This window comes from Erigeron canadensis, chromosome 8 (genome assembly GCF_010389155.1).
Source record: "Erigeron canadensis isolate Cc75 chromosome 8, C_canadensis_v1, whole genome shotgun sequence".
NCBI classification, from domain to species: domain Eukaryota; kingdom Viridiplantae; phylum Streptophyta; class Magnoliopsida; order Asterales; family Asteraceae; genus Erigeron; species Erigeron canadensis.
In genome coordinates this window covers 36,518,461-36,658,018 of record NC_057768.1, presented here as the reverse complement: position 1 = coordinate 36,658,018, position 139,558 = coordinate 36,518,461, and the positions used below count along the sequence as shown (strand labels likewise).

Genomic DNA, 139,558 nt, shown 5'->3' with positions numbered 1-139,558 from the left:
AGTGAAACTCTAAGAGCTTTATTTAACATTTTTCTTTTTTTAATGATCGATTAAATTCTATAGCCTGAATTTTGTCCGAAATAACCCGATGGTTGTATGTCGGTCCAACTCAGACAGATAAAGTCAAGGCCCATAAGACTTGAACATAGTTTCCTCAACCTAAAACCCTCCTTTCATGTTTCTCATGCTAATCGTTCTACGAAAAGCATTGGGCAACGTTAATGGTGATATTAATGAAAGTTGTCTCAATGTTAAAAAAAAACACACACACACACACAAAGATGGATCCTTAATTTGTTTAAAAACAACTTTTAAATAAAAATAATAATTCAAACACAAATTCAACCAACTAATAAGACTAAAATTGATAAAGTGGCGCTTAAAAAACTGTATGTGATGTTGATTGATCCTTATGGTAATGTGTATATAATGTTTGATGGATGTAAGGATATTAAGGACATGAAGGTGTTCATTGATATATTATATATCATTCTAGACCTGAAGTGAATATTATGAGATTGAATAGATGTATTTATTATATCGGGTTAAAATGGTCATAAGTTGAGTTTGGGTTTTCAAGATAGAGAATTTTGTATAGTAGTGAGAGATAAGGGTGTTTGTGGGTCAGTTTGGTCCGGTTTTGATTAAATCTCAAACCAAATTGGTAATTCCAGTTTTAACATATATCAAACCAAACCAATCCAAGTATACTGTCTAATTGAGTCAGACCAAACCATGTAGGTCGGTTCGGTTGGGATGGTTTAACGGTTTTTCAACTTTTCTTACTTCTTTCTTTATTTTCATATAATTATGTAATATAAATGTCAAAATTTGTGTTAAGATCTATAACAAACACTTAAAAGTAGAAGTATACATATTTAAAGAATTACTAGCGGGTCAAACTATTTGTTTTAATGTATTCGAACTTTAGGTAAAAACTTTTATCTATATGTTAATAACAGGTATAACACTCACATATTAAAAAAAAATTGTTTAAATTAGAAATGTATAATTAGTTATAAATTTGAAATACAAGTTTGTTTTTTACAATGAAACTCTAATGAATTTGGAGCATCGAAGTGTTTATTTTCATAAAAAGTTTAAACTTTATGATTTTAGATAAAGTCATTTTCTTCTGGAGCTGTGAAAGTATGAAGTACAGTCCAGTCTGGTTTTTCACGGTTTTTTATTTACTCAAACCGTAACTGATCCAAATAACCCGGTTTTTTAAAACTTAAATCACCGGACCAGACTTTAACAATTCAATCCGTCCAAACCAAATCAAATATTGCGGTTTAGTCTGGATTAACCGGTTTGACGGTTTGATGAACACCCATAATGAGAAAGATAAAGATAATAAGATATTAAATTTCTATTTTAGATATTATGATTAATTGATCTTTTATTAAATTTTATTATTAATATATATATATATATATATGTATTTAAAAAGAGTTATTAAGGGTGGACGGAGCGCCCTGGGGAGGGGAGGGGTACCGGTGGGGTGGGGAGGGAATTGGGAAGAGCTATCACGGTTGTGGTGCCGATTGATGAACGTTATATTTGACTGTTGCTTTTGTGTTTTTTTTTTGTTTTTTGTTTTTTTTTAACTAGCTGCCATCGATGTATATATATAGTGTATATATATAGTTACAGGTGTGAAGGAGAAGACGGTCAAAGGTTCAAAAGGATAAGATTTTATACATATTTACATTTTACACGCTGGAGTATTAAGCTATTTATTAAATTAGCTAAAAGTTTTTCTTTTTTATTTTGTTTAATTTTTTTAATAAACTATTATCATTTTTATTTTTATTATTTGAATAAAAATAAATAGAAATGAAATTAAATAGAAAATGATGGGGAGGGGAGGGATGACGAGGTGCTCCTAGCATTAGGGGAGGGGAGAGAAGGAGAAGAAAAATCGAGGAGGGGAGAAGTGGGCAAACTCTCCCTCACTCTAAGAGTGGGTTTTAGGTTTGATATTTTAAAACAACAATAAAATGTTTTATAATATGATATATTTATAGATAGATCGATATACTAATAGTAGTAAGTGCCGAATAAGAAGAAAAATAGAAAGGGAGAATAATGGAATAGTCAATCGAATGGTTCAATCCAAGGCACATGTAACATGCTCTTACATTACCAAAAACTTACTTGATTTGGAATTCTTGACCTTTAGGTGGAGTTGGGCTCAAACCCCTTATTCAGGAAATGCCTACACATATCTCATTCCCAATTTCCCATTCCCCACATGTTTATGTCATTTTATTGATAGTACATTTTAATCATTTAGTTTTCTTTAGTACTTCATGAATATTTTATTAAACATAGTTTAGTTTATAAATTTTTGGAAGGTGAATTTCGTTTAAATTTTCGTGTTACGATTGGTTTAGCATATGTTATCTTAACTGGGAACATACTAGAGATCCCCCTTGAAGTAGAAATGCTCATTTCAAATACACAACGATTAATATGGGTAAATTACTGTCCCCTCAGACTTAAAACTTGAGTATACCCAAGTCAAGCTCTCAAGAAGTGATTTTTTATGCCCACCCCAAAACTTAAACACAAAACCTCTTGAATGGAAGTTGGGAGATGTTCTTTCAACCGCTACAATAACGCTCAAGGATAGTTTTTATAACTATCCCTTCACTTTACTATTGCATCTATAAATGACAGAGTGATCATTTGGCTCAAGTGGTATCACATGCTTCATATGGTATTTAAACATAAACAAAATATAAGTGTTAGATAAGTTGAGTAATATGTAAAAAATATGAGAATATAAAGCTGTTGGGTATATATCTAAGCTTAGGTGTGGAACACTCACATATTATTTTTTTAATCCATAAAAATCATGAGGGCCCATGCATTTATTCATTAAACAATAAATAATAAAATATTAGTATGTGAGGGGTTCCACACCCCTAAGCTTAGGTGTCGGACAACCTTATATTCCCTTTTCCCTATGTAAAAACATAAACATATATAAATGTTAAGTCATTAGATCTTAGCCAATAAGACCCTCGTATTTATACATATTTGACAACTATATCAGTTTTACGCTGTCATATCATTTTTCTTTTTTAGATTTTACCTAAAATTTCACCTTACCATTGTTATATCATCGTTACATCATTTTCATTGTTTACAAACAAAAATAACTAAAAACAAAATTAAATAAATAAAAAATATTACAAATCTTTAAAAAAAACTACAAATGCTAAAGAAAACCATTACACTAATACTCGTATTAAATAATACATGACATTAAAATTCCATTGCAAATCCTAAAAACTACAAAGGTGAAATATTCCTTGGACTTAAACACCGAAAAATTTACTTCATTGACTGATTTGTTTTTACTGATGTGTTGTTCTCACATATCGGCATAGATATCCACATAAGTTCAGCATGTCCTCTTAACTTTTTTAATATTTATTATATAATAAATAAATAATTGAATATTAAGATATCCGTATTAATTTTGGATGTCCTTCTAACAAATATCATAATCAGCATGTCACGTCAACTTTCCATCCATACTTTCTAAACACTTTTTACTCAGAATAATAATATATCCATACTTATAAACAACCAAATAATTCAAAGTAACTTTTGTCTTCAACTTTCATCTCTCCTCATCCTTCCCGAACAACCAAAGACGGACATTACCACCCACATTAACACTCTTTTTACAAACATCATCCGTATCACTACAAATCTCCTGGAGACATCCTTGTTGTGGATGGTCTAGGATGAGAAAGTTTTACCTAAATTAGGTACATATTATCAGACTCTAAGGAGTGGGGCGTCCCCTCCTCACTTTTTAGCTTAGAACACCTAAAAAATGCCCCGGAACGCCAGGAAAGCCACCCAGGGGGTTCTTGGCCAAAATTAAGTAGCCCTTCATGTCCGATTTTGGACACCTTCTTTCTCCCTTCTTTTTTGTCCTTGTCTTATAGATTTCTTTTGTCATACTTAGTCTTTTTTTAAATGTATATATATAAATGTTTGGAAATTAATTAATTAAAAGGGTTGGAAGCAGAGCCGGATTTGGACATGTACAATACGCGTAAACGAGGAGAGCCTAATGTTTTATAGAGCCTCAACATTTTGCTGGTTCAACAATATATATGAATAATCAGAAATGGATATTACAAAATGTTATATTTAGCTTATTAATAATGTTTTTTTCTTCCAATTCTTAAGTACACACGTTCGAACTTAATATGACTAGTGTAATTTAATTACATAGTCTTTTCCTTTTGATTACAATAAACTGTCAAAAATATTTATTATTATTATTTTTCTTTGTTTATTTATTATTATTATCTTTAGTTTATCATTATTATGGAATGTTTTTATTTTTTTTTATCATTTTAAATAAACAAAAAGAGTATGATATGTTTTAAAATTTATTAAAATACAAGTCTATTTTAATACAAAACAGGGTCTTTGAGACGATTCTAGTTGGAAGCCCCACTAATAGATGCGCTTTGGATGACTAGGGGTATGTTTGGCAAGGAGCTTTTTGGAGTTTTTAAGAGATTCAAGCTTCAAGCTTTTACGAAAAAGTTCCTGCCACACAAAAAATGTTGTTTGGTTAGAAAGCTTTAAGCTTTTTGATCGATGAAAAAGCTCATTTGCTAGAACGCTAGTTTTTGTAGCATTAAAAGAGCTGTAAGCTTTTTCTTATATCAAATTACTTGAATAACCTTGATATCTATACTCCTCTATAAAGCATATTGCTTTTTTTATTGTTGAAAATTAAGCATTTTTTTAGTATTTTCATAATACCCTTACACCTCTATCTTCTTTCTAATCATTACACGCTCTCCTCGACCTTCTATCACCCTCCGCCTCCGCCCTCCTTCTCCACCACCGCCCTCGATCTCCACCACCGCCTCCCTTTTATATTGTCTTCGCCTTCTAACCGCTACAACGCGGAGGCACTATGCTCATGAGAGTATATACGAATTAAGTAAAGAGTGGTCTGCTTTTGTTTCATCTAACCATCATAAAAAAAAGAGTCAACTCAACATATTTGAATAAAATCATGTAGCTACATATTACATTGAAATCATAAGTTAGATAGCTACATACGTAGCATCATTTGAGTTTTCTTTTTCATATCTATATTCTTTTTTTTTAAATGTATTTCATATATTTTTGTAGATATTTTTATATGTTTAGTAGTAGATATTTTTTTTATATGTCCATTATTGTTATTTTACGTATAATCTTAAAAGCTACAACTACCTACCAAACACCTAAGTATCTTAAAAAAGATTCAACTACCAGCTTACAGCTACAACTATCAGCTTCCAGCTACAGCTAACGGCTTTCAGCTTCCAGCTAGTTTTGCCAAACATACCCCTCTTAAAAGTCCGAATATATCATCCCTTCTATTTCCATAAAAAAAACAACAACAAGGTTGGATTAATGGTTGAAGCTTTTGCTTCTAGAGACAGAACTCAAGGGTTCGATCCTCATGCATTGGATGTCTTTTGCTATCTATGGTTAAACATGGAAGCAACTATTCTACCTTTAATAGAGATAAAACTGTAACCTTCTCGTATACCGTCAAAGAAGATAGATACCCAAAACCCATAGAAGAATGAGTTACTTTACTTTTTCTATTTCCATCAAGAACTGTGCAAGAAAAATCCCAAAATAAAGCAAGAGGAAATGAAAACAAAATGACTCATCATTACCTTCTATGCTGAAATAATGGTTAAAACGAGTTACGACACCCCGGGCGTTGTCTCGGGGTATTCCTTTTATTGTGTGCGCGTGGTAAGAATAAAACATGACATTGACGTATGTAACACTACCTTTATCAAGATCTCGAGTTGTATATGTGTTAGATACAATATAACATAATCCCTCATTTCATTTACGATCGAGAAGGTTATCTACACTTTGTTGTGGAATTAACTTGTTAAAGATTAAAAAAAAATAAAAAATTTACTATATTAATTTTACCAACCTTCCAAAAAAATAACACCAAATAACTATATAAGTTGGTAAATGTAATAAACAATTTTTATATCAATCGTTTAAACAAAATGACATACTCGACCACTTTGCAACTCATGAAAAAACCGAAACGTAGTTAAAATATTTTGACATAAAAAATATAATAAATAACTAAAAATTTTAAAGAACAATAAGAATTGGAAATAAGTTAAAGTAATTGAATGAAAATCCGTAATTAATTTCAACCACTTAATAATTCCGTAATAACACTAATGATAAAAATAATAAATAAAACAATACTAATGATCGGACTAATAATAATGAATTAAAAGTAATTAAAATGTTTTGATGAACTTAAAATGGAAGTTGAAATGTACTCCGTAAATCAAAAATAGAATGACAAAGAATGTGAACGAAAGGACTCAAACTTCAGTTGTGCGTCAACAAGGCAACACCATTTGCCACTCCACCTGTAACCTTCTACTCTCAAATTTGGTAAAGTTGATTATATTATCGTTCTGATCTTTGAAAGAAAAAAAAAGTGACACGAAACCCGTTGCAGGGGTTTTAGAATATATCAATAATTATCACTTTTACTCTCATAAAAGTATTAGATGGAAAATTATCATTTTACCCTTTATAAATTAATTTACATCATTAATCCTTTATCTTCTAAATTATATCTACTATCACTTTACATCAATTACATTTATACAAATCACTTTACATCAATTACATTTTTGTAGATATTTTTATATGTTTAGTAGTAGATATTTTTTTTATATGTCCATTATTGTTATTTTACGTATAATCTTAAAAGCTACAACTACCTACCAAACACCTAAGTATCTTAAAAAAGATTCAACTACCAGCTTACAGCTACAACTATCAGCTTCCAGCTACAGCTAACGGCTTTCAGCTTCCAGCTAGTTTTGCCAAACATACCCCTCTTAAAAGTCCGAATATATCATCCCTTCTATTTCCATAAAAAAAACAACAACAAGGTTGGATTAATGGTTGAAGCTTTTGCTTCTAGAGACAGAACTCAAGGGTTCGATCCTCATGCATTGGATGTCTTTTGCTATCTATGGTTAAACATGGAAGCAACTATTCTACCTTTAATAGAGATAAAACTGTAACCTTCTCGTATACCGTCAAAGAAGATAGATACCCAAAACCCATAGAAGAATGAGTTACTTTACTTTTTCTATTTCCATCAAGAACTGTGCAAGAAAAATCCCAAAATAAAGCAAGAGGAAATGAAAACAAAATGACTCATCATTACCTTCTATGCTGAAATAATGGTTAAAACGAGTTACGACACCCCGGGCGTTGTCTCGGGGTATTCCTTTTATTGTGTGCGCGTGGTAAGAATAAAACATGACATTGACGTATGTAACACTACCTTTATCAAGATCTCGAGTTGTATATGTGTTAGATACAATATAACATAATCCCTCATTTCATTTACGATCGAGAAGGTTATCTACACTTTGTTGTGGAATTAACTTGTTAAAGATTAAAAAAAAAATAAAAAATTTTACTATATTAATTTTACCAACCTTCCAAAAAAATAACACCAAATAACTATATAAGTTGGTAAATGTAATAAACAATTTTTATATCAATCGTTTAAACAAAATGACATACTCGACCACTTTGCAACTCATGAAAAAACCGAAACGTAGTTAAAATATTTTGACATAAAAAATATAATAAATAACTAAAAATTTTTAAAGAACAATAAGAATTGGAAATAAGTTAAAGTAATTGAATGAAAATCCGTAATTAATTTCAACCACTTAATAATTCCGTAATAACACTAATGATAAAAATAATAAATAAAACAATACTAATGATCGGACTAATAATAATGAATTAAAAGTAATTAAAATGTTTTGATGAACTTAAAATGGAAGTTGAAATGTACTCCGTAAATCAAAAATAGAATGACAAAGAATGTGAACGAAAGGACTCAAACTTCAGTTGTGCGTCAACAAGGCAACACCATTTGCCACTCCACCTGTAACCTTCTACTCTCAAATTTGGTAAAGTTGATTATATTATCGTTCTGATCTTTGAAAGAAAAAAAAAGTGACACGAAACCCGTTGCAGGGGTTTTAGAATATATCAATAATTATCACTTTTACTCTCATAAAAGTATTAGATGGAAAATTATCATTTTACCCTTTATAAATTAATTTACATCATTAATCCTTTATCTTCTAAATTATATCTACTATCACTTTACATCAATTACATTTATACAAATTACTTACAGAGTTGCATCCACCATGAACAACACCACCACAGCCACCGTTACCACCGCCAATCGTCGTCATCACTAAACCGTCACTGCATCGCGCGGGTAGTTAGTACTAATGAGAACAATTCTACTGGGCCTCAACAGATATATATCAGAGTTTTAATGTGCGCCACGTGAGCATCAAAAATGGTGAAATAATTATAGTTTTAATTAAGTCGCAATTTTTTCATCTCAACATTTGAGCTTCTCTTACTGGTAATCTGATGCCACACAACTTGTTTAGATAGATATTTCGATTAGTTTTATATTTTTTTCTTTTCGTTCTAACTGTTTCACAAACTTAGTTGCCTATAATCTCATTTACTTTAGTTTTCATTTGGTCCATTTTAGGCCTTTATTTTTTTTTTAAATTAAATTCTCATGACATTTATCTTTATATGTATGTATTTACGTCTAAACTTATTTTGTACGAGTATTAATTTAACATGAACTTATGAGATTTATCACTTTTGAAGCCATCTTATAATGACTCAAAAACCATTTTAAGTGACCTAATTGGAGGAAATACAGTTCAATGGTCTAGAAGGACATGTACAAATGAAAAATTACATGAGTTTACTAGACTATATGATGATATACCCTTATCGGTACACAGGACATACCACTAAGAACTGCGATACGAAGGGTTGTTCGTAACGAAGGCCTCCGCTGTAAAATAAAGAGATAGGAATTGTTCCCCTATAATTCAGGGATTTGGTCATATCTCTTAGTCCATTAAAGAAGGAAATGATCCTCTTGGACTTTCTATTCCCTAAGACTTAGAAAGTCTTTAGCTTCTCCTCCAAGATAAAGTCTCCCTATAAAAGGAGACTCATAAGACCTCACGAAGGCATTCAATTCATTATTCACACACATACGATCAATCAGATCTAAAAATATAATCATCGGCACGATCCCAATCGGCCAGATACTAATCATATTCAAATCGGCGTAAAGAGACTAACTCTACCTTCGGGGAATCGCCAACAAACAACCGAAAACACCCATCATCCCCCTTTCTAAACCTAATCTCGGTTTGGTGTACAATCACTTGGCGCCATCCGTGGGACCCGCTAGCTTTGTAAAAGAATCTTGTACGCCCACCGGAGATGGTAAAGAAAAACAAAGGCGAGCCCTTGAGCCGCAGGAGGCCCACCCTAGCAATCGGCCAGAGAGTCGCCCGCCACTCAAGCCCAGTAAGGAACCTGAAGGAAGGTTTTTATTTCCCACCGTTGGGAAGAGATAAACCTTCCAATGACCCACTTATCATCCAGGCCTTAATATTCAATATCGAAGTACGAAGGGTTTATCTGGATAGCGGAAGTGAATGTGATGTGATATTCGAACATTGCTTTCTCAAACTTCCGGAGGCTCTAAGGGCCCGACGAACAGACCCCCGCGGCCCCTTGGTCGGTTTCTCCGGAGAGCATACATGGCCACTAGGAGAACTCGGTCTAGATGTCACTATCAAAGATGGGGAATACGAAAGGACCGAAACACTGGACCTATCGATAGTACGATCCCCCTCACCTTATAATATCATTTTGGGAAGAACAGGGATACAGAAGATGGAAATGGTCCCCTTAGTGATCCATAGGCTTGTCAAGTTCCAATCAAAGAACGGGATAGGCACGATCCGCTCGTCCTATGAGCAAACAAAACAAATTAACGACGTTAAAAGAGTGGAAGAGGAGGTTAAGTCCTTAAAAGAACCTTCGGAGGAAGAGAATATCGTTAAATCATGATTAATCCAGAATTCTCGGACCAAACCATTTCCATAGGTGCCCAGCTCTCCGATGAGTGTAAACGGAAACTCCAAAAATTACTACAATCGAATATGGACATATTTGCGTGGAAATACGCGGACATGACTGGAGTCCCGAGGGTCATTACGCTGGAAGGTAAAACCATCGTAACGGAGCATTGCTTAAATGAACGAAAGCACATAGAACCGACCTATCAAAAGAAACGAAGCCTCTCCGCCGATAGGGACGAAGCGGCAAGAAATGAGGTAGAAGAACTACTAATAGCGGGAATAATAAGAGAGTCAGTATATCCGATCTGGATTACAAACCCCGTAATGGTCAAAAAAGGAGACGGAGGGTGGTGGATGTGTGTCGATTTCACCAACATAAACAAGGCGTGCCCGAAAGATTGTAACCCGTTATCCGAAATAGATTGGAAAGTGGAGTCGCTAGCAGGACACAGGTTGAAATGTTTTTTGGACGCATACAAAGGCTACCACCAAATACAGATGGCAGAAGAAGATGAAGACAAAACTGCGTTCTATACCAGCAAGGGGACCTACTGTTACCGAAAGATGCCCTTCGGTTTGAAGAAAGCGGGAGCTACGTATCAAAGGCTCGTAGACAAAGCTTTCGCTACACAGATAGGAAGAAATCTGGAAGCTTATGTCGACGACATGGTTATCAAGAGCAGAAATGAAGAAAACCTCATAGAAGATATTCACGAGACCTTTGGAAATCTCCGGAGAATCAATGATGTGTGAAATCGAGTTTAATAATTTATAACAAGATCTACCGCTTACTGACTACCACACACTTACAGGCAGTGTACCCGTTCGTATGTAATATAATTAATTGGTAAGACCAGGATCGAACACAAGGACTGAATGTTGTACTTAAGGTTGTAAAAATGTAAATCTAGAGAAAATTTGATTTGTGACCGAATTGTCACTTTGCGTTTAGAAAAGTTAGTTTGCGGAAATTAAAACAAATTAGTAATTCCGAAGAATTAATCGAAAATGGTTTTAGTGTAAACAATGATTAAAAAGCCATCTATGTCGAATCCACTCCACAAGAAGTCTAGGTTGTATATGGTTTAAGCTCAAAATTCAATAATGTTGGTGATAATAATCGTGACAAGTCAAAAACACAAATGGGTGCACTACGTTTGTAAAATCTACTCAATCACCTAATCAACTCAATTTCTTGCAACAAGTGCTACCACCAACCCTATTACAATTCCTTGAACTAACTAGTTCGTTAGATTATTTAAATAACAATTTTATCTTCGTGAAAGAAACGTGGTACCACCAACCGTTAAATCCACTTAACAAAGTAATTTCTATTAAACTAGTATTCTTTACTATCATACCATGACCTAGTAAAAGTTATTCATAGACAAACAACTAAAATAATACTTGCATTCAACTAGTACCACTATCGAAGAACACAAATACTACCAAGAACACAAATTTAAATTGAAGAAATCACTTCATTAAGATCTTGACAAAATGTTAAGTAAATCCAACTTGAATTCAAAATACTATGCAACCATAACTAATTGTTTCACTTCATCTTCATAGATGTATAAAGATTTAGCTACTCATAATGTTAAAAGCTAAAGATTGAAATAAAAAGGAAGACATAATGTACCAAATATTAAGTAATAATCCAAATCGAGGTTACAATCTAGCCACAATCACTAAACAAGAGCCAAATTTAATGTTCAAATCTTCCAATGATGTTGGAGTGATGAAAACCCTTAGAAAACCTTGAAAAACGGTTGGAGTATAAGTGTGTGAGCTAAAGTGTCAAAGACTAGGGTTTGGGTGGAATGGTGGATGGTATTTATACCCCAAGAGAGAGAAAATGGTGATGTCAGCTCGATCTCGCGCCGCTAGGAACTCGGGTCGCGCCGCTAGAGGTGTTTTTGAGCACTTCTGACCGAAAAACTGCAAACTAGCGCTGCTAGGACTCAATCTAGCGCCGCTACTGGGTTGTGTTCTCTGACTAGCGCCGCTAGGACACTAGCTCGCGCCGCTAGTCTTGCCTGGAGTTGCCGTTTCAGCTTCATTTTTCACCGATACTCATCCGTTAGTGCATATGGACCTTTCCTAAGTCGTTTTCTACCATTTATGAGCGATAAACTTGCTTTAGACCTGAAATCACTAGCAAATACCATAAAGCACCACAAAACATGTATAGACGGCTATCAAACGTGTCTAAAACGTCCAAATCGTATGAGGAAAACATGTATAAATTGAGACATATCAATCAACATGAAACTTAATCCCAAAAAGTGTTCTTTCAGGGTAGAAGAGGGGAAATTCCTGGGGTACTACGTAAGCAACAAGGGCATTCATGCAAACCCGTCGAAAGTAAACAAGTTGAAACAAATATCAACACCCAAAACAATCAAAGAAGCTCAAAGCCTAAATGGTAAGCTTGCGGCCCTCAGCCATTTTCTCTCTCGAGGGGCCGACAGACAGCTACCCTTCTTTAAAACACTGAAGGGTTGTGCCACGAACAAAGACTTCAGGTGGACAGAAGAAGCAGGAAAAGCCCTAGAGCAAATGAAAGAATATATTGCTGACCTACCGACACTCACAGCCCCGGAACCCAAGGAAACACTCTTTGTATACCTAGCAGCTTCAGCAGAATGCGTAAGTGCCGTGTTAATAGCAGAAAGAGAAAGGCAGCAGATACCAATTTACTTCGTAAGCAGAGTTTTGCAAGGAGCCGAGACCAATTATCCAGAGCTAGAAAAATTGGCCCTCGCATTAGTCCATGCGGCACGAAGGTTGCGCAGGTACTTTCAGGATCATCCTATTGTTGTGCTATCCGACAAACCTATAAAGCAGATATTGTCAAAACCTAAGAAGTTGGGAAGAGTAGCCAAATGGGCTATCGAGTTAGGAGAACACGACATAGATTTCAGAGCATGACATGCAATTAAAGGGCAAGTATTGGCAGATTTTATTAGCGAGGTACATGAAGGCAACGACTCCATGACACACTTCGTGTCGCTAGAGGTAACGGGAAGTGTCGAAAATGACACCTAGAAACTATATACCAACGGAGCAACTAGCTCTGATGGTTGCGGAGCCGGACTTATGTTAATCAGCCCGGAAGAGAAAGAATTCACCTATGCACTCAGGTTCGAATTCGAAGTGACCAATAATGAGGCTGAATACGAGGCACTATTGGCAGGGCTTCGTATCGCAAGGGATATGAAGATACGGAATATCCAGGTATATGTTGACTCCCAACTAGTGGCGTACCAAGTGAAAGGGACATACGAGGCAAAACAAGGTACCACAAAGCTATATCTACAGAAGGTACAGGAGTTAATAGAATACTTTAGCCACTTCGAAATAGAGCACATAAGAAGAAATCAGAACAAAAAGGCAGACGCCCTGAGCAAGTTGGCATCTCTTATGTTCGGGCACCTGGGAAAACAAGTGCTAGTGGAAGTCCTGAAAGCAAGATCAATCAGAGAAAAACAGATATCGGATCTCGTTGAAGAGGAGGGCAAAACATGGATAACCCCCATCTACGAATACCTTGTAAGTGGGATACTCCCGGCCGATAGGAGCGAAGCTCGCAAGATAAGGGTCAAAGCCCCGCAATATAAGATATTGGATAAAAAGCTGTACAAGAAAGGTTTTGTTACACATTGGCTTCGTTGCGTAGGGCCTAAGCAAGCGGAGATGATCATCCGCGAGATACATGAGGGAATTTGCGGTGCCCATTCAGGAGCAAGATCTGTCGCTACGAAGGCCATGCGACTCAGATATTTTTGGCCAACAATGCACCAAGACTCCACGGCCTTATTAAAGAGCTGCGAAGCCTGTCAACTGCACGCTAATGTTCCGCGGCAACCGAAAAATGATATGATTTCAGTAACCTCAGCATGGACATTCATGTAGTGGGGAATCGATCTCGTGGGACCCCTTCCCGAAGGTCAGAACAGAAAGAAATTCCTAGTCGTAGCCATTGATTACTTCACCAAGTGGGTGGAAGCAAAGCCACTTGCCACAACAAATGGGGACCAGATAAAAAAATTCGTATGGGAACATATCATATGTAGATTCGGGGTACCTCATACAATAATATCTGATAATGGCTCACAATTTGCAAAAGGTGTCTTCCCTGAGTTTTGTAACAACATGCAGATAAAACAATCGTTTACATCTGTATATCATCCCCAAGGAAATGGGCAAGTAGAGGTAACAAACAGGGAAATAATAAAAGGCATAGAAAAGAGACTCGGATGGAGTCATAAAGGATGGATAGATGAATTACCATTGGTCCTTTGGGCCAATAGAACAACACTCAAAAAAAGCAATGGGGAAACCCCCTTTAGTTTAGCGTATTGGATGGAGGTTGTAGCACCTGCAGAGTTCCAAGTCTCTACATATAGGACACTGAATACCGAAGGAAACTCGGAAGAATTAAGGATTGACCTCGACCTATTGGAGGAGCGACGAGAAATCGCAGCTATCAGAGAAGCTACTTTCAAAAAGAAAATTGAAGGATATTACAATAGAAGGGTAAACCCTACAGCATTCAAAACAGGGGACTATATACTACGGTTAAATAGTGCAAGTGAAAAGGAATACACTGGAAAGTTAGGTCTAACATGGGAAGGCCCATATCGGGTACGAACAGCATTCGGGAACGGAGCATATAAACCGGAAACACTCGAAGGAACCCCGGTGGACAGAACTTGGAACAGTTCGAACCTAAAAAAATTCTATTATTAGATTTTCTCTCTTTTCACATAAGCATTTTTATGTATTTTATATATAAAGCAGAAATCCTGCAGATAAAAAAAAAAGGACCAGTAGTTTTCAACTAAGAGACGGTTATAGTCCTACATGGTCACGAACCATATTTAAAGCCCTACGAGGGACATACGAAAAGACTAGTCATTTACAAATAAGAGGATCGCAACCTCATATAGGGAAAAAGCTGACAGGGACGCCTGAACAGACGACCCTATAAATACATAAATATAACGGAATCCAAATAGAAGGCATACAAGTCTGATATAACTAAATTCCATATAGCTAATCAACACGGGGCTTAACCACAAGAAAGTGATACGCCCCGGGATCACGAAGATGAGTAATATCGTGAATATAGTTACTATGATAACTTGCCAGATTAAAAATGGATTGGTCAAATGCCTCCTTCGCCTTCAGGTATTCTGGAGACTTTTCGGAATGGGTAGCAAAGAGAATCCCTTTCTTCTTGGACGCATTCACAACAACATCAACCAAAGCAACAGCCTCGGGACCCGTTGCAAGAGTTTTGCAGACGTGGGGAATCACCTTCTTCACAAATGTCTCCACTTCCTCCCGTAGACACATGTTCTCCAGATCCTTCTGCAAGATCTCGTCATGACGCCTTCCTAGACTAGCTCGGAGCGCTTTTACCTCCACGTCCTGTTCCGACAACCGCTTTTCAAGAACGGCGATTCTGTCAAGTAAATTCTCAGCCATCGCCTGCGATTCTTTCAACATATCTTGAGAATACTCGTATTCTCGGCATAGCCCACGGACCAATAAGTTCTTTGGTTCACTCATTTCTTCTGATGCCAGCTCTTTCTCCATAAACTCACGAGAGGAATTACCTGAAAAAGATATGGGGGGAACAACAGTAACACCTTTTCCTTTCTTTGCTAGAGCATCATCCATAGGAGCAGCCGATGATCCAACCTCTGCCGCCTTTCTTTTTGAAGTCATGACAGTGGAGGACGATAGAAATTAAAGGTATGATAACACGATAAAGAAATAAGGAAAAAGCAAAACAGAGTTATTTAAAGTGGTGGGTGTATACTTTTATGAGGGAACAGTCAAGAAACCCTAACCGTCGATCCAGCACTTTGGGATACGTGCACTGACAAAGAGGACTTTAGGTTTTCCCACTTTTTCACAAACACCCCCTGAGCAAATATAACAAATTCCGAATAAGTCCAACGCAATGATTGTTTGGCAAAAATCATCACCCCGATCAATCAGATCTAAAAATGTAATCATCGGCACGATCCCAATCGGCCAGATACCAATCATATTCAAATCGGCGTAAAGAGACTAACTCTACCTTCGGGGAATCACCAACAAACAACCGAAAACACCCATCATCCCCCTTTCTAAACCTAATCTCGGTTTGGTGTACAATCACATAAGTTTACAAGAAGGACATGTACAAATGAAAAATTACATGAGTTTACTGGACTATAAATCCCATAAGTAGTGAGGGTGAATAAGTTTGGCTCACAAAACTAATCGAGAAGTATATTAAAGTTATCAAACTCGAGGGCGAGTAACTCGTTAACAGTGCTACGTACGGATAATGTTGGAAAGGATGACATAATTGTAGGACATTGTGAAGCGGAAGGTTATGTGGGTGTTCTTTGATTACATACTTTCCATTACAGAAGTCGTTGAAATTTGAAAAATGTGGCAGATGAGTAAGTGCTCTTTAAACTATTCTTACAGTTTTCTAGCTAGAGTATTTAAAGTCTGGTGTTGTGGACACTGATGATAAGCTGTAAGAAAACAAGAAAACTGATTAATTAGAGCGATAAAAAGTAGTAGATGTAACCTTAACTAACTATCCATACGTTTACGCACACTGGCTATCTAATTCTGAGATTAGGTTGAAATACCCAATTTGTATATACACATCCAAGCACCTTCTGGCATAGGTCCGCGCAATCTAACTGCCGATTCTACATGGAAATTAAATGCAGAGATTTTATTAAAATATGGAGTACTATGTATCGTAGGGGATCCAACAGTAGTACTAGGTAGTGCATCACATGGAGCTGAAATAAAAAGGCGATTACAAACAAATTCTTAGAAAATATGTAAAATATGCTCAGACCCGCTGAAGGCTTTGGGGATAAAGATCCATTTTGTACCAGTCGACATTTATTTGATATCCGTAAGAGAGGTTTCGTTTGACTCCCAGGGAAAATATGCTCCGCTTTTATAATAAGCTTCTCCTTGTAGTCTGCATGGGTTATGTGATATCTCTACTTCTGCGATTTACTGGGCCACTGGACAAAGACCTTTGAAAGCTCGTTTCACCCATTTGTCCAAACGAGAAATATCAGAACCGTTTAATATGTCAGAAACTATCCGCAAGCTGTCTTGGTGGTCTCATGTCTCACCCTTTAGACTTGCATCTGATCATCTTTTATCTGCATCTATATCCATTGCCATCATGGATTTTCACTTTGCGGTTATCATCCCTGACATCTACTCTTGCAGTTGTTATATTTGAGTTGCAGATATTTTGATTATTGCAGGCTGGTAGCTTTGTGAGTGCCTGGCTGCTAAACATTTAGTAAAAAGGTACTATCTTTCTTATGTTCTTGCTTAGTTATCTCCCTTAACCTTCCTTTATATGAGCCCTGTATCAGTAAAATTTGCATAGTGAACAAGGCATAGGATAATTTGCATATGCACTTTTTGGCTGCTAGAAATGGTACTGCAGTAGTAGCTTGGCCTTCTCGATGATAACCACGCATGCTTCAGGTGTGGATACCTATAACACTATTATTTTCTAGTATAGGTTACTGGTAGCAAAATGGGCAATTGGGCATAGAATATAAATAATAATATCATGTATTTTTAATTATAAATAAAAATCTAGTTTTTAATGAATTGATCTAGGAGGTTTTATGCATTATAAAAGCATTTTTGGGCGACTGTTTACCCATTTACCCGTTTTTTGTAAGCTAAGTATTTTCTTTTCACCCATCAGATATAATATAATACAAACCTTGTCACTGTTATTGTAAAGTTTACATAATTAATTTTGTAATGGGGTCTTATGCAATTAAGTCTTAGTTACTCAAACTAACAAGCGTGAATACACTTTATTTATTTAATTTCGTTTATATTTAACTGCCATTGGATCTAGATTCTTTCCAGTCTTTGCTTGATTTCCCCAAGAAACCCGAAATGATTATAGTAGCTGCTTCCTGCTTTATGACCAAAGTTACTTTTTGGGAAAAGACAATGGTTTGCCTTGAGAAGAAATAACATTTGAAATACTGAAGTTCATAAAGGCAAGGGGCTGTTTGTTTTCGTGTGAAACCAATTGAAAAATCTGTTAATGGCATTCATGCATGCTTAGTCAGACACATTGGGCTTAAAGATGTATGGATTCATTAAGCTAAAAATGTCTGGACGGCAAGTTATTTTTTTTTCGCATTATCCAAATCACCTGTTAAACAGCTTGGATATTCCATCACTGTATATATAGATGCTGTCTCTTATTTTTCAAGCTCACGCATCTGCATTTTCAGTGTTCCGTAATATCCGTAGACAATATTTTTCTTATGCTTATGTTCTAAAAAAGAATCAGACAATTATATGTTCTGCACAAACACTTCACACCGAGAAATTCTCGTAGATATATGCTATCTCTTCTCACCTGTAGAGTGTAGAGTGAAGCGTGTGAAACAAATTCCACCTTAATTCCTTCATCGCAAGCCTTTATATTGATAGAATGAACCAACAGGGTTTAAGTTTCTTAACTGAATCAGAGTTTTGTATACACGATTACACGTAATGACTTATTTTTATACATAGTTTATCTTTTTCATTATGTTACAAAACAGTAGCTGAAAATATCTAGGGAGACTAAATGACTAATATGTGCCGCTTTGTGCAGCTACACTAGAGGTCATTTACATGGACCAATTGGTGTGATAGCTGTAACGGTCACATCTAGTTCTTAAATAGGCTTGGTCCAATAGATACCAACAGTTTAACTTGCATTTTCGTTTTCTACTTATTTGTTATCAAGTATTATGTACTGTTATTTTCTCTGCATTTCTTTTATATTCATGGGCTCCTTCATTGCTACATGGACAATCCAGATACTTTGTTTTAGTTTAATCTGGTGACTAGAGATGGCATTTTTGACTTATTATTATTATTATTATTATTTGCTATGGGTTATATTTTGTCTAGTGGGTCAATTGGTTGAGGTTAATGAATTCACGTTTAAATAAAATATGTCAAATGGGTTGAACGGGGTAAATAAAAGTCATTCAACATGTATATAAAGACCCTAAATCACATTGTCTAATGGAGCTGTATTGCCTTTTTAGCATGTTTTATTGCTTTCATATAAAGTAAAAAAATGGGTTGGTATATCGTCCCAACCCAAGAAATTTCGACCCACATTTGATCACATGTTTTGACTTGTTATCCAACTCATCCAACCCGCCTATTTTGTCACATGTGCCAGTGATTTTAATTAAAATGAAGGATTCCTCACTTGATAATAATAGGAAATTCACTTTGTAACTGATTAAGCTCAGGCTACAGGAGAGTTCAGAAACATAACGGCCCATAACTAAATGAAATAATCATCCTGAAGATGTATAACAACAACAACGGTACTCAATCCTTGAGCGGGTATGGGGGAGGTGAGCTGTAGACAGTCTTACCTCTACCCAAAGGTAGAGAGTCTGCTTCCATAAGGACCGCCGGCCAGGAAGATGTAAAAGCCATAAAAAGGTAAAGTGTTTATACCTGTCTGTCGAGACCATGATAAGGCGATATACCTGTCAGCTGGGTCCGCCGGGTATGCCACCTTACGAGTAGGGAAGGGTAGCAAACGTACGACAACAAAACCTTAGCACAAAACATAAACTCTAGCAACCATAGTACGCAAATAACAATATAAAATGTAGGAGCATAATAAACAAATCCTTCAGCAAGGACAACCAAACCTATACATATGAATTGACTAAAAACTAAGGGGATTAAACTATTTCTAAACAACGTACGGAGCAAAGTACCTTAGGCCGCTAAGGTAAACTAAATCTTAGTCTACTCACAAAACGCTCACATAATGACAAAGGTAACTGTCACACCCCACCTTAGGCGGCATCGTAGGATATGACGAAAAGATATAGCAATAGCACATGGACTTTATAATAGAGTCAGACTAAATGAAATTCAAATAAATGTAAATTCCACAAGCGGAAAGTCTAGGCAACACGCCTCAAATATCAAAAGAAGTAACGATTGCAATTAGTGTTCAATGTTTCACATGCAATCTAGGAGTCCATGAAGGATCTCTTTATTGGTCTTCCTAAAGTCCATAAGCTCAATCTTCCTAAGTATTGTTATTACCTGAAATGAATGCTCGAAATGTCAACATAACGTTGGTGAGTTCGTAGGTTTAAAGGAATACAAATGAGTTTGCTGTGCATGATATATCAAGTTTGAACAATAGTGTAAATAAACATGTAGTAGCATACTAAATACTGATCAATGTCATCATAGTTATCCAACAACACAATCCCCATCACTCCTGCCAACAACTCAATCATGCTTTAAATACCACAACTACCAGCTGGAGTAAAAGTTGGTCGATAGTTTTCCAATAGTCTTCAATAGATATCAAAAGACATCTATTGCATCAAAGAAATCAATACAAGCAAGCTAGCATACACAATTTCATAATTACACGTATTTGTCCATGAAAACAAATACTTTTGGCACAGCTAGTAAAGAAATGAATAGTGTTTTGAGCATCATTTTCCCCCAAAGAAATAATATAAAAAGGGGCCAAGAAACTCACCTCAACAAGCAAGTGGTTATGCAAAGTCCAACAAGGTCGCTAGAATTTACACAACATATATATATGAACAAGTTACAATTATGGACATGGTCAAGAACCATCCATTGTAACCCGTATTTGATGATATACATATATGGCTACTTTCAAAATATTCACAATTGATTTGTAATGTATTATTAAGTTACAAGTCACATAACTTAATATAGTGTAGTTGTTTTAATGATATACCATTGGTTTCTACAAGTTCATATTCACTGAAATTTTTGGTAACTTTATCTATTTTTTATTAGGACGAAACGAACAATTCAAGCTTTCAAATCTTAACCACTGTAAACTTAGAGTGTTATACACTTACATGAATTTTTACTTAATTTATTTCGCACGTTAACTATTTTTTAAAAATTCCATAATCACATACTAGTCAGAAAATTCACTGTTTGCGCGCAGAAAAGTTTTATAAAAGTTAAGGGTCTTTGAAGCTTCAAAAAAAAATCCAAATTTTTAATGTACACTCTTAACATCTTAAAAATATCTCTGAAAAAAAATAACCTTCCAGTTCGTAAAATAGACCAAGATATGACTATTTGAATTTGACCTAAATCTGTTCGGAAAACTCAGCTTTGCGCAGTTTTGTTATAAAATTCGTTTGATAACCTTAAACTTCATATTTTGATACGAAACCACATCCACCAGAAAGTAGACTTCCTGAAATTAATTTTAGACACCAAAAACATGACTTAACCATCTTCCATGACCAAGATACGACCTTTCAAATTTAACAAACCGAATCTGTCCAGATTCTAAAATAACCCAAACTTACTGTTTTTAAAGACTACTACAACTAATATTCATATATAAACTTTCAAATCTTTCCAACACCTATTTACATCTGTTATTATGATTTCCATGCCTTCATAATTGAATTTTATCTAATTACATTAATTATTATGATACAATAAATACATAAACTTTTAACATTAATATGATTTATACTTCAAGCTTTTGATTTAACCCTAAAAAAACCCGTTTCATTCATTATTATAAATTTGCCATAATATATATTCATCAAATAGGTTACTTATAAATAAAGATTAATAAATAAAAATATAGTTATATATATAAAAAGAAAAGATAAGTAATTTACCCCAAGATTGATGATCACTCCTTAGATACCTTGACAAATAAAAAAATATTATACTATAAGAATTTTAACTATAAATTTTATATGATAATAACCTTTGAAAATGTTTTTTTTTTTTTGAGAATTATATTAACTTACCAAATAAAAATCCAAGGATCCTTTAGATGAATTCTTGGCAATTGAAGAATTACAAATTTGTTTTGTGTTGATGGTTTGAGTTCGACGGCAGTAGCAAAGAAAAAGGGTTTTGCTTTAGATTTTTGTTTTGATAGTTAATTTATAAATGCATGTATATCTTCTTATTCCTATAGAGTTAAGTGTTTGAGTTAGTATGTATTTAGGATAGCTAATTACTAATATTAGCCAAAATTCTATTTGAAATAGAAATCCATCATGATCGTAAATTATAACCAGGAGGTTAAAAATTTGTATTTTGATATTTGATATAACTAACTTAATTGCATTTGAGCTTTTAATTGCTTTATTTACTTATTTATTTAACCTATAAGTAAAAACTATTTTTATTATTAATGTTACTTATAATTCTTATCATTTACTTTGATGATTATAGACTTTAACCCACTTAGTAGTGTATAGAGATTTATCAAAGTCCATAAATAAATATGACTAACAACTACGTGTCTAGAAGTTACGGGGATAATTATAGTCATCTACGTTTAGGAAGATCAAATATCTAACTCCTAAACTATTGAAATCCAAGTAATAGAAATCCCATATTGGAAATGATCACCACATTTCTATGCTTGTTATACTATATAGGCATATTGACTAGTCAAGAAATTTGGAATTTGAGTTAGAGACTATAATAAATTATCAGTTTTGGTGACAGATGTCACAGTCTCCCCTACTTGAGAGAATTTCGTCTCGAAATTCAGTGGAGTTATTGTTAAAATCCATGACTGAATAATTATGGATGTTTGTTTTTCATCTAATGCTATTTCGCAACCATGTTCCTTACCACCTCCATTGTACGGTTAATATTCTTATATTTGCAGCTAACCTACCACACTACCAACACACTGACGTGCCAGATACCTACCGTAACCATACACAGTACTTATCCACATTGACATATATATATATATATATATATATATATATATATATATATATATATATATCTTGATTCCCTTGCTCGTAAGGTATGTTTAGTGCTCGTTAATGGTTCCATTGAAGATTAACAACTTGAATTTTATAATGTTTAGTTTATATATATATATATATATATTTAGAACAACTAGGGCCGGATCATGGGTATCCGGACTAGATACCGTGGACCTACCCTATATATTTTGATTCTAAACTAAACTGTGTTCTCTACGCAAATGTAACTTATGGAATATCAATCTCATACCCTCATCCAGTTAGAAATGTAAAGTTTCCTCACAGAATTCATTTCCGAGAAAATGACACGTGAAAAGAAAACTTCCCAAAGGTACACTTCGAGTAGCTGTAAATTTGTTGACACAACCTTCTAAATATTTCCGTAAAAGCTCTTTTTGAGGATCATGCATATTATGGTAGTTTCTTATACAATCTCAAGTCTAATCACTTTACTCTTCTAGTAATCCATAAATTTTCCAATCTAAATTATTTAGTAGAAATAGCTTATGGTAGTCTTTGTATCTCTCACTACTTGTATAAGGTCTACGCAAGGTGATTTTAATATGTATAGATAACCTTAAATCCATCAAATAGATGACTAGGTATGATGTAAAGAATTTCGTGGATAAAATCTTCTAAGAGAATCGCAACACATCAAACCTTCTTGTCTTAAGATTGTTGAATACACAATGACTATAGAAATTTATCTAAAGTTCAGCAACTGACTTTTAAGAAAATGTTGAATGTTTCATTTAAGTTTGTGTCACAATTATGCTAAGGTCCCCCAACACATACAATTTAGTTAATGGTTTGATCTGTTAGATTTTAAACTGATAATATATGTATATAAATTGAGAAGCACATTGATGGCTAAAATTAGGAGGTGATGGGTTATTTTTGGTTGAATTGATTTTACCATTCGAGAGCAAAACTTTAAAACTATTTCAATTTTGACGTTTACTATAAAGAAGCTATATCAAGGACTAGACGCCTTAAATACCTATTTCAGACACAAGAGATCTAATATTTTTGGCATCTATTAACGGTGGATTAATAGGAGTGTTGACATATTCGAAATGTTCAACATAACTTTTCACTTGCAAAATGCAATGTGTATACAGAAGTTATAAGATTTCATTTTGTAATTCAGCAAATTACAAAAGAATTTGTATTTTAATTCAAAACTTTAAATTGTATATTAAGCAAAAATAAATTACCGAAGAAGTATATAGCTTTAAAAAAAATGACAAAGTTTCCAATGGATATTATATATTTTTTTTCATTTTTGTTATAGATGAGATAGCTTAATCTTTTTTTCTTTTTTTTTTTTTTTTGTATCCGTCATTGAATTTTTGAGATACATAGTTAGGGTTGATATATTTTGTGCTTTGACCAATTAAATCTTTTCTTTGACCATCATTAACCATTCACCATTTTCATCTACACTTTTTACTCTCACATCAGCTCTATTTTCTCACCATCTTCCCCTTTTTCCTTTTTTTTTCTCTTAACCATTTCCTTCAAATTTAATACCCCACTATACTCATAATATCACCAATCAAAATAATATAAAGCAAGGTAGTAACAATGAATAAGGTCTACAAAACCATAGCTGAATATAATCATTATCTTTTCATCACCTTAACCCATTTCGCATCCACCCCATAATTGTTCACCAACTTCACCCTCTTATTTCACCTTCCTTCTTTCACCTACCCTTAAAAAAATGGCCCTTATATCATTATTATTTTTTTCCTTAGTGTTCAACGTATCTTAATTCAAGACCTCAATACTAGGGATTTTATTGTTATGGACAACCCGACTAATCAACTGAAATACATTATTTGGTAATAGTATTAATATATAACAACCTCTTTAATTAAACTTAATGTAGTTGTAGGAGGATTCACTTAATAAGATTGCGAATGACTTGAATAAATAAATTGAGGTAATATAAATATTTTCTCCCACTTACGAGGCATCATTCAAACGTCCATCATATAATTTTGCTTTGTAGTAAAAATGAAGTGCTATTATTATATCGACTATATGTTTCTTTGGTATGTTTTGGGTTAATGTGGGATTATACATTAATGCGTGGAATTATTGGACTTCATTTGAGTTTACTTGATGATGTTTTTGGCCTTTAAGTTGTTTCCGATTATGTGTCTTATATTTGTTGTATATGTCTTGCTAACTACACTAGCTTGCTAAATAGGATTGTTATGATTACTATAAATGAGTATAAATTTTCGTATATGAAAATAATTATTTAGCAATATGTATAAGATAGTGAACTAAAACTTATTATTATAATAAAAATAAGATGAACAAATGAGTTTTAAAAAAAAATGTACAAATAAGGATTAATAGATATAGAGTTAAAAATCTATCATCTAAAATTTTCAACAAAATGAGAGAGATATGAATTCATCTCGTGCTAGCCCAACAATGTTTTAATATATAATTATTAGAAAGATACTTTAGACAATTTCTTTAGGTGACAGTTGAACACTTGCTCAAAGATTGGTTTAGTTTTCCAAAATGCTTACGAAGGGTTACATTCACTTTCTACATTACTTTGTTGAGTCAAGGATAACCTACCATGATGGTCTCTCAAATAGAGCATGAAAATCTATGTGTGGTGTTTGAGGCTTATTTTGGGATCTATATTACCACATAATGATGATAATATAAGATTTTAAGATGGTGATAATATAAATAGGTTACAAAATGATATAATACTTGATTTTAATAATTAAATGAGATGATTAAAGGAACCGATAAAATAACTAAATAGGAAAAATAATTATGAGATATGTGATAGGTATAAATTTTGGATTAGGTGTTATTTGAATTATTATTTATACATACACAAATATATATATTTGCGCGCACATGACTAATTATATATGTTGAAGTGGTGCTTTTTTTCCGCATTATCTAACATTTATTATAAGGATTTTGATTAAGGATTTTTCGCATATACTAGAAATAGTCTTTTAAAGTGAAATGGTTGTAGTTGTAATTGAAACGAGTTTCTATTTTTTAGGTATATCTTGAGACTATAATCTAGACTGATTAAAAAAAATGGTATGGGAGAGGAGCTACCATACAGATCTAAAACCATATCACTATGACCCTAGACAATGGGATTCCCCAAGATTAGCATGCATTGCAAATTACAATAACGTGTGCACCCGTGATTGTAATTTACTTTGCATGGTCACCCTAGTTCTTCCCATTCTCGAATATGTATACTTTCCTGTGTGGAGTGTTATTTACGCTAAGAACATCAGGTCATTAAGTCACTACATGTTTATAATGTGTCACTATAGAAAGCAGAAGAGAAGGTTTCTAAGTTGTACTCAAGAGGACGATGGAGACTTATATATGCTCCACTTCTAGTTTCCTAATGTCGTGTTATGTGATGTGTTTACCTTCAATATCCAACATCACTATTTATAACCAGAAGTTTAAACAACTAAGGTGATAGAGATTTACTTTGATGATTATAGACTTTAACCCACTTAGTAGTGTATAGAGATTTATCAAAGTCCATAAATAAATATGACTAACAACTATGTGACATCTGTCACCAAAACTGGTAATTTATTATAGTCTCTAACTTACATTCCAAATTTCTTGACTAGTCAATATGCCTATATAGTATAACAAGCATAGAAATGTGGTGATCATTTCCAATATGGGATTTCTATTACTTGAATTTCAATAGTTTAGGATTGAGATATTTGATCTTCCTAAACGTAGATGACTATAACTATCCCCGTAATTTCTAGACTTGTAATGTTAGTCATATTTATTTCTAGACATTGATAAATTAGTATACGCTATTTAGTGGTGAACGAAATCAATAATTATAAAAGTAATATATAATTAGTATAAGTAGTAAGATGGTAATAGTAATAGTAAAATATCATATGTTTAGTAAAAAATTTTAGTCATATATATATTACAACAATTTAATGGTGAGCAAGGAATTTTAATTCCATTAGAATTCTTATGATACCTTAAGTCTAATCATAAACTAACTAAAACACTTATCTCCATATATATATATATATAATAACTATACCCTAAATAATAAAAAAAAAAAACCAAAACCCTTTTTGATTTTGCTTCTCTTTTGCCGATCAACAAACAAACATCACAACATAAAATATATTTTTTTTTATTATTAATCATCTCATTGTCAAAGCAAACTTTGGTAAGTTTAATTATAATTCTATTGAATCTTGATTTAAATTACAATTAATAATAAAATTCTTAAAGATTATATTCTATTCTTCTTTTCAAGGTATCTAAGAAGAAGATCATCAATCTTGGGGTAAAATCACTTGTCTTCTCTTTTCATATATATTAGTCTTTTTAATTATTAATATATATATATATATATAAGCATATTTTTTTTTTTTAATTTTTATTTATAAGTAACCTATTTGATGAATATATATTATGGCAAATTTATAATAATGAATGAAAGGGTTTTTTTAGGGTTAAATCAAAAGCTTGAAGTATAAATCATATTAATGTTAAAAGTTTAAGTATTTAATGAAGCATAATAATTAATGTAATAAAAGAAATCCAATTATGAAGGCATGAAAATCATAATAACAGATTTAATTAGGTGTTGGAAAGATTTGAAAGTTTATATATAAATATTAGTTGTAGTAGTCTTTAAAACAGTAAGTTTGGTTATTTCAGAATCTGGACAGATTCGTTTTGTTAACCTTGAAAGGTCGTATCTTGGTCATGGGAGATGGTTAAGTCACGTTTTTGGTGTCTAAAATTAAGTTCAGGAAGTCTACTTTCTGGTGGAAGTGGTTTCGTGTCAAAATATGAAGTTTAAGGTTGTCAAACGAATTTTATAACAAAACTGCGCAAAGCTGAGTTTTCCGAACAGATTTTGGTCGACTTCAAATAGTCATATCTTGGTCTATTTTATGAACCGGACAATTATTTTTCTCCAGAAATTTTTTGAGATGTTAAGATTGTACAGTAAAAAAATTGGATTTTTTTGAATCTTCGAAGGCCCTTAACTTTTATAAAACTTTTCTGTGTGCGAACAGTGATTTTTCTGACTAGTCTGTAATCATTGAATTTTTAAAATAGTTAACGTGCCAAATAAATTATGTAAAAATTCATGTAAGTATATAACACTCTAAGGTAACAGTAGTTAAGATTTGGAATCTTGAATCATTCGTTTCATCCTAATAAAAAATAGATAAAGTTACCAAAAATTTCAGTTAATATGAACTTGTAGAATTTAATCTTAAATCAGTAAAACAATATTATATATTAAGTTATGTGACTTGTAACTTAATAATATATGACAAATCAGTTGTGAATATTTTGAAAATAGCCATATGTGTATTTCATCAAATACGGGTTACAATGGACGGTTCTTGACCATGTCCATAATTATAACTTGTTCATATTTATATGTTGTGTAGATTCTAGCGACCTTGTTGGATTTGCATAACTACTTGCTTGTTGAGGTGAGTTTCGTGGCCCCTTTTTATTTTATTTATTTGGGGGAAAATGATGCTCAAAACACTTTTTATTTATTTACTAGTTGTGCCAAAACTTGTTTGTTTCATGGACAAATACGTGTAATTATGAAATGTGTATGTTAGCTTGCTTGTATTGATTTCTTTGATGCAATGGATGTCTTTTGATATCTATTGAAGACTATTGGAAAACTATCGACCAACTTTATACTCCAGCTGGTAGTTGTTGGTATTTAAAGCATGATTGAGTTGTTGGCAGGAGTGATGAGGATTTTGTTGTTGGATAACTATGATGACATTGATCATTATTTAGTATGCTACTACATGTTTATATTTACACTATTGTTCAAACTTGATATATCATGCACAGCAAACTCATTTGTATTCCTTTAAACCTACGAACTCACCAACGTTATGTTGACATTTTCGAGCATTCATTTTCAGGTAATAACAATACTTAGGAAGATTGAGCTTATGGACTTTAGGAAGACCAATAAAGAGATCCTTCATGGACTCCTAGATTGCATGTGAAACATTGAACACTAATTGCAATCGTTACTTCTTTTGATATTTGAGGCGTGTTGCCTAGACTTTCCGCTTGTGGAATTTACATTTATTTGAATTTCATTTAGTCTGACTCTATTATAAAGTCCATGTGCTATTGCTATATCTTTTCGTCATATCCTACGATGCCGCCTAAGGTGGGGTGTGACAAACTACGCGTCTAGAAGTTACGGGGATAATTATAGTCATCTACGTTTAGGAAGATCAAATATCTAATTCCTAAACTATTGAAATCCAAGTAATAGAAATCCCATATTGGAAATGATCACCACATTTCTATGCTTGTTATACTATATAGGCATATTGACTAGTCAAGAAATTTGGAATTTGAGTTAGAAACTATAATAAATTATCAGTTTTGGTGACAGATGTCACAGTAACCTACACACCTAGTCCTCTAGAACTGTCTGATGTAACCAATTCAATTTCATGTGGTCGATACTACATTTGTGTCCTTTAATATGCCAGATGGTTTTTATAGACCTGGCCCTCTTTTTGTACCTTTATCATTTCACTTGAATAAGTTTTGTACGTCTTTTTTTGTCTAAACTTAGCAGGGCCTAGGGACGGTTGCAGCTTGGGGGCAGCGGGGTCAGCTGCCCCCACTCTAATTTTAATACGATGTAATTTTTCAAAATTTAAATAGTATATTTGTAAAAAATTTTTATAAAAGTAGGAAATATATATAAATGTTACCTTCGTTGTCAACTTGTCATAAACTTATTATTTGGATCTCATTGGTCATCGAGCAGTAATTTTAATAGAAAGAATGAAGTATAATTTAAGAAAAAACTTTCGTTGTTTGAGTATGTAAATGTGTAGTGTATTATAGTAGAACTATCTATAGAAAATGTATTTTTTTTTCAAATTATTATATATATTTATCATAAACAATTAATTATAATTATCATAAAGCTAATTATATCCAAAGAAGTATATTTTTGGGTTTCTTGCATTATATGATTGAATACGTTTTTATTTAATAAGACTTTGTTCGATACGTGTGGTCATTATTTATTAAAAAAAAAACTAGTATTTTTAAATATGAGTGTTAGACCCGGTGTAGATAACAAATTCTTTTGAGAGTCCATTTGTTTTTTTTTATATTCGGATACGACTGTTATAAGTATGACAAACAACTTTTAATTTTGCCCCTTCGCAAAAAATTTCCTGGCTCCGTCACTGACAGGGCCTGTCCTCGTGTTAGAAATATGAATGTCTACCATGAAATTGGTCATCTTTCTCCATCTTTATTGTAATCTATGCGATTAGTATTTTGTAAATTATCACAAGATACAAAAATGTGTAGTGTATTTTACAAATAAGATTTTGCAAGTGGCAGCTACGCTAAAAAAATTTACTATAATATTAGTCGGGTTAGACATTTCATTTAATACTTGTGGAATACTAACATGAACACATCCTTGTTCTTACCAATCTGGTTTTCATTAATCATTATTCAACCGATAACTTACATAATGAATCTCTGGTTCTTTTGTGTAGTCTCTACAGATGGAAGGAAACACTCGTGGGTCACGTGGACAATTGTATTAAAGAGATTCATTATGATTAGAACATGCTATACTAATACATGAACTAAACCTGTTTGGCTTGCATGTATGCTTAAATATAATAATTCATAAAATCAAAGTAGATACGTATAAAATAGAGTTAATTACAGAAATCGTTCCTGTCGTGGTACTCAGCTTGCAGATTTCATCCCTAATTTTCAAAAATTACAGTTTTAGTCCAAAAAACTTTGCTCCGTCAACAGTTTTAGTCCTGACCATAAATGTCCGTTTAAAACCAAGTCACGTGATTCACACATGATGGATAATCTCGTAAATTGGCTTAATAATACCCAAAATTAATTACAGAAATCGACCCTGTAGTAGACGGTCACTTGCAACTTTCATCCCTAACTTTCAAAAAATTACAGTTTTGGTCCAAAATTTTTATCCTCAATCTATATGAAAAGAAACATTTACACACACAAAAAAAATCCTAATTATCCAACTTCTTCTATTTCTATCAGATATAAATTCACAAACAATCTTAACTCACACCCTACTCTCTTTTTGAAAACTAGAGATTCAGACTCGAAGTGTTTATGGGTTTTAAGTAATTGATATATTTTTTTTACTTAGTTTTATTTTTGTTTTGAGAACTTATAAAAACAGAGGAAGAGTTAAGAATAATAAAGATGGTGAGATTTTTCTAAGATTTTTTTGTTTGTGAGTTAATTGTATATAAAGAATAGATCTAATATATATAATTATATATTATGTTTGTATACAGATCATGTATTGATATGAAAGTAATGAGATTTGGAGTTTCATTAAATGTTGGATTAAATTTGTGTTTGATTTTGGATCTGTGATTGTATATGTGATATATGTTATGCATTAGAAATCCAAATGATTTTGCGTTTAATTTTATTTTGGATTTTGGACCAAAAATGTAATTTTTTGAAAGTTAGGGGTGAAAGTTGCAAGTTACCGCCTACAACAGGGACGCTTTTTGTAATTAACTCTGGGTATTATTAAGCCAATTTACGAGATTACCCATCACGTGCGAATCACGTGACTTGATTTTAAACGGATGTTTATGGCCTGGACTAAAACTATTGACGGAACAAAGTTTTTTGGACTAAAACTGTAATTTTTGAAAGTTATGGATGAAACCTGCAAGTTGGTACCATGACATGGACAATTTCTGTAATTAACTCTATAAAATATAAGCATGTCGGCATGCCCTGTTGGTTTAACCCATGTATTTGTATAGCAAGTTCAGATCATACAAAAGCTAATCATTTATACAATTACGTGGCCGAGTTGGATGCCTTTTAGCTTTTAATTTCATGTCTCCAGGCTTTCCTTCGTTATGTCGTTTAATCCTTGATAATGTTTTGTACTTTGGTGCTGGCTCCTTGCTAGTTTTCTAGTAATAAAGATGAATGTTATATAAAAAAAAGACGATTCAAGGGAATAATAACTTGATACAACAATAGTTAATGACTAATGAATCGTGTGTGGTTATGTCACGCCACAGCTTAAAATCTAAGGCTTATGATGACTAGCAAACCATCAAAAATACCTTAATGCTCATAACAAAATTCAACTCAAGTGCGGAAACCTTACGTCATAAACTAACCAGAAATATGTCTAAAATAAATCAACCAAACTGTAATAAATTAAAGTCTTGATCATCTGCTAAACTGTATTTCCCTTAAAGCTTGACTGATCTGCGCCATACACGATTCAGGGGTAAAAATAAAGTTTGAAAAATTTAAAAAAGTGTTGTAGTTTGTGCAATTATAGTTGTAATATTCATATTACTTTTTAATATTAAATTAAAATATTAAATATAAATATTTTTAAAAAAAATATTCTCAAATGGTTAAAAATAAATATAAATTAAATATTTGGAGCAGTGTAGATTATTAATAAAAAATAAAAAAGTGTAAATTAATTTTCTACAAATTAATATAGATATTAATATGATATTATATTTTAGATAATGATAATGATAATTATAATTTTTAATTTATATATAATATAAATGATGACATAAGCGATAGTCAATTTGACAAAATTAAGCGATTTCATTGGTTAATAATTATAGTATATATATTTAGATAAGATAAAAATAAGATTAAGATAAGATAAAATTAAGATAATTAGATTAGAAATTAGAGAGAGATTAAATTTAAACTAAAATATGAAATATATATTGTTTCCTAAATTAGTGGGAGTAGAATCAACTCAAAATCAAAATGTCGGGTCGGTTCCAACGTAGACAAAGGGGCCAAATTTGGAATGCATGGATTAAAAATTACTACTATTTAGTTTCCTAAATTGATAGGGGATGTAATGAAATTAACTAACTCCTATAAATAAAAGCCTGATAATCCTACCAAGAAATCCCTAAATTATCGGTCGATGGCATCATCCATATCTCCTTTTACACCGAACCAGAGACCCCGAATGTATTATTGGGTACGTATCTGTATCTCTTCTCTATATATTAATTAATCTACTACTTGTCACTTTTTTTTTTTTTTTTAAAGTTTGATTTTGATGATTGATGGAGGCGTTAATTTTTAATTTTAATTTTGAAATTACAGCGCGAAATATATGCAGAAAGTAAGAAAAGAAAAGTTTTTCTTAATTCTGAAGATGAAGATGAATGGGTACGTATTTTATTATTAATCTATTTTCTTTCTTTAACTGATGATGATTTTGAGGATTTATATATTTATTAAAATCTTGTTAATAATGTTAGTACGAGGGTCTGCGCGAAAAACAAGCAGCCCGAATAGCTCTGGAATGTAAGCTGCTAAAAGGCGCTTTTTCTTTTGATGCAAATGCTACTCATCCACCACGCCGACCAAAGCTACGTCTTTCTTTATTTTTTCACATCTTCAATTATCAATCAATGCCTTTTTTTAACAATGTGTATATGCAATCATTGATGGATGGATGGATGGATGGATGGATGGATGAATAATTATCGTATGAAACTTACCTCACAGTGTAATCCACTATCACGGCCAGTCGCTACCAGATTCTTAAGAACGGATGGGTGTATCGACCACTTCCGCGTCTCTGCATTTGCTGTCTATGAGTTGTCGGCTCTTGCTCTCGACAAGGATGGCCTTTTCTGGACCAATGACGGCCTTCTTAACCAGCAACATTATCAAAAAACTTTCCCCCTGCCACCCGATTATCTTGCAGATTCTTCTACATGGACTCACGCTTCTAGGGCTTCTGCTATTGTTAAGATGGAACACACCCGCCTGGCCACCATGTTCACCGTTGATGTACGTCCCTCGTATCTTTCTTTTTTTGTGATTTCGATTATATTAAGTTTGTTATTAAACTCTTTTATTTCCTCTTTCCAGAAGGATTGGGAAAAGCTATTCCCATCCATAGTGTCAAAATCCACAGGCCTTCGGTTCTTGTCCCCGGCATCATCATCTCTTGACCCTGATGGCTCCATCCAGCTTGTATGTCACTCGTTAATTTGTTTTAATATTTTCTACACGCATTATATATATATTATATATATATACACATCTATTTCTTTCCTTGCTTATCATGCTGTTTTTTGTCTCTCAGATCCAGATACAATTGCAGGCGACTACCCCTATTGTTCCCGAAAGGACCTTTGTTCTCCTCAGAACTTGTAAAAGAATTGATGAATGGACTTGGGTAGTAGCTGATGTTTCAGTTGATAGTTGGCTAAACATTGGTTATCCTTGTGGCTGTTTGATACATGGAATACCCGGTGGATTGTCCCAGGTGTGCATCATCATCTTCTGTAATTTATTGTCCGTAACGTCATAAAACACACACATTATGTATGACGCGTTGCCTTGTATCCTGATTTGAACAGGTCACATGGGTGGAGCATTTGGAATTTGAAGAAAGTTACCTAGACCCCAAGCTTTACAACGATCTGTGCTCTAGAGGCTTTGCATTCGGAGCCGAACGATGGGTTGCGTGCCTTGAACGATCTTGTGAAAGAAGATCTTATCGTCGGACCAAGTCTGGTTTTGTTTTCGGTTTACCCTTTGTAGGAAAAGGTAACTTCTTTTCTACTCTGTTCTATTCATAAACATTTTTACGTAGTCGTGTATGACTAACCGTTGATCCATGGACAGATCTCATGGAATATGAGAAGAAATGTGTGATGAGGTTCTCAAAAAGGATGGTTCGTTACTTCTGTTCGAATATTGCCCCTCCGGTTCGCCAATCTCAGCAGTCCTCGTGTATTCCTGCACCCTGTCAGTCGAGGGTTTACTTAAAGCTCCAACACTCCCCATATCATGATGATCCATGAGAAATTGTCTTATTAGCAACCACCACCTTTAGTCTACCGCATTCTCCAGATTTCGTCTTAGAAATCCTTGGAGATGAACGTAGACGCACGAGGTACTGTACTCTATCTTATCAATAGTGGCGCAGTCCTTAAGCAAAATAACGGTCCCGCTATTATGGGCGCCTTTTTACCGATATCGGCCCAAATAGCTTTAAAATAGAAGTGCTATAGCGTTTTTTCTTTTCTTTTCTTATCTAATTTTGCACTTAAAAAAACACTGATTTTTCATTAAGACTAATGTTTCCAGAATTGACTATTTTGAGCTTGACTTTTTATATTCTTATTAAGTATTAAATAATATACATGGATATTGCATTAAGTTTGAATTACCTATCTCACCGTACCCCCCCACAATTACGGATATCTTAAATGTCGGTCCTTGACCAATATTTGATTCTGGATCGCCATAACTACATGGACTGTACTATAAATTCACACACACAAACACAGCTAGTCCATTATATTCCATTTTAATCTTTTTTTAATGTTTACAGCTGGATGTGTCTGGGAAGATTGGTCGACTCACAGATGTGGGATGTTACACAACTGGTGGTGACCCCAGGAACAAGATAGCTGTTCAGGTATGTTGACACACAAGTTTTTTTGGGGTGACTTACTGACTTTGTTTTGTTATTCAACATTTGACATTTGTTGTAACAGGCTAATGGGTCGTCCGGCAATGAGCTCTTGCTCCAAGAGACGAGTGTCAGCCTGTCTGGCTCACTAGTGGTATGGTCGTTGCTTAGAAGTGAGTCGTTTGGTCTTGACAGACTTGGTAAAAATCCTCAGGGTTTTCCCCTTATTGGGTTATCAGGGGTTGCCATCAGCTCCAATAGCTACCAGAAGACTAGCAGTAGCAGTAGTAATACAGGTGGTGGTTCAATTGTCACACTGGGTCTACAATGTGAGTCTCGTTGCATGAAGGGTAAATGGCCAAAGTTGAAAAAGTCCGTCAGAAAATGTATGCAAGACACTGTCCTCAGAATTGTAGAGGTGTTGAACAACCCGAAAGAAGGTATGTATGGGTGGAATTTGTTTTGTGTATGAGATTGTACCACTAACGCACACAAACACATACAGGAGTCCTATTGCTTTTATATATTAGTGTGCGAGGTCTTGAATGGAATGCTTGAAAACTTGTTTTGATTCATTTTCTTTACCTTGTTGCCTAATTCTTTCATACAACGAATGACAGGAGTTTCACCCAACAAGAGGAAGTGCAAGACGGGTGACTGTCTAAAGAGTATTTGCTGGCAAGCTATTTAGAATATTCTTGTTATAGAAATCCATGCATGGCCTTGTGAGAGATGATGTCGGTCGGTGGTGACCGCCGATACATATCTAAAAGATGGAAAATCTTGATAGAGAGGTGGTGACTGCTGATATATGATATATAGAATTTGAAGGTTACCACCTTCACCTTCCTCTCAAAGATTTGAGAGGCGGATGGAAAAAAGAGATGCTTCTGTACAAGCATGATAGATAAGATAAGATTTGAGAGGCGATGAGAAAAAGAAATAGAGAGAGAGGGGGTTTATGTTTTAACTCCAAAGTACTTCCTGACACAAATGGAACCTATTTTATACTTAGGAATTAGGGTTAGGAAGAGTGTATATGTTTCATGGGCTCCGGGCTTTTTTTCATGGGCTCGTTCGAAAACCCGGTCCACTATGCTAATATTCTTCGATTAGACGATTATACGTTCCTATCTACACCATCCTCTATATCTATCAATATCTATCTATATCTATATCTATACTATATTAATAAACAAACTACTCTTTCCTCTTTTCAACTCTCTACCTTTAAAATACTCAAAATACCCTTAATTTTTAACACAATCGTAACTCACACACTAAATCTACCCAATAAATCTCTAAATTATTTTACACTCATATTTATCCAAACTATCTATTTCTTTTATTAATTAATTATCTATCTCCTTTTTTAATTAATTTAAGTATTTCTACTTATCTCTATAATATTTTTAATAAAGTTATTTGCAAAAGATATACATCTCTTAAACATAAAATAAATATACTACCATTTACGTCAATTACTTTTAGATTAATAACCACATTGTTATCACCACCGCCACTAACACCACTCATTGCCGCCACCGCTGGTGCATTGCGCGGGTACCCATCTCGTTATATTATAAGTGTATCTATGTGTATATATATGGTAAAAAGGTAATATTTTTGGTTTGATTGTGTAAAATAACAATAAACACATATCATAAAACTATTAGTTAAATTCTAATGTTACTTTTCATAGTAATAACATATCAGTTAATCAAAAATAGAGACAACAATATTATATTTGTTTCAATAAAGTAATTACATGTTTCTAGCTTTTTTTTTGCAACCAAAAGAAAATATAGAGTTATATTGTATTAAAATCAAGTACAACAACTTGTAAATAAAATATTAATAAATTAGATTTGAATGAATGTTTTATTAGTCTAGTAAATAATATTAGTTAGTTTTTCAATCAAAAATCAAATTAAATAAAAACTAGTGTTATACCCGGTCGTTGACCGGGATAACAATCGGACATATGCTTTAATGTGTGTCGTCAATTTTAAAATTCCAACCGTTATCGTCGGACAAAAAAAAACGAATCGTTAAACTATACAACGTAAATCATAAAACACAACTTTGGTGACGAAAAAAAAACTATAAACTTTCTTGGAAGATAAAAACTTTGATGTTGAAAAAAAAAAGCTAAAACTATAACACCATGATTCCTCAAATATAAAACTTTAATCGTAATATATAAAAGTCTTACAAAAAATATAATGGTAGAAGTGTGAAACCGTAAAACAATACTACCCTAAAAGTAATGATATATATCAAAATAAAAACACAATGAAGGACATTTACACACCACACTAACTAGGAAATGGAAAAAAAAAAACAAACAGCAACCGTTGGTCGGGAATAACAATCGAACACATACATTAATGTGGGTACATTAATTTTTATATTCCAACCGTTACGATCGAGGAAAAAATACATTGTTAAACAATACATAGATAAATCTTAAAACGCAACTTTGCTGACGAAATAAAAAATTGTAAACTTTCTTGAAATATAAAAATAAGAAGATAAAAACTTTGACGGTAAAAAAAATTGACTAAAACTGTAGCATCATGAATCCTCAAATATAAAACTTTAATGGTAAATATGCAAAAGTCTTGAAAAAAAAGATTAAATTTAGTGGTTAAAGTATGAAACCGTAAGATAATACTACCCTAAAACTAATGCTATAAGTCAAAATAAAAACATAATTAAAAGCAAATGACATATACACATCACATTAATTAAAAAATTATAAAAAAAAACAAACAGGCAGGCAGGCAGGCTAGCTGTTAAGCCTGCAGCCAGCTAAGTTGCTTCACTTAATAGAAAAAAGTTGACTACATCAACCACAAGGATGGAACATGCAACAAATTTGCGTACTTTGGATCTATTTCACAAAAATTATTGAGTAGAGATGTAAACCACTAAAATGGACAAACCACAGGGACAAATCGTGCAATTGCAAAGTTCTTTGTAGGTGACAGATTACAAAACCGCCCTCACGTGCACATCACGTGCGTCGACTTAACGGCCAAATAATAACGTCGTTAGCCACATGGACGTAACTTGCAAAGAATATGACAATTTTGGACGGTTTTGATTAAAAAAACTTAACAGGGATATAAACTACGAAAATGAGTAAACCACAGGGACAAATCTTGCAATTAACTTAACTTTTTAGGGCTGTATTTAAGGTGTATAAATTGTTTGTATATTTACCATAAAAATCAAAGGACGATCTTTTAATATGGATAAAAGTACAAGTTTTTTTTTTATACAACTTAAGCCTATTTAGCATTTCTCATAAATAAATAATTGAATATTAAAATATCCTTTTAGAGTGAAATAAACTACCATTCAATTTTAGTATGTGAGAAAATACTACCTAAAATTAGGTCCATATCACCCCTTCTATTTCCATCAAAGAATTGTGCAAGAAAAAGCCCAAAATAAAGCAAGACGAAATGAAAATAAAAGGACTCATCATCATCATCATCTAGTGTGCCTCAACAGAGATATATCAGAGTTTTATTGAGCGCCATGTGAGCATCAAAATTGCTGAAATAATTATTGTTTTATCTCAACATACGAGCATCTGTTACTGGTAATCTGATGCTTACAGTTATAGTATTGTTTGTATGTATCCTATCCTATCCTATCCTAACGAAGTTTATTATCTAGAATACACAACTTGTTTGGATAGATTCTAACTGTTTTACAAACTCAAGCTGTTGGTTTATATGGGCTTCCGCTATTTAGCTCAATTAATTAGTTGCCTATAATCTCATTTACTTTAGTTTTAAATTTGTCCATTTCAAAATCAAATTTTCATAACATTTATCTTTATATGTATGTATGTCGAAACCTTTTTTTGTATTAATTTAACATGAACTTATGAGATTTATCATTTTTGAAACCATTTAGGAAATATACAAGGGACAGGGACATGTGAAAAAGTGGGTGATTTTATGAATGAGCCAAGCTCGACTCGCAAAACTAATCGAGCACTAAATCAAAAATGTCAAACTCAAGGGCAAGTAAGTCGTTAACAATGGTACGCATGGATAACGTGAAGTGGAAGGTTATGTGGGTGTTCTTTAATTATTCAAGGAGAATATGATTTAGGACTACATTAGAAGTCGTTAAAGTATGTGGTAGATGAGTAAAGTGCTCTTTAAACTATTCTTACAGTTTTCCAGAGTATTTAAGGTCTGGTGTTGTGGAAGCGGATGTAATATACACATAAATGTACCTTGACTATCCATTCGTTTAAGCATAGCGGCTATCTAGTTCTGAGATTAGGTTGAAATACCCAATTTGAATATACACATCCAACCACATTCTGACATAGGTCCAAGCAATTTAACTGCCGATTTTACATGGAAATGCAGAGATTTTATTAAGATATTACTATGTAGGGGATCCAACAGTAGTAGGTAATACATCACACGGAGCTGAAATAAAAAGGCGATTTCAAACTGACTTCTTAGAAAATATGTAGAATGATGGTTATCCACAAAAGTAGCATGCCTAAGAACCATGATACGCTGAAGGCTTTGGGGTTGGAGATCCATTTTGTATTAGTCGGCATCTATTTTATATCCTTAAGAGAGGCTTCGATTAACTCCCAAGGAAAATATCCTCCTTTTTTATATTAAGCTGCTTCTTGTAGTCTGCATGGATTATGTGATTTCGCTACTTCTGCGATTTCCTGGGCCACTGGACAAAGTCCTTTGAAAGCCCTTTTCACCCATTTGTCCAAATGAGAGATATCAGAACCGTTAGATGTTCGAAACTACCCACAAGCTGTCTTGGTGATCTCATGTTTCACCCTTTAGACTTGTATTTGATCATCTATTTACCCGCACCTATATCCATTGCCATCGTGGATTTTCACAGTGCGGTTATCATCCCTGGCATCTACTCTTGCAGTTATAATATTTGAGTTGCAGATATTTTGATCATTGCAGGCTTGCAGCTTTGTGAGTGCCTGGCTGCTAAACATTTGTTAAAAAGGTACTACCTTTCTTATGTTCTTGCTTAGTTATCTCCATTAAACGTCCTTTATATGAGCCCCATATGAGTAAAATTTGCATAGTGAACGAGGCAAAGGATAATTTGCATATGCACTTTTTGGCTGCTAGAAATGGTACTGCAGTAGTAGCTTGGCCTTCTCGACAATAACCACACATGCTTCAGGTGTGGAACTACTGTGGAAGTACCTATAACAGGATTATCTAGTATATGTTACTGGTAGAAAAATGGGCATAGAATATAAATAATAATAGTTATGTATTTATACTTATAAATAAGAATCTAGTTTTGACTGAATTGATCTAGGAGGTTTTATGCATTATAAAAGCATATTTTGGCGACTGTTTACCCATTTTTGTAAGCTAAGTATTTTTTGCACCCATCAGAGATAAAATATAATACAAACCTTGTCACTGTTATTGTAAAGTTTACATAATAAATTTTGTAATGGGGTCTTAAGCAATGAAGTCTTATTACTCAAACTAACAAGCATGGGTACACTTTATTTATTTAACTTCGTCTATATTTTACTGCCGATGGATCTAGATTCTTTCCAGTCTTTGCTTGTTTCCCCCAAGTCACCCGAAATGATTATAATAGCTGCTTTATGACCAAAGTTACCTTTTGGGAAACGACAATGGTTTGCCTTGGGAAGAAATTAAATTTGAAACACTGCAGTTTAGAAAGGCAAGGGGCTGTTGTTTTTCGTGTGAGACCAATTAAAAAATCTGTTGATGGCATTTATGTATGCGTAGTCAGACATATTGGGGTTAAAAATATATGATTCATTAAGCTAAAAATGTCTGGACGCCGAGTTATTTTTTTATTCCCATCATCCAAATCACCAGTTAAACAGCTTGGATGTTCCATCATTGTATATATAGGTTATGCTGTCTCTTACTTTTCAGGCTCACACATATGCGTTTTCAGTGTTCCATAATATCCGTAGATTTTTTTTATTTTATTTTTTGTTATCTTTATGTTCTAAGAACGAATCAGACAATTATATTACAAGCATTCACACTGAAAAGTTCTCGTAGATATGTTATTTCTTCTCAATTGTAGAGTGAAGCATGTGAAATAAATTCCACCTAAATTCCTTCATTGCAAGCCTTATATTGATCAAACGAACCAACAGGGTTTAAGTTTGTTAACAGAATCAGAGTTATGTATACACGATTACACGTAATGACTTATTACTATACATTCATTATTTTTTTCATTATATTACAAAACAGTAGCTGAAAATAATGACTTATATGTGCTGCTTTGTGCAGCTACACTCTAGGTCATCTACATGGACCAATTGGTGTGATAGCTGTAACAGTCACATCTAGTTCTTAAATATGCTTGGTCCATAGAGATCAACAGTTTAACTTGCATTTTCGTTTTCTACTTATTTGTTATAAAGTATTTTGTATTGTTATTTTCTCTTCATTTCTTTTACATTCATGGGCTCCTTCATGCCTACATGGACAATCCAGCTACTTTGTTCTAGTTTAATCTGGTGACTAGAGATGGCATCTTTTACTCATTCTTATATGGGTTATATTTTGTGTCTAGTGGATCAATTGGTTCAAGTTATGAGTTCACGTTAAAAGGAAATATGTCAAATGGGTTGAACGGGTTAAATGAAAGTCATTCAATATGCATATAATATCAATGTATATAAACACCCTAAATCACATTGTTTGATAGAGCTGTATTGCTTTTTTAGGAACATAACTTTATCGCTTTCATATATAAGTAAAAAAAACGGGTTGGTAGATCATCCCAACCTAAGAAGTCTCGACCCACATTTGATCACATGTTTTGACTTGTTATCCAACTCATCCAACCCGCCCATTTTGTCACTTTTATCAGTGATTTTAATTAAAATGAAGGATTTCTCACTCGATAATAATAGGAATTTCACTTTGTAACTGATTAAGAGCCGACTACAGGAGAGGTCAGGAACATAACGGCCCATAACTAAATGAAATATTCATCCTGAAGATGTAACCAATTCAATTTCATGTGGTCGATACTACATTTGTGTCATTTAATATGCCAGATGGTTTTTATAGACCTGACCCTCTTTTTGTACCTTTATCATTTCACTGGAATAAGTTTTGTACGTCTTTTTTGTGTCTAAACTTAGAGGGGCCTGTCCTCGTGTCGAAATTTGAATGCCTTCCTTGAAATCAAGCATCTTTCTTTTTCTTTGTTGTAATCTATGGGATTAGTATCTTGTAAATTATCACAAGATACAAAAATGTGTAGTGTGTTCTACAAACAAGATTTTGTAAGTAGCAGTTATGTTAAAAAAATAAATTACTATGTTATTAGTCGGGTCAGACATTTCACTTACTACTTGTGGAACACTAACATGAACACATCCTTGTTCTTATCGTTATCAACAATCTGGTTTCTGTTAATCATTATTCAACTGATAACTTACATAATGAATCTCTTGTTCTTTTGTGTAGTCTCTACAGATGGTAGGAAACACTCGTGGGTCACGTGGACAATTATGTTGCATTAAAGGCCCCCATCATTTAATACCCATGCCCCTCAATGTGACAATGTGTATCTTCTGCATTCCTAAAAGTATAACAAGAATATGTCGAATATCCGTTCAATAGACTATGCCAAATTATCATTTGTGTAAGTTCTGGTTTTAGTAGCTTTTATATTCAAATTTTTGGGGTAGTTGGTTATACCACATGTCGTTTTTATCGAATTGATCATTTGGCTAGGTCATGATCACTTGATGACTGTATTGAATGTGCCATTAAGGGGGTCTCTTTCGGTTTAAAAGGTGATTGTAAAAGATAGAATCTTGGTGTTTAAAAGGCTATATTTGTTTGTTTTTTAATCTTTCATTTCAAAATGCTAGAGTGGCAAGATTTGCATACAGTATAAAATAAGCAGTTTTGGTATTAAATGAGATCTTATACAAGTATAAGATCTGATTATGTGGTAATAATGGAGATTGCTTGTCTGTAATGCAGGTTTAATTGCAGGCAAATGTATTTGTGGGCTAAAACTCAAGGGAAAGCACAAGGGTGTGTTATTATTTGGTGAGAGAATTAATTATGGTGCACATGGGGATTCCATGGCAAAGGGACCCTGCGGTGAGCTCACATGTTCATGTTGGCCCTTTCATGACCAACCAAGCTATGTAACATTGCTTTTCAAATCAAATATCTGCTCCATCCTTATGCTTCCTTGCCCGTTGTGGTGCATCTGGGTAAACTTTTAGAGTGGGGAAACGGGCTGGTAGAAATGGTTCAAAATAGGTTGGACACGTCCTAGCTGCTGACCCATTTTTATTTCTCTCTTGTAGAAATAGCAGTGTTCTTACACCTCATATATTTTAGACACTATAATACTACATTGTACTCCGTATAACTTTTCTAGCAAATTCTAGTAACTCAAAATTATGGTATATGAAAGAAATCGACAAACTATGTGTGTGTTTTAAATAAGAATAATTTGATTGGTATCATATCGTAAGTCAAGGGACCTTAATAACAGGAAAAAAAAATGTGTTTTTGACTTTGTATAATTCTATTTTTGAATGTGTAATGAATGAAATGGCAATGTCAAAGTCAGTTCGAAACTGTTGTTAGAAATGAAATAGTTTTTGTCGTTTCTAAATTCTACGTAGATTTGATTATTTGAAGAATGAAAAGCATGATAGTTCACAACTAGTTAATACACATGTATCCGTACAATGCAACGATCACTTCGTGATTAGTGATGGATAATGATGATCGTGAATTGTTTAATTTTCAACTCTTTTTAATTACATGGTCAAAATTATTAGATATATAGTTACGTGAAATAAATTTTTATACTATAAAAGATTAGAAAACATTTACTTAGATAATAAGGTTTTAATTTGAATTTGAAGTAAAATAAATTGAAGAATCATTTACTTTTAACTGAAATTTTTTGTACCTACCATCACACTTGCTTGACAAATTGTCATCTTAGTGCTAATTTTATCTGCATTTATCTATTTATTTTTTATTTTTATACTTTGAACATCAAAACTTTTGACCCCAATTACACTTGCTTGACAAATTGACAGCTAAGTGCTCTAATGAGACTCAAACCCGCAATACATAGAAGGGAAACTCTAAAAAGTAAAAACGAAAACCTCTTGACCATCCCTTTCTTATTGGCGTATATGTATTAATTTTGCCAAAAATATTTATTTACAAAAAAACAACTCCGACTATTTCAAAACTTTTATTTTTCATATATCTATATATGTGAAATTTGTTTTGACAAATTAACAAAACTTTCAAATTTCTTTATTTATTTTGGTGGTGAATATGTAAAATAGTATATTACAAGTAAATTTTTAACCATTATTTTTCTTTATAACTTTTTTTCGTAATATTAACAAAACTTAATTAAAATGTACGTTAGCATTCATATGCATCTTTTAAGACATCACAAACCAACATAGTCTCAAAAATCTTTTGTTTAATTTTTCGATAGAAAATTAAAGTTAAAATAATATTTAATTAGTTACACGAAAAAATCTTAAACGAAGCGATTAATTAAAAAGTTTAAAACACAGTAAACAATGGCCGGCTGGTAATAGAGTTGTACTAGTTATTATAAGTTGCCGGTCAATACAGCCAACGAAAATACGAGTACCTTTCTTCCATCCACGTCTCTTGTTTTTTTCTCTCTATATACTTAGGACTTGGCCACCACTTTTTCTTCTTTTTTTTCTTTTTATAACGGCCACCAACTTACAAAAAAAAGAACCATTATTTTTTTCTTTCACAATCTATGAAAATTGATACGTGTTGTGATCGATACATAATTATACACCAATTTGTTTGTTGAACTATTCTTGGTGAAGATTCCAAAATATTATTATGAGCTATATATACATTTACATTGATTTAACATTTCATCTTGTCCATTTGGGTATTTGCTTGCATTCACACAAAACGTGTATTTTTGGTTTTGGCAAATAAAAGTTAATTAAAAATTAATGAAGACAAGTAATGCATGCTGAAATGCTTAAAACTACATAATTTATGTTTGCACAAGTGAGCACAACACACTTAATGACACTAGTTAAAAAGTGTTTATGTATAGATCATCATGTATAAATGAATTGTAAAGAAAAAGTACTAATAATAACAATTTGTATCATGTTTACGGGAAAGATTAGAAATTGTTGGTGGAGAATATACTTACATTATTTGCGGTATGGTTTGTATATTTAAATGATATGAGTATGTAAGCTATTGGACAAACATTTTTTATACCCCTAAAAAAAATGAAAGATTTCAAAACAGAAGCATGAGATATCGTAAATGGTGGATCACCACTAATAATTCAGAGTACAATACTACAATATAATATACTCAACACTTATTTATTAATGTATATAAACAATTCTTTGTCATATAGTTTATTTCATACAACAAAGTAAATTTCGAACCAATTAAAGACAGATTACAAAAGCTAACATATATAGTACCACAATTACTCGGGTTCAATAATTATAATATGATGTTCAAAAAAAATAATAATTATAATATAATACTTTTAACGCCCAACACTTTGGTTTTCAATTTGTTCGTGTCATGTTAAGAGGCCAATTATTATTTCTTTAAATATTTGACTGTACGTGTTGTAATGTAATAATAAAAAGGTTCAGCTAGTTTACACCATATCGTCCCACAAACTCAATTGGCAAACCGGCCAACATAAAGAAGCTCGGCATGTAGTGGGTAATGTGGCAGTTATGCACCACGTTATTACTTACGGATTAAGATCCTTTAAAGCTGAAAACAACTTTATAAGCAAAGTTGATGAATTTTGACCTTTAAATTAAAATCAATGGTTAAGATTCAAAAAACATCTTTGAATCTTAACCCTTGATTTAAATCCAAATGTGAAGATCCATCAACTTTACCTATAAAGTTACTTTTAACTTTAGAGAATATCAATCCAGCCTATTATATACTATATTTCTAATTAGATTGTTAAGTCTTAATTAACTCGATCAGAAAACAAATAATATATACTCATAGCATAAATATATAAGAGTTGCTTCTAGCCTTCTACATCAACATAAAGTAAAAAATCACGCAACTTTTATATATATATAGCATATTATATTACTCCGTATAAGATGATAGCAAATAAATAAAATAATTAAAAAATTGTTACAAGAATGAGGTGCAAAAGAGGATTAGTTGTAATTGGCGCGTTTGGTAGTAGTTAATTGGTTGGCAATGAGATAGATAGTTTGTTCAAATTAGGAACCAATCTCGGCATACTGTTCTCCACTCATACCGGCGGCTCAATACAAAAAAAAACATGCATACACCGTATATCTATATCTGTAACTTAACTAATTATAACCGACACCCCTCCCTTCTTTTTATCACATCACAAAAAACATATATAGCATTGCTAGCTTCCTAATGTGACCACTCATTATAGATTATTAATTCTATATGGCGAGGTGGGTACTTGATCTACAAATATATCTTTACTTTTGTTTCTAATTATTTTCTCCTATCGACAGTTGATATAATTAATTAGTAAAGCCATGACCTAGGCACCTAGCTAGTAATAAGATGTATTTAAAGGTTTGGAAAAAAACAAGAGCGTTTAAGCCTTACTAAGCAGATATTTTGGGTAATGAATAATATACCTTGTACTTACTTTATATGCTTCACCTTGAAAAAAATATGTCACAAATGATCGACAAATCATTATATTGCTAAACGAGACATAAAGGATATGTGAACATGTCATCATCATTATTTCTTAAAAAAATGTTAGAGTTGATTCATCCATTAAAAGTAAGATGATACCATATATTTTCTTAAGACATAAACCACCGTTTGCAAGTAAATGAGCTGAAACGATTATATTTACCCGTTTTATCTGAAAACATAAATCAATGGTACAATTCTAACAGGGTCGGAGGAAAGGGTATGCAACCAGTGTCAGTGCACTTGAGCAGGGCCTAAAAATATGATGAGGCCTATTTATTGTAGGATAAATGTACAAAGCACCATTCTATGTATAAACTATATACAATTTTCCAAACTATAATCAAGTAAATACGCTGATAAGTAACCCATGAAATAGGCCAGTAAAATTGTCTTTTTTATTTTCTTCGTAGCCATTTTTACATTTTATGTAATTCAATATATGTATTTATAAGTTTCATTATATGATGTATGTTTGCTTTGAGATTTTTAACATTTAAATTACTCTATGTTAACATGTTAGATTTATAGTCATATAATCTTTAGGAAATAAGCTTTAATAAAATTGGAAGGCTAAGAGAATAATATTTATGTTTAATCAAATAAAAGAATTATGTGATGCTCTATTGAATTACTAGCGAATTTACCCGGGTTCAACCCGGACAGTTTAATTAAAATTATAAAACTATAAAATATGCATGTAATTTTTGTTATTAATTATAAATCGATATGGAGATGATGAATTGAAAAACATAATAATTATAAAAAAAATTTACTAACATAATAATTATAAAAAAAAATTCTTTGTTTGTAATAAAGAAAAATTTTGGGTAGTTACATAAAGAAAAAAACAAAAAAGTGGGGAAGACGGTCTGTTAGAGATTTTGGGTAGTTACATAAAGAAAAAAACAAAAAAGTCCAAGGGTAAATCTGGTAATTTAAAGGTAGAATTACCTAATATAGAATATGTCATTTCTTTTATAAGGTATTATAGATTTAGTGAGCTATTTTTAATTAAAAATATTTTAAATTATTTATGACATCATAATTAAAATAAAGACCTTTTAAAAAAATGTAGAATTGATACATCACAATTTTTCTAAAAATACTTTTGAAAAACAATTGTCTTTTATTTAGTATAGAGATAGAGATAGAGATGAGCTCATTGTTTAATTACTGTTTTGATATTTGTAAAAGTTTACATTCTACATAATCATTTTTACATTTATATATAAAATTGATATAAAGGGCCTGATTTAAAATATAGAACGGGCCCTCTAAAATCAACAAGACGGCCTTGGATTCTCATATCTTGTAAAATGGTCGGAGGTCTTCCGAAATAGTTTTTTTTATTACATATACATATATATATATATATATACTTTTAAGTAAGAATAAGACTGACAAGATTAAAAAACTGTTAGTTTCTTTGTTTTTTTTTCTTTAATTATTAGAAACATGATATTATGGAGTATTATTTGCTTAATCAAATAGCAAAAATTTATGTTGTGAGGCATGCCAAATTTTCGAAATGAGCTTTAAACTTATTCATGTATGTGTGAGTGATTAGTCATGCATCGTGGAGAACCTTGAACTCGATCGTAGTACAAAAAATCGTAGTTTAAGATTCAAACTCGTTTCTACTGAAGCTAAATGATTTGATGGGCCCTTGTTAGTAAAAAGACAATTTTAGTTTTATTAAGGGGTGTTTGGTTCACATAATGTTTTTGGAAGTAATGAAATCTTTCAAAGAATGAGAATTTAAAGGAATGAAATTTAACAGAATGTTTTTGATTTTTTGAAATTCAAGTGATGGAAGGAATGATATTCCTTCATCCATCCCCAAGTAATGGAGATTCTATCAAATGATGGAATGTTTACAATCTTACAAAATGAGATTTCTCATTTTTTCGAACAACCAAACGCACTAAGGAGTGAAATTCAATCCTAATTCCATCAAATTATGTGAACCAAACGCGGCCTAAAAAAATGACATCTATCTACCAATAAACTAAAACAGGATTGATATATTCTTGAAACAACACGTGACATAATTTTTGATCAACACGTGTCCTTTTAATTTACTTATTTTGTTAAATTAGCTTTTTTTAGTTATATATAAATTCAATTTCCTTATTAGATTTACAATTAAACTCTAACTCTTGGCTTATTAATACAAAAGACATTATAACCTTATTTGATTGATCTCATTAACAAACTGTCTCTTTTTCTTTCTCAGTTCTTCATCTCCTATTACTTATATTAATTATAATAAGTTATTAACATGAAGACTTCAAAATTCAAGTTTACGATCCGAAATTACAAGGTTTTTTTGCTTCTAAGAATTTAAGGTTAATCCAAAATTCTAACTAAACATATATTATATTTATCATTATTATATATTATAATTTAGCTTTGATCATCGATTTACTTTAACAACAATTTATTTCATACTCGCGAATCATGTATGAGACATGTTCGAATTTCTTTATGATACAATCTATATAGCTACCGTAAATCGTACGCGTATTAAGACTAGTACAATATATAACATTTAGATACATTTATGATAAATGATCTATGAAATACAATTGATATCTTGCATTGTATGTAACTATATGAACATATATCATTATGGTATACGAGAAATATGGTCGTGCATATATATTTCTCTAACTAATAACGTGTACTCTATATATATATGATGTTCGTAGTAAATTTGGGTCACTACCAACAAAAGGGTATAAAACATGAAAAAATAAAGAAAAATGACATCATATTTTTGTTGGAACGAATACTCAGAATCGTGGGGAAAATTGGAAAACGACATGTGTCATATTTCCACTTGTTAAATTTGAAACTTTACATTACTATAATCCAGCTAATAATAATATGGATAACAAATAATCCAGCTAATATTATTCATATAGTATAGCCTAAAGTTATCAATTTGGAAAACAAAAAACAAATTTATTTCTTAAAATATAATAATACAAGGAAATCTGGACCTGTCTTTATATTGTGGTGGCCTGGTTGCTTAGTTTATTATCCCATGTTCCCTAATGTTAAGGGTCTTTTCGTCTTTTTGTGTGTAAACTGCTAAAAAGTGTCTTAATTTGTTTTTTAAAAATATCTTAAAGTTAATATCATAATAATAACTATAAACAATTTTATGCATAGCCTGCCAGATTTATGCCACCAAACGTTTTATAATTGTATAATATAAAGTAACTTAAAAAGGTCAAAGAAGAAGGCTAGTACACAAAGGAAGGATCCATCTGCCTATGATTCATTGTATTTTATTTAGTGTTTGAACAACATAAGGAAAATAAAAATCAGCATTGTCAAGATTCTTTCATCTTCATCAACGTGTTTAGTTAATAAGTGAATAACAAACAATATTTAAACTACATGATGAAGCATAGTGTTCTTTAGGAATGCATATGATTGGGTGGTTCAGTGATTCATGGGTGATCTAGATTGTCGTTCAAAAACATAAAACATGATGAATCATAGATTATAAGTCTTTTCTTCTTGAAATAAAGTATTATAAAAGATGTCGGTTTACATAACATTAGATTGGTTTGGCTAATGAATCATGAACGTTTTGTATAAATCTTGTGTATTAGTGATCTACCACATTAGAATCAAAATTATATATTTATTTATACTACTCTTATCATCTTTCTTCAAAAAAGTGACCAGGTCTTCCTATTATGTCCCTCGGTTTTTTTTTATTAAATTAACCATGTTCGCCTCATATACTTTTAACTAGTACTAATACCCGTGCGTATTGCACGGTCGACTATAATTATGTATATTTATATTTCATTTTATCTATAACAAACTTTATATGTCTATTTAATGCATAGACAATTGAATGCATAAAAAGCATTTCGAATTTGATGAAAAAATTGTACATCTTAAAAGTATATATACGGGTTTGTTAATCAAAATAAGGAAAAGAAAGAGTTGGAGAAGGATAAGAATAAAAAGAAATTAAGATTATGAAAAAATTGAATTGAAGAAGGATATATAAATGATAGATGATAAATATACAAAAAAATATCTTGTAAACAAATATTCCGTATATAGTAATAAAGATATTTTTAATGGATTTCACATAAATATTGATAATAATAATAAAAAATGGTAAATGACATATAATTAGATACAGATTATGTATATTTTTGTTACGTTATCATATATGTGTAAGTTAATTTACATTGGTTGCCAATTGGGTTAGTATTCCATTGGTAAGGTCTTTGACTCTGGTAACCCATCCGGGGTCGAGTCACACTTCCCACATTTGTGGGGGTGGATTAATATGGATTTTTCGAAAGTCCTAAGTTTCATTCCAAATATGCGTGTAATTTGAGAGTAGGAGTAAATTAGAATCTCGTTTTAAAAGAAAAAAAATTTACATTGAGTTAATAAGTGATGAAATATTAACAATTTTCAATTTATTGAAAAAAATTATAACACAAAAAGTTTCATGTTTATGGTATTGATTATAATTCCATGTTATATAAACATTATTTTTTTGCAGTATGTACATATTAAAATTTAAATAGATTTAAATAATTAATATATGTTATATGAAAAGTACATGATCATGATTTATTTTTCGGTGAGAATTTGCAAGAAGTTTCAAGCGGCACATTTTTATTTGGAATTACAATTAACTTGATTTAATATAGTAAGCGGTTATACGCTGACACATATATTTAATAATAGTTATATATAGTAAGAAGAAATTAAATACGAATAAGGTAAGTAGAAATTAAATAAGAATTATAATTCGATTTAATTAAGTATATTAAAAAGGACACTTGTCGTTTAAGTAATATGTCATATGTCGATTAAATAATACCTCAATCCTGTTTTAATATATCGGTAGATACTCTTAATTATATAATTAACAACATATTACATCAATTACTTTTAAAATAATAAGCACATCGCCACCGCCGCCACAATCACCACTATTACCCATTTTCGTTACCACCATCACCGCATTGACAAACATGTGTCTAATAGATTGTAAGTTTTACTTGATGTAAATTTCAATTACTCGTTTTCCACAATTATTTTAATTTTTAATGTTTTTAGTCAATCTTAAAGTTACCTACTATTTGTATTAACATCGATTTAAGTAATACAAATTTAATCATTAGGGTGTGTTTTTTTTTCAAAGGCAGTGATACATTTATAAGACAAGAGAAATAATTTTAATATTTTAGAATCATTATTATAGGGAGCAAGGACGTAGTTAGTAAATGTAATCGGCACATTTGATCGGTACAAATCGGTTTCTTACACCATCTTCATCGGCAATACTTCTTGGCAAGGGGTATCGACAAGGCAAATCGGTAGGGATGGCACCCGCGGGTAACGGGTGCGGATATCCCTTTTCCATTACCATGTCCGCAGATTTTTCTTGATCCGTCAATTCATGAATATCTACCAACGGGTTAAATATATGTTTCATGTCTATTACCCGTGATTAAACAAAATTGCGGATAGATCCACGGATTATTCTTATAAATTGTATAATATGGACACTAATAAAATAAAAAAAAACTATACATGAATTAACATCCGTGGGGTGTTCATTTGGTCGGGTTTTGGGAGAATAAAGTTATTCGGTTTGGGTTATTCGGTTTTTTATGAATTATTAAACCGCCCATTACCCAATCCACATATGTGGCCACCCAATCCAAACCACCCAAATAAAGTTCGGGTTATTTGGTTGGGTTTTGGATTACCCAAATAAAAAACATTTTCAAGTTTTAATTTAGTATATTTGAATAATTATGCGGTTCGAATGTTAATGTACATCATTTTATTTATTCATGGTGAGGTTATTCAAATAATTACATGTATTAAGATTTTTTGGATTAAATTATTAAAATAATTGAAGTTCTATTTATATCATTTAAATTAAGTTATTATAGCTTTATTAAACATTAAAAGCTTAATCGGGTTTCGGTTGGGCCCTAATTGAAAATTTTCTAAACCAAAACCGAACCATTTAACAACTTTCTTAATCGGTTTCACCCAAACACCAAACCAAATCCAAATAGCCCAATCCAAATAATACACAAGTCAAATGAATTGGGTGGGTTATTCGGTTAATCCGAATAATGAACATCCCTAACATCTGTCGCCTACTCAATCTGTAATAGTACTATTTCTAAATTTTTTAGATTTGAATTGTAAATCAGAAACATTATATAAATATATACCACTGGGCTATAAAATTAGAATTAAACAAAAAAATCAGTTCATATTTATAAACTAAAAGTGTAAAACATTTTATTGAAATAAATTTAAAGTTCACCAATATTCTTATCACATACTGTATATAAATATAAATTTTTATGTAAAACTAAAAAATATAATGCAGGTTTGACGGGTATCCTATAAATATTTTCGCGAATCTCTATAATGGATAGTGACGGATATGTTATACCCATTATCCACTCGTGACCGGCAATCGGGTACAAATTTATATTCATTACGTATCCACAGGTAAAATTTATTGAAATTACCTGTCCATGACAGGTGGATATTTGCGGATCACTTTTTTTATCCGTCCGTTGCCATCCCTACAAATCGGCCTATTGGAGCAGATGCATGTGAACGTTGAGAATTATTTTTTTTGTATATTTTTTTAACTTTTTAATATTTTCCACCCTTTTAACCTATAAATTACACTAAAATAATAAAATATAACATTTTCACTATATAAAGTAGATAATACATCACATAAAAAAACACAAAAAATTTCGTTATTAAAAACACACAGAAATAAAAGCACACTTCCTAAAGATAAATTAAAAACATAATACATTAATCACGATATTTTTTTCCTGAACTTTCTAAAGCAAAATTTTCAAAATCCTTGACATACCAAGGTTTCGGCCAGCCAGGGACGTACGTCGGACACTTAACTTTGTCAATGGTTTTTCTTCACCGCAATTTTGAAAGCACATGTTGGCCCAAATGCATTGATCTTCTAACGTGTGATCGACGGACCAAATATTTTCAATAGCGGACTGCAACCTGTTAAACTTCTCATGCAAGTAGGTAAAATATTGTTCTTCTAGCTTAGAAACGTTACGCTTGGATTCCTATATTTCAAGTATCTTTTTCCTACACTATTTTCGTTTTTCATGTAGGTTTTCCATCAGCTCAGACATTTGTGCTTGAAGAAGGTCGTCCTCTTCAATATTAGTCGTGATAAGTGCATTCATCTTGTCGACGGTCATACTAGGTCGGTGAATATTGTTTGAAGAAGAATAAGTCACTTGGATGTGAAAAGGAAAATATAATGATAGTGAAAGACTAAAGATGATTGTGAAATGGAAGGTGAAATGTATTTTATTTATAGAATGGAATAAGTTTTAGCCCTTCTAAGATTAAAGGTGTAAATTTTTTGAATTTATGGACGCTCCACAGACTACATACGTAATTATTTTGAATTGTTAGCCATTTCAGAGACTAAGAGCATCCACAATGAGGTGTTTTCAAAAGCTTTTTTGTAAAAAAGGTGTAAGTGGTTTATATAAAAAAGCTTTTCTCCCCAATGGAAAAAAGTTTTTCTAAAGCTTAAAGTTACTTAAAACATAATTGTTTAAATGAAAGACTAGATGAAAAACTTAATATTCCTCAACCTATAGGTTATGCCTTCAAGCTATTTTTGTACTATATTAATGTATTTTAATTAACAAAAAGCTTTTGAAAAACTTTTTACCATTGGAAAGGAAAACGTTTTATAAAAACCTTTTACACCTATTTGTTAAAAAAAACTATTGAAATTATACCATTGTAGATGCCCTAAATATGTAAATATTTTGAATTATATATACTTACGGACTAAAAGTGTAAAATCGATTTAACACTAAGTACACCACATTTTTTGGCATTTTTTGACAAAAATAAAAATAGACACATAACGACTCCTCGTTGGATCATTGGTCCACAAACTAACCAAAACTGGTCACAATTTAGTTATTTGGGACTACACTTTGCCCCTAACTTCACAGTGCATAAGAAAAAATTTTACGAGTAATAGAATAAATATATATCTGTGATGCGTTTGCAATCAAATTGCTTTCTTGCAACTGAGTTATATACTCGAGAAAACGTACAATATCATTTTTCTTTACTTTATTGTCAGTAACTAATGTTTAATTGTTCCAAAGTGTGCACCACCCATACCCTCACTCAAAATTCAAAGGGGTGTTTTTCTTTAAAGTCAAACCATATTAAACTATATTAATGACAAAATTTGAACCCCATAAACAGTTACTAAAACATTGAGAGTCATATACTCATATGGTTGATTAACGCTCTATTAAAAGATAGGGAAAAAATATTTTCCATCTAAATCATGCCATATTAGCCAGAAAGTTTTTGAGTATAAAAACTATTACTTTTCCTTTACACTTTTTTCTTTTTTGTAAGATATAAAACTCAAGAATGTAAAAAGATCAACTTTCTTACCTTTTCTTTTATTTTCTTTTAAAACAAAAACTCAAGAATGCTAAAATAAATCTCTAATATAAAACTTTTCAAAGGTTTTTAAATTGAAATTCTTTAAACTTTGAATTTTATTTAAATTTCTTTCAAGGTCAAAATTATTTGAAGAACAAAATAATGAATCTTTATTTTTATTTGTTTGATGAAATGTTAATCGTGTTTGAAGTTTTTAATAGCTTCAACGTTACCATATTACAAATTTCAATTTTAGAATAAGTTATATGCTCCTTTTTTATGACACATGATATTTTAGTGATAAAATCTTTTCACAAAAAGAAATAAATTTATCCATGAAAATTTTCCTTTCTAAATACGTTTCTCCAATACTTGATATTTTTTAATCTTTTATCATATAATTCCTTTCCCCCAATGATATTAAGCTTTATAATGATTTTTTAAAAACTTTTTAAAGAAAAAGCTATGATCTGTGATATTAAGCTTCATTTAACATTATTATTCATACAAATTTTAGCCCCTTTTTTTTTGGAAAGAATAACAAGAAATTTAGTTTGAATATGATCCGTGATGAGCACCTGAAAAAGAGTTATTAGAAATTGAGATATGTTAGAGTTACAAACAAATTACAAACTAAAATTTACAATCTTACGTGTAACTAATATAATATGGAGATAGAAGCATGAATGAAAAAACAAAGATTTTATTTTAATTGGTGCACATTATTTGACAAATCAATTTGTAATATTTATTTGTAATTTGTTTGTAACTTTAACATTTAAAAATTATCTAATTTACTTATAATGAACTAATTTTTAATCTAAACTCTTATCTTAGTAATATACTCTAAACCCTTATGTTTACCATCTTAAGTTCAACCTAAACCGCTGGATACCCGCCGCCACTACCACTAATAGTCACCGTCATCAGCACTTGTCGTCGACATCATCAGACCATCACGACCACCACTGTCGCTTTATGCAGGTATCATGCTTGTTGGTTTAATTAGATTCAAACGTTGTCATAAGGATGACCACATAAAATATTGATCAAAGAAGTTGCTCATTCATGTTATTTATCCAAATAAGAAAATCATCATCCGTTTACCTTATTCATAATAACAAACAAGATGAAATTAACTTAAGAAATTATAATAACAACCAAAAAACGTGTATTTTATAATAAAAAACAAGATGAAATTAGCTTTAAGAAATTAAGTTAACAACCAGAAAACGTGTATTTACAATCTTATGTTTATACAGCACATCTGATTGAAAAAAGAAAAAAAAAAACACAGTTTGAGTTGACCAAACTTTTGATACCCTCATCACCATCTTCCTCTCTCTATCACATTCATCCCAACATTATTAATACACTCTTTCACATTTAATTTCACACAAACCCCTCCTTTTTTTATTTCCTCAGAAAACCATTTTTCATCATCAAGATCCAAACTTTACTTCATTCATGAACACCCAATATTCTTAACCTCAAATCCCTGTTTCACTTTTCAATTTTTTGATATATTTTGGCCCAAAATCCATCTGGGTCTTATTTGTTAAGACAATGGCACCAAGTTCAGTGGTTGTCACTATAGATAAATCAAGCAATATTTCGTTAGTAGAGCTTAATGATTCAGACACATCTGTGTTTCTTGAAAAACAAAAAACAGCAAGTACAAAACAGTTTTCCTGGACGCTTTTACTAAAAGCTCATAGAATCCTGTCTTTTTTTCCATGGGCTGCAATGGGCTTTTCAAAAACAATTAAATCTGTTAGAAAAAGAATTGCTTTATCTGATAATGGCAGAGATGAAGTTCAATATAAAGAAAAAATAATATATAAGTTTATTAGAATATTTCTAGCTATTTCAATTATTGGTTTGCTAGTTGAATTCATTGCTTATTTTCAGAAATGGGATTTGAATTTTATTCATGAATTTAATCCTACCAGTGAAGTTATGGGGTTGATGCATTGGTCATATATGAGCTGGATATCATTTAGAGCTGAATATATTGCTCCATTTATTATGAAGCTATCAGAATTTTGTGTTGTCCTCTTTATGATTCAGTCACTTGATCGGTTTATACTCGGTCTCGGCTGTTTTTGGATTAAGTTGAAGAATATTAAGCCGAAAATCGATGGTGAAGCTTATGACATTGAAGATGCTTCTAGTTTTCCTATGGTTCTTGTTCAGATCCCCATGTGTGATGAGAGAGAGGTAAGAGACCAATTCTAAGTTTTTTTTTTCCCTTTAATTGATGAATTTGTTATAATTGTTAGAATTTAGGACTAGAAAGTAGCTTAGAATGTATTAAAATGTCAGAAGTTTGGATGCCTGTTTTCAAAATTGATATTTTCTTAGTACTAATTAGTCTCTAGTGTTTTGGCATCTTTCCTGTGACTATTTCATCATTTAGAGGTTAGATAACAAGTTTTGAAATATTATGATTATCGGATATCGAATGTCATATAGCTAATTTACTTGTATATCGTTGTTTTGTCAGATTCTTTGTTAGATAACTAAGTTTTGACTTTCAACCTATTCGAACATTGTCTTTTGGATGTTGCCATATTTGTTTTGTAATACTGCTAATCATTTTTAAGCATACAAGTAAGCTAACATTTGAAATTTGCTTTCCTATAAGGGTAGATTATCGTTTTCATTTGTGTGTTAGTTTCAAGGAAAATGTCAATTAAACCTGTATAAAAGTTAACCCAATTTGACCCGTTACATCTGTACTTGTCCATCACCCCCCCTTGAAGTTAAGAAGTTACATGGCCTTTCTGTTTCTATCCATTTTGCCATGACCAGTGATTATTGATCTTTATGCTAATAAGTGTTGCGGGTTTTATGTACTGAAGGTGTATCAACAAGCAATTGCATCAGCTTGTCAACTGGATTGGCCAAAAGACAGGATCTTGATTCAAGTCTTGGATGATTCTAGTGACGAACTTTTACAGATTTTGATTAGAAACGAAGTGAATTTATGGAGAGACAAAGGGATTAACATAATTTACAGACATAGATTCATAAGAACCGGCTACAAAGCTGGAAATCTTCATTCAGCTATGTCGTGTGATTACGTAAAAGATTACGAATTTGTTGCGATTTTGGATGCAGATTTCCAGCCCAACCCTGATTTCCTTACACTCACAGTTCCTCACTTTCAGGTAACAACAGTTACATCACTCTTACTATATATAGCAAACATGCTTCTTTCATGTGATCAACAATGTTGACCAAAATAGCAAAAATTGTTTGACCTATTAACCACCTGTGTATTTTGCCATATCTAGTATTTAAAAATGTTCATCTTTGTTAACTATTTGTTTTGTAATTAATTTCAGGGGAAACCAGATGTGGGTCTGGTTCAAGCCAGGTGGTCCTTCGTAAACAAAGATGAGAATCTGCTTACAAGGCTACAAAATATTAATCTGTGCTTCCATTTTGAGGTTGAACAACAAGTGAATAGTCATTTTCTCAGTTTCTTTGGGTTCAATGGGACTGCTGGTGTTTGGAGGATTAAAGCTTTGGAAGAATCTGGTGGTTGGCTTGAAAGAACTACAGTTGAAGATATGGACATTGCAGTTAGAGCCCATTTACATGGATGGAAGTTCATCTATCTAAATGATGTTAAAGTCCTTTGTGAGTTGCCCGAGTCTTATGAAGCTTACAAGAAACAACAACATAGATGGCATTCGGGCCCTATGCAACTTTTCAGACTTTGCCTTCCTGCTATTCTTAAATCCAAGGTCTGTACTGCATTTTGTGTTTCATTTTATACTTCTCTTACTTTCATGTTTATCTATGGTAAAAAATGTTTTAATATGTGACACTATTGGTGGCAAGTTTAACCTGTCTTTTAAAAGTGGTTTGATTTGGGTTATGTTTTATCTTTAAAAGGTCAAAGTGATGATAACGCTGAAATAAGAATAGTCAAACGAGTTAAACGGCTTGAAAGTTTCCAGCAACTCGATTGTTATTGTTAATAGTTTCATTCTAAAAAATGGTCAAAGTTTCAGGCTAGCTTAACCAGACCCATTTTGGTTCGTACTGAATTTTGACCCATATCTGTTGGGCATATTAGACAACTTGCATAGTGGTAAAAGCATTCATCAACAAACGATTGGTTGCTGGTTTGATAGTAGACAACTTGCATGATGCTAGATGCTAGATGCCTTTCCAGTTGATGATACTGGAACCCATGTAGTTGAGAGGAAGAAGAATTTGTCCTGATTAAGGAATATCATACTCACACACTTAGTGTCAATGCGTCATTATAAGGACAATATCAATTATAGCATGTAGCCAGAACTCAAGATTCAAAGTCATGTTTAAGATATTGAAAGTATCTACTTAAAGATAATACATATAGGCAAATCTAATATTTCATGTAATTTGTATTAGAAAGAGAGAATATTGCCAGCAACTACTATGTTAATTTAGCAAAAGCTGAAAGGGAGTGTAAATGATGGATTTTAGGACTGAATGTGGAGTTGTTTAAACCTTTCTGTTGATAGGCCCACAGATGCAACTCTGCTTAGATCAAAATATATATTCTTCTGAAGTTAGTATGCTATCTTGCTTGCTTTAATCGATTGTACTATTGTTCTCACTGCAGATATCGAAGTGGAAAAAGGCAAACCTGATTTTCTTGTTCTTTCTTTTGAGGAAACTCATTCTACCGTTCTACTCATTCACACTCTTCTGCGTGATCCTTCCGTTAACTATGTTCATACCTGAAGCTGAATTACCTATTTGGGTTATATGTTACGTACCAGTAACCATGTCTATCTTAAACATCCTCCCAGCACCAAAAGCCTTCCCTTTCTTAATGCCATACTTACTGTTCGAAAACACAATGTCTGTCACCAAGTTTAACGCCATGGTTTCTGGCCTGTTCCAGCTCGGAAGTGCATACGAATGGGTTGTCACTAAGAAAACAGGACGGTCATCAGAATCCGACCTGCTAGCTTTTGCAGAGCGAGAATCAAAGAGTTTTAACGAAGAAAAGATACAAAGACGATTGTCAGAATCCGGGCTTGAAATGCTTGGAAAATTAAAAGAACAAGAAACTCCTGCTGTGCCCAAGAAGAAAAATAGGATATACAGAAAAGAACTAGCCCTTGCCTTTTTGCTGCTGACTGCAGCTACTAGAAGTCTTTTATCTGCCCACGGTATCCACTTCTACTTCTTGTTGTTTCAAGGACTTTCATTTCTGGTTGTCGGATTAGATTTGATTGGGGAACAAGTTGCGTAAAAAGTTCTTGATGGAAACAAGGTTCCTGCCAATGTGGGGATTCAGGTCAGACACAGTTTGATTTAAGGGGACTGTGCTGGTGAATATAGCTTGATACTTGAGACAATATATTAGAGATGGATTTTTTTTTGGTGTTATTGTATAATTTATCCGAATTGGATGATTAATATGGGTTGAGACGATTTAACGGGGTGAATTACCACCCAATACTTGGGCTCGAGGAACCAATTAGGAGCGAGCTGTATACATTCCACATGTAATTTATATATATATATGTTTAATTGAACTCTTTTAGTAACCGATAATCTATAGAAACAATCTTTTCTGTTATCAGTGTCTTTGTTATTTTGTGAACTTCTTACAGTCTCATTCATCTATATTTCATAAAGTCAGGGGGATTGTTTGATACATTTAATCGTTTTACCAATTTGGCATCAGCGTCGCTTTGGTCAATCTTTAACCAAGTTCGTGGTTATTGATGAAGTTGCAAAAGCGGCAGGTTGTGTTTCCTTTCCTGCAATCCTGCATATACTGTCTTGCGCTTTCCTTTACAATAGTTATAACTTCCAAGATTTACCAATATTGTTCATATTTCTCATTTCTACGTAGTTTTTCATCATGTCTGTTGGCATAATTACACATTATACTCTTTCGTGAATGGATACTTTGAGAGATAGGATATATGAAAATATAGGGACGGAAAAAGCAGAAAAAAAAGTTGATAGACTAAAGATGCAAGTTAACTCTGACCCAAGGGACGAATATTGCAGCTCACTTTATACACCTTTTGATATACTGTACGTCATTCTGTATAACTTTAATGTAGTTTGGTATGAAACAATGGAATAAAATTGTGGTCCAAGAAAAATAAATCACAACTTTGGGTTAACTAATTGAATGACCAATAAACATTTAAACTACCATGAAGGCATGAAGTACTTGAGTGCATTTAGTAGCAACTTAGTCTAGACTATCTTTATTCAGAACAATGTGTTTTTAAGACAAAATAAGACCATTATTTACGACTCCGATCTTTCTTAAAAATAAGTGGTTTTGAGAGAAAAAAATAATAATAATAATAATAAAAAATTATATCGTATAATCATTAGATAGTATAATTAAGAGACGACAATATTATGACTGTTTTTTCATAGATTCATAGGACGGATAAATGATAAATTATAATCTTTTCAGAATTTGATAATTTATCTTGAGGACAAATCAGAATATAAAGATGAACACTTTTTTGGGTATATTTTTTGGTTTTCTGTAAATGGTTTTTGCTTGTATAGGATAAAAGAAATTTATGATTGAACTTTGAATTATTTATTTGGGCTACAAAATCAAAAATAGAAAGTAGAAAGGCATTGAGCCATACTAAGTATTGAAAGCCGGCCCACTTCGCCTTAGGCCTCATAGAGCCCCTAGAGTTTAGGTTACCATCGAACTAGTTATATAGTTTATTGCCACTGACTTAATCTATACTATATTATAAAAGAAATAGCCCATTTTATTTATGGAAGTGTTGAAAATATGTAATATTTTCACTTAACACCCCTTAAAATATTTCAATATACACTACCTCATAACATTAATGATAATTAAAACTATCAATCCTTTATTCTTTAATATATTTTCATTAACCATTTACATCAATTATCCACACCACTCGACGTCGTCTCCACCACCAACACTCGGCCCCCCACTACAACGGCATTGTCACGACCACCGCCGCATTACGCAGGTAACGTGCTAGTTTGTAGTAACTCTTATAGGTTTAATAAGTATATAACGTCAAGACCTATGTGACCAGTAATGTACGAGAAATATACATGTTATGTTAAGTTCATGGAAATTAAGTGGGAACCGAACACACAATTATAGATGTAAAATAATACAACGAAAATAGACTGCGTAACTCTTGAAAGTTCGAATATTATAAGTGCCATTCGAGTTTGTAAAAAGTAAGGTGTTAGTTGATGTGAATTTGTAGGAAGAGTTCATGATGCTAATTACGTATCTGAGATGTTGTAAGATCTAGTTATATACTCTTACAGATGTCACAATGATGAGATAATTGTAGATGATGAAGAAAGAGAATAAGTGGATTAGACATGTAAAAAAAAAATGTTATTAAAAGAAATTATTAGGTTAAAGTTTTAGAAGAAACAATCAATTTCCATTATATATCATCGTTATTGGACCATTTTATTGTTTTGTATTAATTTAACGGATTATATATGGGCATATATCCAGCTTATGAATATTGGTGTCCAAATGTCCAATATGTTATAAATCGTTTGGATTCTATGCTTGCGTGGTTTGTTATAGTTTTACTAAAGTTTTTCAGTTAAATTAATTTGGGTGAATGCTTTGTGAAGCAAAATTGACACTGATCATAAAGAATTAAAGATGAAGAGTACGTATATGGAAAACTTGTAAAGGTATTGCTATCATATTCTAATAATTTAGGTTTATCAATCTACGTTAGTCTTGTTATCTACCAATAAAATAAAAGTATTATCTATTAATGTCCTTTTTAGCCTAAATTGAATAAATTATTTTTATTAATATAAATATAAATTAGTATTTGGATAGGATTGTTAATCTATCTATGTAATTTTATTAATTAAATATATACGCGTCCACCTCATGACTTCTATTGAACAACCGAACAAGTATATTTGGAGCCGCTTGGGATGCATATATATGTGATTGTAACAGGGGAAGCTGCTGAGGATAATACACAATTTCGAGGAACGATATGGGGTTTTTTTGGAGTGAGATTCCCTTAAGTCAAGTCCCTAACTTGAGTCAAGTTAAAAAATTCTTGACTCTTTGATTAAAATTAAGGGCCAAAATTCAATAATTATCTTTGAATCTTAGCCCTTGATAATAAATCAAAGGCTATGATCTCTCTAACTTGACCCCTCAAGTTGTTTTCAACTTGAGGGAATCTCCATCCGTTTTTTAGTCAATATTCTGTATTAACTCAATGGCTACATTCAACACATTAACATGTGCTATTAACTCTTAATTAGATATATGTGTTTTGTTTTAATTTTATAATGAGAAAACTTATTTTCATTATTAGTTAAAAAAGTAACTCCCAATGCCGTCTTCTACGGGTTTTGGGTTCCAATACCGTCTTTGACGATGTATGGGGGAGTTTGATATGTAGACAGCCTTACTTCTACCAAAGGTAGAGAGGCTGCTTCCAGGTTCTACCATAAGTAGGAAAGGACCTCCATTCTTGCTGGGCATTAGGATCGAACCCATGACCTCTGTTTCTAGAGGCATGAGCTCCAACCACTGATCCAACTCAGTTGGTTATTATTTTCATTATTAGTTATTATGTTTAAATGTATAAAAAAATATTATTAAATTATCGTGTTATCTATTTTTTTCCCCTCCCTTGGTTATGAAAACTGTGTATATACATAGATGTGGATTTATCTAAGTATATTCAGTTACCAACACTTTACTGTTTATTTATAAGTTAATGCGGCTTTTGTTTGTCTCATCTCAACATTATATTTTTACTCTTTTCGATATATTTATTACAGTTTGTGAAAAATTATAATATATACATAATCAATCCGTATATCGTACTGGTATTAAGACTAGTAAAACAACGTATGAATCACATTTAGAAAGAAAAAATAAACAACTCTTGACAAAACTATAACTAAAAAGTACTACAATTTCTACAAATTACAAATACACTCAAAAATTTGACAAGCATTTTACAAATTTAGTAATTTCAGCCGAGTTACGCTAGTCGTCCCACTCCTGTTAGTAATCCAAACTCCAAAGGAATAAGAGTAGCTAGCTAGTTCGACGTCATTAACATATATTGCATCAGAGCGAGGCTTAGAGGAGTTACGTTGAAGAGTAGTGATGAGCTCATTTTGATGCTCTCAAATGATCCAAATTGGCCGTTCTAATTAACAACGACATTAAAAGGTTTAGGGCGAATATTTGGAATTGAAGCAACCAAATGATAGCCGCAAAACATCAAGATCGCGAATCTACACAACTTCAGCGCGCTTTCTCTCATTGTAATCGTTGTCATATACTCATATCATTATTACTGTTTAAAATTTGATTTGAACAGCAATCATTTAATTAGAGGTTATTAAGTATATTTCATAGATTTGGACATTCCATATACCTATACTCCTACTAGCACGGTACCCGCGCAATGCGGCGGTGGTTGTGGCGGCACTAGTGTGGTGGTGGAGGCGACTGTTGGTGGTAGAGGCGACGATGAGTGGTGTAATAATTGATGTAAAGGTAATTAATGTAAAAAGGTTAATAGAGATATCTTGGATAAATGACTGATATTTTAATTTAATTATTAATGGTATTTTAGATAAATTATTCATAACTTTTAAATAGATGGTTGTTTTATTTATTAAATAGTATAAAAGTACAGATTAGATGTATAGGAAAATTAAAATCAAGAAATAAGAGTATTTTGGGTATAAAAAATGTTGAATTTCCTAAAATATATGGAGTCATTATAAAACTAAGAAATGGGTCTGCACTTGAATTGAAGTGATGAAGTTTTTCGAGGGAAGTAGGGCTCTTAGGGGTTATAAAAAATATTCTATTTTAATGTATCATTTGTTCATGTTATATGTCTTATACTTGGTTTATTCTGACACTAAATACAGTAGAATGAAGATTTAATAACACAAACAACCTAACATATATCATAACACAATTTATTGTCATGTCGTAAACTGAAGCAATAAATGTAAGTCTGTTTTGAAATGAAGACTTAATTAAATTCTTGAGTTTTGCTTTTGGGATTTGTCCATGAGCCCATACTACCATTCCAACAGAGGAAAACATATAACGCTGTATGCACGCCACATGCAGATATGGTGCATGTGATATGTAAATGTCATGTGATATGTTATTATTAGTATGGGCATTATTTCATTTTTATGCGAATTTTGGTTCAAATTTATATCACATTTATCATGAGCTCTTTTTCAATTTTCAAAGTATGTATTTTGATCATTGTTATTTATACAGATATATATATAGAATTACAGAAGAGAGGCCAACCAAATAGCTAGTGTCTATAGTCTATACAAGAATATTGAAATATCACCCAATGAACAACATGTGCAATAAATGTAATATTACATGCATATACATTATTATATTATCCAAGAGACGTTTTGCTTGATTATAAAATAATACACTTGTGTACTAATAAAGTTACAACACAATGAACTTAAACTATCGGTAACAGATCGCCTCAGTGGACTATGTAAATGATAACATTCACACGAATGATCATTAGTATGTACTATGTAGAAGTCATTCTTTCTAGTACATATGTATATGATTTGAATCGAAGATATAAAATATTAGAATATATGTATGTCTCAACTCTCAACTAGTGGTATAATTGAGCCGAGACAGCTCGCAAGCAACTTGAGATCGACTCAAATAATATTTGAAATCGACTCGGATAAAAGTCGAGTCTAGCTACTCGAGTAGTGTTTCAAGTCGAGTTCGAGTTTCAAAATACTCGGCTTGTGAGGCTCACGAACCTAATCGAGCTCAGTCGAGTCGAGCTTGTTAGTATCAAGCTTAGGTTATTCTATAACTGAGCTAGCACAACTTGATAGCATTGACGCTTCAATGATTTCAAGCTTAAACTTGAAATGTAAAGCTTGAGTCGTGTTTCAAGCTTCAGGTTCCCAAGTCAAGTCGAGTTTGAGCTTGACAACGTGTCAGCTAGACTTGACTCGATTACACCCCTGTCCCCTCGTCTCAACTACGACATTTTTATCCATCATTCTTTTTAACGGGAAATTAACCTTCTCTACTCCTTTACTACCCTATGCGAGTGATCGAACCCTGAATTTCACCTCAAGAGGCAAAAGGTCTATCAAGTAAGCTGACATCACAATATATGAAAAATGTTAGATCATCAAATTTCGTTAGGTTATATTTTTATACGGGAATAGCTTCTATAAGCCAACATATTCTTAAAGGGCTCCCTATGGTCTTGTCATTTTGCTCTTTCACTTTTCAAAACTGAACTGATACCATCGACACACTCTCATTGATTTTATCATTCTTTACCTTTCTTCAACTTTCGAAATGGAAGGAGGGCAAATGTGGTTATGTGGAGTTGGATTGGTAGCCATTCATTTGATATATTTTTTTAAAAATCTAATAAATGGGTGGATAATAAAATGATAAAGAAATGATAAAAAAGTAAAGATGTATTGTTGGTAGCGATGTGTCAGTTTTAAAAATAATGATGTGGAGCTGAGCTGACAAAATCGAAAGAAGAAACAACACAACAAGCATAGGGAGCCCCCTTAACATCTTAGAATGAATTGATTTTTTCTAAGTTACAATATGATTAGTAGCATAATACAACATAGTATAATGAGACACAATCTAACATATACTCGTTAATAGGAGTACTCTTCATATATTGTGAGTTGTCTGTATAGTCATTTAGTCATATAATATTGTTTAACATAACAGTTCAAAATATACAAAAAGATCATACATCATAGAATGAACTGTTGTCAATACTACGTTTTCTACATAGTACATATACCTTGACAACAAACGTATCCCTCATTAGAGAGACATGGAATGACACCAAAAACACACTTTTAAGAGGCACACCCAACTCCATATCTCTAGGAACAAAGAATACAAAAGTCTAAAAGTTAAAAACATGGAAATTCTTAAACTTTAATTGAGTTTTATCCATTTATAACAAATATTGGAAACATGGTAAATGTTATTTACCACACGTTTTCTTCTATATAAACCATCACCAAGCTACCTCCATTCACCATCAGTCAAGTGAATTCCCTTCTTCACTCATTCTTCATGGCCACCATGAAGCCTTGCTTTGTTTTGGCCTATTTGCTCTTGGTTACTTGTGTAAGTGTTTTCTATTATACACATAATAATGTAGACTTTCATGCATCATCATATATATATAATTTGAATATAACTTATAAATTCCCTTGCATATACGCTCGACATTATGACATACTTTATTGCATATTTGTTCTTGGATACTTATGTTAGTTTTTATAACTTGGTGCATAATGTCGTAATATACTTTTTTTGTACATGATAAACAATTTCTTTAGCATAATTTACGACTTCCAACATATGCAGCACAACTTGATTACGTATTAAATACTTTTTGTTGCATAATGTACTAGCTACCATAATGAATGTTACAATTTACATGAAAATGTGAATCCTTTCCAGTCTAAGAATAGCCTGTTTAGCTTATTACAAGTTGTGTAAGTTTCCTTGTTTGTTAACCTATATCATGCTTCAAGGGTTCGAGTCATGATCTCTGTAGAGTGTAGCTGTGATCAAGGGTACCACAATCATTAATTTTATTTAACAATGGTTAAAAGTTATCAGTAAAAATTTTCTGCCAAAAGTAATTTATTATAGTAATTTTTAAATGCTATATTTGTCTTAATGTTACCCTTTTCTTTTTCCCTTTAATATGTATACATAGTTCCATTTTGTTGCTACTACTAGTAGTAGTACTAATAATTTTAAATTTTTAATTGTGTAACATAGGTGAAGCATGTCAGTTTTGGCGCCCCAATTCTGTTACCTGAACCTTCACCTCCGCGAAGTTTACCATCGCCTAGCATCCCAACACCCACTGTTCCGGGTACGCCATCATGTCCCACTGCAGCTCCACCACTCCCTACACCAAGCCCAGCACCTTCAATACCACCTGCAATTCCACCATCACTGCCTAATCCACCCACCCCTCCCCCTGGGTGCAACACAATAGCTCCATCACCCGCGAGTCCACCTATTTCAATTGGAAATTCACCTACTTCAGTTTCACCCACTGCAGCTCCACCGGTCCCAGCTAGATCCCCCTCAAACTCTCCTATTTCTCAATCACCGACGATCACTCCAGCTAGAGCACCAGCACCATCAGTTAATATACCACTCCCCCTTCCTCCTACTATTTCTCAAACACCTTGCACCACCCCAACTCCACCACCTCCTGTTGCACCAACCCCAACTTCACCGTCTCCTAGTTCACCCCAGATCACTCCACCCAGTGCACCTACACCATCACCGTCTCCTAGTTCGCCACAGATCACTCCACCCAGCGCACCTACACCATTACCACCGTCTGCTCCTACACCAAAACCATCTCCGATAGCACCTGGGATCGCTCCTACATCACCAGTCACACCGCCCACTCCTAAACCATCTCCTATCGCACCTGGAGTCGCTCCACCCACAGCCCCTATAGTACCAAGCAGACCTCCACCATCACCATCTCCTATTGCACCCGGAATCGCTCCTCCCATCGCACCTATACCAACACCAGTCGCACCTGCCATTGCTCCACCATTTCCTCAGCCTCCCATTTCCTCTCCACCACCCACACCATCTTGCAACACTACAACTCCACCATCTCCTAGTTCTCCAAATAACACCCCGCCCATTCCTCAACCACCAGCTACAGCCCCACCACCAGCAAATCCTATCTCACCGACCTCAACTCCACCGCCCAGTCCTTACTCACCCACCTTGACTCCACCACCCAGTCCTTACTCACCCACCTCGACTCCACCACCCAGCCCTTACTCACCCACCTCGACTCCACCACCCAGCCCTTACTCAATCACCTCGACTCCACCACCCAGTCCTTACTCACCCACCTTAACTCCACCACCCGCCAATCCACCAAGTCCTATTTCACCCAATGTCTCTCCACCACCCGTCAATCCACCAAGTCCCATTTCACCCAGTGTCTCTCCACCACCTGCCAATCCACCAAGTCCGATTTCACCCCGTGTCTCTCCACCACCAGCATATCCACCAAGCATCATCTTTCCACCACCTGTCAAACCACCAAGTCCTATTTCACCCAGTGCCTCCCCACCACCAGCATATCCACCCGACATCATCTTTCCACCACCTGTCAAACCACCAAGTCCAATTTCACCCAGTGCCTCTCCACCACCAGCGTATCCACCTGGCATCATCTTTCCACCACCCGTTAATCCACCAAGTCCTATTTCACCCAGTGCCTCTCCACCACCAGCATATCCACCCGGCATCATCTTTCCACCACCCGTCAATCCACCAAGTCCTTACTCACCCAATATTGCTCCATCTAAGCCACCTTGTTACAACACTATTATACAGAACATTAAGCCACCAAGCCCATTAGCAGACATCAAAGGTAACATTTCTTTGGTCCATAAACAATCAAACCTTCAATATTATATCATGAGCTTCAAGAATCACGGCTGATAATTTTTTAATATGTATTTGCAGGATGTTTTTCTTCATGTGGCTTAAGGTGTGAACTACATTCAAACCAAGACAAGTGTCACAGAGCCTGTATGTCATGCTGCCACCAATGCAACTGTGTTCCTCCAGGAAGCGATGGGAGCAACAGAGAAGTTTGTGGCACATGCTACACCGACCTCAAGACTCAAGCTGGTAGACCAATGTGCCCATGAAGACCTACTTAGATAACTTATTAAGGTCAAATAAATAAATTGGTCTTGTCTTTTGATATCTGATTAATGTTGCTTGCGGATTAGCTTACTCTTGCTGTGAACTCTGAAGCATGAGTACTTTTAATGAAATATATATGCTTTCCTAAGAACCATATGTGTGCGTATCCGTAAATCTTGTGCAAGTTATTATAATATTGAACTACTGGTTGTTGGTTAAATATAGCTTCCATATATACAATTAACCATAAGTGTCATAATTCTTACTATTTACGTTAATCAGTCTTAATGCATTATTGCATTTATAGAGAGATTGGAACCAACATATTACTAGATCAAAAATATAATTCTAAGCATAGATGTGATACTATTTTCAGGGACTTATTCTTCTGTGTGTTTTGACCATTGACATTTTGCTTCAGTAATGAAACTACAAGTCTTTTTCCATGGAAAACTTTATGACTTATTAGCATCATTGAGATAAATAAGCTATTTTTTGAGATGCAAAAAAGCTTATTAAGTTGATAAGCTAGTTAAGCTGCTTTGGGGTATTAGGGATTGCATTTATTTGAAATGCAATCAAGTGGTGCTTAAAAGAGTGATTATGCTTGGATAAGCTTATTTTTTTTTGGCTTATTCCTTGTTTTTATTTGGCTTATCTTTGATAATTGCAAAATAAGCCACAAAAATGGGGCGTATCAAAGATCCGCCAAATGTAAATAACCTTGAAAATAAGCTAACCCAAGCACTAAAAAATGCTTATGGTATTTCAGAAACGTAATAAGATATAAAAGAACACATTTCCAAACAACCTTAATTAGCAGACAGGCCAATCAAATTATAAGCTACATTAAGTTCAAAATTTATTATTTAATCACCAAAGAAATAGATTTTAGTATACAAACTATATATATATATATATATCATTTAGGTTCAAAATTAATAACAAATACCCATAAAAATGAAGCAAGTGATGCAAAATCTGACCTAATTAAACGAATCACACCGACGGCGAATCTCACCATTCCGACCAGTCTTCACACCAACCAAACTAAGCTTTTCCATGGCCAAACCAAACGCATTAAAAAACGCCTTCTGATCTTTCGCATACAACTCAACAAATGGCCGAGTTCTCGAATCCATAACCAACGCCCTATCCGATTTCAACACTCCAAGCCCTCTAGGCAGGTTTTGGTAATACACATTATCAAAATTCCTTGGTGTCATCACATCATTAAAAACCGACAAACTCGGATTCCTTTTATAATCCTTACAAGCTGATCTTAACCCATCAGCATACCTTTTATTATAACTCGGGTCAACTTGTATAGACTTACTATAATTATATATATCATTACTAAATTCATTACAATGACTTAACCCAATTGTATGAGCGCCCGATAAGGCGACCATTTCCTGAACTGAAAAGCCTTTTGATCCGAAAAGGCTTATCAGTTCAGAAACCGACATACTCGGTTTTGGTAAGTTTCCATCAACTCTAGACGCTTTAGAAACCAATCCATCTAATCTACCAAGCTTAACATTATAAAAAGGACCACCCATCATAGTGACTAAATTTCGTGTGGCGACATTTAAAATGTCGGCACATGAAACAGTACCTGGGCAGGCTAATTCTAGAGCTGTTTTAGCACGAACAACTATATCAAATCCGTCGCCAGGTAGAGACAGATTGATATCGGCGTCGCGTTCGGCTTTGTTGAAATGTGTGGATGATATAAGTACAGAACCGTCGCAACCTTCGACTAAACAGTCGTGGAATAAAAGACGCAGAGCGGCGGCGGCGGTTGTTGGTGTGGAGATTTGTTTGTTGGTGGTTGTTTCTTGCATGATTTGGTCGAATTTTGGACATGTTTTTTGGTAGTGAGATGTGGTTAGCTGCAGCTGACAGTGGGAATACCATATTAAATATGAGATTGAGAATGTTAGTGTCAGTAATGCTTTGCTAGAAGACACCATTATTATCATAGTTGTTGTTTTATGGGATTTTTTCTAAGAATGGGATGAGAATAGGGGACTGGGTTTTGAGCAGAGGAGGCGCGTGGAAATGACGCGCCGCTTTGGTTTAGACAGAGCAGCACTAATCACGGTGGGAGATGGAAAATGAAAGTTATTGCTGTTTGTTTGTGTGGGGGTGTTTCCTCTCCCTCGCTTCTCGTGTTTTGAGTTATTATTATTGCCAACAAAAATAATACTCGTAGTATAACTTTTTATTTCTTCTTTATATTATCAAATTAAAAGAAACGATATATAACGCGTAATGTATAGAGTATAGTTGCTGACTTGCTGTACTACATAGGAGTATTTTTTTTATAACCATTTTTTTTTTGTTTTTTATATATATAATGACAGTTTTAAGAAAATATTAGTAATACATTATTATGTATTAAAACTCCTCCTTTCTAATAAAAATATTACTTTTACATTATATATATATATGGCTACCATAGCTAAGAGAAAAAAATTATTTTAAAAGTAGATCTTGACCATTGAAAATATAAAGAAAAACAATCTAAGCCCTTGAAATAAAAAGTCAAAGTCATGGTTTTATAAATATAGAAACTTGATCAAATTCCTGCATAGTCTACGTGATTGACCCTTAAACATAAAATTTAGATTCAAATTTTACTAATACATGGAAAGTATATTATGAGTTTATGTTGTCTTGAGTTCATAATTTCGCATTATAGATGGAAATAAAATTTCGGTGAAAGAAAAGAAATAAATTATTCAAAAGTTCATGCTAATCAACTTCACTTTTTATTATTATTAACTACATTGGTGCCCGCACAATGCAGCGGCGGTAACGGCGACGGTGATGGTGTAATTAGTAACGTAAAAGTAATTTTATTGCGGTCGAAGATGTGATGAATTGTTGCGTGAGATATGAAAGGTGGGAGGAGGGGGAAGAATTTGAGTTAGGGTTTTTGCTATGTGTTTCTGCGTGAGAGAGAGATAAAGGTTGAATATTTTTTCAGGGCATTTTAGTCACAATTTATAAAATATAAATAAAGATATATTAAGATGGAGGGTAAATGTATTATTTCAAGTTCTTAAAATTAAGGAGGGGAAGGGGTTTGTTTTATAAAGGAGTATAGATAGTTTTAATAGTAATTGTGTTTTTTAGACAAAGTTTCTTAATGGTAATTACCTAAGTGATGGTGTAATTAGTAACGTAAAAGTAATTTTATTGCGGTCGAAGATGTGATGAATTGTTGCGTGAGATATGAAAGGTGGGAGGAGGGCAAGAATTTGAGTTAGGGTTTTTGTTATGTGTTTTTGCGTGAGAGAGAGATAAAGGTTGAATATTTTTTAAGGGATTTTAGTCACAGTCTATAAAATATATATAAAGATGTATTAAGATGGAGGGTAAATGTATCATTGCGGGTTCTTAAAATTAAGGAGGGGAGGAGGGTTTGTTTTATAAAGGAGTATAGATAGTTTTAATAATAATTGTGTTTTTTACACAAAGTTTCTTAATGGTAATTACCTAAAACTATTAAAAACTTTAAATAAAATTAAGTAGATATATATAACTCGGTTTCGAGTATTCGGTTTTTTATCTCAAGAGGTTTTCCATGAGTAGTGGTTGGAAACTCAGCAAATCATTGATTAAAATTGTCTTCAATACGTCTGAATCGAAACTAACATTACAAATATATAAATGCCCAATCTTCATTAATATCACATTTAAGTCTAAGAATGACAAAAATACATGCATCTGATGGAGAATGTGTTACTCGAACTCATTTTAATAGGGGAATCTTTGAGTTGACCGAAGGATGGGTACGGGTATAAAGATGTAAATTCATTCCCCGACGAAGATGGAGACAGAGATGGAAAACCATAGATCCCCGATCTCCATACCCAAACCCGAATAAACTATATATTTTTAATAAAATCACATTATGTTGTTTAAATTTATTAGAATCACTTAAGTATAAAACTTGTTTATTTAAAACTTTTTATGTATGACACTTTATATATCATTTATATAATTTTTTTAATATGGAATTTAACGTAAGATTATTTTATCTATACTACTATATAAAAATTATATACCCCATGTTGAAAAATTTACATTTTTGGGACATGCGAAATTATATATATATATATATATATATTGTTGGTAGAACATAGAGAAAAAAATCATTGTAAAAGTAAATCTTGACCATCGAAAATAGCTAACTAATCAATCCTAGCCATTCAAATTATAAGTCTATAAACATGGTAACTTTCAAATTAGATTAAATACAACAGTTCAACTAACGAAAGGGACACGACAAAACATTTATAAAGTTTAAAAGTCAAATTACAAATAAGGTAAGTCTTAAATTATATTAACAATGCAACTATATAAAGACATGGCATTTCTTATTAACCTTTGTCAAAATTCCTAATTAATACTTTCTATCTTTATAAATAAGTGAAAGATATTTTCCATAACATTATAAATACCAAAAACTTTTTCTTCTCATTTCAAATCATTATATTAATTTTCTAGCAACAACATGAAGATCGAATGTTTATGTATTTTTAATTTCACATTCATCATAAGATATTATTGTATTATATATTTATAAATATGTTGTTATTCATGTATTTTTATAGGACTTTAAAAACATTAAACACTTCAATACTGACAAGAAAAATGAAGTTTCATTTCACTTGAATGACGACATCGACTTGGAGGAGGACCTCACCTTTTCAAGTAATGAGGATTCGAAAAAAGAAAGCGATGATTCATTGACAAGGAAGCGAAAGCGTGAGGCAAACTTGGAAGCAATGAAATCGCACGAGGTTATCGATGTTTTAAGATGTTAATTTTATATATATTCCACGTTTCATTTATTTTATACATTTGTTGTTTTGTTTGTAGCCTCATTTAATTACAAGGCCACATTTACAATCGAACCCATGACTTTTGTCTTTAGAGACAAAGGCTCCAGCTACTGACCCAACCCAGTTGGTTCATAAGGAAAAAAAATGATTGTTTTTTCTAAACATACAAATTCATACAAGTTGCCTAGAAGTACTTCATAGTGGACTATTCGTTTATTAGTTTGGAGTATTACGAGAAGACAAACTAATTATCATGTATAAATATTTAACAAATCACACTTTATTAATCACAATTTGACCACCTGTAATAATCACACGGATTGTTATTACAGATAGTTTATGCTAACTAAAAAAATTTCCATGCTGAAGTTTATAGCTAAATGAGAAAAACAATAAATGTTTAAAAAGAAAATGAGGATAAAAAATGGGTATTCTGGTGAAAGAAAAGAAATAAAGAATCAAATGTTCATGCTAATTGGTACTAATAGTCACCTCAATTTATTTGGTGTTAGTGCCTTGCCGTGATACATCTATCATCTCAATTAAAAAAAAAATATCAACCATAGATCCATGTTAAATTCAATTATAAAAAAAAAATTTCTTTCTGAAAAGCTAATGCTACATCATTCTATTTTATCCCAAGAATTTCCTCAAATGTCTATATCAGTCTTTCAAAATCTTTTATGTTATTTTAAAGATCTTGATTGATATCAAACTTGCATTCAATATTCATATAACATAAAACTTTGGATTTTGATAATATAAGTAGGTACAAAATAAAAGATATTAAAATCGGCAACTAATGATAGATTAAATCAATTCCATTTATTAATTGATACTATGCTATATAGTAACTGATAATAAAGTCAATAGGTTCGGGTAAATGGTTTTGGGTTGGCGGATAAAAATTTTCAAACCTAACCCAACACACTAGAAGTTACTTATGAAAACGGATGAACGTAATAACGGTTCACTTCACCAAATGTCGACTTAAAATTTATAATGCACGGGTAAATAACTTTACATAGAACAACTACTAGAATAAATATATAAATATAACTATAATATAATTATAACGAGTTTAGGCTAATGGGTTCGGGATGGTGGGTTAAAAATCACAACCAAGATCTACGAGCCCGTCAACCCGAAGCCAACAACCAACCCAAAAGAAATCGAGTTGGCAAGTTAAATAAGTTGGTGGGTTGATTTCAAGGCACATGGGTCGGTGGGTTGGCAGGTTGACGGGTTAAATAGTTTGGTGGGTTGATTTAGATAATATGAGTTAGTGGATTAACGGGTTGATTTCACTAAAAATAGGTTGTAGGTTGTGAGATCAAATGAGTAGGTAAGTCAACCTATTAAACTTGGGTTAGGGGTTGATCTTTTAACCAAAAATGTCAACTCGACCCAACCCAAAAAACTCAAGTTGACAGTTTAACATATCAGAATTCAAAACCCTAACCAAATTTTTAGGTCGATTTCAAGTCGAACTTCGGATAAGGTCGAGTATTGACAATTTTAATACTTATCAAACCGACTGTATATATTTTACATCAAAAAGTATACAAGATTTAAGACTTTATTTTAACATACACTCGATTTAATACAATTTTGTATTTTGGGGTAAAAGTTCTAAGGTTTATTTGATAACCCGGTCACCGACCGGGTATTAATCTAGTTTTATATTGTTTCAGAGTAAGTGTCCGTTATAACATCAGAAATCAACTTGATCATCTTATTTTTGATATCAACTTTTGCTAAATTAATTTCTAAGAGTTTATGAAAAGATAAGGACGATGATATAATCTTGTCATTATACTCATAATACACAAGGTATCGTAAGGGGTAAGGGTGTAGTGCCAATAGTTTGACAAATTTTGAACCAATAAAAAGTTGACATGTGTCCAAGCAATTTTTTGCCAATGACTAGCCAATCCTTGACAAAACTAAGGGTGTGGTAGTATTTTTTTTGCCAAAACTTACCACGTAAAAAGACAAAACAAATACAAACAAAAAAAAATGGGAATCTTCTTCTATAAAATCTTGCCAATTCTTTGCCACCATCGGCCAAAACTAGCCGATTCTACTTGCCAATGGTTTTTGCCAAAACTTACCAATACATATGGTATAGGTTGCCAAACTTGCCAAAATCACTTGCCGATTCTTTTTTGCCGACTACACCTCTGCCCCTAATGGCATATCTTTTTTTCGAGTAAACATTCATTTTTAAAAAATGGTTTTGATACTTAACTATCTAAACTTTCTCTAAACTTTTGTGTTGCTAACTGCTAAGTAATGTCTAAACGACACGTTGTGGTTTATCTCTTTTCTTTACTACAAATACATCAATTAGGCGTAGCAAGTATTCTTCTTGCACAATTAATTGAATAAAATTGCTTTTGATTTCTTTGTGTCTCCAAAAACAAGTCGCGCAATGAATTTAACTTGCTATTGGTCCTTTTATTTTTAAAAATGACTCTCGTTCCGTATCTCTAAAATGACCGACCATGTTACATACTTGCATGAGAGGGATCATCTTTTTAAAAACAGCTTTGCATGTTAATATATTTAATTATTTACATTGCATCAAACAATGAATGGTTTCACCCTCGATAGACCCTCTTGATCATATCATATATGACGTATACTTGAGATTTTTATTTTAAGATTCTCAAATGACAACTACTTTCAAAGTTGAAAAATCAAATATTCCCTTTTTCATAACTTAGAGAAATTGACAAAGTTCCTCGTCTTTGTGAAAACCCTAAGTAAATATATGTAATTAAGAGCTAACTTTAAACGAAGACAAGCAGCTGCACTAAACTTATAAAAAAACAACAGCCATCATTATCATATATACAAATTTTTTAAGGAAATTTCCATGCTTGGAAACTACTATATAAATCAACTTTGTAGCTTTCTTTACAAACAACAACATGATGATTTAAAACTCAAATCACTACTTAACTTTTCACCATAAAAAGTACGCGAATGAATGCGGAGTGGGACACAGGATATGCCAGAAAGGTTTGTGTTGGATGGGTCATAATTTTCAATGGCATGTTTCGATTATCAGACCATATTGGCATGTTAGTGGACCCCTATCCTTGTTCAATTCTTTTTCAAAAATAGTTGATGGCTACATGTGTCACTATATAAACACCATTTCGGTGCCTAATATTCCTCACATATATATGTGGAATAAAACCATATGTGCACACGATATAAAAGCCACAAAAATATTCCCTAATACTTGAACTAGCTAATTAACCCGGATTTATAAATATATTATGAGAAAATTATTTAAATGATGAAAATTAAAAAACCATGTATAATATATTAGAGTTTTGGAAAGAAAATAAAAAATTTTGTTAAAAAAAATAACATCATAAAATAACAAAAATAAAAATGAAATAAATTTTAAAAAAGAAAATATTTGTGAGATCATAAATAAATTAAATAAAAAAAAAACTAAGCTTTAAGAAAAATTTTGAAAATAACAATAAACAAGTTTTATTAAATGATGTCACCAATGTTCTTTTATTTAGAATAAAGATAAAGAATTCTTACAAAGCTACACTGTCATTTAATACGAGTACCTTTTAGGGGGCGTATAATCATTCGCATACACTGTTAAAAATTATTCTGAAACCAACATTTTCGGAAATTCATTGTATATTATTATAATAGTTGGTTTTTTTGTTAATGTAATGATCAGATCACACCCAAAGTGACAATGATTTGATATCATATGAACATACAAAATTATACATGTAATCAATACTTGTGTACCAAAAAAGGGGCGCACCTACCTAAACTACATATTGGCTGTTGATTCTTTGATTTCTTCCATAGAAATGACCTGCATTCATTGAGGAGGGAGAGGTTGTACGATTTGGTAAGATATCCAAACAGAAAAAGTTAACACAAACAGAGGTATAACTTAAACACATCGATATTATTACAGAGCAATTTAGGTTCACAACGAATTATAATAACTTCTTACTATGAATTAAAACTTTTGAGTATACACCCTAGGTTAACTTCGTTTACACATGGATTCCACTCTTTTTCTTTCCTGGCCTTCACCTTTAATCTTTCCTAGGTCTTAATCTCCTTCTCAGGTATGTTTAGGCTTATGAGTTTTAGTCATATGTATAAGTTTTGTTACTATAATTATATGTATTACATATACACTTTGGACAGCTTTAGCTAACCTTTTAATCCAGACTCATTTAACCGATTTAAGATGGAAACATATTCCAAATAAACACACAATAATAGATGGGTCAAAATAGCTACTACTTCTACTCAAAGTACGCAGAACCCTAGATGGTTTTATCAAATACAGAGGGGTCATTATTCAAATATATAGTGCCTTCTGAAAATGAATTATTCTAATACAATGTTTTCAGTAGACACATTAATAATTTAATTAGTTTAGCTTTTCAAAAAAATGGACAAACAAAAGTGGTGGCAGATATAGCAACCCAACCCGTATTGATTTGTTACCCAAATTGCCCAACCGCCCACCTGTTCTGCCACCAATAGTACCAGTTACTGACTCGTAAAATATTGAAACATTGACCTCTAAGTTACATTCAAGCAAGAGTTATTCAAGTAGAATCACTTGTTCTAATTGACATTCTATAATCACGGAGATATTGACTTGAAACTGTTGTGCCTTTATGAATTCTAGATATGTTAAAAGAGAGAGTATTACCTGCTCGTCACCAGCAAAATCATTATCAGGAGTGAGGAAAAGCATGCAGTGGCACTCCTTTCTGAGAAACAAAAAAGAAATAATTTCGATCAGCTATAGTGCTATACGAATAGAAAGTTTATGGCTGCTAAACGCAATAAAAAAAATCTGGCACACACATTTCTTGTAACAATACTATTCTCGATATCATAACATGATTTTGAATATTACTATGTTGCGACGATATATCTTTCGAACTTTACAAGTGGAGCTTGCATAGGTTAATAAACTACTATAATACTAAGCAGAAAACGGGTTCATTGTATTCAGAAAAAAAGATTCAAGATCTAAGTAGATGTGAGGCAAAGATTATGATTTATGAGACAGAATTATGTCAAAGTATTGCAGAATGCAGCTACAGTAGCAATACAACGGAGAGCTTCCCGTATGTGTTCTTATTATCTGCAAGATTTGAGTGTGGTTTGAGAATTTAGACTAAGGTAGGAGAAGTGAAGAATGATGAAGCACCGTCGATATCTCCTTAGTATTCTCATTGCACAGACATCAGAAATGTTCAGCTGGATGGGTAATGAGATGTGTAAGGTCACAGTGGTACTAGATTTTGGTTGTATAGAAAACGCAGAACTGGGTGTGCTTATTGGGTTCATTCGGATTTTAGATGACTTATAGTTGGTAATTCATTGTGTTGTACAACGTTGAGATGTAAGAATGAAGGTATGAGATTAAAAGTAGAATAAAACAAATAAAAAGCTCAAATATCAACAGCTATATAGCTCTATTAATGACAAAACAATAACTAGAAGGTCATTAGAGAACTAAATAATATCTAATGAGACTTCAAGTTTACCTTTCTCTCATGGGAACACAGGGGCAATTCCAAAAGCCTTGTGTTGCCTCTGCTGCTTTGTCATCATAGTGCCTGTTTTACAAACCAAATCTTATAATATGTGATCTATATAGTGATGTACACGAACTCTTTGCTGTAATGATAAATTTAACATATTCTTTGGAGATAAATGAGCAAGGATTGCACATGTACCTGCAAGGGCAAAGTGGCGCACCCAAGGAATCTTTGTGGTCAGCTAGTCCCTGTATCAATAATTAATTAGCAGACACATTAACTTTATAATCAAACTTAAGATGTAATGGTTCTCTTCCTAGTGTTATACTATCAGCTCTAGAGACTTTTACAACCTCCAATCACTATCAAGATTCAAAACCTAAACCAAATAGGCACATAACTGAACAGAGAACCACAACGAGTTTTATAGACATGTTTGTGAGCTAAATATACTGATTTATTCCTCTACGTGCTCCAAAAGAAAGATACAGAACATATAACAATTACTAATCCTTGTGGTTAGATGAAGATCATGGAGAGATGTTACTAACTTCTACATTGGCAGGAGCCCTCACCTATAACAATTACTCCTAATATTGGACTGCTTTTTAAGCCAAGTCTCGCAAAATATAAAAACAGACTTATAACTTATTGCAAAAGGACTAATTTGTCTCATAAGTAACACACATTAGGAAGATACAATGATAATACTTTCAGCATATTTAGTAGAGAGTATATAACCGCTTCCATGAAAGTTCTAACTTCTAACTATACCAACCATTTTTGATATTTAACAGCATATAATCATTTCACGGTTTAACCCTTTGTTTTCATGTCGTATTACAGTTTAAGTTGCATTTATAAGGAACTTCAAGCTACTTCAACACTCAACAGCAAACTAGGAGGCCTGATAAAGGAGCTCTGTAAAAACGTATGCATAACAATTCAATTTAAAAAAAGACGAGTATGTAAAGGAAATGATAAGTCCATGACATATATTGACCATCATTTGTTGAGCTACATTTCCACTATACTCGCCATTTCCTTATACTTTCGCATGAAAAAAAAAGAGTCTCACTGTATTTAGGAAAGTGTGGTACCTTGATAACTACAGAAGTAACACTCTTGTCAACACAGAAATATGTGCCAGATTTACGAGCATACTGCTCTGAAAATTTCCTCATAATCTCGACAGATTTATCTGATGGTTCAGCTGAAAAAATCAATCAAAGATAAACAAGCTTAGCAACAAGCATTCAATCAACAAAAGTATGACTAGTAGATTAGTTACTTCTGTAACAGTGTAGCCTAATGCGCTACCTTTTTAATACAATAAATAACTAAGCTTGGCAGTGCTAACCTTTTGTCCATATCGAAAACAATGAAATTTTGAAAATCACCAGAAGGACTAACTTGAGGTATATATCACTCCACACTTGTAGTTAACTATATCTATAAAAATTTGTGTTCGAATATGTAATATAAACTATGAGTAGCGATCCACGTGAGCAAAATCAGCAAATTAAGGATAATGTTAGCATCATTCATTTACACATATAAGGCCTTAGTAAAACATATTATAGACTTAAAGTATACGTATACCGCCAGATAAATGTACAAATTAGAAATCCTAATGAACTAACTTAGAATTCATATCCACACATGAACACAATTATATCCTGACAAGTAATATATATAATATTCAGCTTAGAAATCATAACTTGAGCTTCTATGTAATATCGAAATCTCGGAACTAAAACGAATGAGGCCAAGCTAGAATTATGAGCATCAATAACTAATAAATTCCAGAAATCATCAAAATACACATAGCTAGGGTTTTGAACAAACAACAAACTTAAATTTTTCGATTACGAGCACGTGTAGGTTTTACCACTTTACCTTTGGCAATGACGGAGGCTCGACGGAAACGGAAGTTCGTCGGAGGTGAGGAAACGCCGAAAGAGACCGCGGCGTAGGACGTCGTTGCCGGTAGAGCTCTAATCGTGTTCATAATGTTACTAATTTAGAAATGGATTAAAAGTATCTGGAATTGAAGAAAGGAGGGAAGGTAGTGATCATCGACAGTGAAGTAGTATATATATATACAGACAGTGTATGTATATCTGATGATATGATGATTTGGCTCAACTGTAAAAAAGATATTTTTTGATTTGGAAATAGAGAGAGAAGAGGTGCACCACTCGTTGTAATATAAAATTATCCATTCTTCTGGGAGCCAATTTTGTACGAGTATCATTTTGTCTTTATGATCTGATGGCTTTGGGCTTTCATTTTAGGCTTTTAGCCCAAAATTAATTTGGAGGACTTGAATCTTGTATTAGGCTTTGGGATTGTTTTCCCAAAACAAAACTTATGAATGTAAATTGTGTTGCTTGCTTAAAATAAGCATTTTTATCGTGTAATGTAGGTGTGTGGATATTGATTTATCATGATTCGATTCATTAGAGATTCAACTTAAATGGATTATGATCCAATCCATGATCCAACGTAATGGATCGTGATCTGATTCATATCCAAATAATTTTAAATGGATAGATCATCATCATGATCGATTCAATAAATTTTTTTAATAATTTTATTTTTTATTTTTAGGTGCTTGAAATTTTACTCTACAGAAACTAAGGAGACGTTTAATTGGAGGAAACCTTTCATGCCCCTGTCACCCGTGCCCCCAGTTACTTCGTCTTAGTCACCCTTGCTCCCAGCACGTGACCCCGGTCAATGGTGCCCTCAGTGACCTGTGCCCCCGGTCATTGGTGCCCATCAGTCAATGGTGCCCCAGATAACCTATGCCCATGGTCAATGGTGTCCTCAATCAATGGTGCCGGTGACCCGTGTCCCCGGTCACGGGTGTCCCCGTTTGTATTAGGTTTTGGGATTGTTTTCACAAAACAAAACTAATGTAACTTGTGTTACTTGTTTAAAATAAGCATTTTTATGGTGTAAATACTCTAATGTAGTAACATTTCAGTTGCATGTATTTTCAAATGGATAAGTATCTTGGAATGTAACAAACTTTGGACGAATATCTATAGTAAAAAATAACTAAAGTTTGTGTATTTTATGTAAACAACTTTAAAAAATATTTATTGTTTGTAAGAAAACATACGTGACAACCATATAGAGGTGTCACTTGTCTGATTTTAATTGGTTTACATACAATAAACATTATTTTCGAATTGTTTACATACAATACACACAACTTTAGTTATTTCCTACTATAGACATTCATTCAAAGTTTGTTACATTCCAAGATATTTATCCCATTTTCAGATGTACTTGAGAAAATGCATCAAGGTTATTAAGTCCACCAAGAATATCAATATATATGATCATTTATTCTGATCATTGCTCATTTTGTTCTTTAATTTCTTACAAGCACATAGATAATTTTGCAACAAACTAAGACTACATTAGCTATTTAACCATTAAGGTATTAATAACCTTGTAGTCAACAAGATCGGTTGATAAGCTTATTAATCATGCTTAAACATGTAAGAGCATTTTATACAACGTAAAATCTCCACGCACAAAAAATAAAATAAAATGTAGATTGACGGGGACATCTTTGACTCTAGATGTCTTTTTGGCACTATTTATTATCTACCTCACAAAGAATAGCTCCAGACAACTTACCCAACGGCTAGCACCATGGGGCAAGCTAGACGTAGGTCTTGAACTCCAAGACTTCCCTCATCTTTGCAAGAATGAGTAACCAATTAACTACTAAAAATGGTCAAAATGATTTAGATTTACATAAGGCCTTGGTATCCAATAAAAATGAAAGATCTTCAGCTCATATATTCATAATCAATAGAAAAGGGAGTTGAACAGACTACTTCACTCTCTTTGACTGCTATACTGCAATCCGCACACCTAATTGTTGAATTGAGTTCTGGAGATATTCAGCTTAACTACAACTTTGCAGTCACTTGGTTTGTGCTCCATTAGTTTGGTTAGTATCCTGTGTAGGAGCAGCGCCTCAACCCCAGCATACGACTTCATTTGGTTCTTGAGTGATGAAAATTGTACTCTTGCTTCCTGCAAGTAAATTAGGAGTGCCAAGTTTAGTGGGAGCTACTAATTTATATGATAAAGCTATGAAGTTGTGGTGCAAACCTCTAATTCTAAAACCACTTCTTGCGCTGAACTCCCTCTGGCTAGGCCTTTGTATTCAAAATGGCAAGGGGGTGTTTTTGGAAGTGAGTTTAATTGTTTTAGTCACTCCAGTGACAATATTGCTTCTCCCTGAAATATAATGGTGGTATTAACAACTACAACCAATGGTTCCACACCCAATAGTACATTTTCAATTGCAAGTCGTGTAGAAACTTACTGTGCTTAGAAATTTCCAGAACCAGATCAAGTAAGAACATCATTATCATGCTTTGCTACTTGCCAAAGGGACGCTGGACATATGCTTAGAAAGCGTCGCATCCAACTTCTCTCCTATTAATGTGATCCATGCCTGCACATGTAAAGATAGATGATTAAAAGGTGACAGTGACTTGAGTAGAAGTAAAACAAATTATTCGATGATAACCATTACATAAAACCTACCATCCACATCCTTGCTAGAATGTTATATGAAAATTGCAGATTTCTCTTATATGAAAAGTTTACATGTGATTTCACTTGCCAAATATAATCATTACAACTAATGCGAAACAGATGCACAGATCCACAAGCAGGTTGTTTCATATATTCGACAAATAGCCGTACATTTTCATTAAACTTTGTGCCAAGCAAATATTCAAGAAACTGTGAATGGCATGTTTCAAAGGGATTTCAGGGGTGGAAAACAATAGCAGGCTTCGTGTATCATAAAAGGTGAATGCACACCTGATCAGATGTTGTGAAGCCACGGATGGTGTCACCCCCAAGTATTGCGATTCCTCTATCTCCAAGCGGTTGCAAGATGACGGCCTGCAATTAATATGCAGATGTAATGCTAGAAAGATGGAATCGATTTACATATGCCCTAGTTAAGTTTTCACATCCTAGCAGAAAACTACAATCATATAGAGCAAAATGAGTGATCACTCTCCCATTCTGAAGCCTTGATACAATATGCCAAGTCATTCATTTTTTGGTATTAAATCATGTATAAGATATCCAACCAAAGTAAAGTACCTGTGTATTTGATGGGAGAAATGGCAACTCAGATTTTCCAGGATAAAGAGATAAGTTTGCCAAGTAGCTCTCTGTTAAAATTGTTAAACCCTTCAGAGCAGTCTTATAATGAAAGAATCATACTTTATAGGGAAAAAAATTAGAATTTAGAATCATTATGTGCGGCTTACGTGTTCCAGATTTAATAAGACTTTGATAGATTGATCCTTGCATCAACTTATCCGAATCCACCATCACTGGCTCACCGTCATTAGAGGAAGATACAGAAGCATATCCAATTTGGAGAATGCAAATGCCATCATATACGATAACTAGAGACCTGCTGCATGTCACCGTTGATAGTGATTCCCATGCCCTGAGAAAAGCATATGATATTGTGGCTGATGCATCATTTTAACAGACTTATATGGCATTTAATTATTTTCCTTACCATTTTAACTCAGAAGCTACACGACTTGAAATATCAGAATGCATTCTTTCACACTCCACACCTCGGGGTGGCACCTATATTAAAAAACTACAGTCAAGATTGATATTTGAGGTACACATTGTGAGTTAGAAAGCTTACCACCGATATGGTTTTAGGGCGTATGGATAGCCAAACCAGACCAGCTAGAATATTAGTTACTGCCAACCCAATTGTAAGTAGATCAGCTCTGGACTGAGAACTGCATAACGAAATTTTTTGAGCAAGCAGGCAATAGTACGCCGATAAACCAAAGAAATGTAGACGAATAATTTACCTAGAGGCATCAGCAACGGGAGCGATGCCAAAAAGAGTCCTATTAAACAAAACACCCAAAAGAGATATCCCTCCTACATATATTGGTAACCTCCTAACAAAATCATCATTCTTCGATACCCAATCCGCAATCGATTCCCTCGTCTTTGGGCTATTAGAGAACACTCCTTTTTTATAACCACTACCTCCCTTCTATTTCAATCATTCCATCATGAAAACCAACTACTATAATTTAATCACAACAGATATAGATACACACACACACACACATATATGTATATAATATTATAAAGAGAGTAGAGAGAGAGAGGAAACTATGAAACCTGCAAACTGGCTGAAACCTTAACGAATTGCCGGGAACAGGGGAGACGGTGACCGGATGGGATACGAAGTGGCACCCCTGAACAAACAAATTCCCCCGGTTCCATAATTTTTATTGTTATTAATATTGGAACAAATGGAAGAAATAATTTCCAGGAGCTTACTTTTGGCGATTATGGCTTGACGGAAATGGAGGTTCGTCGGAGGTGAGGAAACACTGAAACCATACGACGTCGTTGCCTGCAGCATAGCGGTCATGATAGAGTATTATTTTAGTCAACTAGAAGTGTAAAAATAAGCACCACTCGTTGTGCTATGAAGTTGCTCAATCTGCGAGAGCCATTTTTTTAGCCTGATAATAGTTTTGATTTAAGGGGGTGATTTGTACGAGTGAATCATAAAGAATATAATTGTGATGAAGAATGGAAATGATGTGAATGAGAATGGACTTAAAAAAAGGATTTTAATTCAACTGTTTGGTATAAAATTTGAGAATGAAAAATAGACAAACATTTCTTACTCCTCCTTTAAATAACCAGTCAATATACCATGATATAATTTTGGTCAATAAAAATAAATGAAAAGTAGTTAAATAAATCAACAATCTTTGTACTCGTGAATCCATATATAATCATGGCTGATGTGTTTTCTCATTTTCGGTTAAATTTTCATAATTTTTTATTAGTCAAACTTGCCAGATTTATATATATATTTTCTAATAGTAGATCGGGTGCTCAATTGAAGGTAAAAAAGAAAAAATTATTGGAAGAAGACATACATGATAAAACTTACCTCACTTGATGATTTGCAAAGATCAACCATAGAAAATGATGTTGGGGATTCTAAAAAGATAATTGATATGGCTGTAATACATAAGAAAAATATGGAAACCTTTTTGGGGAAGTGATTGAATGTGCAATTACATACTGACACCTATTATACCTACTCATTTTTTTCATTCACATATTACTAAAAAGTGAGAAACACTCCTTTGAAAATTTTCATTCACCGTCATTCTTTACTTATTTTAGAGAATGAATACTAAGGAAAGAGAATTCAACAGTGCAGTGATATTTCCTTTCTTTTGGTAAAACAAACAAGGTAAACAATTCTCTTTCCTTTTCTTCCTTTCCCATTCCATCATACCAAACACCCCCTAAATATCTTTCGAATTTTAGCATCATGTTTCATTTTTGGATTGAAATAATCTAAAAGCCAGAACCCAACTTTATTGTGATGCATACAACACATTCTGCAGAGTGAGTTCTTTTCCAGAAGTCATCTTCAAGATCACATTACCCTCGCCTTTCACATCAGCAGTGGCGGAGTTTCCCATAAAGAGCTTTTCACCATTAGTGACCTCCTTGAAGGTGTTGAACAGATTCTTATCAGAGCAGACGTGGCGGGTGGCACCAGTATCAACCCACCATTCCTTGGTATTAGAACCAACCAAGTTAACTTCAGAGATCATCACAGTGAGATCAGAGACCATAGCTACCAGATTATCCACATCAACCATGTTAGCTTGGCGAGTATTCTCTCTTTTGGGTTGCTTGCATTCATTTGCCCTATGACCAGGCTTGTCACAATTGTAGCAAGTGCCTTGGAATTTCTTTTTCACAATTCCACCTTTGGCTCCAAGATTTGGACCTTTCCCTTTGCCTTTCCTCTCTATCCATCCCTTGCCTTTGTTACCACGTGAAGATTGACCACTTTCAACAACATTAGCCTTTGCTGAGTTTGGGACATAGCTTTGCTTTTGAGCAATTTTGTTGTCTTCTTCAATACGAAGATGAACAACGAGATCTTCAATGGTCATCTCCTTTCTCTTATGCTTGAGATAATTTTTGAAATCAATCCAACTTGGTGGCAGTTTCTCTATCATGCAAGCAACTTGGAATGTCTCGCTCAGTGTCATTCCTTCAGTATGAATTTCATGGAGCATAATCTGCAAATCTTGAATTTGACTCATGACAGTTTTTGAAACAACCATCTTGAAATCCAAGAATTTAGCCACCACAAATTTCTTGGTGCCAGCATCCTCTGTTTTATACTTTCGCTCTAACGACTCCCATAATTCTTTGGCAGTCTTAATTTTGCAATAAACATTATAGAGCGAGTCAACCAAGCCATTCAAGACATAGTTGCGGCACAAAAATTCAGAATGATTCCAAGCTTGAATCGCGCTCACAGTTTGAGCATCCATCTCCCCTTCAGAGACTTGGGGAGCGGTTTCAGTCAGGAACCTCGCAAGGTTCAACGTTGTCAAGTAAAAGAACATCTTTTGTTGCCAACGTTTGAAGTTTCCACCATCAAATTTTGGAGGCTTTTCAGCTTTTCAGCCTGAGTAGGCAATGGTGGAACCATCATGGAGGTAACAGAGACAGCAGATGTCATAATCGCAGATACAGCAGGAGCTGCCGAGACACCAGAAGTGGGAGCACCAGAAGTGGGAATAGCAGAAAACATGGGTTGAGATTCCATTCTGAAAGACGAATAGAACAAGCTAAAAACACGAATTGTTATTATACCAATCTGTTTAAGTTTGTTGGAAATAACAGTATAATAACAATATGTAATTCCTTAAATATATATATATATATATATATATATTACAGTACGATTAAATAATGATAAAGGAATTAAACAAGAACAGAATGGAGGAACTAAATAAAAGAGGCAATTTGAAAGCTTCCTGCAAAACAAGAAAATGTAATAACAATAAGTAGAACCGGGCTTGTGTTTGACACAATTCCCTTAAACAGATTCGCCGTCTGTTCCCAGGGTACACCGGTTAAAAGCAGCGTACTGCCGGACGTTGAACACTTGCCTGAAAGACGAACGGAGCACAGGGATGGTTGCTGTTTCGTGACCGAAATTGCAGAGAATGTGTGTGTGGTATGAACGAAATGTATGTGTTGTTGTTGTATCTTTCAAGTCCCTGATAGGACATTATATCTTTCAAGCTTCTTGAACGGGTCAAAAACCGGGTCGGGTCGCAGCAAAAAGGAGCCCCGCACGGGCCCTAGCGTACACGCATTGGTTCAGAGAATTTTGACCCAGAAACCCGTTTTCTGCACCCCCCCTGCGCGCGGGTAGGAGCCAGAGTAAAACACAACACAAGATCTTGACATAGCTTAGAAACCTCCACTTATAAACTAGTAAAAGTTTATATCCCACACCAATATGGGACAAAGCTTTTCCAACTCCAACTTATGCACCAAACACACAACTTTGAGACTCAATATCTCATTCACCTTTAACCCAATTTGGACGCATCTTAGTTTGTTACGTAGCCTTGGTCAGAGACTACAAAACCCACTAAACAATTCGCGATATATGTCACACAACTATATATTTATTGATGTCCAAAGTGGTGGAAAAATGCACTTTTTTCCAACAATTACTAAGTTTAGTATTTTGATCATTGGAATAAAATAAATGGTCAATTTGAATATTGACTTTTGATTTTATTCAATGGTACCTATAAAGTTAGAAAACAATTTTAGAGGATCTGCATCCTTCAATTTTTTTAGTTTATTATTGCATGTACCATCACCATTGACCATTGACAAATCTATAAAACTAGTAATCGATGTATCATTAACCTTTTATCGTTTGTCATCGCTTTTTAAAAATGCAAATTATTAAGAAACTAATGTGTGTAACGACACGATTAGTTTATATCATAATCATTGGTTTCGCATTAATATTTTTTGTACTCTTAGCTATATCAAACACATATTGTGTCAGACCCCTAAATCCGGGGGCGTGACGTTCATGAGATCACAACACAAGATATAACGAACGACCACAAAACGCGTCGTTTTTGAAATACATTTAGAAATAACATTGTTTGACAAAGTTGATAATACAATACTTGAAACGAAATTCATTATTTGAAAACATCATATTATTATTAAACAATATATTAAAGATAGAGATTTTAGCAAATTGATAAGTCAATTCCTAAGGTTTGAGATATGAGGCAGCTTCCCATAATGCATGGGAATAGAAAACTTTCCAAGTCATAGCAAATCGTCTAATTACCTGAAATACATGCTAAAGATTGTCAACATAAAGTTGGTGAGTTCCATAGATTTTTATATAAAAGTAAGTATTATGAACCACAAGAATTTAAGTAGCCATTGTCTAATTACAATGCTAAAGAAAAGTACGTATACATTAAACTAAGCTCACGAAACGAAACTCGACAGTGGTGTGCCTCAAGTAAGTACTTGTTCAGAGTACTCAATTTTTCCAAATATATAACATCCGTTCGACCCTGCAGGTCAAGTTGGAGCTACCAACCCAGATGGGGAGTGTCAATCCCAAATAGTACTATTCAATATATCTACGTTTAAGTCCATAATTAATTGTTTCATGATGGTGAGGCCTTAAGTGAACTCGGACCCTGACGGTTGCATATCGACCCCTATTAGTTATGTCATGTATAAAATACACTCGTGTTCGGACCCTGACGGTTGCATTTCGACCCCTATTAGTTAGGGATTTTTGATAGCAGGTGTTGGATTATCCTTATGTACACTGAGTTGCTTTTTGTATATACAATCCCAACCCGTCAACATTTATATTTTTCCAAAACTAATTTGTACGTCAATCTTTCTAAAATAACTTAATTCTTTATCGTCAAAACTTTTCATTCCGAGAATGTTCGTAACCTTTTCAGTATCACCCTTCCCTTTTTTAATTAGTCCCGTTCTTTTCAATGACCAACCTTACCATCATCTTGTTAAAAACTTTTATCTCTATCTTATGATTAGTTACCCTACCCCATTAAAATAATATGTGAATAGCATCATATGGATATCTGACAACTTACACATCCCTTTCTAAAAGACCATGGCATGGACAAAAGAAAAGCATCCATAATAATTCTTTAAGCATAAATTTTTTTTTTATCCCTTTTAACTCTAACCACAAAAAAAATATTAACAAAGACTTTTTTTTGAAATCACTTTTGGGTGATGAAACCAGATACTAACGTAGAAAAAAAATACTTGAAAGCATAATCTGTGAACATAAAGTGTTCTATCCTTACCAAGTGTTAGGTGTTTAAAACCAAAGGTTAAACACTCAAGGATTCCAAGTGTACTGATCAAAAGAGGATAGGAATTTTGATGGGTTTGGAAGTAACCAAAATATAACCAATAAGTGGTGGTGTTTGGGGACTGTAGTGGTTCGGTGATGACTTGTTGATGGTGACGTGAGAGGCGGACAGCGACGGCTTGACTGGGGTGGTGGCCTGAATTTTGAACGGACAGAGGGAGGGAGAGGATAAGGTGAAAGGGTATTTGGTTTTTACTTAATGTGGAAGGATGTGGGGTTAAAATGGGAGGGGACCATTTGTTTCTATATATATATATACTTACACTTACAACTATCAGTACAAAATATTTGGTTTTAATTCCTTATGTAACTTTAGATATGGTAGGGGGATGGGCTCAAAGGTCTATAGGTTTGTAGACTAGCTTAGTAGATTAAGTTGTCATTTTTATCCATAGTATTATTATATATTTGCATCCACCGTTTATTCATTTTGTACATTTATAATAATATTGTTACATTTGTATAAGTATGTAATTAAGTCACTTTTTAAAAAATAAAAAATAAAAAATTATGTATGTTGTTAATATCTACTAATATTTCTCATGCAAATGGATTAACATGTCTAGCTTATGTGTATGTTTCAATTGTTTGTGACTTATTGACATATAATGTGTTCAAATAGTACATAGACTAAATATGTTCATATTAAAATGGATGGGCATATAATGGTACATTTATCTAAATAAATGCATATATTAATTTAATTTCTAGTTATAGTCGACCTGAAATTTGACGGTTGTCACATATTGTGTTTGTGTCAGGTTGCTTTGGTGGTGTGTCATTGATAACTAAATGGTGTAAATATCATTGATGGATTGCTTATTCTTTTCTCATTTAGATATCTACATAAACACGTGTGACTTGAGAAGCAGATAAGAAAAGTATCATTTGGTACATATTGGTGTATTTGGAAAGCGAGAATGTTTTAACAAGTTGGATGCGCACCCTATAGGGATTCTTCAAAGCATAAAATCTCTCGGTTTCTTAGTGATATAAACTATGATGCACCGAAACTCCAAACAGGTAGGCGTACTCGTTTCGGAAACTCCATGAGAATGGAAACTCGTACGAAACGTTTCCTTGAAGTTTTCATATATACCGAAATGTTTTTGTGAAGCTTTCATACCGTGTCTAATTAATATTAGGGTTTCAATGAGCTTTTTTCATTCCAAATGCATACCCCCAAACAAAAACCAACTACATTATACATTTGAGATCACCATCGAGCTTTTTATATTCAAAAATTGATTAGTCTAAATTTAATCTGTGATCACCGGTCACCATCAAGCATATATTATAAAATTATACATATATGATTATACAAAATCTCTCAAGTTTCAAGTATTTCTCTATATAAAATGAATATATTTATATATTTTTTATATTTTTATTTATGTATCTTTGTCGTACACGATCCTAAACTTTTTAGTTTTGCTGTTCTCCATTCCCGTTTCGTTCGCGTGCCCCTAGCCGTATCCGTTTCGGTGCTACATAGGATATAAAAGCCGCTTCAAGCATAATAAGCTTAAATGGAGGATAGCCGTAAATTCAATATTGTATAGTTTTGATATGAGTTTAGTTTACGGAAGTGTAAGAAACTTTTACATTTTTCCTATTGTATGAATATAACTTAGATTTGGTGCATTATAGGAAGAAACTTTATAAAGATATTCAAATATGTAAAAAGTGTATACGAGTCAAATTATATGAGCTAGTGTAATTTTTCGATTAGTGCATGTCAAAATGTCACATTATTTGAACATTTTACAAAGTTTTTTCCTACAATGCATCAAATGTAAGTTACATTCATACAATAGTAAAAGTATAAAAGTTTGTTACACTTCTAAATACTAAACCCGTTTTGATATTTATTGTTGGCCAGGATAAGTATCTTGGAATGTAACGAACTTTGAACGAATGTTTATAGTAGGAAATAACTAACGTTGTGTGTACTATATGTAAACAACTTGAAAATAATGTTTATTGTATGTAAGAAAATGTATTCAACCAATTAAAATCAGACAAGTGGCACCTCTATATGGTTGCCACGTATGTTTTCTTACATACAATAAACATTTTTTAAAATTGTTTACATACAATACACACAACTTTAGTTATTTCCAACTATAGACATTCGTCCAAAGTTTGTTACATTTCAGGATATTTATCCCTTGTTGGCCTGCCATTTGCGGGGTTCGTACGACTAAGTGTTACCTTTTTTTATAAAGAAAAACAGCCATGGTCTCCATAAATTTATGGGAGTGATATTAGTACCACTTATTTCAATACATTTACCAAAATCATGCATTACTGATTTGTACAGTCTGCTATAAAACTTATACGTTATGATACATCAATCAAAAATATTGGTACGAATATCAGTTCCCTAAATTTAGCATACCCATAATCATTGGTTCCCCATTACTATTCCTTATGAATTTACCTGTGCCCTTTTCATTTGCCAGTGACTTTGGCTTATTTACAAGAATTTATTCAGATTCATTTTATGTTTTGTTTCTTTACTACAACTTCGATACCTATTCAACCGTTAAGGTCTTGACGCACCATTTAGTACCTTGATTTCCCCTCGCATTCTACAGTGTGCAAAATCAAATACTATACAATCAACATATAAATAAAAATAAAATAAAATTACCCCCACCAGCCCGTTCTTTCACACAAACAAATGAACTGCTATAAAATTTAGAAGGATTAGCTTTACATCATGGCTAATTGGCCATGGCATCATATAAAGGGAAAAATCGTAGCTCAATTAGTTCTATATCTAAAGGGGGATTGATTTTCAGTGACCACTTCACTCTGTTCGACTCTGTTATTTTGCAATCCGCATTCAAACCTTATTGCTGATATGAGTTCTGGAGATATAATAGGCTTTAGTGTACCCTCGTTGTCACTTGGTTTGTATTTCCCATTGGTCTGGTTAGAATCACGTGTAGTAGTAGCCCCCCAACCCCGGTAAAGTATGACTTTATTTGGTTCTTGGGATACCATGATTGCACCGGTGGCTTCCTGCAAATATTGTCAAAAGGACAAGTTGGTTATCACTTATCAGAGGACCTGCTACTGCCTACTGGTTTATATGATACACTGATACAGTGGTAGAGTTGGTGTGAAGTTGCAAACCTCTAGTTTCGAAACCACTTCTTGTACCGAAGTCCCTCTGGCCCGGCCTTTGATGTTCACAATAGCAAGTGGGTGTTTTTGGAAGTGAGTTTTAATTGTTTTAGCCACTCCTGTGACAATATTGCTTCTTCCTGAAATATAAAAATGGTATCAATAACAGCAATTGATGGTTTTACACCAAATAATACATTTTTCTTCATTTTGTGTAGGTAGCTATTGTACACTAAAGAGCAGAATTAACAACCTAGCAAAAGATGGAATGGGTTGAAGGGGCTAAAATGATCAAAAGTCTCCCAAAGCGTTTTCATGTGTTTATACTGATATATTCAAAATTGCTAGACTGATATTGTAATACTACAGTTTTTGTTATCATGTTACTCCATCTTATATTGATTATTTAGATAATTTCAATTGAAAATGTTGGCATATCAGCCAAACCTGAGCCAGCTTCTTTTTTAGCCAAAAAAGAAAAAAAGAAAACTCGTTGACCCATTACCCAACCTGCCTGACCAGCCAATTTTCCAACTCTCACATTAGCACTGGTAGCTTACCTACAGCAAGAACGGGACGTTTCTTCATCTTAAGGGCTTGTTGCCTCAAAAGCAGCCTTTCTCTATTAGATAGAAGGGATGATCTGCGTGCTTTCTCATTCGATTTGTTGACTCCAGGTTCAGGTACTGTTGAAAATGGGACCTCGCTCCTTGTGAGAGAGACAGAAGGCTCATCGCTTGCTAGTCCTTCTGGCTATAATAGACAAACATATGCCAAGTTAAGATCAAGATAAAAGCCAGAAGCCCAAAATATCAATTCATCACCAACAAATGACTAAAACAAAATAAAAATAAAAAGGCTTTAGGGGTTATTTGTGAGCATCGTAAAAATATGGGATACAAAATAATCCAAAACCAAATAACACTTGGGTATAACAAAATGTAATGCAAGATATATGCTTGGCCGTGTTTAGGCTGCTTGAATACAATAGGATCAGCTATGTTAGCGTTAGTGTTTGGCTTACTTAAGCACATCATAGACAAATTTATGTTTAACAAGTAACTTTGCACCGCCTAATAATCAGTTTTTTGTTTTAGATAGTACCATAATTATATAATTCACAGCGAAACAATCATATAATCATAAGCAAAAATAGATACCCCAACGCTAAAAGCTGATTACTACTTGAAATCAAAATATTAGATAATTTCTTTCAAATGCACATCCAAATACCCCCTTAATTGAGATCAACAATAAAAAATATTAACCTTGAATTCAACGGGAGAAGTTGAAGCCTTATGCGTCTTAGCTGATTCACTTTCACAGGTTTCTTTCATAGACATGATCGAAGCTTTTGAATTAGTTTCTGTGAACTCACATTCATCTCTGTCTCTTTGGGGGTTCATGTCTACTTTAGCGTCACTAAAGTCAACACAATCCTTCTTCTTGAACTCCATGGAAGAGTCTCTTAATCGATCTTCACATCTAGTTACTGGATCTTGCAAGGGATCAATTTCACTTGAGAAAAATAAAGCTTCTCCGGGAACCTCTCTTTCCTTCAATGTTGCATATAAATTAAAGTTTCACAACAAAAATAATAATGTCATGCGTAGATTTTATGAATAGCAGATAGAACCCACACGTATAGATATAAAATTCATTTATACTAATAACTAAGAAGTGAGTTTTGAAAATTATACTTTAGGCAACACGAGAAAAAGGTACCCGTGCGTTGCGCGGTCATGGAGGTGATGGCGGGGTGGTGATGTAATGGCGGTTGCGGCGGTGGCGGTAATGGGGTGATCTACCTGGCGGGCTTGAAATTTTAAGAACACCCATATAATTTTTATAATTTATCGATGTACGGTTTTTGAGATAAAAGATTTTGAATGAATTAGAGGGATAAAATAATTTATGGAGGAGAGAGAGAGAAAAATGAGTGGTTGAGATTTGAGAAGAGAGAAAGGGTATCATAGTTAATTTAGGTAAATACAGAATAGATAGGAGGGACATCTTGGGAAAGTAAATGTTGAAACTTAAAATTTAGACAGAGATTATTTGCTTTATAATATAGTATAGAAAGTTATGTGAGATTGTGAGTTGGGTGACTGATCAAACAAGCTGGGTCAGTTTGGGTTGACCCACAAATTATTATGTTATACTTGCTGAAGCACAGGGTGTTTGCTATTATTACATAAGCAATATTACTAAATTAATTATATCTTTGGATACAACAAACTAGCCAACTAGGAGGTTGTAAGCACTACAACTCGACCTTGGGCTACCTACAAACCACTCTCACTTTTGCTGAAAAAAATTATTGACCTGTTTGAGGTAAGACAACCAAAATCAACGCATTTATAACTTTATACGTAAATGGGTCAGAATTGCTGCCTTTAGAGTATATTATATCTTGAACTTGTTATGAGTGTAGCTTCTGGAGGAAAACTTATATTCTCACCAAAGACTACAAATGGCATATGAGCTACTATTAAAATTTTGTGCAATTATATGCATTTGGTATAGGTTGGTAAGATAATGGGTTGGATGAACAACTAGTCTGACAAATACAGGTTCAGGTTAAACACACACTTCTTTGTCCATTTCTTTTCTTTCTTTTTTTTTTTCTAAAAAAAGTTCTTTTTTTCTCCATATGTCTACAATGAAAAAGTGACAGATTAAACAAGATTGGTAGAGCTATTATCAATACAGTGACATGTTCTTTATAAAGTGATTCGGGAGCTTGTAAACACTAATTTGGGTCACCTTTTAATTGTTTAGACGGTTTCTGTTTTAGCTAGCGGGTCAAACGGGAAAAAAAAAAGAAGCCAAAAGCGGGTTGAAAAAGGTCATAAACTCATAAGTTTATTTTAATGCTTACAGACTCTTAAAATGTTTTATTTTAATTTATTATGATAAAAACATATTTTGATAAATTCGTATTCAACATATTAACAAAAAAAAGTGTGTAGATCAACCCAAACTGATTTGACCCAACTTGTTTTGACCAAATTACCCAACCTACCCGTATTATTACTTCTAATGAACTCCCAACAAGAGGAATAACCCTGACCTGCCCATAGTCCACATGACTAGAATTTGATTTATGAACTTCAAAATCAGAATCAGGTTCCATATTTTCAGATGCTGGATTTGTCTTCTCCTGCTCCTGTACACAGCAATATCATTACCAAACAACTCCGATCTAATGCCATGCTTAAACAAACAAAACATGAAGTAATATGCAAAACGAGACACCCACCAACTGAATGTTTTGATCTTTGTCACCCTGTATATGAGCTTCCTCACTTTTGGCCTGGTTCAAGACGAATTAAGTGACTGTCATTGGAAAATATATGTGAACTACACAATTGATTGATAAGCACATCAGAGCACTCACCAACTTGAACTTTAAATCTTCAACATCTTTGCCAAGCTTCAATACATGAAGTTTTAAGGACTGCATCACAGAAGTAACTGAGAATATTAATCGGTGACCAAAAGTGTCATCTTTATGGCATCATGAATCATCTTCGTTACTTTCAAAAACAAAAAAGTGTTCAGAAAACCAAGTTTGAATAATATAAAATGCACTTGCCTCTCGTCGTTGGGTTTCTACATAGCGTGTTAATGCTTCTCTTTTATTCAGGAGTGTTTGTGGCCTCAAGGTAGGTGGTCTTTTATAGTTTTTGCCACGATAGACAATGATTGCATGACCTTTACGCACACGTTCAACTGCAACCAATATTCCACCACTTTCTGCTTCTAATGTCCTTGCAACTGCATGAATTTCATCAATGCTCGTCTCGCCACATAATATCTTCACAAGTTCCCTATATTTCCAGTGAAGATGCATATTTTCAACAGTTCCATCAAATACGCCACGTCTTCCTGAAAATGAGAAGATGGATGCTCATTAACAGATGCAAGTGAGATATGGAAATTTGTGATTCAACAGATATTTGGCTTTGAAGTGCCATGATATTTGAGGTGACAAGATGGGTGGATTGGGTAATGGCCAAATAAGTAACTTTCATACAGGTCATGACGGGTTGGCTTCTTTGTCCAACATTTATATAAATAATTAGGACGGAAAAATATGGTTGCAGAACTATACGAGTACAATGAAAAGCTAATTTTTCAATACAGCAATTTAAAGGATTGAGCGTTTAAAGATGTGAGCAGTGAACCCATTTGACCAGTTCCCTTTTATGATTTGCCAATTTGAGAAGTTACGGAGAACATAACCCAAATCGACCCATTCATAAGCAAATCAGGTTAAATGACCACCTCTATGATTTATGCAAAGAAATTGAGACTCACCCAACAGCAGAAAAGGTTTCATTTTCATGCCAACCTTCCTCAGCATGTAGCGTTCCTCTTCAGTGATGCCCTCCTTGTCTACTTCCAGGGGTTGTTTGATCTTTCCTTTCTCCAACTCTTCCAAAAGCTTCTCTGCCTTCTCTTTGCTCTCCAATGCCTATCATTGTCAGCATGAAATGTCATATGGTGCAGAATGGCTGGTTCAATCACAGGTCAAAACAGGTTTTTACGAATCTACCAACACTCTTTCGTCATCTTTTATTTGTAACTAATGTCTTAAGATGATTACAAAATCTATAGTGTCAAACTTCTCTTATTCTTTTTTATAAGTAAAGCAATGTAGCTTGTGAGCACTTGAATGAATTCCCAAAGACATTCAACCCACTGAGCCCATCTCTAGATAAACAGGTCAATATTGCCACCTCTAAGAATTAGCATAACACTTATGGCAGAGTAACAGTGGCCAGATAATCATACCATCTCAAAATGGCTTCCTATACTAAATCTGGCTTAAATGATGAAGCCCAGATAAAACTTTACAAAAAATGTAAATGAACGATTTGACCAATGTAAATGCTTACCTGAGACAGTTTCGAACTAGTTTTTTTTATAGCTGCTTCACGGGACCTTTGTTTCCTTTGCTCAATGGCAATTTCTAGTTTCTGGTCTCTTATCCCACCAAGTTCAGTAACAGGAGATCTCATTTCCTTGACTTTATTTTCTTGCACGTCTGATGAGCTTGTAATCTTCTTTCTTTCAAGTCCATCAACTCCACGGTTCCTTCTTTGTTCTATTGCAGAAGAAACCGTAGCGGGCAAGAAATCTTTACCTCTATACAGAACAATATACTCCTTATCCCGTGTAAGAAGTGTTCCTCCCGTTAACCACTGGAATGTTTCACTTTTTGTAAGACATGGAATTAGTGTTGAAAAGAATCAAAACCAAATACTCAGCTTCAAAGCTAGAACTAAAAGCTAAAACATGTGGTAAAATATGATGAAGCTGATATGGACACCAAATTCAGTACTACACTATTTTCTTGGCTATTCAAAAAAATAAAGGACTTTTCAAATAAAAAAACAACCTAAGCATTTCTGAACAAAAGAAAGCATAAAACTAACCAACTAACTAAACCATTTGACTCTGACCTATATCAAAGATCTTATGAGTCAGAGCTGTAATCATAGGTAGCAAAAGTTGGTGGGTCGGCAGGTTGGGTAACAGGTCAAAACTGGTGCTTGTATATAATTAAGCTACGTGGAAAACGAATCATGTTGACCTGCAACACTTTTACCATGAGCAATTACTACCAATAATGGTTACAGATACTATTATTAATGCTATGGACTTTCACTGAATTCACACATTAGTCCCTGGACTTTATGATTGTATTGTATGATTACATAAATCCCATTAAATTCCCCTTGACCGCATCAGTAACAAGGGAAAAGTTAAATTAGGGACTCCTTAGTTTAGGGACCATTAGGGACACTTCTCAATCATTCATTTTTCACCATCTCCAACCACCACCACCACCATGATCCTCCGGCGACGGCGACCACCGTCACCACGACTTACACATGTGTAAGTTATACAACCACCATCATCTCCTACCACCACCATGATCCTCCCGGGACGGCGACCACCGCCACCACGACTTACACATGTGTAAGTTACATGTCCCTAATGGTCCCTAATTTAAGGAGTCCCTAATCTAACCCACCCCTCAGTAACAAACAAGGCAATAGAGACCAAATCTAAGTAGATCTCAAAGACATGCAGTATATACACAGAATTTCACATGATTTTCGAAGCTGTATAAATGCCAGTATGATATAAGTATGTTCAACTTGGGTCCAATAAACTTGGCAACAGTTTAAATGGGTATCAGATTTAACAGACAAGACTACTAAACTGAACTGACCTTTAGTTCTTCAGCCATTAGTTCACTATTGGTATTTTGTACCCCTCTTTTAACAGCAATCTTTGCAATCTCACATTTCTCCCAGAGCTTTAATATGGCTGCAGCTAAGCCTTGATGTTTCCTATTTCTACCTGATTCGAGAAGAAAAGGACAAAATAAATGAGAATTGACTATGACAAATAGTATAGGTGACAAAATGGGAATATCAGGGAAGGATTACAGGTCACAACAGCTAGATTTATGGTAGATCAACCAAGTCAGGTTGGCCCACCAACAATTTTATGTCTTCTTTGAAAACAAAAATTCCAAATAAAACAAATTAAGAGAAAACACTGAATTATGATTAACTTTCCTTTTTAGCAAAATTTTAAGGTTTACCCAAATGACCGAGCTATCAATGGAATATTACCCAAACAAGATTACCTGTTTTAACGCAGTACCCAAAACCCGCCCGAGTCCCCCAATTTGCTAAGCCCATTTCATATAGCTTGAGTGCCACTGACCTAAAGCAAAATGACAAGGTAAAGGCCTTCCAAGTCTTCTTAGGGTTGTCATCTCATCGTTTGTTAATTTTGGTTGAACACCAAACGGAAGAAGCCGGAATGGTTTCCTGTATCCAGGGACGATTGCCGGTAAAAGGTCGGCATCAACCGGTAGAGGATCATATCCATACCAGTCAATGAACCTTGGTCCCAGACCATGCAAAAGCTGGTCAGCTTCTTCTGCTAGCTGTGCCTCTCCAGGTAACTGAAATCGCACCCTGGTTCGAGATCCCACACCTTGAATCAAAGGTGGCTGGATCGTTTTCATATGTTCACTGGATGCAATATCATCTGTACTAGCTATGTAGCTTTCTTGAGCAGCACCTCCTTCAGAATCCATTGATAAACTCATTGATTCACCAACAGATGCATCATTTGGTTTTACATTGTTAGCAAAGAAGTAAGGGTACTTATAGTCAGCACCTCTGTACAATATTATAATACTTCCGGACCTCCAGACAACCAAACCCCCAGTTTTTCTCTGAGAAAAAATGTTCCAAGCAGATACATATGTCAAAAAATTATATTTCAAAAGTGAAACAGTCATATTACGCAAAAGTCTTTGTTCCTACTGTAATTACTCATATTATATTACAACCATGCTAATCACTAGTCCAAATTTGGCTTTCAGAAGTTGATTGGGCGTGAAATTTCAAAGAACCATAAGTGCACAAAATAATACTTCTGGACCTCCAGACGACCAAGCCCTCGCTTTTTCTCTAAGAAAAAATGTTCCAAGGAGATAGGTATGTCAAAAGATTATGATTCAAAAGTGAAATAGTCATGTTACCCAAAAGACTTTGTTCGTACTGTAATTACTCATATTATATCACATCCATCCTAAAACACTAGTCCAAATCTGGATTTATGAAGTTGATTGGACATGAATTTTCAAAGAACCATAAGTGCACATGTTAAAGAACCAAAAAATCAATATTCACACACAGCTCACTAAATTTACAATATCATTTGATATCTAATAAAAGAACACTAAACAGCAATAGTGTGAATCCATTAGGGCATAAAATTTCAAAAACAAACTGCAAATAGAAGGATTATATGTGATATTTGTGATTTTAACAATATGGTGCTGATGTGACAACTTTTTTCAGCATATAGCCCATCTGACCACACCGGGTACCTCTCATGATCAGTTCAACTAACATTTACATATGGCAACTAATTCCGCATTCATCTCATCAACAATCATTTTCTTGCATGAACTCGCTATCTCCTATCCAAAACCACATAATAAACTGGTTCTAGTTCTAACAAAGCACAAAATCATATACATAATCATATAATAACAATGGTTAAAGTTCATTAAAATCTAACTAACCTCTAATAAATCATGACTTCTTTTCATATTCAACCTACACATATCCTCGCAAACAATCTTAACAAGCTCGGTATTCCTCCATCTTTCATGAATCCCATTCACAATCCCTTCAGTAATCCCAGCCTTCCCAATTTTCAAAACCTTTTTAATCCCAATCCCAACACCTCTCAACCGTCTCAATTCGTCACTCGACACTTTCAATTCCGCCATCGTCGGCACCCTCTCCTTCTCCTTATCCACATTACTCTCCTCATCTCTCCGCTTAACCTTCTCTTTCAAAACCTCTTTCCTAATCTGATTATACCTTCGTATAGCCGTACCCGACCCAGGCTCAGGTACCGGATTATCCGGAGTGCTCCAGCTAGGGTCAAGCGTGTGCCCGACCCGGTGCTTAGGTATCCGATCAGGCAACGGAACGAATATTTCACCAGGGGAGTTGGTTAGGGTTAGGGTTTTATTAACTGTGGTTTGGTTACTGATATTACCTTGTTTTTCTTCTTCTGAAACGTAACCTAGGGCCCGGAGTTTATCGGCAATTCGTTGAATTGCGGATTTAGTTAAGGTTTTGGGGTCGGAAGCGGAGGAGGCACGGAGGAGGAAGGAGGTCCGGCGGAAGTGGGGGGTGAAGAGGTTGTTATTGGGGAAAATGGAAGGTGAAATGAAGGGGTTTGTGAGGGTTTTAGGGGAAGGTGAAGGTGAAGGATGTTGAAGCAACATTTCAGTTGGTTAGTTATTTTGTTAGTTAGTTTGTTGAACTTTGCCTCCAAATCAGTTTGTGAGAATTGCGATATTGATATTGATATTGATATTGATATTGATATAGTAGCAGTAGACTAGTAGTGTAGTACTGTAGCAGAATAGAAACCAGAAACATTTGCTAAACTTTATCTCTGCTGCGAAGAAAGGAAACACCGAATAAATAGAGATTTGGTAACTCGCCCTTCAAAAAAAAAAAAAAAATTAATAAATTTTAATGATACATTTTAAAAATAATAATAATAATAATAATTACCTTAATAGTCAAAAATTAAAGTATATATTTAAATTTAAACTTCTGGTAATTCTATTTACCAATTTAGTCAAGCATTTCTTATTATTTATATTTTTCGATAAGAAATGAAACTAACTAATAATATCATGTTATATGTCACACGTGATCACATTTTACTAAATACATATTAACGTGCATCAAAACTATTGTACAACTCATTTTGCATTTCTCTTTAACACTCATGTCTTGGACTATTGTTTATATGACGGGGGTATAATTATAATTGCATTTATAAACATTTAAAAAGTGAAAGGAATAAGCTTTTACTTTTATTATACATTTTTCACATCATTCATCCTTACCCTTATCAATTTAAAATGAACGGTCTAATCTCTTTATTTTTTTACTCTTTTTGTATTATTTTCATATTCACGCACAAGTTTCATAAATAGACAATACTCGTTGTCACAAAAAGACAAAGAAAATTAGAGAAAGTGTGTGAGATTAATTATTAAAAATCATCCCAACTTTTATTTTGCACACAAATCTTGAAACGTCTTGCAAAGAAAATGGGATAGTGGTCTATTGGTAAGGTCTTTGACCTTAGGGAAATTCATCAGGGATCGAATCTCACTTCCTATATTTGTAGAAGTGGATTATTATGGGGGTTTTCGAGAGTCCTGGGTTTCATCCCAAGCATGCGTGGTTCGAGCACCGCATACTGCCCAATTGGATGTCACTGTGGTGTTTTGAATGCTACGACTAACTACTAGAATTTTTGTAGGCATGTCATTTAGAAATTTAAATAGATAGTAATAATAAAGATATTACGAGATCGTATTAGAGTAGAAAGAGTGGGGAGAGATGGGAAAGTGGTGGTACCACAAGCTACACCATCCCTTACAAATTGATAACAAAGAAGCTCTTTTGAAAGACGATGAACTACTTTTCACTACTTTATGCAACAAATTGTAAATCTATGTAGTTATACGACCAACAACTCTAACGGTTTAAAAAAGATTTGATTGAACATATATGCCACAAGTTAAGATTAATGATTCATTTGTGTATATATAACGAGTCTTGTGATTTTTTCTCTGAATACTTGGTCAACATCTCGTTCTTTAGGATATGTATAAAGTTTCATCATTATATGATGAGCTTTTCTCGATGTCTTACAATATTTGGAAAAAAAAAATTATATTAATATTATTTATTAATAGAAAACTTGGTTTGACAGTAAGAAAAGATTAGGTTTAATACTTTTAAATTTTAATTGGATTAGTAAATAGAAAAAAAAAGTTAAATTTTAATCAAATAATTTGGTTGGATTAGGCTGTAAACAAGAGTACGTATTATCACCTTTCAACTTTCACCTCCGCTGGTCCGGTGGCAGTCTCTCTTCCTCCTTATTTGACTTTGAAAACTCCACACACAAACACACACACACACACACACAAAACCAAAAAACACCCCCGAAAATCTCAAATCACATTTAAATCTTCATCATCATTTCCTTCCCCATTTACACGTACACAAATGGCCGGACTATTTACATACCTCCTCGGCGGCGCCGGAATATTCCTGATCGGCGCATCTGAATCCATTTTTTCATCTTCCGAAACCCTTAAAGACATTTCATCTCTTAATTCACTCCAACCTCCAACACCCAATTCAAAATCAAAATCCAAATCAAAATCAATCACTTCCTTAATCTTCTTTTCAATCTCCCTAATCTCTTTTTTATTCATCTTAAATTCCCTAATCTCAATTATCTCGGCACTCAAATCCAATGATCAAACCGGCGTCGTTTTGCAGCTCCAAGTAATCTCAATCTCAATTTTATTTTTCCTTTTTTCAATTTTAGGCCTTTTTACAAATCTTTCAAATTCTATTAAAATCCCATCACAGTTATTAAACACCCTTTGTTTGTTTGCTTTTATTGAAGAATTTATAATGTTTTACTTGCGAAAAAAGGACCTCGATGGGATCGAAAACCGGTATTATGATTTACTTCTTGTGCCTATAACTGTATGTATAGTTTGTACATTACTTGAACTTAAAGGTTCGAGCTTTAAACCGGGTTATTCGAGATTAGGAAGAGGGGTTGGGTTGGTATTGCAAGGAATGTGGATTGTGCAAATGGGTTTTTCGTTTTATTCGAATTTGATAACGGATGGGTGTTTTATTAAAGAAAAAAGTAGAGGGAATTTTACGATTAGGTGTAAAGGGCATCCCGAGTTTCATAGAGCTAGAGCCATTGCTACGTTGCAGTTTAATTGTCATCTTGCTTTGCTAGTGTGTTTTGTTGTTGGTATGTATGGGTTGGTTAGTAAAAAGTATGGCGTGAGTAGTGAGTCGTTGCAGTATAAGCCACTTGGTGCGGAAATGCAGCATTTGGATCAGGGTCGGTTTACTTTGGATAGTGATGAAGACGAAGATGAAGTTGGTGATCGTAATGGTGGTGTTAAGAATGAAGGGAATGTAGCTGTTGAGACGACAGTTAATGGTTATGGATCTCATCATTGACGTGATATAGTAAATGCTCGTTATATAGGTAGTTCGATCAGATGGTTTGGTTTTGGTGTTTTTTTGTTTCTTGGTTTGGTAAGATTGTAGAGATGTAATGTTTTTGATAAACTTTTGTTCAATAAAGATTGTATTTTTTGTTTTAGTTGATATATATCTGTGTCTCAGGTCATATGCTCCTTATTGTATCAATTTGGTTGTGTATTTGTGTTTAGACTCTGGATATTGTCATTTTGTTGATGGATGTGACGAGTTAAAAAGATATAATTTTTGGTTTTGTGATTCATGTATGTGTTTGATCTAATTTTGTTTCACTTAAGCCCCATTCCATTTGCACCTTGTAAACGCCATCTTGAATTCTAATTGCAGTGTAGTGTCTATATTGAATCTTGGTGATGGTGGTTCAAAAGGGAAATATTCAGGTCTATTCATATGTTTGAATCTGATATTGACTCATCTAGACCTGATTTCATCTTGAACCTTCTAAAATATGGGATTTGGTTATGGTTTTTGATGTTGACGATGGTTCAAAAGGCACATTTTGGTTAATCCATCTTTACTTTGATCAATCGGTTCGTTACATTATGTTGAATTCTACTTGCATTTTCGTGTTTGATTGTGTTGTATCTTGGTCATGTGGTCAAAAGCCAGCAGTTTGGCTTATTGGTTTATTTGTATCCAACATTGTCACATCTAAGCTATACTTTGATTTGCAGCTTGTAATCTTGTTTGTAGATTGAGTTTGGTGATTATCTTGGTTCAAAAGCTAGAGTTTTTTTTTGCTTCATCTCTTTTTAATAGGATATATCGAAATATCAGATTACAATGTGCTTTAAGATGCAACTTATACATCATAAAGAATTACCCTCCTTCCAAATTGTGCAGGTATAAAGATCACAATTTCCGTTCAGGTATAAAGATCACAATTTCCGTTCAGCAATGGTAGAGCAAGAACCCATACATCATAAAGATTAAAGAATAGTATTGATCAGATTTCCAGTCTATTACATTGAGCTGGAAAACGGTGTAAGTTGCCAAGGAAATGAGAGTACCATAATGTTTTAAATGTGATGAAAGCCACAATTTTGTACTAGTAAACATGATACGAAGTATTCAGACTCAAAGATAAGTCAGAAATTTTCACTTCAATCAAAGATGGGCATGTAAATATGCAACATATCAAAATGAAAGCTGGACTGACAGAGACATGCCTATACAAATCTAGATGCTTTAGATCAGAAACTAAAACGAATGCAGTATAGGGCATTGCTGTATGTTCCGATCAATGGTAGAAAAGGTAAAGAATAAAAATCAGCAGACATGAAATAATAGCTTTGCCAACAAGTTCCGATCAATGGTAGAAAAACTATAGGGCATTGCTAAACAAGACGTTAGTTATGAGATGAAGGCATGTTGAAACCACAACCTTTACAAGCTATGCATTTACAAAAGATGTTGCCGGAGCTGAAAGTCGGGTTCTATTAATAGTAAACCATGTAAAGTGACCCTGTCTCTTGGCCCTTTGATCATCCTTCAATTTTGCTGTATGTTCGGACTAAACATACCATTAGTCACCATATTTATGAGGCTAATGAGGAGTAAGCAATGATCTTCTCAATAACGCTCTCTCTTTAAGCGGTCAGGGAAGTTTATCGCAAAACTATAAACGGAAGGAATGAAACAAAGTGCGCTTCATTGAACACAACAAAATGTAAGTTGTGTAAATATAACATAGGTCTTGTAATGAATGGTTCTGCGCAAAACAAGGGACAACTGGACAATATAGCAAATAATAACACACCATTGGTTGGGATTCCACAGGTTGAGACTTGAGAGTAAGCCAAGGCAACATGACTAGAGGTGTGGACACCTACATTAGAACTTTGAATGCTTTGTGGAAAACAAGTTGACATTCCAAAAGGATGTGGTTAGGACATAGGAGAGGCAGAACCGTAGAAGTCAATCAAGATTGACTTACAGGGAGAAAATAGCCCCACTCCGACTAGCTTCAAATGAAGATTTTAATGTTTTTCTTTTCATAGTGGGATATGTCAACAGGGCTGTCTTTAAACAGAACAATACCAGGCCCCTAACTCTACAGTGCTCACACAAAGTAGGTTAACACATAAAATCTGGAAAAACATATCAATACAACTTTCTACAAAAGATCTGAGATAAGAAAAACAAAAAATATAGGCACATATGTAACCAACAAGCTAGTTTCCTACATAAAATAAAGGACAGTTACATACTATTTGACTCTGATACGGCAACAGAACGATTCTTATATGATTATGTAACACAAATGAACCTATTATTTCTTCATCCAATGAATCCACTGCCGCAGTGAAAAGAATCCCCGTGAAATACAGTAAGCTTAGTCCCAATAGATCCTACTATAAGAAGGGATATAATATCAGAAAACAGGGTGTCACAAATGTACAGATTTGATAGTAAAAATTCAACATGACATCTTTTATGATGGTTCTGAACACCAAGAAACAACAATAACTAAATAAACTCATCCATTGAGAAAAACCATCATCTAAACCTGCTGAAAAATGCCCTGCACGCGGCGTTGCGGAATTCTTGGCTTGAAAACCCTCTCTGGAACAGGCGGAATGGGAACCGGCGTTGGCCACCTTGGTATCACAAATGGCACCAACACACGCCAAGAAAGGTCTTCAACAACACCGATAGGTTTACACACAACATCCAGCATTTTATTCCGAAAACTATATGATACAACACAAGCAAGCTCTACACATCTCATATAAACAATATCCAGATTAAAAGGATGAAAAGACAATGGAAGAAAAGTGGCCTTCATTAACCAACTGCTCAATTCAGGATCAGTCGATGAAAGATCCCAACGAGTCACCTTAGACTCAGAACACCATTCTCCTTTCTCGTAATCTTTCATATCCCAAAGACTAAAACAGTAAAACGAGTCTGCCTCAGGCGCCACCTCGAAAAAACGCAGCCTTCCTTGAGACTCATCACACAATCTATAAATCCCCTCATGTTTATACTCACTCTCGACATCCCTATCCTGAGGAAACCGAATAAGCCTACAAGACTTGGGTTCTTTATTCGGATCAAAAGCAACCATACCATGATCAATAACAAACCAATGTAGACTCCCATTATAATATATAGGCCCACCACCACGTCTCAGCAACGTAATCGGATTCTCACAAGGCAACTTATAACCAACCCATCTCCCAGTCTCAGACGAAAACGTCTCCAAATTCAAAAACCTTGAAGCCAACTTAGGCATTTCAACTCTCACAACCGTATAACTCGTAAGCAAACCATTATCATTAACCTTACTAACTATCCCTTCCCCAAAATAAGTCGGATGTCTTTTAGGTATCCTATCATTTCCTCTAGGCAACGTAACCCATTGTCTCGTAACCGGATCACAAACATAATAAACCAACGGCCCCAACAAACAACACAAAACCAACCCATTACTCACACCCAAAACCTTAAACTGGTCAGCTTGTTGTTGTTCCTCAAAACTCGACATAAAAAGTACCGAAAAATCCTTACAATCATAAATTTCGGGCCGAAATCTCTCAACAACATCCTTAAACTTAGACACATAAATATACCTATACAAAATCCTCCAACTTAAAGACTTATTGGCAGCAGTTTGTGTCACGGAATAAAACCGATGAAAGGAAGGCTGCGAAATTAGCTCAAGCCAGTTTTTGCAAACACATTTAAATCTAAAAATAGATTTTAAAGGCAATCTAGATAATATCTCAACAAGTAATGAATCAGGTAAAATAGAAATATCATAAGAAAATGTTTGAGTTAATATAACAAGCCCTAAAAGTGATGAATCTGAAATTATACTATTATTATTATAATTAGGGTTTGATACCTGAAAATGTTTTTTCTTTCTTGAATATGTGAACAGATGATGTGTTTGACTACTTTCTGACTGATTGTTGTTTGGATTTTTCTCCTTATCCATTTTTTGGGTTTTGTTACTTTGTTGCAGACAGCCAACAGAAGCGTTTGAAAAGCAAGATTATGTTTTGTACGAGTATTGTTTTCGAGAGAGAGAGACTAGTGTTGGTACTTGGTCGATTAGGTTGCTATAAATATCATTAGACTTCTTTTTGAATAGAATATTTATTCTTGAATGAAAATATCAATCGACATATTTTTATGTTTATTTATGGAATAATTATATGAGGAAAATGACTAGATACGTGGAAACATCAGATGACAAAATTAAGAGAAATAATTAGTATATATCACAGTTACCTTTTTAATGTATTAAAATGTTTTTAAAGGAATTGAAATTTGTCAAAGAAATTAGAATTTGAAGAAATTGAAAAGTTTTAAAACTTGTTATTTGTTTGGTTGACAGAATTTAACGGAATTTAAATAAGAAATATGAATTGTAATTATAACAAATGACAAAATTACCCTTTATTATTAAATTTTTTATAATATCTTAATAAAATATAAATACAAATAATTATCGGAATAAAGTAACTATAATAATAAATATAATAATAATATGACATACACCACTATACCAGTACACCATGCAGGCACGCATGGTCCCAATTTTTTGCCCAACAAATCCATCGTTATCCCCAACTCCAAGATACTCCATAAATCCAAAATAAAAAACAAATAAAAAGGATGATAAATTGATAACAATAATAAGCAATTTTAGTCATAGTAAGTTATTGTTTTATTTCTCACACAAACAACAAAAATCATAATTTCATTTCCTAAGCAGCAACGGTGGTTTATAGCTGGAATCCATAATCAGCAATCGTGGTGGTTGTGGTGGTGGATGGTGTTCAATGGCGGTGGGTGGTGAATGGGGGAGTTTTGGTGTTAGGTGGATCGAAAAAGGGAAGAAAAACAGCAACACTTAAGTGGCGGTGACAATAACGGCGGTGTTCAGCCGATGGTGGTTGGTGGCGGGCTGGTGGCACGACATCAGATTATGCCTTTGTCAAAATTTTTGAATCTGCAACACAACAACAACATCCGGTGTTTAAGTGGAAACAAGAGGTTTGTAAATGTAATTTTGTATACGAAGGGTCTTTTGATCAAAATGTTTCAATTACAAAGGAATTAAAAACTTTCCATCAATATATCGAAGGAATTATAGATTCATTGATTTAAAGAATTTGATGAAAAATTCTTAATTCCAATTCCATCCTTTTGTTGAACCAACCATGGGAAAGAGGAAGATTTTAATTCCAATTCCTAGGATTTATCATTTTCCGTTATATAAATAGTCAAATTATATGCTTTGTATGTTAACTTGCACAATTAAAAAGTATATTTAAATAATCATAGAACTTTTACCACCTAATACATTTAATAAGAAATAAAATCAATCATTCAAATGATTTTCATCATTTTGTGTAACTACTTACATTACTCGCAAGTTTCGATCCTCTTGAACCAGGAATTTTGTGGAATAGTAACGATTAAAAATAATAATAATAAAGTTTACAGGTTCACGTATCTTGTGGAAACCTCACGAAATATGTTAATATTGTTATAATTTGTATTAGTAAGTGTCAACAATCAACATCATTTTTGATTATTAAGAAATCAAGTTTTTAACTATACTTTATGGTTTTCCTTTATTATAAGTTTTTAACCACCCCGTCATCATCAACACCACATTTCGTTATTATCACCATTGTCGTCGCATTGCACAAATATATGACTCGTATGTTTAAAATTAAATTTAAACACATCTAGCAAATTAATAGGTAACAGTCTCGTAATTTCAAGCTAGTCATTTAAATTTTAAAAATGAAAACGATGACTTGGGAACAAAAGTTAAAAGTTAACAACATATTGATGCCTAAGAAAAATTTATAATTAGCAAAAGAAGAATATATATAGCTACATAATCACACAAGACACAACTATCTTTTTTCTCTTTTAATTATAGAGAAGTTTTCAACTTAATGTTAGATATTATTTACCATGTATTTTATAAGGTAAATAACTTATATCAACAAATTCAAATATGATTTCACTCAATATGTATTTTCCTAATTCATGGGACATGATATATTTTCCTAATTCATTAGCTTAAATTTTTTTTTTTTTAATAATAAGATGATGGCATTTAAGAAAATTAAAGTATATAATTAGAAAAAATAATTAATGAGAATCCACATGTCATATTCATAGGGTTTTAGTAAGATTTTTAAGCTAATGTTTAAAATGATTAATATTTTTTTGGGAAACGATTTTTAAGTTGAATATATTTTAACCCTTGAATGAATATAAGTTTTAAATTTTGACCATTGATTTCTATCCAAGAGGGATAACTTTAGGGAATTCCCTCCCCGTTTTCCTTGCATACATTATTCACCAAAAGTACAACACAATATGAGTATATTTTAACCCGTTTTTTGTTAAGTTATTTCTCTTATATTATTTGTTAGAGAAAAAAATACATCATATTAGAATTGATAATTAGAAGATCAGTCCAACACTCCAACTGGTCAGAGGCACTTACGGTTTTACCCAAGATTTTGAGTTCGATAATTAGGGATGACAAAACTTGGGGTTTTTCTCTCTGAATACTTGTAACGGCTCATGGTCAACATCTCGTTGTCTAGGGTACGTGCAAGGCTTCACTATTATACGGTGAGGTTTTCCCGATGTCGTGTTCCGACTGAATGTTCGAAAAAAAAAAAATTAGATTTGATATGACTGTAAGTCATAGGTAAATGAGACACTCTACGAACGAGTGGTGAGTTGCTTACCAAAAATCTTACAAGGCAAAACTAGTGACGCACAAAATGTAACTATTGAGACCTTTCTATAAACTTTAAATCTTTATTCATGGCTTTTGATCCCTAATTATAATCTTTGTCAGATTTTGATATATCACAGAATGAGACGGTATCGCTCTATTTAAACTTGATTAAAAATTGTGCATTGATCCGTCAAGGTTAATTGCCTCGTAGTACATGTCTAATATAAAAAGCAACATTTCCTTTCCAGCTAACGCCTCAATCCATTTTTAAATTTTTTTTTTTTTATCATCACTAATCTTATTCAGTATATGAGTTTGGTTCACAAGATGTGTGTATTTCTTACTAAGTGAAGTCAAGTTAATAAATGGCATTTGGCCTGGTAATGTTTGAAGGTATGGCTCCCAGTCAAATTATGGAAAAACTGTAAATACACGTGTGAGAATCTGACTTCAAAGAAAATATTGGTAATCTCGAGTTAAATATCGTTTTATTGTTTTAAGTAAAATAAAACAAGTATTAAAGTAAAACAAATAAAATAATATGTTTTTCTTCACTGAAAATTACCGTGCATCATGAAAATTACCGTGCATCAATTGCTTTGTGAATCTTCATGCATTAATTTAATTATAATCTAAGAGTCAAAATCTTGTCTTATTTTTTTTATTTTAATACTTGTTTTACAATAACCAACCCCAACATTTTATTTATCCTCCGTCATCATGTGATTACATGGTTCCACATATAAATATTAGAAGTCACAAGTTCAAAATTTGCCAATGACATATGAATAATCTTTATTGTGTGATCCATGTGTGAGGATGATGATTTACTGAATATGAGTTATATGTAGTTTACGTTTTGTATACCAAAATGGTACATGAGACCAGGGTTCCCACCCAATAACTTTTTATATAGCTTGAACCTAGCAAATAACTCTACTGGGTCACATGTTCAAGATTTCACAAGTTCTTTTATAAATTCGTCTAAAAGTAAAATTCTAAATATTAGAAGGAACAAATTTGACCCATTTACTAATTTTCATTGTTACCAACACACGAGTTTCAACATGTTGAAGCCGCCCAAAAGGTTGCTCTAGTACCTACAAAAGACTATTTTTTAATGACCAATTAAAATGATGCCAGTTACTTCGCATGCGACGTCCTAATGGTCGAAGGTACACACAAATTGACCTAACCTAGACGGATAGAGCCTCTATCCCACTTAAGTAATTACATGTTATGGGAAAATCCACTTAACCCACCCGTACGTAGGCACGACAACAGATTAATTGTAATGTTTAAAATGAACATAGTTTTGGCACTCATAATTTCATATGCGCTTTGGTGTGCTAAAGGTCAACAGTTTGAGGGCCTAATTTAGTTAGGAACGAGATATGTCATCCGGGCGTTGCCCCGGGAGTCATTACTTTTGTTAATTTTTTAATAAAAAATATTATTCAAGAGATAATGTGCCATAAACTTTTTGAAGAATACATGTATTATTCAAATTATTAAAAATTGACATTTGTTAGTTAAAAAATGAACTGTAAAAGTTTTGTGTGAAAGTGAAAGTCGTTCGCATAAAAGTTCAGTGCTAAAAGTGTAAAAGACTTAAATGTTGTGGTGAAAATAAAAGAAAATCAAAAAGTATAAAAATTTAGTGCTAAAAATATAAGGGGTTAAAATGTTGCTAAAGTGTAAGAGGTTAAAATGTTGTAGTTAAAATAAAAGATTATCAAAAAGTAGAAAAATTTAGTGTTAAAAGTGTAAGAAATTAAGATATTGTGGTGAAAATAAAAAAGTTAAAAAGTTTACTAAGAATTATAAAAGTTTTGTTCTAAAAGTGTAAAGAGTGAAACTATTGTGGTGAAAATAAAATAAAATAAAAAAGTACACTATTCAATACACATTTTCCCGTACCTTAAAATAAAAGAAAATTAAAAACTATGAAAGTTTAGTGCTAAAAGTGTAAAGAGTTAAAATATTATGATGAAAATAAAAAGAATACAAAGTTTACTAAAAAATATTATAGTTTAGTGCTAAAAGTGTAAAAATTAAAAGTTTTGTGTTGAAACTAAAAATAATAAAAAGTAAACTATAAAGTATTATAGTTTAGTACTAACAGTGTAAAAATTGAAACTTCTGTGTGAAAGTAAAAAGAATAAAAAGTATATTATTACTAAAAAATATTATAGTTTAGTGCTAAAAGTGTAAAGATTGAAAGTTTTGTGGTGAAAATAAATAGAACAAAAAGTTTTTTAAAAAGTATTATAGTTTAGTGCTAAAAATGTAAAGATTGAAACTTATGTGGTGAAAATAAAAATAAAAATAAAAAATATACTATTCTTTACACGCTAAAAAGTTTACTAAAAAGTATTATAGTTTAGTGCTAAAAGTGTAAAGATTGAAACTTCTGTGGTGAAAGTAAAAAGAATAAAAAGTATATTATTACTAAAAAATATTATAGTTTAGTGCTAAAAGTGTAAAGATTGAAAGGTTTGTGGTGAAAATAAATAGAACAAAAAATTTACTAAAAAGTATTATAGTTTAATGCTAAAAATATAAATATTAAAACTTATGTGGTGAAAATAAAAAAAAATAAAATTGTACTAGTTTTTCGATACTTTGTTTTTAATATATATTATAATAGGATCGGTAACTGTTAAAGACTATAAATGAACCTTGCCAAGACTATAAATTCATAATTTCATACGCCTGGAAAAATAATGCAGGCCACCAAATGCAAAAAGGCAAATTAGTTTTAAAGGTATATTACTTGTCATTTTTTACTATTAAAGGTATAAACAAAAAAAACCCTCTAATATAGTCTATGACCGTGTAAATTTTTGCTAAGCTAGAGATCGGAAAAACCACCCTTCATGTTTGGCTGTTTTGTCCTCCGTGGCATGCCATGTTGTTATTCCACTACATCATCTTTATGATAAGAGTATAACAAATACCTGCCAGCCATAAACCAAGCTTGGTACGATTTACACACACATAGCCGGCAACCATCTTTTCGGCCAATTCCTGCCACTTTTGGCAGGATTTTCGATTCTTCTTTCCATCATTTCGATTCTATTTTCAATTCTCTACAAATCCATGTAACATAGAATGTTTAATCATCGAAAAAAGAAAGGGAAAAAAAGAAAAGAGAACCGATGAAGAAATCTTGAAAGCCAATAAATGTTATGTACAATCGTTATACAACCTTAGATCATCATCAAAATCAATTGTTTCGACTTCTTCTGCTTCAATCGCCGATCAAACCGATTCTGCCACCATGCCGCCGCCCTCTCCGGCCGCCACTATTCAATTGATGGCTGGAGGTGGTTCGATCGGGGATGGTGTTGCTCCAGATCCAATTGCCGATGCTTAATTGATCGATTCTAAGGTTGGTGTTGTCGAAACCCTAAATTAAAAAGATTGAAAATTTAACAAAAAGGGGGAAGATTGGATTGATTGATTGATTAGATGAATAAATCTAGGGCTTTTGGGTTTTTCAAATTTGAGATTGAATTTACGGATGAGAATAAATTTTTGCTCTCTGTTTTCTAACTAAGCAAGTAAACAAGATTTAGTGGCTTTGGGATTTTTCTATTTTTAAATAAAAGGAAGGATCAGTTATGCAGCTACAGCCTACCGATATAATAATAAAATAGATTTAATGCCATGTAATAATGAAAAATGACGTGGTAATACATATATGTCAAAAACACATACAATACCGCTGCCACCTAAGATGTATAAAACCGGATAGTGGTTTTGATCATCACATTAGTCGGAATTTACACATCCTTAGATTATATTAGAGGGTTTTTTTGGTTGACATCTTTAATAGATAAAAGTGACAAGTAATATACCTTTACAACTAATTTGCCCAATGCAAAATAATGAACCTTGCCAAGACTATAAATTCTACTAATCTTTTTAAAAGACAATGCACCAGGCAATAATAACGTCGTAAAGTCGTAAACAGCTAATATCAGATTGTTTGATAATATGTTCATTTTCGTATCATATGTGATTAAATAAACGATTCCATCCTATTTATTGTCCTGTGAGATAGAAAAAGAAAGCCCAAGGGTGAAGGGGTATTGATGACAGATTGCAAGAAAGTAAATGCTGAACCTTTAATGAAGAAAAATAAGACATGCATATGCATGATATATTCAAAATGCATGTCATATTTTGAAGGAAGGCAAAAAAGTTAGTAACAGTTGGTTGCACATCATGATGCTAATAAATGTAACGACCAATGCATCTTTCTATTGTTTCATCAATGTGTTACAAGATATACAATGCTTGTTATAGTCAGATTGTCAACCTTCAAACAAAATTGTCAGCTGTTAATTAATACTCTAAAGCTCCAAATACGTTGTGACAATTTGAGTTCCAGCCAAATCACCAACTATACGCCCTGTAAGACAAGCAACAAGGTCAATAAAATAGAATTTACAAGGGTGTTTTTTTTAACGGCAGAAAAGACTATGTATTAAAAAGAACCATTAGCAAGACGCTAATGGCAAAAAGTACAGATAAAATCTAGACATCAAATAAAGCTACATAATTTACGAGGGTGTTTTGCTATGTGTTTGAAAGGGATCATGCAAATTTCATAACTTGGAATCAGACAGACTGTTGATAAAATGAACAAAAAATTAGTGTTTTTCTTATAAAAGAAGGAAAAATAAAATTACAAAATTAGTACGATTTTAAAATCCAAAATTAAATAGTCAAGTCCTAAATATTCCAAACACTAAAAACTGTTAAACTGATAATAATCAAATAATAAAATTCAAACAAAATCCAAACACTTCCACAAACAAATTTATAAGCCATGTATGACAAGTGGTGTGATACTTACCCCAAGCTTGACCAAATGCTGGGCGAAATATGGTTGTTCCAATCCCCGCCGCTATGGAACCAATAACCAGTGCTGTACCACATCTAGCCGTAGCACAATACACCTTCTTCCGAAAAACTTTAACTCGCTCTGTGTGATCATCAGCAACATTTTCCAATTCACCATTGGATTTTAGGATGTCACAAACAAAATAGAAACATTGGAATCCAACTTGAACAAGCCATGATGATGCAATTCCTAAGATCTGAGCTGCTCAGCCAAATCCCAAATCCATGTCTTTAGTATTGATACCCATAATCAAGGAAAACACACTTATTGACTTACATACAAATAAACCACCTTTTGATAAAATGTTCGCATGCAAATGCACAAGTAACTTTCAGACTGAACATTTATTGGCACAGGCCAGAGAGTTCAAAGCCAGAAACTGATGAGAACATGGGACATAACTGACCTCTAAATGTTGTTCTGCTGACACAAAAGAAGTAAGTATAAAAAGGCAACCCCCTGTCAGCTTTGCGAATGCAAGACTTTGAAACATCTAGCATGAACAAAAGAGTAAGTTAGTAATTTACTATGATGCTGACATGTGGCAATGTTTAGTGTCTGTGCGTGTGTGTGTCTGGACGGGGTGTATGTACCTTTAAGAAGCTTCCATGCAACACGCTGTGAACAATGATGAACAACGAATCGTTCTAAAACACGTCTAGTGGTTGTTACGGTAGTCTGAGAAGAAAAAATTATCAGCCTACAGCAACATTTAGAAAATAATTCAACAAACTTATGTCATTCTTGAAGACTATAATTTATATCCAATATATTGCTTTCATCCCGAGATTTATACAAAAATTTTCTTTTTGCAACCTTGCCTACCAAGTAAGATTTCGAAGATATAATGTAATTATCACCCATGCTATATTTTACAAAGCATTGGTAAGACTTTAACTGGCAAAACTTGTCTACTTGTTCATAACAAGAGACATGTTGGACATTTAACCCTTAATCATAACACTCGTGAAATTAATAAACTAGGTACAAGTCAGAAATTCAGATAAAAGCATCAATACAGATTGTAAATGATCCCTTGTCATGTGTCAAATATTATCACTTAGAAACAATTTAGGTTGTTGATTGTAATGAATAAATAGCATTAGTTTGTTACATACCACTCAATAGTACCAAAGAATACCACCAGGACTGCTATCAAAAATTCCCCAATTATCAAAATTTCCTTAGTCTAAAATCTTAAACTCCTCCCAAAATTCCTTTTGGTTAGCTGGTTAAATTGAAGGGGTAAAAAACACACAAATTGCTCTTACAAAGAACTTAAACTAGGTCGCATGCAAATTACACCAGAATACAATATCCACCATGACAAACTTCTGGAAACATACATTTAGCATATACAAAGAATTTCATACTTACGTCGCAAAACACCTGCTTTACTGATTTCTTGAAGGGTACAATCCAGTCCACGGGATGCTCATCCAGATCAATGTCATCGTCTACCTTAGGTGCCATAAGAGGCAAATAATACAATAAGAAAGATCTCAATGTTATCATCGCTAATGATCTCGGCCGATAAGCTGAAAACAATGGCATCATGTTGAAATTATATATTTTGGTCACGTGGTTAAGCTGGAAAACAGTTTCAGATGCAGTCCTTAAGCTACGAAGGTAATCTTCGGTCAGATTGGGAGGGGTGACACCAGCATCACAATAAGCAACTCTTCCACCAATACTGTTTTCATCCACATAATAAATAATTATCGTATTAAAGACCATATGAGATGTATATCCCAAAACAAGCAATAGATAATGCAAAATAACACAAATGCATGTTTTTTTAATAACTACAAAAAAAAAAAAAAATCTACAAAAAGTTAATAACTTTCTATAAAGATAATGCATAAAGTTAATAACTTTCTATAAGATAATGCAAAGCCATCCTTTTTAACACCCTAATAGAACTCAAGATTCAAAATCTTGCATTATAAATATATAAAACAAATAGTAAGAAATCAATTAAAAGAAATTTTTAGATAAAAGGGTGTTTTTATACCCAAACAAAGGCCTGGAAGCAAAAGGGACGGCCGCGGTGGTGGCGGCGAAGTAAGCGGCAGCGGAAGAAGCAGCAACGGTGGCAGAGTTGAAGCCATTATAATGTTCAGCATGATTATTGAAACTTGGGTAGTTCTTTATTAAAAATTCCTTAAAAAAACCACTCATTATTATTATTATTATTATTAAATAGAATTGATGAGGATTATAACTATAAAAGAAATTTGTAGGAAATCTGATGCTATTATTTTGTGACTCAAGAGACGTAAGCTTGATTATGGATGATTAATTGATAAAAGTTGGTTAACAAAAGTATTTGTATTTGTAATTTTAAATTTAAATTTAAAAGAAGATTGGTTTCTTTCTGAGCAAGATATCTAGACATTTTCTTTTTAGGAAAATGATTATAAGAATAGGAAAAATTAAAGAGTGTCTTCAGAAGCTGCGTTCTGTTCTATTGTTCTTCCCATCTTCTGTTGATAATAAACAAGCAGCTCCCAAAAAGTATGTTTTGACTTTTGACCGAAAATTATTAAAGGGTGTTGTGTTGTGTGTTTTCGTTGTGGACTAGAGTCACGGCCCAAAAATAAAAAAGGAAGATGGACTTTGTATGGGCTCGGTTGATATGCCAGATTGCCAGGTACAAACAAAACAAACAAACAAATAATAATAGAGGTTTAGTATATTTTTTTTGAACATTAATAGAGGTTTAGTATTTGAGGCGTAAGTAACCTTTATACTCCGTATTTTATTTGGTTTATGCCTTTTATGGTATATAATCCCTTCGTCCCATATTAAATGTCTAATTTTAACTTGTTAAGTCTTCTGTTTGCAACTTTGACCATAAATATCTTTTTTTTGTGTTATATAATAGTTGACGAAAATTATCTCAATGAAAAGTACATTGAAAACTCAATCCGTTCATATATTTTATATAAAGTGTTATATGACATAGACAAATATTTTCACGGTCAAAGTTTAAAGCAGAAGACTTGACAAGTCAAAATTGGACATTTAATATGGGACGAAGGGTAGTAATTAACCTGCTAAGTTGAATGATTAATGGAATTATATATATGACATATATGATCTGTTACGTAAAAAATTTTGATTGGTAAACGTAAAAATCTTATATTAAATATTCAATTTAATGAATTAGTTACATATAATGAAACAAATAAAAAAATATATTTACACAATAAAAAAAAGTGAAAAAAATTACTTACACTCTCATTAATATCATCGATCTCATAAGTATCATACCAAATTCCATCAAACGAATCACTTTTATGAGAAATATTAGATATCTAAGTCATACAAGTAAAAAAAATTATTTGTTAATAAGAAAATTAAAATCTAAACGAAGACTGGATTGATAATAAAGATTCTTTAACTTAATAAAAATCAACAAAAATGTTTTTTTTTCTTTCTATCACACGTACACTCGATGAATGGATTGAAAATATACTCATGACCTATAACTTGTAGTCGGTCTACCAATGCTCGTTTGCTTGGTGTCAATTAATAGGTCCAACAAATATTTAATACCAAAAAAATAATAAAAAAGTAACCCTTACATAGTCACATACATATAACCTTCTTCTTTGTTACATTACTAAAACCATTATCATTTATTTATATTTATTTATTGCTTGATAGTTTTCTGCCTCCTTTCTCCACCGGCCGGCCACCACTCTCTCCTTTCACCACCACCACCACCACCAAAATCTCTAGTTCACACTTTTTTCCTTCTTTCTACATCCCCCTTATATCTATCTATCTATCTATCTATCTATCTATCTATCTACACACATATATATATACATATATACATATATGTGCTTATGTATGTATATCCATCACAAGAAGAACCTAATCTTTCATGACTGTTTCTTGAACTTACACCATCATCCACCATCTATAAACCCCATAAAAGTCTTGCCTTTTACTTTCTTCAAATACCCATTAATCAGTTTTCAAAAGGGTCCTCAAAGTTTTGACCTTTTCCTAATTTGGTTCAGAATTCTTGGTGTTTTACAGTCAGATCTTCAAGTAAACAGCTGGTTTTCCCTTTTTTTAGTTTTTTATTTCTTTTCAAGTTTTACCTAGTTCTTGTTTTTTGATTTTGGGGCATAAAGATTATGCCTTTGTTATGCTTTTGTTAAGGATTTGGTGTTTGTATATCATATATATGTTCAAAATCGTTGATAGTTAAAGAAAGTTTGGTTTTGACTTAAGAAATTTAGGGTTAATGATATTTATTTAAGGAATTATAGTGGTTAGTGTGTAGGTTAGTTTTTGCTGCTTAGGGTTCATAAAAAAATTATGTTGGTAGTAAAGTAGGACTTTTATCGATTGATTGTTCGAAACATGGGTGCGAATAGTCAATGTTTTTTAGAGTGGAAGGAGCAATTTGTTTCAAAAGAAAGGGGCAAGAGGGTGGTTCATTATTTCTTGAAAGATGTATCTGGAGAATCGGTATTAGCTGTTGTGGGAACTGAAAGGAGTGTTAGGCATATGTTTTACGTAGTTGCTGAGGAGTTTTTAAAGGCCAATGAGGCCGAGAATTCGGTCATTGCAGGGTATAGATGGAGATCAAGGAGAGAGGTGGTGAATTGGCTTACATCTATGCTATCGAAGCAGCACCGGCAAGGCGAACATTCCAGTAAGTTTGTTATTTGAGGTTTGGGTACGTTATATAAGGATTATAATCGTTCCATGGTTATTATATCTTCGCGCTTGAAACATTATATTTATTGTCATGGTAAAGAAGTTTGTTGCATCATTCTGTCTAGTTGAAGATGTAATTCTTAACTGCTTGACAGAAAACTTACACAATCTAAGGAGTTTTTGGATGACTTAATTGTTCGACTTGAATAATCAGATTGTGAATATCGGTCAATTAAAGCTATGAGTAGATACATACATTACATCTATGATCTATCCAATCATTGGCTTTTTACAGACAATCCTTATGCGTTTTTTAAATTTGGTGAATTTTTGTTAATCCTAAATAATTAAATATAAAAATAGTAATCATTTTTTTCAAACAGTCAAAGTTCATTATTGCGGCGTCATGATGCTATTAACTTTTGACGTGTATCTAAACATAATATACCCTTTTTGGTTACAAAATTTGGATGGATCCAATACGATATGACGTAGATGTGAAACTTGTGGCTGTAGTTTAGTTGTTATACGTAAAAAGGTTCCAGTTATTGCTAATAGTAAATTTAGACTAGCAACGGTGTGTAGGTTACTGTTATTTTCAAAAAAATTTGTTTGGTCAATATCTTTTTATATGGCAGTATCATATAAAATCCGGTAATCCCGGGAAAAAAGTATCCTTTATATCTTCAAGTAATATGGTTATGCCGGTTAAAATAATAATGATCACTTTTTTTGGTTGTCTTCTTGTGCTGTATGATCTTAATAAATGCCCAGCTGTTACCGAATTTATTAAAACCCTATAATTGTCCATAGATATGACAAGCTGTTGAACCACGTACATGATGTGTTCCTTTATTTGTTCGGTGCAGATTCTATTGTCTGTGGCACAATAAGTATACAACATGAAGTTACAAAATATAAAATTTTAAGATGTCTACACATGTCTTCCTGTGCTTTTCACTATTTACATGGAGTTTTTAAAGTTTTAATGAATTTTTCTTTTTAAAATTCAGAATTCCCTAAAAGTGATCACATTTCTGGTGTTGGTGCTTCGTATCAGAATCGTCTTGCAAGAAATGTAAAATTACGTATGCCGGACATAGTGTGGTCAGGTCTGGAATGGACGTGTGCTAAACAACTCAAGCACTTCCCATCCTTCTGCAGAAATGGTATTACAATATCGGTAAGAATCTATTCTGAATTTTGGTTCTGGGTTGAAGGCTTGAGGCCAGCCTGAACTCCATGCATGTGATATAACTTTATTATGGTTTAATCATCTTTTCTTATAAAAGTTGAACAATCATTGCGGTGAATAACGAAACCTGAAAATTGCTCAGTAGAACTGTATCTATGTTGAATTTGACAGTTTGGTTTTGGTAAGTTTTTGTCTCTTCATTATTGGTTGTCAGGGTTTTGGTTTCTCAATCATTAACCGATGGTGAGTCAAACTGAGTAATGAAGTTCTATGTTATTTTTAGATTTAAAAAGTAAACCACTTTACATAATTACCTTGTTCGCATAATACATTTATTTTCAAGAACTGGCATTGACACTCATATAAGGAAATATTAAACACTGTATCGATTTCTTAAATGAATATGATTAAAAAGATAAAATATAAAACTCTAAAGTACACAAGGCAGTAGCTGAATGGATTTTTGGGCTTCTAATTGAATAGAAACTACAGTTTGGACAATTGGACCCATTGACCTTAGAAGAAAACATCCTTTTTGTTCATTTAGTTTTAGGTCTTGTACTTCCAATAACCACAAGCAAAGAAATATAGTTCTATATTTGCTATGAGTGAGCATGTTACTGGTTTCATAGCTAACTGGAAACGTGGTTCTTTAGATTGCTGTGATTTATTCGTGGATTCTGAGTAAATTTTAACAGAAAACGGCTAGTGAGCCTAAATTTGTAACATGTGATTAATAGTTATATGGCGTCAAACGTGAATAAAGATGGCCTGTTGTTTGTGGTGTAAAACTAAAATGGGCATATCTTTTACTGCAATTAACCTTGTATGATGCTGGGGATTAAGTATTAAGGACAAACTGTTTGTTGCGTGTTTGGTCACCAAACTGGAACTGAGCTCTTAGTTGTGATACGTGGCTAAATTCTGTTTGATTTCAGGTACAATCATTTGTTTTTGTTATGGCCGAAGAGGAGAACCGTCATCTCGCATATCTCGAAGATATGTATGAAGATAAAAAGGGTCAAAAGAAGGTCAAAGTGAGATGGTTTCACCACAATCAAGAAGTGCAAGGTGTTGTTACCCTTAGAAATCCTGATCCAAAAGAGGTTTTCATTACACCTTACGCACAAGTTATTAGTGTTGAGTGTGTTGACGGCCCAGCCATTGTCGTGACTCGTGAACATTACGAAAAATGTGTGCCTATACTTCCTGAAGATCTATTGACTCGAGTGCATTTTTGTTTGAGACAATTTAAAAACAACCGTGTGAAGCCATTTAATTTGAGCAAGTTGTGTGGATATTTTGATCAGCCGATTTTTACAGTTGTTGAGGATCATCATATCGCAGATGAGGAAAATAGCCTTGGGGAAAACATTAAGGTGGGATCTAAACGTCCTAGAAATTACAGAGGACGCCAGGTGATGCCATATGATTTGTCATGCATGAGTGAGAAGATTGAGAGACTAAGAAGGAAGCTCATTCCAAAGTATGTGAAAAATCGGGATACACATGTCCCATATTTTAAGGGTAATGAAAAAATAGAGTTGTTGTGCCAAGATAGTGGTATCTGTGGATGTTGGTTTAGATGTACTATATTGAAAGTTAACAGGAGACGGATGAAAGTCCAATATGACGATTTGAAGGATGAAGGCGGAAGTGGTAAACTTGAGGTATATTCACTTTAGCTTTCTAGTTTTGTTGTCCCCTTTGCTTGTGTGGGTCGTTTTATATGGAATTGAGAATAGAAGCTGTGTTTGTAGGTCAAATGGGTAGCAAAATGGCAGGTCAATAGCGAGTCAAAAATTGTTTATGTACTAACTTCTGAAATTACAGGATGAATCGAAACAGGTTGGATTTGATGGTTGATCTGCCAACATTTTTTCCCCCACTTTTTCAGTTACAATTACAAGAAACTATTAGTAAATAACGGGCTTCTTTTTTATATGTAAATCAATTTCGTTGTGAACTCTTCTTGACAGAGGTTACACAACTGGGTGCTCGGTGGCATGCTTTGTTTGGTTAGTTAGTCAAAAACTGATGAAAGTTTAGGACAGGTTAAAATGGGTTGTACAGGTTGGGTTTACTTGATGGCACTTTTTTCCCGTCTTTCTTTTTTTTTTTTGGTATATAAAATTACATTAATGATAAATATATATTAGATATGGTTACAAGAAACTATTAGTACATTATTGGTCCGTATTTTCTGAATAAAACAACTTTTGGAGGCTGTAAATACTTCGACATACTCTGGACGGCTTTAATAATAGTTCTGATTATATCTAAGTTATAAGTTTATAGCTTGGTAGACACATATCATAAGGAATATATTACCCGACTATAACCCATATATGCCACCTCTCGTACTGGGATGAATAACAGAAAAAAGGTATTCAGTACCCTACCTTGATCGCAGGCTTTCAATCTGGAACTAAGTTATAGCATATTAACAAGAAATTTGTTGGTCTAATAGTTGTCTTGGTTCAATTGGATTGTACGATTTGTAGCTTATTCGTTTCCGGGAAACTTAACGCTATTATTATGCTCCGTTCCTAAATAATTAGTCACTAATGTTCTTTGGTTTTCTGGTCTATGTAATACTTGAGGGATATGATGAAAGGAACAATGGATGAACTGATTGTTATTCTTTTTTTATTGTTCTAAGGAATGGGTTCCAACTCTCAGATCAGCCATTCCTGATAAACTTCAGATGAGATGTTCAGGCCGGTCAACTATGCGGCCAGCACGTATTGAAAATGAAACAAATGCTGTTGAGGTTGGTTCCCCAGTGGATGCATGGTGGAGCGATGGCTGGTGGGAAGGAGTTGTGACTGAAATAGGTGAATCGAGAGATGGAGATGTTCAAGTTTATTTTCCTGGTTAGTTTCTTGAACTAAAATCTTAGAAATTTTAGCTTTATACAGTATTATCGTTCTCTCCCTTGTGATCTCCAACACATTTAAGCTATCAGGTTTTTAAGATCTATGAATAATCAATGAATTTATCCGCGCATATATATATAGTGAGAACTTTGTGTTTATACTGGGGTCGTTGATTGCTGTTTTGATAGTGATCTATTTATATTTTGTTTCTAGCGTTCGAGTAACTATTATTAGGGTTCAACATATTCTTTCTTTCTGATCTTTTAATTTTCTGTTCGTGATCTGGAGAATAAGAATGGAAAAGATCTTAGCTTTTTAGGAGGTTGCCTGACCATCAAAACCATCAAAGGCGATTGTTACAAATTCTTATTCCATTCTGATTATTTACCATCAGATAGTTACTCTAGAAATGCAGTTCCAAATACCCCTGTAGTGTTGCGTTTTTGTCAGGTGAATTTTATTCTCAATGCGGTCTCTGACACAAACGCCTTCTTTTTTTTGTAACAGGTGAAAGTTTTTTTCTTGAACTGCATAGAAAGGATTTGAGAGTTTCAAGAGATTGGTTGGGAGACCATTGGGTTGAGCTTGTAACAAAGCCTAATATTCTTTCGATAGTGCCTGCCAAAATAACCCCAAAAATAATTGGAATAAAACATGAAAGCTTGCCTATTTTATCTAAGGAAACCCCTGCTTCTGTCCACCTGTCTGAGTCCCTCCAAGAGGCTGACGCCCATGATGATATCCCGATCTCGGGCCATGTAGAAACTAGTGAAAAAGACCCGAGTTCAGTCTGTTTAGAGAATGTTGAAAAAGACCAAAGTGCAGCCCATATGGAGATTTGTGAAAAAGACCCCAGTTCAGCCCATGTAGAGATCGGTGAAAAAGACGCGAGTTCAGCCCATGTAGAGATTGGTGAAAAAGACCTGAGTGCAGCTCATGTAGCTCATATAGAGATTGGTGAAAAAGACCCGAGTATAGATTATGATGGCAACCATGTAGAAATTGGTGAAAAAGGGGAGCATAGAAGCGATAATGGGGAAGCAGTGGCCATGGAATGAGCGGCCAAAAAATTGGATTGCAGTTTGTGTATAGCAGTGACAAAGTGAGGTTAGAGTATGTACTTTTCTACTGATTGTTTAGGAACACTTAACCAGGAGAAAAAGAGAGATACCCCCATAATTTGAAATCTTTTAGCAAAAGGCAAGTTCTTTTTTTTGGAGCTAAAGTGTTTTGATGACTTGTACATCCTGCCCTAAAGATGTACTTTTTGTCGAGTTTGGCATCGGAGAAAAAGGGTGTAGCCTTTTTGGTTAGTTTTGGTAGCAGGTGATGTACCATTGTTGGTGGTACTTATTGTAACAATGGAGTGGTTAACTAAGTTATGCTTGTCGTTTATCATGGCGTTACCATTTTCATTTTGTTAAATAGGTGGTGTTTCGTTGCTTTAGTATGAGAATGAATATAAGCATCAATCCTAAGAAAGTAATAGGTACTTGGTTAGTGGCTATTCGTTATAATATATACATCTTATTTACTTCCAATTTCTATTTTGCTATTTTGATCTCTCTTTTTGCTGTTTAGGTCATCTATTAAAAGCGAGTCTTTTACTTCGGGTGTTTTGTATTGCGATTACAAAATAAAATCTGCGTTTTCAAAATAGATTATGCGTTGCTTATCCAAAATTGTGTTTTTATAACCGATAATCACTTTTTCATACAAACACTTTTTTAGATTATTTACGTTTTACAAACGTAATAATTAGATAATCAATTTATAACGTAATCTCAAACATCTCTTAGATGCAATGTAAATGTATCCCACAATTGTTTTTAAAATGTTTATATAGATATTTGAACCTAAGATTTTTTGTAACCCGCCGTTCAAAATATATAATATATATATATATATATTTTATTCCCTAAACGCATTGAATGTTCAGCATAAGTTAATAATGGTAATGGTTAACCTTATTGTCAATAAATTAAACTAAATTTAATTAGAAGACACTTTTTACTTTAAAAACAAACACCATAAACACACAAGCTTTACATGTTTTTTTTTTTTACTTTTTTGGTACATGTGTACTTGTATAAATACATGATATAATAAAATATTGTACTTATTTTTTGTAAGGAATTGATATTCATACCATAAATTATTACATATATATACCACAATCAGGAGAGGATCCACTGTTATAGGAGTGGGGCAATAACTTTGAAATTGTTAATGCAAGTGCTATGAGTTTTTAAGGTGATTATAACTCAATCTCTCTTGATGCCCTGGACTTAATTTTTGAATGCCCTCCTCAAAACAACACAATGATGATAAGGCAATGATATAAGCCACAAAAATGATTATTGAAATCTATATTAAAATGAAGTTTAAGATCTTGACATTAATGGTGGAAGCTATGTTTTCTCACTTTATGTTCTTGAGAGAACAAAGAAGATGACGACACAGATATTTTTGGCCTATTTTTTTTAATTATTTCAATAAAACCCTTTATAATTATTTAGAGTTATAAATTTTACCCTTTAACTTTATAATACATTTATATAATGCCTTTAATTCAATCATATATATATATATACTAGGTATTTTACCCGCACGATGTGCGAAAAATAAAAAAGTTGTTTAATACATACATAGAAAAGGTTTTTTTCAAAGAAAAAATATACACATATACGGGTTCCAATAACTGTTAAACGCATTAATAAATTATTAAAAAACTTTATTGTTTAAAAATCAATATTATATAATTAATGGTCTATTCCCGATTCAATATAATTTTGGATTACATTACATTCTATCAGCAATATTTACATAATCTAAAAATGAAACATATCTCTCATTAAGATATCAACAATATCATCAATTAATTATCACTATGATTTTAATTTAATTTACATTAATTTTATCATCGATATATAAACTAAATATGAAATATATCTAATCAATATGTTAATAATATCACAAATTATTACAAAATAAATAATCAAGTTAAACAGATTAAAGTAGTTATACATAAAAAATTTGATCACGGTTATTCATGTTCATGACATTTCTTGTCATTTTAATAATAATAATAATAATGTAAATTTAATAAATCGCCTTCTTATTTGATTAGGGATTGATCATTTTCTTTCGTGCGCCATCAACTTTCTTTTCTCCTTCAATTTTTGTTAACTTCTTGTCTTATTATTTTTGGGACTAAATCGACTTGGTAGCAATAAAATATATATATATATATATATAACATAATTATATAATAAGAATATTAAATTAAAAGTAGAGTTTTTGATAATATCTAGTTATGAAAAATAAATATTTATGTGGCATCTCCACATATTTTTTAATAATATTTTTCTATTCTTAAAATAAAATAATTTAAATATTAAAAAGTAATGACTTACCTAATTTCTAATGCTATATAGGTATTAAAATCTATTTATTTTAGCTAAAAATTTGTTTTTTTTTCCTAACCAAAATTGAAGATCACGTGTAATTAAATACATCATCGATAGCTACTTTGATTATTGAAACATGGACCTACGTATAATATAGTGTATATTAGAATTAAAAATTTTATTTATCTAACTTTTTATTTTATTAAAATAAGTATTGGGTTGTTTTTAGATTTTTATGTATGTAATTGGTTGGTTTTTTTGTTGATTTATAATCATTTGTAAAAATCGATTACCATTTTGACATACATACAATAAGACATATTGGGATATTTTTTGAGTTTCATTGTTGCTATGTATTTTATTGAAAATATGTTATAATCTTTCTTTATAATGTATGTAGTCGAGTCCAGATTCAACTCATGTTGTTTAATGTTTTTGTTGACCGGTTTTACGATATTTTAATTAGCCGAACATCGTGCGGGTAAAAGACCTAGTATTAATAATAAAACAAACTTAACACTTGACGGGTTCTAAAGTTCAAATTACTAAAAAAATAATTGTGTTATTTGAGGTATTTTCAAAGCGTTTCGTTCGGGGTCTCAAAAATTTTATGACTCGCCCTGTCTATAACATTGCATTCGTGTTACCATCTTTATCATCGTGTCCTCAGTATACAAAAATCATGGATCCGTCTCTGAACATAATATAATTATTAAAGCAAACTGTATCTGGTACCTAAATAAAAATTTGTGGTACAATTATCACTTTTATTTTATTTATGTAACATTTACATAATCTATTAATGTATCGTTCATTACTTATAAATAAATAAGTAATATAATCTAAGAAATAGTTTTGGTTTTTAAAAAATGTATGTTATACATTTATATTGACGCGGGTTTGTCTTTTAGGCAGGTGGAGATGCTCAATGGTGAATTCACGTGCAAGTTCCATGTAGATTCCATTGTGCCATCGGATTGGATGGCTTTAAATTAATTGAAGTTGTCCCACCACCAATCATCAATCAAACCAATTGGCAAGTTCTAAAATACATAGGAAATATAAAAAGAAAAGAGAATATAAAATTATTCTAAACCTAAGTTTAGGTGTGAAACTCCTCACATATTAATATTTTATTATTTCTTGTTTAATGAATAAATGCATGGGTCCTCCATGATCTTTATGGATTAAAAAAACAATATGTGAGTGTTCCATACCTAAGTTTAGATACCCGATAGCCTTATATTCTCATCCCCAATTATAAATTGTTATTGTTGGTAACATTATATTATATTTAGGAATACTGATTACATCTTGGTTCAATCTAATGATATACGTTAGTGTTTGTCACTAACCATATATAACAAGTCTAACCTTTGCATCTAATTTGTTTGAAAGGAAACCTATATCTTTTTCTTAAATAGTATACATGTTCACTTTTACTCAATATAACTTATACGATTTGATGATTCTTCATATTATTTAATTTTAGTATATGAGACTTTACACTTATATACACATAATCATATATTCTTATTATTCTATATACCATAAAGATTCCATCAATATATAGTTTTTTTTTTCTTTCTAGAAGGCATTAATATATAGTGTTAACCATTATAACTTAAGACAATAAATTTGTCTTGTAGGGCATTAAGTATTAATATCATCAAAGCTTAGCCGACACCCCCACAAACTATAGCCACCTTCAAAACCTCTTTGTTGGCCACACTCTTTACCTACTTTTTTTTTCCCTCTGTTTTTCAATGAAGACAAAGGTATCGACTTTGACTTCAGTTTTTGGTTATGGTTTCCAGCACAATTCCTTAAATTTTCTTGGATCCTTACACCATTTATGTCCCTTATCATATCCACAAACAACTTTCATTCATTCATCCAAACAACAAAACAATGGACTAGCCTTTTGTGTTCATGGATCAAGAACAATAGTTGATGAATCCAAAAAGCATAAAACTTTTTACAAGCCCAAAAATCTTGATCAATTTTCATGCATACCCATATCAAAAATTCACACAAAAACCATTCCAAAACATGAAACTAGTCAAAAAGATGATGATGATCTTTGGTTGATAATGAAAGATGAAGCAAGATTTGATATTGATCAAGAACCTATTTTGTCAAACTACTATTTCACTTCAATTTTGTCTCATGATACAATGGAAAGTGCGTTATCTCATCATCTGTCTATGAAGCTTTGTAACTCAAGTCTTCCAAGTGGGACCCTTCATGATCTTTTTATGAGTGTGTTAACAAGTGATGAAAAAATAATTAAGGCTGTTAAGGATGATCTAAGGGCGGTTAAAGAAAGGGATCCAGCTTGTGTAAGCTATGTGCATTGTTTTTTGAACTTTAAGGGGTTTCTTGCTTGTCAAGCTCATAGAATTGCTCACAAACTATGGTCAGAAAATAGGAAAATTTTAGCACTTTTGATCCAAAATAGAGTTTCTGAGGTTTTAGCATTGGATATTCATCCAGGAGCAAAAATCGGAAGTGGACTATTGCTTGATCATGCTACTGGTGTTGTCGTGGGAGAAACCGCAGTGATAGGAGACAATGTGTCGATTTTGCATAATGTGACACTGGGTGGGACCGGAAAGAGTTGCGGGGATAGGCATCCGAAGATTGGAGACGGGGTTTTGATAGGGGCCGGGACGTGTGTTTTGGGGAATGTTAGGATCGGTGAAGGGGCGAAAATAGGGGCAGGGACAGTGGTGGTGAAGGATGTGCCTCCAAGGACTACTGCTGTTGGGAACCCTGCCAAGTTGATTGGAGGGAAAAACAATCCTGTTAAACATGACAAAATTCCTAGTCAAACAATGGATCATACTTCACCCATTGAGTTTTACGATTATGTTGTCTAAATTCTAATTATGATATGAGATCTTATATATGGTTCACTTTAGTCTTATTGGGCCAATATAACTTTGAAGTTTCATCTTTATGTAATTCAAGTTAAAAAGTTAGTATCTTGGTTTCATATGCATTATATGTTCCAAAATTTTGATGTTGAAATTCTTTAATTAGTACGTATCATAGATAAGAAGTTTTGTAAATTTTTTAACTTTATTATTATTATTTTTAATTTTTTTTTTATCATGGAGGTGATATACTTCTGACATGTTTTTATTCATCTACGGTAATTATGCATCATTCACTTGTAGAGTCTCGTTTAAAATCTATACATTGAGGTATACGAGTCTCATTTAAATTTTTACATGAAACATAACAGCTCGTTTTCCTGGGTGACCAAGTCACCAAACAACCAAACCAAGAGTTATGGTTTCTCTGTCAAACATGTGTTAATATCGAAATTTTGTTTTTCCATTGTCTAACATATTATTTCCAAAGTTAAAATTTATCCACTAAAATTTGCCAATATTTACCAAATATATTTAAAGTCGGTGTTTATTTCATTGTGTATATTATTACTCTAATTCTTATTTTTATATTTTAATATGTAATTATTTATATTATTTTTATAACTACAAATAATTACTATTTTCATTATTTGCTTATTAAAATTATAATTACAAATGTTACTATTTTTTGTTTGATTATTATTATATTATATTTATTTTATTATTATCATTATTTTTATTTATTCTTATCGTCATTTACCATAGTTTAATTCAAACTCTTTTGAACTATATCAATTAAATATACGGTCAGGTTTTAAAAAAAATTTCAAATTCTGATTTTTTCTTTACCCTTTATAAAACAAATACCTCTTTTTATTTTTAGATAATGTTCTACTTTTGAATTACCAGAATTGCCCTTGACTTTTTATGTTTTGCCCTTAATAAATTATAATTTACACTCTAAACTTTTATTTTAATAATTCACACTTTATGCCTTTATCTTCTAAAAGTTTCCACTATCACAATTACATCAACCTACATCACTTAATACTACCACCGCCACCAATAGTACCATCACCGACACCACTAGACCGCCTTCCCGACCACCGACGCTGCATTGATGGATACCATGCTCGTCTTTTTTTTAAAAAAAAATAAATTTCAATTTTTTTTAAAAATATTTTGTAAACACCGCATATGATTGGCCTTCCTCATTCAATGACACTAATATAAATGGTTATTTTGAATAAAGTATTTGAAAAAGTCTTGATTTAGGGACAGTGAACTCGAAAAGTGACCCCGTTGCTAAAATGAACAAACCATATGGACCAGTATTGCATTGCTAAAATGAACAAACCATATGGACCAATATTGCAATTAACTGCCAAATTAAAAAGTAATTCAGGGTGAAATTTCAAAGTTAAACTAAATCATGAAACCGTATCCATTATCCAAGCTCCATGGCTAAAGGAAACATCTATATATATATAACATTTTTTAAGATCAGTTTAACTAGAGCATTCTTTCTTAATACACAACAAAGTGATTATATTAATAATCAACCAACTTACCTCTAAACTGAATTTCTTCTTCTGATGTGATGGATCTCTCATTTCAGATTGTTTTTGCTTTTCTGATCTTCATTTTCATGTTAGTGAAGCTGTTGAAGATTAAAAAAACACGAACCCCCCACTGTCTACCCCCCCGGCCCATAGAAACTGCCTATCATAGGTAGTATCCATCATCTTGGAAGCTCTCTTCCTCATCAGCGGTTTAGAGACTTGGCTAGAATATATGGACCTCTGATGCACTTACAGCTAGGACAGCTTTCTGTTGCCGTCGTGTCATCGCCTGAGACAGCAAAGGGGGGTCATGAAAACTCACGATCTTAACTTTGCTGACATGCCCGATGTTTATGCTGTCACCGTGATTTCAAATGGTGCTAAAAACATTAGTTTTGCACCACATGGAGACTACTGGAGACGGCTTCGCAGGATTTGTTCACAGGAGCTTTTGAGCCCAATGCGGGTTCAATCATTTTGGTCAACTAGCTAGGGAAGAAGAGGTCTCAAAGTTCATCGAGTCTATCAGGGAACATGTTGGATCTCCGGTTGATGTCGCATAAAGGATATTCTCATTAACATATGGGATCACTGGCAGGGCAGCATTTGGCAAGAAATGCAAAGATCAAGAAGCATTTATTGAACTAGTGAAAGAAGGTACAGCCGCAGGATTCAATATTTCAGATCTCTTCCCTTCTTCTACGGTGCTTCCAGTAGTCACTGGATTTAAGGCAAAACTTGAGAAGATTCGAGAACGGTTTGAGGTAATACTTGACAACATAATTGAAGAACACAAGGCCAAAAAGGTGGCAGCAAATGTAGGTGATGAAGATCTTGTGTATGTCCTACTGAGATTTTATGAGCGCAGTGAAGCTGATTTCCCCCTGCCTACTGCTAACACAGTCATCTTGGTTCGTAAGTTTGCATTAATCGAGTTTCTATAATTGCATATTAACTTTCTTTATCTTATTGTGTCTTGATATTGCTTAATCTTCTTATAGGACATCTTTAGTGCTGGGAGTGAGACATCTGCGGCAACTACTGAGTGGGCGCTGTCAGAAATGATGAAGAACCCAAAAATATTGGAAAAGGCACAAACTGAGGTATGGGACGTTGTCAACAGAAGAAAAACTATTGATGGAACATGTATTCAAGAACTAGTATACCTAAAGCTGGTTATCAAAGAAACTCTGAGGCTGCATCCTTCAACTCCTCTGTTACTTCCTCGAGAAAGCAGAGAAAGATGTGAGATTAATGGTTATGAGATACCAGCCAAATGTAAGGTTCTTATGAACGCATGGGCGATTAATAGAGATCCCATGTGGTGGAAGGATCCTGAGAAGTTTGATCCAGAAAGATTTCATAACAGTTCAACAGATTACAAAGGACTTAATTTCGAGTACATACCATTTGGAGCTGGAAGGAGGGTATGTCCTGGCATGACATTTGCATTACCAAATATAGAGATTCCGCTTGTCAAAATGCTGTACCATTTTGATTGGAAACTTCCTGATGGAATAACCAGTGAAAACCTTGACATGAATGAATCCTTTGGCGTGACGATTAAAAGAAAAGAAAACCTGAATCTGATACCGACTGCCTACTATCCTTTGACTGCATAACTTTCTCATGTAGGTAGTCATAAGATCGACAATGCTAGCTATAAATCGTCAACACAAGTATCTTATGGTTGTGATGTTCTTGAATTTTTTTTTTCTCTTGTATAATTGGTTAGAAACTCTATGTAAGAAATTATTCCATGTTATTGTCCTTCACAAACTTTATGGGGTTCCAACAGGTGCAGAGACTTTGGTGCATTCATGCCTACTCAGCCCCAAAATTCTCATTTTTTCGCTCATCGCTTATGAGACCAAAATGATTCGAAGATTCTAATTTTAACCAGAAGGGACAAGAAGACTTGGTTAAATCAATATAGTCCAGGGGTAAGTTTATTTACATTTTTAACAGCAAACAGTGAAATTAGTAGCTCACAGTAACAAAGAACAACATGTTGAATGTCAACTTAAGGCATTTACATATATATGTTCTTGCAATATTGGGAAGTAAAAGAGCAGACAACCTCAAAATCTGATTTAACCTTATATATGAAGCTTATATTTAACCAGTTTCTTACTATTTCTACTTTTCTTGTTTGTTGCTATAACTGCAGATTGAGGCAATCCAAAAAGAAAAACCGACTCCCGGCCTACCCCTAGAGCCATGGGAGCTACCTCTCAAAGGAAGTATTCATCATGCATCTTGGGGGCTCTCTACCCATTAGCAGTTGAGAGACAATATGGATCTCTGATGCACCTACAGGTCAGAGAACTTTCTATTCTAGTCACGTCTTCACCTAAAACAGCAAAAAGAGATCATGAAAACTCATGATGACAACTTTTTTGACAGGCCTTACCTTTTTGCTTCCACCATGATATGTGACCATGCTACAAAGCTTACTCATGATAGTAAATGCATGGGCAATAAACATAAATCCCAATACTTGGGATGACCCTGTGAAAGCTTTCCTCCAGAGCGACTCAGAAATAGCAAATTGGATTACAGAGGACTCGACTTCAAATTCACACCTTTTGAAGCTGGAGGGAGAATGTCCTGGATTATCATTTGGATTAACAGATATCGAGCTTCCACTAGCTAGCATCTTCACTCCACCATTTCGATGGAAGATGTAACAGAAAACAAAGATCATGACATGATTGAAGTCATGTACCGTTTGAAGAAGAAAAAACGACCTTATCTTAACTCCCACGTACAGTATATATAATTTGAATCAGAGAACATAGATATTAAAAGTTGATTAAGTGGATTAATTAACTCAACTCACTTACATCAGCTATTTATGCAAAACAGAAACTCTTAAAAAATTTATACCAGTAAACCAGACTCTTTCAAATCCAAAATAAACTAGTAAACACAATATAAATTATTTAAAACATGTGCTTTTCTTAAAGAAGAAACTTAATACGTCTTCAAGAGTCTCCGAGGTAGGACCCCAACTCCTTCGGTGCTTCAAAACCAATTTTAAGTAGCAACAATGTACACTTTAGACAGAGCATATGCAGATGTAGTAAGGGCAGTACTGCTATAGTAGCAAATTGAGCAGCCAGAATAAACTTTCTCAGGTCCTGCAATATTTTCAATTGAAACTCGGTTGATTACGCGACTACAAAAACATCGTTTGATACCAACATACCTCAAAGCACTGGTTGGCTTTTTCAGCCAAGGGGAAAGAGTATCCAGTTTCTACAGCAATAGCCAAAGCTGTGCCATAGATCAACATGTGAGGAATGGCAACAGTAGTTGGTTAGTGGACAACCAATGCGAGAAAAGTGATAGTGGAAAAAACCAAAGCAAACTTTTCAATCAGGCTAATTTCCGTTACCTGTGTGGGCTAAAGACTAAACCATTCTCATAGATGGTTTAAACCACAAGACCATGGAAAAGGCCTAAGGGTGGTGCTTCTTGGCTTCTTACCCACTTCTTCCCTAATTATTCTATTTTTTTATTATTATTTTCTATTCTAGTTAAACACAAAATTAGTTATAGCCCACACTCCCCGCGTCAAGGACATCCTGGAGAAGAATACTTTGCTAGACGCCTTGGCCAATACACGCTATGCCTATAGAGTCGGCGTCTTCTTGGCTTCTTGACGCTCCCATGACGCCTTATAGGAACCACCCTAATGCCAAGCTTGGCAAGAAGAGCAGCCAAATATGAACCCACTTCGTCAGAGCTCCACATGGGTGATATTTATGACAGTTTGGGTAATGGGTCAAACCAGTATAACCCTTCTTTTTCTTTATCTGATTTTATTACAGTATATTTTTACCTTTTTATCATTCAAAGATAGAGTGTAATGACATTTTACATTTTAAAGTGATCAGAAGAAAGAAAAATTGTGTCCCTTAAGTTTATTAAATGTCACACTATGTCCTTGGGTTGTGAGAGCAGCAGCCACCAAGTCAGGTGCTGCTGCTTAGAATGTTAAAAGAATTAAGATCTTAATATGTTGCATTCCTGAAACTTTACTTTGTGAATTTGAGTCATTGTCTATTTTGTATTATAAATGTCTGCTTGTTGTATTTGAGTATCTACTATGGTTTGCAGTTTGGGCATGTCCATTCTTTGCTACATAGTAGATT

The 139,558-nt window shown here is 33.3% G+C and overlaps 12 protein-coding genes, 1 long non-coding RNA gene and 1 pseudogene across 14 annotated transcripts; 8 read left to right on the top strand and 6 right to left on the bottom strand.

Annotated features, from left to right (window-relative positions):
* Positions 1-33,531: 33,531 nt before the first annotated feature.
* LOC122579842 (homeobox-leucine zipper protein HDG11-like) lies at positions 33,532-36,614 on the top strand. The gene is made up of 8 exons (XM_043752092.1): positions 33,532-33,841; positions 33,923-34,027; positions 34,140-34,322; positions 34,417-34,606; positions 34,685-34,955; positions 35,397-35,483; positions 35,563-35,917; positions 36,098-36,614. The coding sequence occupies exons 1-5, from the start codon at positions 33,536-33,538 to the stop codon at positions 34,861-34,863; spliced, it is 963 nt and encodes a 320-aa protein (XP_043608027.1). The 5' UTR covers positions 33,532-33,535; the 3' UTR covers positions 34,864-34,955; positions 35,397-35,483; positions 35,563-35,917; positions 36,098-36,614.
* Positions 36,615-38,851: 2,237 nt separating this feature from the next.
* LOC122580137 lies at positions 38,852-43,972 on the top strand. Its single transcript, XR_006320749.1, has 4 exons — positions 38,852-39,090; positions 39,411-40,502; positions 42,989-43,166; positions 43,514-43,972. It is a non-coding gene; the product is annotated as an uncharacterized LOC122580137 (long non-coding RNA).
* A 13,185-nt stretch (positions 43,973-57,157) lies between these two features.
* LOC122578788 (xyloglucan glycosyltransferase 4-like) lies at positions 57,158-61,364 on the top strand. Its single transcript, XM_043750826.1, has 4 exons — positions 57,158-57,988; positions 58,633-58,941; positions 59,119-59,523; positions 60,393-61,364. The coding sequence occupies exons 1-4, from the start codon at positions 57,335-57,337 to the stop codon at positions 61,029-61,031; spliced, it is 2,007 nt and encodes a 668-aa protein (XP_043606761.1). The 5' UTR covers positions 57,158-57,334; the 3' UTR covers positions 61,032-61,364.
* Positions 61,365-68,740: 7,376 nt separating this feature from the next.
* On the top strand, positions 68,741-70,762 carry LOC122610741 (proline-rich extensin-like protein EPR1). Its single transcript, XM_043783703.1, has 3 exons — positions 68,741-68,798; positions 68,857-70,272; positions 70,368-70,762. Exons 1-3 carry the CDS (start codon positions 68,741-68,743, stop codon positions 70,553-70,555), a joined length of 1,662 nt encoding a protein of 553 aa, XP_043639638.1. The 3' UTR covers positions 70,556-70,762.
* Positions 70,763-71,352: 590 nt separating this feature from the next.
* Positions 71,353-72,776, bottom strand: LOC122578941 (peroxidase 63-like). The gene has a single exon (XM_043751000.1). It carries the CDS (start codon positions 72,536-72,538, stop codon positions 71,540-71,542), a length of 999 nt encoding a protein of 332 aa, XP_043606935.1. The 5' UTR covers positions 72,539-72,776; the 3' UTR covers positions 71,353-71,539.
* Positions 72,777-79,069: 6,293 nt separating this feature from the next.
* Positions 79,070-83,157, bottom strand: LOC122578421 (ferredoxin-thioredoxin reductase catalytic chain, chloroplastic). The gene is made up of 6 exons (XM_043750380.1): positions 82,876-83,157; positions 82,077-82,189; positions 81,175-81,224; positions 80,983-81,054; positions 80,136-80,196; positions 79,070-79,274 (listed from the first exon to the last, which is right to left on the bottom strand). Exons 1-6 carry the CDS (start codon positions 82,985-82,987, stop codon positions 79,230-79,232), a joined length of 453 nt encoding a protein of 150 aa, XP_043606315.1. The 5' UTR covers positions 82,988-83,157; the 3' UTR covers positions 79,070-79,229.
* A 1,304-nt stretch (positions 83,158-84,461) lies between these two features.
* Positions 84,462-87,548, bottom strand: LOC122579085 (protein COFACTOR ASSEMBLY OF COMPLEX C SUBUNIT B CCB4, chloroplastic). Of its 2 annotated transcripts, none has more exons than XM_043751181.1 (11): positions 87,358-87,548; positions 87,196-87,272; positions 86,874-87,064; positions 86,699-86,798; positions 86,561-86,634; positions 86,301-86,485; positions 86,131-86,201; positions 85,840-85,923; positions 85,334-85,465; positions 85,117-85,245; positions 84,462-85,038 (listed from the first exon to the last, which is right to left on the bottom strand). In XM_043751181.1, exons 1-9 carry the CDS (start codon positions 87,449-87,451, stop codon positions 85,379-85,381), a joined length of 963 nt encoding a protein of 320 aa, XP_043607116.1. In that variant the 5' UTR covers positions 87,452-87,548; the 3' UTR covers positions 84,462-85,038; positions 85,117-85,245; positions 85,334-85,378. The 2 variants fall into 2 exon arrangements, with proteins under 2 accessions (XP_043607116.1, XP_043607117.1); XM_043751182.1 differs by having other exon boundaries at positions 86,874-87,061.
* A 7,407-nt stretch (positions 87,549-94,955) lies between these two features.
* Positions 94,956-104,382, bottom strand: LOC122578565 (CRM-domain containing factor CFM2, chloroplastic). Its single transcript, XM_043750547.1, has 13 exons — positions 103,587-104,382; positions 102,209-102,728; positions 101,706-101,836; positions 100,363-100,668; positions 99,782-99,938; positions 99,057-99,349; positions 98,859-98,918; positions 98,721-98,774; positions 98,532-98,627; positions 96,727-97,014; positions 96,019-96,211; positions 95,468-95,598; positions 94,956-95,353 (listed from the first exon to the last, which is right to left on the bottom strand). The coding sequence occupies exons 1-13, from the start codon at positions 104,301-104,303 to the stop codon at positions 95,093-95,095; spliced, it is 3,207 nt and encodes a 1,068-aa protein (XP_043606482.1). The 5' UTR covers positions 104,304-104,382; the 3' UTR covers positions 94,956-95,092.
* A 1,605-nt stretch (positions 104,383-105,987) lies between these two features.
* On the top strand, positions 105,988-107,258 carry LOC122578408. Its single transcript, XM_043750362.1, has one exon. It carries the CDS (start codon positions 106,117-106,119, stop codon positions 107,104-107,106), a length of 990 nt encoding a protein of 329 aa, XP_043606297.1. The 5' UTR covers positions 105,988-106,116; the 3' UTR covers positions 107,107-107,258.
* A 1,981-nt stretch (positions 107,259-109,239) lies between these two features.
* On the bottom strand, positions 109,240-111,091 carry LOC122610740 (F-box protein At1g49990-like). Its single transcript, XM_043783701.1, has 2 exons — positions 109,658-111,091; positions 109,240-109,499 (listed from the first exon to the last, which is right to left on the bottom strand). The coding sequence occupies exons 1-2, from the start codon at positions 111,089-111,091 to the stop codon at positions 109,323-109,325; spliced, it is 1,611 nt and encodes a 536-aa protein (XP_043639636.1). The 3' UTR covers positions 109,240-109,322.
* A 7,033-nt stretch (positions 111,092-118,124) lies between these two features.
* On the bottom strand, positions 118,125-121,135 carry LOC122579907. Its single transcript, XM_043752167.1, has 6 exons — positions 120,805-121,135; positions 120,168-120,483; positions 119,384-119,468; positions 119,197-119,283; positions 118,743-118,991; positions 118,125-118,295 (listed from the first exon to the last, which is right to left on the bottom strand). The coding sequence occupies exons 1-6, from the start codon at positions 120,969-120,971 to the stop codon at positions 118,237-118,239; spliced, it is 963 nt and encodes a 320-aa protein (XP_043608102.1). The 5' UTR covers positions 120,972-121,135; the 3' UTR covers positions 118,125-118,236.
* Positions 121,136-122,965: 1,830 nt separating this feature from the next.
* Positions 122,966-128,956, top strand: LOC122578873. The gene is made up of 5 exons (XM_043750922.1): positions 122,966-123,468; positions 124,487-124,656; positions 125,607-126,338; positions 127,331-127,544; positions 128,055-128,956. The coding sequence occupies exons 1-5, from the start codon at positions 123,174-123,176 to the stop codon at positions 128,603-128,605; spliced, it is 1,962 nt and encodes a 653-aa protein (XP_043606857.1). The 5' UTR covers positions 122,966-123,173; the 3' UTR covers positions 128,606-128,956.
* Positions 128,957-132,689: 3,733 nt separating this feature from the next.
* LOC122578717 (serine acetyltransferase 1, chloroplastic-like) lies at positions 132,690-133,961 on the top strand. Its single transcript, XM_043750734.1, has one exon. It carries the CDS (start codon positions 132,724-132,726, stop codon positions 133,837-133,839), a length of 1,116 nt encoding a protein of 371 aa, XP_043606669.1. The 5' UTR covers positions 132,690-132,723; the 3' UTR covers positions 133,840-133,961.
* Positions 133,962-135,375: 1,414 nt separating this feature from the next.
* Positions 135,376-137,050, top strand: LOC122580652 (annotated as a pseudogene).
* The last annotated feature ends 2,508 nt before the right edge of the window (positions 137,051-139,558 follow it).

Bases quoted from the DNA above. Each gene is read 5' to 3' on its own strand.
- LOC122578788 (XM_043750826.1), top strand. From the start codon at position 57,335: ATGGCACCAAGTTCAGTGGTTGTCACTATAGATAAATCAAGCAATATT. The intron at 57,989-58,632 runs GTAAGAGACCAA...TATGTACTGAAG, and splicing joins CCATGTGTGATGAGAGAGAG to GTGTATCAACAAGCAATTGC. The intron at 58,942-59,118 runs GTAACAACAGTT...AATTAATTTCAG, and splicing joins TCACAGTTCCTCACTTTCAG to GGGAAACCAGATGTGGGTCT.
- LOC122579907 (XM_043752167.1), bottom strand. From the start codon at position 120,971: ATGAGTGGTTTTTTTAAGGAATTTTTAATAAAGAACTACCCAAGTTTC. The intron at 119,284-119,383 runs GTACATACACCC...TGTTCATGCTAG, and splicing joins TGCATGGAAGCTTCTTAAAG to ATGTTTCAAAGTCTTGCATT. The intron at 118,992-119,196 runs GTCAGTTATGTC...TTGGCTGAGCAG, and splicing joins CAGCAGAACAACATTTAGAG to CTCAGATCTTAGGAATTGCA.
- LOC122578408 (XM_043750362.1), top strand. From the start codon at position 106,117: ATGGCCGGACTATTTACATACCTCCTCGGCGGCGCCGGAATATTCCTG.
- LOC122578717 (XM_043750734.1), top strand. From the start codon at position 132,724: ATGAAGACAAAGGTATCGACTTTGACTTCAGTTTTTGGTTATGGTTTC.
- LOC122579085 (XM_043751181.1), bottom strand. From the start codon at position 87,451: ATGACCGCTATGCTGCAGGCAACGACGTCGTATGGTTTCAGTGTTTCC. The intron at 87,065-87,195 runs GTTTCATAGTTT...TGATTGAAATAG, and splicing joins AGGTTTCAGCCAGTTTGCAG to AAGGGAGGTAGTGGTTATAA. The intron at 86,799-86,873 runs GTAAATTATTCG...TTCGTTATGCAG, and splicing joins CCCGTTGCTGATGCCTCTAG to TTCTCAGTCCAGAGCTGATC.
- LOC122610740 (XM_043783701.1), bottom strand. From the start codon at position 111,091: ATGGATAAGGAGAAAAATCCAAACAACAATCAGTCAGAAAGTAGTCAA. The intron at 109,500-109,657 runs GTTTAGATGATG...TTCTTATAGTAG, and splicing joins TGCAGGGCATTTTTCAGCAG to GATCTATTGGGACTAAGCTT.
- LOC122579842 (XM_043752092.1), top strand. From the start codon at position 33,536: ATGAAACTTACCTCACAGTGTAATCCACTATCACGGCCAGTCGCTACC. The intron at 33,842-33,922 runs GTACGTCCCTCG...TCCTCTTTCCAG, and splicing joins CCACCATGTTCACCGTTGAT to AAGGATTGGGAAAAGCTATT. The intron at 34,028-34,139 runs GTATGTCACTCG...TTTGTCTCTCAG, and splicing joins CTGATGGCTCCATCCAGCTT to ATCCAGATACAATTGCAGGC.
- LOC122578873 (XM_043750922.1), top strand. From the start codon at position 123,174: ATGGGTGCGAATAGTCAATGTTTTTTAGAGTGGAAGGAGCAATTTGTT. The intron at 123,469-124,486 runs GTAAGTTTGTTA...TTTAAAATTCAG, and splicing joins CCGGCAAGGCGAACATTCCA to AATTCCCTAAAAGTGATCAC. The intron at 127,545-128,054 runs GTTAGTTTCTTG...TTTTTGTAACAG, and splicing joins TGTTCAAGTTTATTTTCCTG to GTGAAAGTTTTTTTCTTGAA.
- LOC122610741 (XM_043783703.1), top strand. From the start codon at position 68,741: ATGTCCCACTGCAGCTCCACCACTCCCTACACCAAGCCCAGCACCTTC. The intron at 68,799-68,856 runs GCAATTCCACCA...GCAACACAATAG, and splicing joins CAGCACCTTCAATACCACCT to CTCCATCACCCGCGAGTCCA. The intron at 70,273-70,367 runs GTAACATTTCTT...ATGTATTTGCAG, and splicing joins CCCATTAGCAGACATCAAAG to GATGTTTTTCTTCATGTGGC.
- LOC122578421 (XM_043750380.1), bottom strand. From the start codon at position 82,987: ATGAACACGATTAGAGCTCTACCGGCAACGACGTCCTACGCCGCGGTC. The intron at 82,190-82,875 runs GTAAAGTGGTAA...TGATTTTTTCAG, and splicing joins AGCCTCCGTCATTGCCAAAG to CTGAACCATCAGATAAATCT. The intron at 81,055-81,174 runs GTACATGTGCAA...TTTGTAAAACAG, and splicing joins GCGCCACTTTGCCCTTGCAG to GCACTATGATGACAAAGCAG.
- LOC122578565 (XM_043750547.1), bottom strand. From the start codon at position 104,303: ATGTTGCTTCAACATCCTTCACCTTCACCTTCCCCTAAAACCCTCACA. The intron at 98,775-98,858 runs GTGAGTGCTCTG...GTCTTGAACCAG, and splicing joins AAGATTTAAAGTTCAAGTTG to GCCAAAAGTGAGGAAGCTCA. The intron at 95,354-95,467 runs GTTTGCAACTTC...CAATATTTGCAG, and splicing joins AAGTGGTTTCGAAACTAGAG to GAAGCCACCGGTGCAATCAT.
- LOC122578941 (XM_043751000.1), bottom strand. From the start codon at position 72,538: ATGATAATAATGGTGTCTTCTAGCAAAGCATTACTGACACTAACATTC.